A 144,179-nucleotide genomic window follows, 5' to 3' on the forward strand; every position below is an offset into this window, starting at 1 on the left:
TCGGTATTTGAATAGGTTTGATTATTTGAACATTTACCTCCATGTGACCATTTTCTGCATTTGTGGCATCTTTCTAGGTGTCGTGCTCTTCTTTTCGCTGCGGATTTTGATTTTCCTTTTCCAAATTGTGACTTATTATCTTCGCATCTGGATTCTTTTCTTACTCCGTCCAATCTTTCTCTAATTACTGATACTATTTCACTCGGAAGTGTGTCATTATTACGTTTAGTGATCAAAGCATGTAGCATTAGACCATGGTTTAGTTCACAGGCAGTCTTCATTTCGTAAAAACCTAAAAAAATAAAAATTCAGAATGGGGGGAGAAGACTAGTTCTTTAGGGTCTGCTAGGAAAAGACCATTCGAGTTCCATTTTAAGAACTACACGAAAACAGACAATCTAACTCTAACAGAAATACATATTATCCTTAAAAGACTTGATTCTCCCCACACTTAGTTAGCTGTGGTATTGAAATTGTGATTAACTTCATTGTCAACTTCCATCGGACCATGTATGTAATGTTTAACTCTGTGACCATTAACTTTAAATTCAATCCCATTTGAATTTATTAATTCTATCATTCCGTATGGGAAAATTCTTTTGACTATGAATGGTCCAGACCATCTTGATTTCAATTTTCCAGGAAATAGCTTGAATCGTGAATTGAAAAGAAGAACTCTGTCACCTTCTTTAAATTCTTTTGAACTTCTGATTCTTTTATCATGCCATTTCTTCGTTCTTTCTTTATAGATTAACGAATTTTCGTATGCTTCATGTCTTAATTCTTCTAATTCGTTTAGTTGACTTAATCGTAGACGTCCAGCTTCATGTATATCAAGATTACATGTCTTCAAAGCCCAAAATGCTTTGTGTTCAATTTCTACTGGAAGATGACATGCTTTTCCATAAACAAGTCTAAAAGGTGTGGTTCCAATTGGAGTTTTGTAGGCTGTTCTAAAAGCCCAGAGTGCATCCTCCAATTTAATGGACCATTCCTTCGGATTTGATCCTACGGTTTTCTCTAGAATACGTTTTAAAGCTCGGTTGGTATTTTCAACTTGTCCACTTGTTTATGGATGATATGCGGTGGAGATTTTATGAGTTACTCCATATCTTTTGAGAACTTTCTCAAGTTGATTATTATAGAAATGAGTACCCCGATCACTTATTAAAGCTTTCGGTGTTCCAAACCTTGCAAAAAGACGTTTTAAAAAGTTGACTACAACTCGTGCATCGTTAGTTGGGAGAGCTTGTGCTTCCGCCCATTTAGATACATAATCAATGGCTACGAGAATATAGAGATTATTATGAGATTTTGGAAATGGACCCATAAAGTCAATACCCCAAATGTCAAATACTTCACATACTTGGATGACATTTTGTGGCATTTCATCACGTTGACTTATTTTTCTGGCCCTTTGACAAGCATCACAGGATTTGCAAAGAAGGTGTGCGTCTTTGTAAATTGTAGGCCAATAGAATCCAGCATCATAAACTTTTCTTGCTGTTAGTTGAGGCCCATAATGCCCTCCTGTTGGTCCTGTGTGACATTGGTTTAAAATTTTACTAGCTTCATCTCCGAATACACATCGGTGTATTATTCCATCTGGACAACTTTTAAACAGATGTGGATCTTCCCAGAAATAGTGTTTTATATCACTGAAGAATTTCTTTCGTTTTTGGTACGATAATCCTTTTTCAAGGAATCCACATACTAAGTAGTTTGTATAGTCTGCAAACCATGGTATTTCTTTATAATCTATCTTCAATAGATATTCATCAAGAAAGTTGTCTTGTATGGCCGATTCATTTAGAACTTCTAATTCGGGATTTTCAAGACGAGAAAGATGATCAGCGGCGAGATTTTCTGCTCCTTTTTTATCTCGGATTTCAATATCGAACTCTTGTAAGAGTAAGATCCAACGGATTAATCGTGGTTTAGCATCTTGTTTCGAAAATAGGTATCTAAGAGCAGAATGATCGGTATAGACCACCGTTTTAGCTAGAACGAGATATGATCGAAATTTGTCAAAAGCAAAGACAATAGCAAGGAGTTCTTTTTCAGTAGTTGTGTAATTCATTTATGCTCCTTGTAACGTCTTACTAGCATAATATATAGGTTGAAATCGTTTTTCAATCCTTTGTCCTAAAACGGCTCCCATTGCAAAATCACTTGCATCGCACATTAGTTCAAATGGTAGATTCCAATTTGGTGTTATCATGATCGGCGCATTAGTGAGTTTCTCTTTAAGAATATTAAAAGATTTGATACATTCATCTGAAAAGATGAATGGAGCATCCTTTTCTAGGAGTTTATTCATAGGAGTGGCAATTTTAGAAAAATCTTTTATGAAACGTCGGTAAAAACCGGCATGCCCTAGAAAACTCCTAACTCCTCTAACATTGGTGGGATGTGGAAGTTTAGCAATTACATCTACTTTAGCTCTATCCACTTCAATTCCTTCTTTTGAAATTTTATGACCAAGAACGATGCCTTCTTTAACCATGAAATGGCATTTCTCCCAATTAAGTACTAGATTTGATTGTTCGCATCTAATAAGCATTCGTTCCAGATTAACTAGACATGATTCAAATGTATCACCGAAGACTGAAAAGTCATCCATGAAAACTTCCATGCATTCTTCTATCATGTCGTGAAAAATCGCCATCATGCACCTTTGAAAGGTTGCAGGGGCGTTGCAAAGTCCAAATGGCATGCGTTTGTAAGCAAAAGTACCATAAGGGCACGTGAATGTGGTTTTCTCTTGATCTTCGGGTGTTATTGGAATTTGAAAATATCCAGAAAATCCATCTAGAAAACAATAATAACTATTTCCGGCTAATCTTTCCAACATTTGATCTATGAAAGGTAAGGGAAAATGATCTTTTCTGGTGGCATCATTTAATTTTCTATAATCAATACACACACGCCATCCTGTTACAGTCCTAGTAGGAATAAGCTCATTTTTTTCATTTGTAATGACAGTCATGCCACCCTTCTTAGGCACGCATTGAACTGGGCTTACCCGTGGACTATCAGAGATTGGATAAATTAAACCTGGATCTAGCAATTTAATAATCTCTTTCTTAACTACATCTTGCATATTAGGATTTAGTCTTCGTTGGCGTTGTACATACGTTTTATGACCTTCTTCCATAAGGATTTTATGTGTGCAATACGAAGGACTTATTCCTTTAATATCATGAATCTTCCATGCAATGGCTGGTTTATGAGCTTTCAACACAGAAATGAGTTGTGATTTCTCATTTTCAGTAAGAGAAGACGATATTATTACATGTAATTCAGATTCACCATGTAAGTAAGCGTATTCCAAATGGTTTGGAAGTGGCTTTAACTCTAATTTTGGTGGTTCTTCTATTGATGATTTATATCGATATCTGTCTTCTTCTTTTAGCATTTGAATTTCTTCTGTTGTTGGTTCATATCCATTAGCTATAAGTGTAGCTAACATTTCAGCTTCATCAATTGGTTCAGTTCCTTCTCCTAAAGAACATTCTCCTGTTCCTTGTAATTCTGGAAATTCTTCTAATAATTCTGCATGTGCATTTATAGTTTGAATATAATAACATGTATCATCTGCAGATTGTGGTTGTTGCATTGCTTTATCAACTGAAAAGGTAACACTCTCATCCTCTATACTTAGGGTCAATTTCTTACCGAACACATCTATCATTGCTTTAGCCGTGTTTAAGAATGGTCTTCCTAATATGAGAGGAACTTGAGAATCTTCTTCCATGTCCAGAACAACAAAATCTACTGGAAATACTAAAGTACCAACTTTAACTAGCATGTTCTCCATTATCCCTCTAGGATATTTTATTGATCTATCGGCTAGTTGTATGCTTATTCTGGTTGGTTTCAATTCTCCAAGGTCTAGTTTAGCGTATAGTGAATATGGCATTAGATTTATACTAGCACCTAAGTCTGCCAATGCTTCTATTGAACTAAGACTACCCAGAAAACATGGAATTGTGAAACTTCCTGGATCAGATAGTTTTTCTGGTATCTTATTCAACAGCACTGCTGAACAATTAGCATTCATGGTAACAGCCGAGAGTTCTTCCATTTTCTTTCTATTTGAGATTAGATCTTTCAAGAATTTAGCATATCTAGGCATTCCTGAAATCACATCAATGAAAGGAAGATTTACATTTATCTGTTTAAACATATCCAAGAATTTGGATTGCTCGGCTTCAAGTTTCTCTTTCTTCATTTTACTCGGGTAAGGAAGTGGTGGTTGGTATGGTTTAACATAAGGTTTAGCCTTAACTGTGTTATCTTCATTAACCTTTTCAACTACCGGTTCTTTTTCCTTATCTTGATCAGGTTGTGGTTTTTGTGGAGTACGAATAGCTTCATCAGAAGTTACAGGTATTTCAGGTGTTTTAAGTGTTGTACCACTTCTTGTGGTAATGGCTTTAGCTGTTTCATTCCGGGGGTTAGCATTTGTATCACTAGGTACACTTCCCGATTTTCTTTCACCTATTAACCTTGCTAGGTTACTTACTTCTTATTCCAGATTTTGAATAGAAGCTTGTTGATTTCTAAATGCTTGAGCATTTTGTTCATTAGTTTGTTTTTGAGATGTGAAAAACTGCGTTTGAGTTTCAACTAGCTTCGTCATCATATCTTCTAAATTCGGCTTTTTATCATCGGTTTGTTGTGGTGGTTTATTTTGAAAATTAGGTCTTTGCTGATTGTAAGTATTATTGGATACTTGTTGATTGCTAGGACCTTGTTAGTTGTTGTATGGAATATTTCGGTTATAGTTCTGGTTTTGATTGTAGATCGGTCTTGGCGGTTGATAATTATTCTGATAATTATTTCCAGGCCTTTGGTTTATGTATGAAATATTCTCTCTTTGTTCCATTGTTAGTTCAATACTGAGACAATCTTTTGTCAAATGTGGTCCTCCACACTGCTCACAACTAATTCGTATTGAGTGAATATCTTTAGTCATCTTTTCCATTCGTCTCTCGACAGCATCTATCTTTGCGGAAATGGAATCTAAGTCATGGCTAGAATCGGCTCTAGCTGCTTTAGATGATCTAACGATATCTTTTTCTTGGTGCCACTCATGTGAGTGGGAAGCAGTGTTATCAATAATTTTGTAAGCATCAGTTTCGGTTTTCTTCATAATAGAACCACCAGCTGCTATATCTATGTCATTCCTTGTAGTGATGTCGCATCCTTGGTAGAATATTTATACTATTTGACAGGTGTCTAAACCATGTTGCGGACATCCTCTTAATAACTTTCCAAATCTAGTACACGCCTCATATAGAGTTTCATTCGGTTTCTGTGTAAACGTAACAATTTCTGCTTGAAGTCTTACGGCTTTAGATGCAGGAAAGAATTGTTTAAGAAAATTTTCAACTAAAACGTCCCATGTATCAATCGCCCCTTCAGGTAACGATTCCAACCAATCTTTGGCTTCTCCCTTTAAAGTCCAGGGAAATAACATGAGATATATCTGTTCATCCTCAACTTCTCTTATTTTAAATAGAGTGCAGATCCTATTAAAGGTACGAAGATGTTCATTTGGATCTTCCTTCGGCGCACCACTAAATTGGCATTGATTAGTCACCATGTGTAGAATTTGTCCTTTGATTTCATAATCTGGCGCATTAATGTCTGGATGAGTAATTGCGTGACCTTGGCCAGTGCGTTTAGCTCTCATTCGGTCTTCCATACTTAAAGGTTCCAGAATCTCCATAATTGAATTTGTTGAATCGGAATCACTAGAGGATTCTGATTTAATGGTTCGTTCCTCAACAATCTCTGTTTGAATGATTGGTGGTTCCGGAGGAAAATTTAGTGGTTCAGGATCTATGAATCGTCCCTGAATATTCTCCAGATTCTCAATTGTGAGGTCGGGTTCAAAAAATGGATTATCGGAAATTTGAACTGGAGTACTTGGTAGACTGGATGACGATTCTAAAGAAAAATCAACGGCGGTAATATTTGCTAAATGTCTTGATCTAGTTACAGGTGGTGAACGTACAAAAGGTGGTGAACGTCTTGCTCGGTGCATTCACTGAATATCCTATTAGTTTTTAAAAAGGAAAGAAAAATTATATAAGTTATCCAATCAATAGACTTTTCTGATTTTGCCCACGTTTCGAATAGCCAAAAGATGCAGCAGAGGGGCAGGATTCGTTTGGTCTTAATATAATTGAGGACTGTTTGGCTCCAATAACCCGGTCCACGTACAAATCCAACTATTACTACGAACCAGAAAATTTTGATGTCTATCAATTTAACCACTTAAAATAAATTTTCGTAATTTTAAGAAATTTAGATAAGAAGTAGAATAAAAATCTATGTCCTAAAAACTAGAATAGCGAGAAACAAGAAAGAAAAAGAGCGCGTCGGAAAAAGATCGAAAAATAAAAATAAGAAAGAAAAAGAGTGACTTATAGAACTTAAAAACACTAGACTAACCCAACCTTATTACTATCACTAACTTAAAATTATAATCGCAAATTGAGATTACTAATTGGAATGATAATTGATACATAGTAAAAGATGTCTAAAAATATTAAAGCTTACAAGAAAAACTATATCCCAAATGGCAATAACTTAAAAAGAAACTAAAACTTAAAAAGGCGTCGCAAAATTCTAAAGTACTTAAATCTTAGTCTAAAGAAAAAGCACTTAAGGAATTCTACGGCAAAGCCTAAAAATCTAGAAGTAAAAATAACTATGGCAAAAACTATGTATTAAAACTAAATACGAGCGAAAAATACAAAAGTTACGCTAAAACTATTAAAAAGGGACAAAATATAAAAATATACAAAAAGTTGTAAAAAGTACAATTTTTATAAAAATATTATTTTTATATTATTTATTTTATAAAACTATTAATTTTATATATATTAAACTAATTAAAACTAAATATTATACTAATAATACCCTAATTAGGGTTTAAATAATAATAATTAATTAATTACTCCGTATTAAATGCGAGATTTGTAGCGACCCGACCAAATCATGTTTGACGGCGCCGTCTACTTAGGTCCCGTTACGTGGTCATAAGTCTTTAAGACAAAGTTTGACCAAAATATGTCGCCTTCATTTCAAAATAAAGATTGTTCCCAAAGTTTACAAGAATTGTTCAACCAATAGTTAAGTTACAACGTTATAATACGAATGAAATCTAGGCGACACGGTTTAAAGTAAAGTCAAAAGACGCTCCATGAAATGCACATATACTCGACATCCAATGCAAGTATCAAATAATGAGCGGAAGCATGTATCACCTAAGTTCAAGGACCTGAGAAAAACATAGAGAAACTGTCAACGAAAACGTTGGTGAAATCATAGGTTTAAATAAGTAAATGAGTAATAGTAAGTTGAACCACAAGATTTGCAACATCGATAAAGCCATAGTACATTCTAAAAGTTAATATTCACGAGCACCCAATTATCAAAGCTTAACGTTCCGTCCGTTGAATACCCCATCAATTAGTGCTAGAACAACACTGTTCCCGAAAATATATTTCATTCGTAAACGGTAGCGAACCGTTTGAATGAGGGTTTGTCAAACCCATATGGCCATATAACATAAGTTCTCGCTTACACCATCTGATGTAACTAATGATAATCGGATTGAGGATTTTCGTTCTAAACTCGTATGTAGAATGTTTGTTTTTCCGTTCTTGTGTTCACTTAGTTCGAAAGAATTGTTTATGTTTTCTCATCCCAAAAGTAAGTTTAAAAGAGTAAAAGTGGGACTATGATCTCACCTTGTATGCACGAACCAAAAAGTACTTCGACAAGTAACGTGTGCAAAGAACAATGCTAGTCTTGACCTAAACAAATAGGTTGTATCAATAACGATAGTCACGAAGGGTCAAAGATGTTCAATTAGTCCTATGGCTCGTTACGACTCGATTTATATAGCATGTGAATCAATTTGTCAAGTTCCATGCACGATACAAGTAGTTAAGTATGTTAGAACGATTGTATAATCGTTTAGTTAAGTTTGACTAAAAGTCAAACTTGGTCAAAGTCAAAGTCAACGGGGTCGGATCGGGTGTCCGACAATTTTCTCATGATGAGAAATCATTTATGAGCAGAATGGCCAAGTTTCATGTTAATCGGAGTTACGGTTAAGCGGGAAACATTTTGTGAAAGGAAAAATAAAAACTAAAATGAGCTGGGCATATGCGCGGCGCGCAAAGGGTTGCGCGGCGCGCACCCAAGTGTAAATCCTGGTCAGAACTTAACCACGAAGGCAAACATCTGGGATTTCAAATTATGCGCGGCGCGCGGGTATATGCGCGGCGCGCAATACCTGGGAAACATGCAGTTTGCAGAAAAAGACCAAGTCACGAACCAAAACTCAAATTAACCTATTTTATGAACCGAAAACATCCAAAATGCATACTATATATCGTTGGAAAGGTAATTTGACAAGGAAAACAACTAAACACATTTCATCAAGCAATTCATCACTAACAACAACCAAAACCGCATCTAATGCTTAACATTAACCGCATACAAGTTCATAAATGCAATTCAATGATTCGGGCAACCAATTTACATGAATGATATGCCGTTTCGAAGGTAATCAAGCATACAATCCAACTAGACACTTACCAATAATAACCCATGGTATTCAATGCATCAAAAGTCCATTTCAAGTTCATCAAACCCTAACCCAAATTCACCAAAATCAATAATCAAGTTCATGAAGTTTTCTAAGGCAACCTACACATCAAATTGAAGCTAGTGATGCTAGTAACACAATTAAAACATCAACTTTTAACATCTAACAACATATGATCATCCAAAATTCAAGAACAACACACCAAAATTTAAGTTCATGCTAGTTACACTAAAACAACGAGATCGAGCATATAAATCATATATTCATGTTAGTCTTGAGCCATAGACACTAATTAACACTTTTATAAGTTAAAAACATCAAGAACACAAAATCTAGTGATTTTAGAAAATTACCCAAATGAGATGAAGTTGGTACCAAAATGAAGAGGATGAAGAGAGGATTCCAAATATGTAGTTTATTTTGTTGTAAGCCTCCTAGATCGAATTTAGATGATGATTGAAGAAATTTGGTAAATGGGTGTGTTCTTGCTAGAGAGAAAGAGAGAGAGAGTGAGAGATGATAATGAATGGGTGAAAGGGGTTTGACCCTTTGACCTAGTCAAGGGTTTGATCCCTTGCCAAGTTTAGTCCCTCAACTTTCGTTCGGGTGCGGGAATTACCTAAACGAGATAATTTAAAACGCGTATCAACAGGAGATGTTATAAACATATAACGGACTTTATATTAGTATAACGGAAAAGTAAATGGAAAAAGGCGGGATGTTACATTACCTACTCCTTAAAAGAAATTTCGTCCCGAAATTTAAGTAGGCGTAGTAGTCGTTGTTTCTTCCTCGAGATCTTGCGTTTCCGAATTCACGAATAGATGAGGATACTTCCTTTGCATTTGATCTTGTCTTTCCCAAGTAAACTCGGGTCCTCTTTTGGCATTCCAACGAACCTTGACAATCGGGATTCGGCTTTGTTTCAATGTCTTGACGGAGGTGTCCACAATTTCAACCGGTTCCTCCACGAAATGAAGTTTGTCATCAATGGTAAGCTCCTCGAGAGGAATGACGATATCGGGTTCGGCAAGACACTTTTTCAAGTTGGATACATGGAAAGTAGGATGAACGGAGCTCAATTGAGGCGGAAGATCTAAACGATAAGCAACGGTTCCAATACGCTCCAAGATTTCGAAAGGACCAATATACCGCGGATTTAGCTTCCCGCGTTTCCCAAAACGGATTACACCCTTCCAAGGTGCGACTTTTAACATTACTCGGTCACCGACTTGAAATTCAAGGTCGTTGCGTCTTTTGTCGGTATAGCTCTTTTGACGACTTCGGGCCGTCCTAAGCCTATCTCGGATTTGAATGATTTTCTCGGTGGTTTCGTGAATGAGTTCGGGTCCGGTGATTTGCACGTCGCCTACCTCGGCCCAACAAAGAGGTGAACGACATTTGCGGCCATATAGCGCTTCGAAAGGTGCGGCTTTAATACTCGCGTGATAACTATTGTTGTAAGAGAACTCGGCGAGAGGTAAGTGCTTGTCCCAAGCTTTTCCGAAATCAACCACGCAAGCTCGTAACATGTCCTCTAAGGTTTGAATTGTACGTTCGCTTTGTCCGTCGGTTTGAGGATGATATGCGGTGCTCATGTCTAAACGCGTTCCCAACGCTTCTTGCAATGTACGCCAAAATCTAGAAACGAAACGGCCATCTCGGTCGGAGATAATCGATAAAGGTATACCGTATCGGGCTACGATCTCCTTAATGTAAAGTTGTGCAAGTTTCTCCATTTTGTCCGTTTCTTTCATGGCAAGGAAGTGTGCGGATTTGGTGAGACGGTCAACAATAACCCAAATGGTATCATAACCGCCCGTCGTTTTTGGTAGCTTGGTGATAAAATCCATCGTTATCCTTTCCCACTTCCATTGCGGGATCTCGGGTTGTTGAAGTAGTCCGGACGGTCTTTGGTGTTCGGCTTTGACTTTGGAACATGTCAAACACTTGGAAACATAAGTAGCTACGTCCCTTTTGATGTTCGGCCACCAATATAGTTGTTTAAGGTCGTGGTACATCTTATTGGCACCGGGGTGAATCGAGTATCGTGACTTATGGGCTTCATCTAAAATAAGGCTTCGTAGATCCCCATAACTAGGCACCCAAATTCTTCCAGCGAAATATCGGAGTCCGGTTTCTTTAACTTCGAATCGAGAGACGAGAATGTTCAAGAGCTCGTGTGAAAGGTTTTCATCCTTGAGAGCCTCATCTTGGGCTACCCGAATTTGGCTATTAAGGTTTGTGTGGATGGTGATGTTTAAGGCTCGGACATGAAGAGGCACCGCTCTTTCTTTTCGACTTAAGGCATCGGCTACTACATTTGCCTTCCCGGGATGGTAACGAAGCTCGCAATCGTAATCGTTTAAGGTTTCAATCCACCTTCGTTGTCTCATGTTTAGTTGCTTTTGATCGAAAATGTGTTGGAGGCTTTTGTGGTCGGTAAAGATAGTACTCTTGGTCCCGTAAAGATAGTGTCTCCACATTTTAAGTGCAAAGACAACGGCTCCGAGTTCGAGATCATGTGTCGTATAGTTTCGTTCATGAATTTTGAGTTGTCGAGAAGCATAAGCAATGACTTTCGTTCGTTGCATCAATACACACCCAAAACCATGTTTTGAGGCATCGCAATATACAACAAAGTCATCATTGCCTTCGGGAAGTGACAAGATAGGAGCGGTGGTTAGCTTCGTTTTCAAGATTTGAAACGCGGATTCTTGCTCGGTCGCCCAAAGGAATTTCTTTCCTTTGTGAGTTAATGCGGTTAGAGGACGTGCAACCAAAGAGAAATTTTCGATGAATCTACGATAGTACCCGGCGAGACCCAAAAATTGACGAATGTGAGTAGGAGTAGTAGGAGTCTCCCATTTGCTAATGGCTTCGATTTTTGTTGGATCGACTTTAATACCTTGGTCACTTACAACATGACCAAGAAATTGAACTTCCTTTAACCAAAATTCACACTTGGAGAATTTGGCATATAGTTGTTCTTGTCTTAAAAGTTCAAGCACAAGTCGGAGATGCTGTTCGTGCTCTTCTTCATTTTTAGAATAGATCAATATGTCATCGATGAACACAATAACGAATTTATCGAGATACGGTTTGCACACGCGGTTCATAAGATCCATGAACACCGCCGGTGCGTTAGTGAGACCAAATGGCATGACAAGGAATTCATAACTACCGTAACGAGTCCGGAAAGCGGTTTTGGAGATATCTTCCCCCTTAACCCTTAATTGATGATAACCCGAGCGGAGATCGATTTTCGAATATACACAAGACCCTTGTAGTTGATCAAAGAGGTCATCGATGCGAGGAAGAGGATATCGGTTCTTAACCGTCAATTTATTTAGTTCACGATAATCAATGCACATTCGTAGGGATCCGTCTTTCTTTTTAACAAACAAAATCGGAGCGCCCCATGGTGAATGGCTAGGTTGGATAAAACCACGATCAAGTAGTTCTTGGATTTGACTTTGCAATTCTTGCATTTCAGATGGAGCGAGTCTATATGGTGCACGCGCTACGGGTGCGGCTCCTGGAATAAGATCGATTTGAAATTCAACCGGTCGATGAGGTGGAAGACCCGGTAATTCGTCGGGAAATACATCGGAATAGTCACTAACAATTGGCACATCATTGATGTGCTTCTCATCGGACTCGACTTTCTTAACGTGGGCAAGGATCGCAAAACAACCCTTACGGAGTAGTTTTCTAACTTTAAGGCACGAAACGAGGTTGAGTCTGGTGCAACTCTTATCGCCATAAACAATCAAAGGTTCACCATTCTCGATAGGAATTCGGATTGCGTTAAGATCACAAAGAATGTGAGATTTCGTTTTGACTAACCAATTCATACCGATTATTACATCAAAGCTTCCTAGTTCCATGGGTATCAAGTCAATTTCAAATTCCCTACCCAAAATGTTTAACGTACACCCCCGGTAATATGTGTCGGCACTTAATAGTTTTCCGTTAGCCACTTCAATGGTATAAGTGGTATCTAATGGAAGAGGTGGAGTGCTAAAAGAATGAGTCAGAGTCTTGGATACAAAGCATTTATCGGCACCCGAATCGAATAAGCAAGAGACATAAGAATTGTTGAGAAGAAACGTACCCGTGACTAGTTCAGTGTCATCCCGGGCTTCCTCGGTGTTGATGTTAAAGGCTCGGCCTCGGTTGTTGGGGTTGGCTTTCTTTTTCGGGCATTCGTTCTTATAATGGCCCGTTTGGCCACATTCATAACAAGTGACCGTTTTTGGAGGATTTGGCCCCTTTCGAGCAACGGGGGCGGCGCTTGTGCAATTGTTGGCCCTATGACCAACTCCTTGGCAACGGTGACAAATTAGCTTGTTACATTCGCCGTAATGATGTTTGTGGCACTTGTTGCACAAAGGTAAGTTTCCGACATAACCCTTCTTGCCGTCGTTGTTGAAGGGCTTTTTGGTGAAGGTGTTGTTGTTGTAGTTGGTTGATGGAGTGGCTTCCCATTTCCTTTTGTTGCCACCCGACTTGTCCTCGGCCTTAGGAGCCGGCACTACGATTTCGTCAACCGTTTCAATTAGTTGGCGAGCCATGTTCATAGCGGCTTGATGAGTAGTGGGTTTGGATGACATCACCCCTTGTTTGATGCTTTTTGGAAGACCGAGCATGTAGAGCTCAATCCTTTGAGATTCGGGGTTAACAAGATTAGGACACATCAAGGATAGTTCGGCGAAGCGTTGATTATAAGCTTTAAGATCGTTTCCGACCGCTTTCAAAGCTCTTAGTTCTTCTTCAAGCTTTCGGGTTTCTTCGCGCGGAAAATATTCGGCAATCATCTTTTCCTTCAAATCGGTCCAAGAGAGGGCATGAGCTTCATCGGTACCCACCGATTGAACATAGGTGTTCCACCAAGTGAGAGCAACACCGGAGAACGTGTGGGTGGAGTATTTGACCTTGTCTTGATCCCGACAACCGCTTATGCTAAAGACGGCCTCGGTTTGTTCAAACCAACGAGTAAGCACAACCGGTCCACCGGTTCCATCATAAGTATGAGGTTTGCACCCCATGAAAGCTTTGTAGGAGCATCCCTCGTTTGAGTTACCGGCCCCATTGTTGTTGTTGTTGTTGTTGTGGTTGTTGTTATTGTTATTGTTGTTGGAAGAGTGACCGGCCATGGCCGCATCTACGGCGGTAGCTATCATCCGTTCGAGAGCTTGTTCGGGAGTTTCATTGCGGCGTACACGACGAGGAGCCATTGTTCCTTCAAGACACAAGAATATCATTGATTAGTATTCTCAATAATACTAACCGTGATATAGAATAAAGATAAAGAGAAGTTTTTCCTCGACTCGCCTTAAATTCTTTATGTCATAATGTCGGAACGTTCATATGAGTCACCGTAATATAATCCCGGAAATTATATTACCCTGATTCATATGTGCATTCGACATCATTTCATATAGTCAAGGTGGCGTGTCAATCAAATTAAACAACGTGAGATTAAGATGAACTAAGAGTAGATATGAGTAGAAGCGTTCGAGTATAAATGCACAAGTAGTCAAGTAATTCCTACTTCAAGTCTATATGCCGGTTGTAGTCTAGACTCACCAATGTACCCTATGACTCGGGGTTGACACTAATGAACTCTAAATCCCTACAACCAACGCTCTGATACCATCTGTAGCGACCCGACCAAATCATGTTTGACGGCGCCGTCTACTTAGGTCCCGTTACGTGGTCATAAGTCTTTAAGACAAAGTTTGACCAAAATATGTCGCCTTCATTTCAAAATAAAGATTGTTCAAAAAATGTTTACAAGAATTGTTCAACCAATAGTTAAGTTACAACGTTATAATACGAATGAAATCTAGGCGACACGGTTTAAAGTAAAGTCAAAAGACGCTCCATGAAATGCACATATACTCGACATCCAATGCAAGTATCAAATAATGAGCGGAAGCATGTATCACCTAAGTTCAAGGACCTGAGAAAAACATAGAGAAACTGTCAACGAAAACGTTGGTGAAATCATAGGTTTAAATAAGTAAATGAGTAATAGTAAGTTGAACCACAAGATTTGCAACATCGATAAAGCCATAGTACATTCTAAAAGTTAATATTCACGAGCACCCAATTATCAAAGCTTAACGTTCCGTCCGTTGAATACCCCATCAATTAGTGCTAGAACAACACTGTTCCCGAAAATATATTTCATTCGTAAACGGTAGCGAACCGTTTGAATGAGGGTTTGTCAAACCCATATGGCCATATAACATAAGTTCTCGCTTACACCATCTGATGTAACTAATGATAATCGGATTGAGGATTTTCGTTCTAAACTCGTATGTAGAATGTTTGTTTTCCCGTTCTTGTGTTCACTTAGTTCGAAAGAATTGTTTATGTTTTCTCATCCCAAAAGTAAGTTTAAAAGAGTAAAAGTGGGACTATGATCTCATCTTGTATGCACGAACCAAAAAGTACTTCGACAAGTAACGTGTGCAAAGAACAATGCTAGTCTTGACCTAAACAAATAGGTTGTATCAATAACGATAGTCACGAAGGGTCAAAGATGTTCAATTAGTCCTATGGCTCGTTACGACTCGATTTATATAGCATGTGAATCAATTTGTCAAGTTCCATGCACGATACAAGTAGTTAAGTATGTTAGAACGATTGTATAATCGTTTAGTTAAGTTTGACTAAAAGTCAAACTTGGTCAAAGTCAAAGTCAACGGGGTCGGATCGGGTGTCCGACAATTTTCTCATGATGAGAAATCATTTATGAGCAGAATGGCCAAGTTTCATGTTAATCGGAGTTACGGTTAAGCGGGAAACATTTTGTGAAAGGAAAAATAAAAACTAAAATGAGCTGGGCATATGCGCGGCGCGCAAAGGGTTGCGCGGCGCGCACCCAAGTGTAAATCCTGGTCAGAACTTAACCACGAAGGCAAACATCTGGGATTTCAAATTATGCGCGGCGCGCGGGTATATGCGCGGCGCGCAATACCTGGGAAACATGCAGTTTGCAGAAAAAGACCAAGTCACGAACCAAAACTCAAATTAACCTATTTTATGAACCGAAAACATCCAAAATGCATACTATATATCGTTGGAAAGGTAATTTGACAAGGAAAACAACTAAACACATTTCATCAAGCAATTCATCACTAACAACAACCAAAACCGCATCTAATGCTTAACATTAACCGCATACAAGTTCATAAATGCAATTCAATGATTCGGGCAACCAATTTACATGAATGATATGCCGTTTCGAAGGTAATCAAGCATACAATCCAACTAGACACTTACCAATAATAACCCATGGTATTCAATGCATCAAAAGTCCATTTCAAGTTCATCAAACCCTAACCCAAATTCACCAAAATCAATAATCAAGTTCATGAAGTTTTCTAAGGCAACCTACACATCAAATTGAAGCTAGTGATGCTAGTAACACAATTAAAACATCAACTTTTAACATCTAACAACATATGATCATCCAAAATTCAAGAACAACACACCAAAATTTAAGTTCATGCTAGTTACACTAAAACAACGAGATCGAGCATATAAATCATATATTCATGTTAGTCTTGAGCCATAGACACTAATTAACACTTTTATAAGTTAAAAACATCAAGAACACAAAATCTAGTGATTTTAGAAAATTACCCAAATGAGATGAAGTTGGTACCAAAATGAAGAGGATGAAGAGAGGATTCCAAATATGTAGTTTATTTTGTTGTAAGCCTCCTAGATCGAATTTAGATGATGATTGAAGAAATTTGGTAAATGGGTGTGTTCTTGCTAGAGAGAAAGAGAGAGAGAGTGAGAGATGATAATGAATGGGTGAAAGGGGTTTGACCCTTTGACCTAGTCAAGGGTTTGATCCCTTGCCAAGTTTAGTCCCTCAACTTTCGTTCGGGTGCGGGAATTACCTAAACGAGATAATTTAAAACGCGTATCAACAGGAGATGTTATAAACATATAACGGACTTTATATTAGTATAACGGAAAAGTAAATGGAAAAAGGCGGGATGTTACAAGATTAGGGTTCTGGTCTGGCCTGTCAGGGCGGCTCCGCTAGTCACGGTTCCCGAAGCAGAAAAATCCGCGAGTCGCGGGGTTCCAAAATTCAAATGACAGGTTGATTAAAATTCGACGCGTTTTTTTTTCTGTTTTATATTTTTTGTTTAAATAAAAATATTTATATAATAAAAACTTATATTTAAAAACTAAAATAAAAATAGAACTACTTTATAATTTTAAAAATATCTTAAAAATAGATTTATATATATATTAATTTTTTTTCGGTTTTTTTTATATGTTCTAAATAAACACAAAATATTTAAATAAAACTTATATTTTTATAAAATACAAATAAAGAAACTTTACAAAACTTAAATATTTAATAAATTCTTAAAAATATTTATATTTTAGTTTTCTTTTTATATTTTCGAATATTTAAAACGTATTTTTACAAAAGTGAATTTTAATAAAAGTAAACTAAAAATAATTTTTTTTTTTAAATATTTAGCGTTGCGCTTTCGGCGTTTAAGAGTTCCCCGGCAGCGGCGCCAAAAATACTTGATAGTTTGAGCAGAGGGGTATAAAATACTATTAATTTTTACAAGGAAATACTATTAAATACGATACAAATTTACACAAGTTATTTATTTATTTATTGAATGGATATACTTAAACCTTGCTACAACACTTATAGGCAGTGTACCTAATCGTACAGTAGTGTAGTTTTTAGTAAGTCCGGTTCGTTTCACAGGAAAAATCTTTAAACAAAGCTTAACGCTATATTAGTTTACTTTTATAAAAATACAAATATATATATATAAGTAATATTATTATTATAAAGGGGGGTTTTTACCGTTTAATGACCGGTTTGTCGATTTTAAAACTTTAGTCGCAGTTAAAACCAAATGTAAAATAATAAATAAATACAAGACTTAATTTAAATCGTAAAGTAAATAACGATAATGAAATTGCGATAAATGAAAGTGCGATAAAATAAACTTGCGATAATTAAAAAGTACGATAATTAAAAGTGCAATTAAATACAATAAATAAAAATGCGATAATTAGAAGTGCAATTAAATATAAAATAAAGGAAATTAAATATGAAATAAAAGAATTATGCTTATTTAAACTTCCGTAATCATGATGTTTGACGTGTTGATTTTAGTTTTATGCCCATGGGTTAATTGTTCTTTGTCCTGGATTATTTAATATGTCCATACGGATTTGTCCATAATAGTCCATCAGTCATAAATATAAAGAGCGAAAGCCTTCGTCAAATTATTCTTATTCCCGAAGTCAAATATTCCAACTAATTGGGGATTCGAATTGTAACAAGGTTTTAATACTTTGTTTAATGAATACACCAGGTTATCGACTGCGTGTAAACCAAGGTTTTACTACTTTGTTAACAATTACACCAATTACCCTTGAATGTAATTCACCCCTGTTTCAACAATTCTATTAACTATTAATCCAGTTCCGTGTCCGGTAAAATGAATAATTATTGGTATTTATAGATATCCCGCCCACTGTACCCAGTCAAGCGTATGTGGTTATATATAAATACGTCGAAATATAAGTTTGTATATTAAATTAACAAGGTATTGTTTAGTTAATATAAAACCCATTAATAGCTCATAGTCTAATTTCCACAAGTGTCGTTCTTTTATCCAAACCCCAATTATGGTACGAAGCCCAATTACCCAATTTTAGTAATTAGCCCAACATCATGATTACTTCGGATTAAATAAGCATAATAATAACTTAGCTACGAGACATTAAATTAAAAAGGTTGAACATAACTTACAATGATTAAAAATAGCGTAGCGTTACACGGACAGAATTTCGACTTACACCCTTACAACATTCGCTAACATACCCTTATTATTAGGATTAAAATTAAAATTAAAATTAAAATTAAAATATAAATATAAATATATACGTTTAGATAGATGGATGGATATATATATATTTTTTTTTTACGATCAGAATGCGCGAGCTTTATAGGCAGTTTCATTATTTGGGGCTCCGCGACTCGCGGCCTTTTTGCTCTTCAAACTCCGCGAGTCGCGGAGTTTGAAAATACAGCTCACCTCCTTTGGCTTCTTTCTTGCCGACGATTTATAAATATATTATAATATATATATATATATATATATATATATATATATATATATATATATATATATATATATATATATATATATATATATATATATATATATATATATATATTAATTTTAAGAATTAATTATATATTATATTATATTTATGTGCATAGTTGACTCGTAATTTTTAGTCCATTGCGTCGAGCGTTGAGAGTTGACTCATGTCCCGGTTCCGGATTTTCGAACGTCCTTGCGTACAATTTAATATCTTGTACTTTGCGTTTTGAATCTTGTACTCTTGTAATTTCGAGACGTTTCTTATCAATAATTGGAACCTCTTTGATTGTATTTTGTACTTTTGAGCTTTTTGGTCGTTTGCGTCTTCAATTCGTCGAATCTGTCTTTTGTCTTCACCTTTTAATATTTAAACGAATATCACTTGTAAATAGAACAATTGCAACTAAAAGCTTGTCTTTCTTGAGGAATAATGCTATGAAATATATGTTCGTTTTTAGCATTATCAATTTTATAGTCGGAAATACAGGTTACAATTCAATATTATAAGAGGTAGTCATTTCAGTTAAAAAAACGACGTCTTGATGACCATTTTGAAAAACATACTTCCACTTTGAGTTTAACCATGATTTTTGGATATAGTTTCATGTTCATAAGAAAAATTATTTTCCCAGAAGAACAACTTTTAAATCAAAGTTTATCATACTATGACGGCGTATATCCAGTTTTACGGTATTTTTCGTGTTTTCAGGTTTTAAATCATTAAGTTAGCATATCATATAGATATAGAACATGTGTCTAGTTGATTTTAAAAGTCAAGTTAGAAGGATTAACCTTTGTTTGCAAACAAGTTTAGAATTAACTAAACTATATTCTAGTGATTACAAGTTTAAACCTTCGAATAAGATAGTTTTATATATATGATTCGAATGATGTTATGAACATCATTACTACCTCAAGTTTTGTGGATAAACCTACTGGAAATGAGAAAAATAGATCTAGCTTCAAAGGATCCTTGGATGGCTTAAAAGTTCTTGAAGCAAAATCATGACACGAAAACAAGTTTAAGTAAGATTTCCACTCGAAATAAGATTGTTATAGTTATAGAAATTGAATAAAAGTTTGAGTATGAGTATTACCTTGAATTAGAAAGATATCTTACTGTAAATAAGAAAGATTTCTTGAGATTTGATGATCACTTGAAATGGATTTGCAAGATTGAAAGTAAGCTAGCAAATTTGGAAGTGTTGTTAGTGTGTTCTTGAGTAGTTGTTTTGTAACTTGGTTTATGTATGGATTTATGAACTAGATTGAGCTAGATTTTGATGAAGATGATGAAGAACACTTAGAACAATGGAAGAACACTTGAGAGAGTTTAGTTTTATGCATAAAAATTGAAAAATGAAAGTGTTTATGGTGATGATTGAAAACGTGATGTAGGTACTCCATATAAGGTCACATTAGTTTGTAATTTTGTGTAATTATTCATGCTAGTTGCCAAATGATGGTTCCCACATGGTTAGGTGACTCACATGGGCTGCTAAGAGCTGATCATTGGAGTGTATATACCAATATTACATACATTTAGAAGCTGGGTATTGTACGAGTACAAATACGGGTGCATACGAGTAGAATTGTTGATGAAAATGAATGAGGATGTAATTGTAAGCATTTTTGTTAAGTAGAAGTACTTTGATAAGTGTATTGAAGTCTTTAAAAAGTGTATGAATACATATTAAAACACTACATGTATATACATTTTAACTGAGTCGTTAAGTCATCGTTAGTCGTTACATGTAAGTGTTGTTTTGAAACCTTTAAGTTAACGATCTTGTTAAATATTGTTAACCCATTGTTTATTATATCTAATGAGATGTTAAATTATTACATTATCATGATATTATGATGTATTAATATATCTTAATATGATATATATACATTTAAATGTCGTTACAACGATAATCGCTACATATATGTCTCGTTTCGAAATCCTTAAGTTAGTAGTCTTGTTTTTACATATGTAGTTAATTGTTAATACACTTAATGATATGTTTACTTATCATTTATCATGTTTAAATATAGTGTATCAATATCTTAATATGATTCATATGTATTTAATAAGACGTTGTTATAACGATAATCGTCATATATATCGTTTTCGAGTTTCTTAATTCAATAGTCTCATTTTTATGTATATAACTCATTGTTAAAATACCTAATGAGATACTTACTTATCATAATATCATGTTAATATATATATATATATATATATATATATATATATATATATATATATATATATATATCCATATATATGTCATCATATAGTTTTTACAAGTTTTAACGTTCGTGAATCGCTGGTCAACTTGGGTGGTCAATTGTCTATATGAAACGTATTTCGATTAATCAAGTCTTAACAAGTTTGATTGCTTAACATGTTGGAAACACTTAATCATGTAAATATCAATTTTATTTAATATATATAAACATGGAAAAGTTCGGGTCACTACAATACCTACCCGTTAAATAAATTTTGTCCCAAAATTTTAGGCAGTTGGAGGTGTTAATGTATCTTCTCGAAATAAGTGCGGGTATTTCTTCTTCATCTGATCTTCTGGTTCCCAGGTGAACTCGGGTCCTCTACGAGCATTCCATCAAACCTTAACAATTGGTATCTTGTTTTGCTTAAGTCTTTTAACCTCACGATCCATTATTTCGACGGGTTCTTTGATGAATTGAAGTTTTTCGTTGATTTGGATTTCGTCTAACGGAATAGTGAGATCTTCTTTAGCAAAACATTTCTTCAAATTCGAGACGTGGAAAGTGTTATGTACAGCTGCGAGTTGTTGAGGTAACTCAAGTCGGTAAGCTACTGGTCCGACACGATCAATAATCTTGAATGGTCCAATATACCTTGGATTTAATTTCCCTCGTTTACCAAATCGAACAACGCCTTTCCAAGGTGCAACTTTAAGCATGACCAAATCTCCAATTTCAAATTCTATATCTTTTCTTTTAATGTCAGCGTAGCTCTTTTGTCGACTTTGGGCGGTTTTCAACCGTTGTTGAATTTGGATGATCTTCTCGGTAGTTTCTTGTATTATCTCCGGACCCGTAATCTGTCTATCCCCCACTTCACTCCAACAAATCGGAGACCTGCACTTTCTACCATAAAGTGCTTCAAACGGCGCCATCTCAATGCTTGAATGGTAGCTGTTGTTGTAGGAAAATTCTGCTAACGGTAGGTGTCAATCCCAACTGTTTCCGAAATCAATAACACATGCTCGTAGCATGTCTTCAAGCATTTGTATCATCCTTTCGCTCTGCCCAATAGTTTGTGGGTGATAGGCAGTACTCATGTCTAGACGAGTTCCTAATGCTTGCTGTAATGTCTGTCAGAATCTTGAAATAAATCTGCCATCCCTATCAGAGATAATAGAGATTGGTATTCCATGTCTGGAGACGACTTCCTTTAAATAAAATCGTGCTAACTTCTCCATCTTGTCATCTTCTCTTATTGGCAGGAAATGTGCTGATTTGGTGAGACGATCAACTATTACCCAAATAAGTCCTTGGCAATTTAGTGATGAAATCCATGGTAATGTTTTCCCATTTCCATTATGGGATTTCAGGTTGTTGAAGTAGACCTGATGGTTTATGATGCTCAGCTTTGACCTTAGAACACGTCAAATATTCTCCTACGTATTTAGCAACATTGGATTTCATACCCGGCTACCAAAAATGTTTCTTGAGATCCTTGTACATCTTCCTCGCTCCAGGATGTATTGAGTATCTGGTTTTATGAGCTTCTCTAAGTACCATTTCTCTAATATCTCCAAATTTTGGTACCCAAATTCTTTCAGCCCTATACCGGGTTCCATCTTCCCGAATATTAAGATGCTTCTCCGATCCTTTGGGTATTTCATCCTTTAAATTTCTCTCTTTTAAAACTCCTTGTTGCGCCTCCTTTATTTGAGTAGTAAGGTTAATGTGAATCATTATATTCATAGCTTTTACTCGAATGGGTTCTCTGTCTTTTCTGCTCAAGGCGTCGGCTACCACATTTGCCTTCCCGGGGTGGTAACGAATCTCAAAGTCGTAATCATTCAACAATTCAATCCACCTGCGCTGCCTCATGTTCAGTTGTTTCTGATTAAATACGTGTTGAAGACTTTTTGGTCAGTATATATAATACTTTTGACCCCATATAAGTAGTGCCTCCAAGTCTTTAATGCAAAAACAACCGCACCTAATTCTAAATCATGCGTCGTATAATTCTGCTCATGAATCTTCAATTGTCTAGACGCATAAGCAATTACCTTCGTTCGTTGCATTAATACACAACCGAGACCTTGCTTTGAGGCGTCACAATATATCACAAAATCATCATTCCCTTCAGGTAATGACAATATAGGTGCCGTAGTTAACTTTTTCTTTAACAATTGAAACGCTTTCTCTTGTTCATCCTTCCATTCAAATTTCTTCCCTTTATGCGTTAATGCAGTCAAGGGTTTTGCTATTTTGGAAAAATCTTGGATGAATCTCCTGTAATAACCAGCCAGCCCTAAAAATTGGCGTATGTGTTTCGGAGTTTTCGGGGTTTCTCACTTTTCAACGATTTCAATCTTTGCTGGATCCACTTGAATACCTTCTTTGTTCACTATGTGACCGAGGAATTGACCTTCTTCCAACCAAAATGCACACTTTGAAAACTTAGCGTACAGTTTTTCTTTTCTCAGCAACTCTAGCACTTTTCTCAAATGTTCTTCGTACTCTTAATCATTCTTCGAGTAAATAAGTATGTCATCGATGAAAACAATGACAAACTTGTCAAGATATAGCCCACACACTCGGTTCATGAGGTCCATGAACACAGCTGGTGCGTTAGTCAATCCAAACGGCAGAACTATAAACTCATAATGACCGTAACGCGTCCTAAAAGCAGTCTTTGGAATGTCATCCTCCTTCACCCGCATTTGGTGATATCCAGAACGTAAATCGATCTTCGAATAAACCGATGAGCCTTGTAGTTGATCAAATAAGTCGTCGATTCTCGGTAATGGGTAACGGTTCTTGATGGTAAGTTTGTTCAACTCTCGGTAGTCGATACACAACCTGAATGTACCATCTTTCTTCTTGACAAACAGAATAGGAGCTCCCCATGGTGATGTACTTGGTCGAATGAAACCACGCTCTAAAAGTTCCTGTAACTGACTTTGTAACTCTTTCATTTCGCTGGGTGCGAGTCTGTATGGAGCACGAGCTATTGGTGCAGCTCCTGGTACAAGGTCTATTTGAAATTCAACGGATCGATGTGGGGGTAATCCCGGTAATTCTTTCGAAAATACATCGGGAAATTCTTTTGCGACGGGAACATCACTGATGTTCTTTTCTTCAGGTTTAACTTCCTCGATGTGTGCTAGAATGACGTAACAACCTTTTCTTATTAGTTTTTGCGCCTTCAGACTACTAATAAGATTTAATTTCGCGTTGTTCTTTTCTCCGTACACCATTAAAGGTTTTTCTTTTTCACGCATAATGCGAATCGCATTTTTGTAACAAACGACCTCTGCTCTCACCTTTTTCGACCAGTCCATGCCAATTATTACATCAAAACTCCCTAACTCGACTGGTATTAAATCAATCTTAAACGTTTCATCCCCCAGTTTAATTTCTCTATCCCGACATATATTATCTGCTGAAATTAATTTACCGTTTGCTAATTTGAGTAAAAATTTATTATCCAGAGGCGTCAATGGGCAATTTAATTTAGCACAAAAATCTCTACTCATATAGCTTCTATCCGCACCCAAATCAAATAAAACATAAGCAGATTTATCGTCAATAAGAAACGTACCCGTAACAAGCTCCGGGTCTTCCTGTGCTTCTGCCGCATTAATATTGAAAACTCTTCCACGGCCCTGCCCATTAGTATTCTCCTGATTCAGGCAATTTCTAATAATGTGGCCCGGTTTTCCACATTTATAACAAACAGCGTTGATATTATTTGCTCCGACACTATTCGTTCATGCATTACTTGTTCCGACATTATTTGTTCCTTTAGTTCTGTTAAACCTTGGTCCGTAGACCTCACACTTTATCGCGTTATGACCATTTCTTTTACACCTGTTGCAAAATGTCGTGCAAAATTTCGGGTGATTTTCTTCACACCTATGACATGGCTGATTTTGGTTTTTGTTGCCGTTGTTGTTATTGAGGTTGTTGTTGGGATTGTTATTGTTGTTGAAACAGTTGTTGTAGTTTTTGTTGTTGTTGGGACGTGTGTTGTAGTTATTGTTAGGATTACGGTTATTGTTGCGATTGTTGTTGCGGTTGTTGGGATAGTTGTTGCGATTGTGGTTGTAATTGTTATTGTTGTTGTACTGGTGACTCTTGTCACCGTTTTCCTCCTACTTCCTCTTGAGTTGTTTCGTGTGGCTTCTTCGGTAGCCTGCTCTTTAATTCTTCCCTCAATCTGATTTATGAGTTTATGAGCCATTTGACTTGCCTTTTGTATGGAAGCGGGCTCGTGTGAACTCACATCTTCTTGAATCCTTACTGGTAACCCTTTTACAAATGCGTCGATCTTCTCTTCTTCATCTTCAAACGCTCCCGGACACAATAGGCACAACTCTGTGAATCGTCGTTCATACGTGGTAATGTCGAACCCTTGTGTTCGTAACTCTATAAGCTCTACCTTGAGCTTATTGACCTCATTTCTAGGACGGTATTGCTCGTTCATCAATTGCTTGAATGCCGACCACGGTAGTGCGTAAGCATCATTTTGTCCTACCTGTTCCAGATAGGTGTTCCACCACGTTAACGCAGTACCTGTGAACGTATGCGTAGCGTACTTAACTTTGTCCTCTTCAGTACACTTACTTATGGCAAACACTGATTTGACCTTCTCGGTCCACCGTTTCAATCCAATTGGTCCTTCGGTTCCATCAAATTCCAAAGGTTTGCAGGCAGTGAATTCTTTGTAGGAGCATCCTACACGATTTCTTGCACTGTTAACTGCATTGCTAGATTCAGAGTTATTGTTGGTATGTAGTGCAGCCTGTACTACGGCTATGTTTACAGCAAGAAAGGTACGAAATTCCTCTTCGCTCATATTCATGGTGTGTCGAGTAGTCGGTGCCATTTCCTTCAAAATAGCCATCTGAATCGAGTTAATCATACAGAATATTAAGAGTAGTCAATAGTATTTCGTAGCATAATATGAACTCATTTATAAAAGCTTTTTCTTCATATTAGCGTTTTATAAGTTTAAATTCGGGTACTACCTACCCGTTAATTTCATACTTAGTAGCTAATATACAATTCAACTACTACAATTCCATATGAAAAACTGATTATAATAATATATCATATTCAAATATTCTTCAAACTTACGATTCCGCTATATTACATATAACATGAAATATAGCACACTTTGATACAAGACAGTTTTGAAGATAAATCTAGTTAATACGCAAGTCGTTCAGCAAAGGCAATAAAAACACGCAATTCATAAGTCCAGAAACAAGTCATGCATTCTGGTTTTACTAAGAAGACTTCCCATCCTTGGTCTTGTGGGAAGTAACCGTTATGACCATTGGCTAGACAACATGTTGTAATGTCGTCAAAAGGATGAGGGTTACGTAATGCCCAACAGCCTCTTAACAATCTAAAAACCTTGTTTCTTACCCCAACTACTGAGTCCGTCACTTGTGGGAATGTTTCATTTAATAGTTGTAATCCGAAGTTCTTTTTCTCACTTTGATGAGAAGCAAACATCACTAACCCGTAAGCATAACATGCTTCTTTATGTTGCATGTTAGAAGTTCTTTCTAATTCACAAAATTCTATGTTGGGATATGTTGAGTCAAAATAGGTTCTTAACCCGTAGCATAAAATTGCATTTGGGTTCCCCGCATTTAACGCTTTAAAGAAAACACGGCGTAACTTACGGTCTCCCCAATGTGATATACCCCACCTATCAAAGGAAATCCTTTTATAAACTAAGGCATTTCTGGAAAGTCTTTCAAATGTTTGACAAGTTAATTTCATCATAACTAATTGTGTCGATGAATTCTGACCGACTCTAGATAAGATTTCATCAATCATATCCCCTGGTAGGTCTTCTAAAATATTTGGTCGTCTATCCTTAACGTTCATTTTGTGTTTTTATACTGTAAAAATAGACGAGGGTTAGATTCATAAAAGATAATTAACAAACAATACAAGCAATTTTTACATTTATCATAAAAGCACAAGCACACTATATTACATATATTACACAACATGATTACAACTCTTTAATCCGACTCACTCGTTTCTTCTTCTTCGGACTTGGTTCGTTTTGCTAATTTTCTAGGGATATATGGTGCTCCCCTAATACGAGCTGTCGTTTTTCACAATGGTTTAGAAAAACCTGGTGGTTTAGAGGTTCACGGGTTATTATTACAATTTAGGTAATACGGATGTTGCCGATACATATAAAGTTCATCGGAGTTGGAATCAGGTTTCTCTATTTTTACACCTTTTCCCTTATTATTTTCTTTTGCTTTATTAAATTGGGTCAAGATAATTTCTATAACATCATCGGAATCCTCATCGGGATCCGATTCATCGGAAAATTGGTAATCTTCCCAATATTTTGCTTCCTCAGCGGAAACACCATTGACCATTATTAACTTTGGTCCGTTGGTTGAGGATTTTCTTTTATTTAATCGATTTACTGTAGGTATCAATATTTCTTCCTCCGGAACCTCTTCTTCTTCCGGTTCCTCTTCGGGAATTTGTGAATCTTCCCAAAATATATTCGACTCTTCATTATTATTAGGTGAGTCGATGGGATTTGTACTAGAGGTAGACATCTATCACACAATATAAAACACGTTAAGAGATTAATATATCACATAATATTTACATGTTACAATTTGTAGTTTCCAACAAAAAATATTAAGCAATCATTTTTAAAGAAAACACGGTCGAAGTCCAGACTCACTAATGCATCCTAACAAACTCGATAAGACACACTAATGCAAATTTTTAGGTTCTGTAAGACCAACGCTCGGATACCAACTGAAATGTCCGGTTCATATCGATTATAAACATTTCATATTAATTGATCTCTTTGCGAGGTTTTGACCTCGATATGAGACATTTTTCAAAGACTGCATTCGTTTTTAAAACAAACTATAACCTTTATTTTATCGACAAGGTTAAAAAGACACCACCTAGATTATCAAGAAATGATAATCTAAAAATATCACACTTACACACTACCAATACATATTGGTTTACAATATTAATATGTTACAACAAAGTAAATCTCGAATGCAGTTTTAAACAATATTATACAATCATGCTGACACCGAATCTTGTCCAAATTTTAGCATGCAACAGCGGAAGCTCTTAATAATCACCTGAGAATAAACATGCTTTAAACGTCAACAAAAATGTTGGTGAGTTATAGGTTTAACCTATATATTTATCAAATCGTAACAATAGACCACAATATTTCATATTTCAATATACATCCCATACATAGAGATAAAAATCATTCATATGGTGAATACCTGGTAACCGACATTAACAAGATGCATATAAGAATATCCCCTATCATTCCGGGAAATCCATCGGACATGATAAAAACGAATTCGAAGTACTAAAGCATCCGGTACTTTGGATGGGGTTCGTTAGGCCTAATAGATCTATCTTTAGGATTCGCATCAATTAGTAGATCGGTTTACTAATTCTTAGGCTACCAAGCAAAAGGGGCATATTCGGATTCGATCATTCACCCATATAATGTAGTTTCAATTACTTGTGTCTATTTCGTAAAATATTTATAAAACTGCATGTATTCTCATCCCAAAAATATTAGATTTTAAAAGTGGGACTATAACTCACTATCACAGATTTTTACTTCGTCGGGAAGTAAGACTTGGACACTGGTCGATTCACGAACCTATAACAAATATGTACATATATATCAAAGTATGTTCAAAATATATTTACAACATTTTTATTCCGTTTCAATGATTTGAGTTTATTAAGTCAACTGTCCTCGTTAGTAACCTACAACTAGTTGTCCACAGTTAGATGTACAGAAATAAATCGATATATATTATCTTGAATCAATCCACGACCCAGTGTATACACATCTCAGGCTAGATCACATCTCAAAGTATATATATATTTGGAATCAACCTCAACCCTCTATAGCTAACTCAAACATTACTGCATATTGAGTGTCTATGGTTGTTCCAAATAATATATATACATGGGTCGATATGATATGTCAAAACATTTGTATACGTGTCTATGGTATCCCAATATTACATAATATATTAGAATATATGTATTATACAATATAAGTTAGCTAGGATATGATTAATATATATTTGTTACCAATTTTCACGTAGCTACAACAAGCAAAATTATCCAATCTTGTTTTACCCATAACTTCTTCGTTTTAAATCCGTTTTGAGTTATTCAAGTTGATATGGTTTTATATTGAACTTAAGTTTATGGATTTAAACAGAAAAAGTATAAGTTTATAGTCGGAAATACAGGTTACAATTCAATATTATAAGAGGTAGTCATTTCAGTCGAAAGAACGATGTCTTGATGACCATTTTGAAAAACATGCTTCCACTTTGAGTTTAACCATGATTTTTGGATATAGTTTCATGTTCATAAGAAAAATCATTTTCCCAGAAGAACAACTTTTAAATCAAAGTTTATCATAGTTTTTAATTAACTAACCCAAAACAGCCCGCGGTGTTACTACGACGGCGCATATCCGGTTTTACGGTGTTTTTCGTATTTTCAGGTTTTAAATCATTAAGTTAGCATATCATATAGATATAGAACATGTTTCTAGTTGATATTAAAAGTTAAGTTAGAAGGATTAACTTTTGTTTGCGAACAAGTTTAGAATTAACTAAACTATGTTCTAGTAATTACAAGTTTAAACCTTCGAATAAGATAGTTTTATATATATGATTTGAATGATGTTATGAACATCATTACTACCTCAAGTTTTGTGGATAAATCTACTGAAAATGAGAAAAATAGATCTAGCTTTAAAGGATCCTTGGATGGCTTGAAAGTTCTTGAAGCAAAATCATGACACGAAAACAAGTTCAAGTAAGATTTCCACTCGAAATAAGATTGTTATAATTATAGAAATTGAATCAAAGTTTGAGTATGAGTATTACCTTGAATTAGAAAGATATCTTACTGTAAATAAGAAAGATTTCTTGAGATTTGATGATCACTTGAAATGGATTTGCAAGATTGAAAGCAAGCTAGCAAACTTGGAAGTGTTGTTGGTGTGTTCTTGAGTAGTTGTTTTGTAACTTGGTTTATGTATGGATTTATGAACTAGATTGAGCTAGATTTTGATGAAGATGATGAAGAACACTTAGAACAATGAAAGAACACTTGAGAGAGTTTAGTTTGATGCATAAAAATTGAAAAATGAAAGTGTTTATGGTGATGATTGAAAACGTGATGTAGGTACTCCATATAAGGTCACATTAGTTTGTAATTTTGTGTAATCATTCATGCTAGTTGCCAAATTATGGTTCTCACATGGTTAGGTGACTCACATGGGCTGCTAAGAGCTGATCATTGAAGTGTATATACCAATAGTACATACATTTAGAAGCTGGGTATTGTACGAGTACAAATACGGGTGCATGCGAGTAGAAATGTTGATGAAAATGAACGAGGATGTAATTGTAAGCTTTTTTGTTAAGTAGAAGTACTTTGATAAGTGTATTGAAGTATTTCAAAAGTGTATGAATACATATTAAAACACTACATGTATATACATTTTAACTGAGTCGTTAAGTCATCGTTAGTCGTTACATGTAAGTGTTGTTTTGAAACCTTTAAGTTAATGATCTTGTTAAATGTTGTTAACCCATTGTTTATTATATCTAATGAGATGTTAAATTATTATATTATCATGATATTATGATGTATTAATATATCTTAATATGATATATATACATTTAAATGTCGTTACAACGATAATCGTTACATATATGTCTCGTTTCGAAATCCTTAAGTTAGTAGTCTTGTTTTTACATATGTAGTTCATTGTTAATACACTTAATGATATGTTTACTTATCATTTATCATGTTTAAATATAGTGTATCAATATCTTAATATGATTCATATGTATTTAATAAGGCGTTGTTATAACGATAAATCGTTATATATATCGTTTTCGAGTTTCTTAATTCAATAGTCTCATTTTTATGTATATAACTCATTGTTAAAATACCTAATGAGATACTTACTTATCATAATATCATGTTAACTATATATATATATATATATATATATATATATATATATATATCCATATATATGTCATCATATAGTTTTTACAAGTTTTAACGTTCGTGAATCGCTGGTCAACTTGGGTGGTCAATTGTCTATATGAAACCTATTTCAATTAATCAAGTCTTAACAAGTTTGATTGCTTAACATGTTGGAAACACTTAATCATGTAAATATCAATTTCATTTAATATATATAAACATGGAAAAGTTCGGGTCACTACACAATCCAGCTGATAAGGCCTCAGATCCGTCCTCTAGTGAAATGACCAAAATGCCCTTCATTTAACTCAAATTAAGAGAAAGCAGAATTCTGTCGCTGGCAGGGTGCGCAGCGCGCTCACCTAATTGTGCGTGGCGCGTACAATGGTCTGAGCAGTTTTTTGAGCTTTTTAATTTACGTCATGCTTCATACACTTTATGTACGCCATTTATACTCTATGTACAATAAATATTTGAGTCTTACACGCCAAAGGTCCCTAAAGTTTACATTTTGTTTCATTCTGGACCCTAAACTTCTTTTTTCTCATGTCAACCCTTAAAGTTTTAATTTGGATTCATTTTGGTCCCCAACTCTAACATCTGTTAACTCTCAGCTCCATTAGTTTGAAAATATAGGGGGTAAAACAGTCTTTTTGAGTTTATGTATACCTAAAAATTGCTTCAAACTTCAGTATTGGTGCAACTTGTGTTATACCATTGTTTTTGGCTGCTACACTTTAAAACCTAAACCGAAGCATTGTTTTTTTCTTCTCTTTTTTAATAAATAAAATAATATTTATAAAACCACAAAGAGCGCAATCCCAATAGGGGTTGCACTATGAAATGATCAAACCAAATACTTTTAGAGAACCCACACTTAAACATACAAACTGAACTCACATATAAACCTTTGAAGAATTACATAGGATGACAAGGAGCTGCTGAGATTTCAGCTCAATTGCACCCATCGCACACAGTAGGACTAACAGTTCACGAACAACCGAAGCATTGTTTTTGGCTGCTGCATTTTGATTGCTACAGTTTAAACTTACATTTTTTGGCTACTGCTGTTTTATAAGTGCCAGATTATTATAGTATGGACGACTGATGCAGTTTGATAAGTTCCAAAAAACCATTGTATTCGGATGGCTCCATTTTGATATGTGCCAAAATATTTGCAGTTTTTATAAGGACATTGAATAAACAGTATGACAATAACATTAGAAATCAAGTGTTCAGTAATGATCAAAATAACATAACTACTCAAGTACATAAAATCGATTAAACAGTTGCTACACATATAAATAAAAGTATTAATGCACGTATAACATTCATGATGAATGCTAAAACAATTCACAGTTAAACAGTTGCAACATTATATAAAAAATTGAAAAGCATAAAACAATTTGCAATCAAATAGTAGTAGTATAACATTCATCTCAAAACAGTTGCAGTAGTACATAAATCGATTAAACAATTCGCAATCGAATATTAATGAAACAGTTGCATAAAAATTTGAAAAGAGCGCCTTACAATATAATTGATCCAAAGTAGGTGTATTCAAGCATGCATATGTCGTATAGTGTATGTCGGAACGTCGATGGGTTAATCCGCATTGGATTAGGGTTTGTTTAATAAGGTTATACGTGAATATGAAGACTAGTCGAATATGTACGAGGAGTCGATAACTACCATACGTGTTGGGTGTTGGTTTAGGTAATTTGGTTTATAAATTTTTTATGTCAAATTGACCAAACTACCCTCGTATATTTCAAACTAACGGAGCTGAGTTAACAGATGTTATAGTTGGGGATCAAAATGAAACAAAATTAAAACTTTAAGCGTTGGCATGAGGAAAAAAAGTTTAGGGTCCAGGATGAAACAAAATGTAAACTTTAGGGACCTTTGGCGTAATTAAGTCAAGATTAAATAAAAGTTGATCTAATCACATTCTAGTCTCTCCACTCCACTCCCATCACAGGTTAGTATCTTTCTTTTATTTCTCTCATTCATAAAATTTCAAGATTCTCAATAATTTCAATTTCAATTTTCAGGTCATCAATCAAATGGAATTAGACCCAAAATTACTGAATGTAGCAACACTCCTGGTCGCAACACTAATCGCCGCCAAAATCATCGTCACATTTCTAATCCCTAGATCTCGTAAACGTCTCCCGCCGGCCGTCAAAGCATGGCCGGTTTTTGGCGGTTTAATCCGGTTCTTAAAAGGACCAATTATAATGCTGAAACAAGAATACCCAAAACTGGGAAGTGTATTTACACTCAATCTTTTGAATAAAAATATAACCTTTTTGATTGGTCCAGAAGTTTCGGCTCATTTCTTTAAAGCATCTGAATCGGATCTGAGTCAGCAAGAGGTTTATCAGTTTAATGTTCCGACGTTTGGACCGGGCGTTGTGTTCGATGTGGATTATTCAGTCAGACAGGAACAATTTAGGTTTTTTACTGAAGCATTAAGAGTTAATAAACTTAAAGCTTATGTAGATCATATGGTCTTTGAAGCTGAGGTATTACTACTAGTACTATATACTTTTATTTCTTTTTTACATTTTTTATTTATATACGAGTATGTTTTATTAATAATTTATTATCATATATGTAGTTATAGTTATAGTTAATAGTTTATTGTTACTATGGTCTTCAGTTGTGGATAATTAGCTTACTTATCATTGTGTTTTTGTATGTTGAAACTTATTATAATTAGTGGATTATCTTACTTCTAGAATGACAACCTCAAATGCTATTAAATTTATTACATCTAATTAGGTGATTATGATGTGGATAAAAAAATTAGGTGATTATGATGTGAATATAAAAATATTTATGTTTACATCTAATTAGGTGAATATAATATGTTGAATGTGTGTTTACATCAATTACGTGATTATGATGTGGTTATAAAAATTATAAACTGTTAAACATATGAGGTTTTCTAGTTCAGGCTACCAGGGAAGGGGAGTCTTAGATGTACACGGTCTAACCAGGTTATACCGTGAGTCCTTGACCGTTTTTACCTTTTTCTCTTGTCACCCAAGATGTGCTACTAGTGAGGTTTGAACAAGAGGACCCTAACGCTCAGGGATGATCTTAGTTAGTAACCCGCGGGGTCGTGTGACACCGCTAGTTCGAATTTTTTATACAACCACTAATTTCAACTATAGGACCCTATATGCTTGTGGGATTTATGGTTTTTGGGAGGTAAACGACCACTAAAACACCCTTCAAATATAATTAGCTTTGAAAAAAAGTTTCGGTACCCAATAAGTTGTCATCCTAGATTCGCCACCGCAAAAACTAGTCATGTTATTATTATATAATAATTATACATCTTTGAATTTGATTATCTGTTTTATGTGGTGTTTGGGATTATGCTTATTTAGTGCTCTTACCTGCTTACAAAAATTAAGTTTCAACCTACTTAAGAAAGCGTTCCTATCTTTAGTTTTAAAAAGTGTTTGAATTGCATACTTATCTCAAGTGTAAAAATAAACAATAAATGGATATGCACTTAAATAAGCAAAAGCAAATTGAAAATAGATATTTAACTAACATGAACCAATGGTATCTTTATATAATTCTTCCTTACATCATTTTGTGAATGGGATTTGCAGGAATATTTCTCCAAATGGGGTGAAAGTGGTGAAGTGGATCTAAAATATGAACTTGAAAGGCTTATCATCCTAACTGCAAGCAGATGTTTATTAGGTGAAGAAGTTCGTAACAAACTTTTTGATGACGTGTCAGCTCTTTTTCATGATCTCGATAATGGCATGCTACCGATCAGTGTCATCTTCCCGTACCTCCCGATCCCCGCCCATCGCCGCCGCGACGAAGCCCGCAAGAAACTCGCCCACATCTTCTCAACCATCATAAAATCCCGTAAACAAAGCGGCAAATCAGAAAACGACATGTTGCAGTGCTTTATCGATTCCAAATACAAAAATGGCCGCCCCACTACTGAATCAGAGGTGACCGGACTTCTCATTGCCGCCCTGTTCGCTGGCCAACACACTAGCTCGATTACGTCAACGTGGACCGGAGCGTACCTACTTTGCAACGAGAAATACATGAAGTTGGTAACCGAGGAGCAAAAGAACATCATGAAAGAACATGGGGACAAGATCGATCATGATGTTTTGTCCGAAATGAATGTGTTGTACAGATGTATAAAAGAAGCTTTACGACTTCACCCACCGCTAATCATGTTGTTACGAAGCTCACATAGTGATTTCACAGTGACTACAAAAGAAGGGAAGGATTACGACATTCCTAAAGGCCACATCATCGCCACGTCACCAGCATTTGCCAACCGACTGCCACATGTGTTTAAGGATCCCGACACGTATGATCCTGATAGATTTAGTCCGGGTAGAGAAGAAGACAAGGTGGCAGGTGCGTTTTCGTATGTTTCTTTTGGTGGTGGTAGACACGGTTGTTTAGGTGAACCATTTGCGTATTTGCAAATTAAAGCTATTTGGAGTCATTTGTTGAGAAACTTTGAGTTGGAACTGGTTTCTCCGTTTCCAGAGACGGATTGGAATGCGATGGTGGTTGGTGTTAAAGGGAAGGTTATGGTGCGTTACAAGCGAAAAGTACTAACCTAAAAATGTAGTCCGACGCTAAGGGTATTTATGTCTTTTCATTGATTCATGTATCTTTTGATGTTTGAAGTTTTGGTTGCCTTGTATTTGCTTCATTTCTTGATAGTAGGATCTGGTGTTAGTTGGAATGTTAGTTAAGCTTGGTTAATGATGACTTGTTTTATAATGTATGCCTTTTTCATAATGGATTATGCATGTAACATGAAATGCAGTTATGTTTTGAGTAATTCAACATAATAAAACAAGATTTCATGTAAATTTGACTATGATCATGTGATTTTTTATAGATCAACATAGGAATACTGAAATATTCAAGAACTCGAGGCAATATTTTGGTATACCAACATATGATTTTATGTTACAGAAATTGCTAACGTTTTACTACAAGTCCATGGACAAAATTCCACGAAAAGGTAAAAAGTTGCAGTCTTTTTAACGTACGGAGTAATACAACGCTTGTAGTACAAAAGATCAAAATGGGTATGTTCGTGTGTTCAAAACGAGTATTGCTTGCGTTCAGTTGGATATAATGTTTAAGAGCTCGATGTCAAACAAAAGGGTTTTATCGATCAATCCTTGGTTCTTCAGCACAAAATCCAGTGCTCTTTGACCCTGTTAAATTATTACTGTTAATACACTATTACGAATTGAGACTATTACGTTACACAAAAGGCATCATAAAAGTGAAGGTACCGAAAATGTAGTTGGTTTTGGGCCACTTTTGTTGTAGTCATTTTCTGGATATCCAAGATCAGGTGGCACGATGATCCTGAACAAAATGGTCAAAACAACCAAAGAATTATTTTCCGCACAGATTGTTATTATAAGAGTGTATAACACATGAAATAAAGCCCGAAATATATCAGCAGGCGTTATCCATATCACCTTCGGATGCCGCCCAACGACATGCCTGCAACAGCTTCCTCAAAAGCCGGTATCACCTGACATTAGAACCATGGACTATTAATACAACTTCAAAATGCATGAGCACATCCAAATACTCTTTTTATATCAATTCAGTAAAGTTGGTTATTTAGTAACCCTGAAACACACTACTTCGCTAAAACGGAGAAAAGGGAACTATACCTCGTGAGAACCTAAGCGAAATCTGTAGAAGGATTTGTCATCACCCTGCGAAGTTGTAATACAATTAATGCAAGTCGAAAAGTGAGCAAAATTTGTATAAATCTTGACAATGACAAGTATTATAATGATAACATACCTCAAATGAACCGCCTTTAGTCTTGTTCCTAGCCTCAAATATACGCCCATAATATCCAATTGTGTAACCGTCCCAATCAACCTAAACGCACTCAACATCAGATCTTTCTTCCTATAGTTATTTTACTATTATTTATCTTACTAAACGCACTCAACTTGTAAGTTTGTTGATATGTCAAGATGGTTTATGTAAAAACATTGGGGACGTACAAAACGATAGGCATACCACTACAGTGTCTCCAGCCTTCGGTATTGGGCCGCTCCCTGGTCTTAAGTCCTGCATTTTTTGAATTTCAAGATTATAGATTAAAACATATAATTAGAGGTTTATAGTATAAATAAGCTCAAGTAAGAAAAACAAATAACCTTATATTGGAGTCCAGAGCTTGTCTCTTCATAATCAGGGTACTTCATCTTAGATTTTCCATAATCCTTTCCCTTTAAAGCCGGCACTGCGTTATGTAAACTTAAACTCATTTCGTACACACGATACAAAAGTTATAATCATTAGTGAATATTTCTCAATTATTTGCTAGTTCTTCAATACGAGTGCCGTCGATTTCAGTGCACATTCGTTAAGAAATTTAGAATGGTAGTGCATACTCAAGTTAGAAAACTTGGGTCCAACGATAATATGGGTAAACGGATAAGGTTTTCTTTGTTCAGGCTACCAAATATTTTTTACTCAGTTGTACGCTATCTATCCGGATATTTACTGTTTCGGACCCTTTTCCCTATCAACCTCTTCATATTTATTACCAAAGTGTTGGCAGATAGTTGGCAGAACTTTGCTTCATATTATAGTATTTAAAATAAACCCAAATATTCTAACTATAAAGCAGTACTACGATGGGGTAAAGTGCATTTATGTCCCAGAATTTGATTCATTAATCCGATGAGACCTACAACAGGTGTTATAATCATCAACATTACACAATTTACGCCACTGCGTTTAGGAAGTAAATATGTGGTAACAGAACAATCAGAATCAGCTACAGCATAACGTGCTGCAAAATTGTGCCCGGATTCTGCTATTTAAAGTTGTAAATTCAAATAATCAGATGCTTGAGTGTTGGCAAACTCTAAATATCTAGAAATTTGTAGAGTAATGAGTCGAAATAATTAGGTAATTTGAATTACTTCTATTGCTTACTTGCAGCTATCAATAAACTGCTTATAAAAGAATTTGATACTCATTAAAATCATAATCATTTTACTTAAAACATACACTAGAAACTGAAATTGAATGACTTTGAAAACACAATAATCAGATAATCAATTTCAAAACGCAATGTCAAACACCCTCTCGAAAACACAATCTAGCATAATTTTGTTCCAAATATTAAAAAACCAAAATGAAGATAACATATTATCACTTCAAAATAAGGCAGAAGAAGATTACTGTCAGCAAATTTAGATGCCATTGCAACTCCATCTCCTAAAGGACTTCCCATTGACACTGCTAATAATCCCACAGATGACACCAACCATTTTCTTCGATCAATATTACACGATTTTATATCATCCGATGAACCATTTTCATCTGCATTAATCACTTAAGAATACAAGTTAAATAGAAGACCATTATTACACGATTTTATATCATCCGATGAACCCTTTTCATCTGCATTAATCACTTAAGAAAACAAGTTAAATAGAAGACCATTTGACAACCTTAATTGCACAATACACAAAAACCATAATAGGATTTCTCGGAGTGTCGTTAACGTGCATAAAAGTGTTGTACGTAGCAGTTATATATTGACTTTAAAATGACGATTAATAATTTGTGTATGCACGTTAACCACAAAAAATCCTAATTCCTAATAATAAAAATAATTTACCAACCAGATAAAGAAGATGATACAGTTGGGTATGATTTAATATGGTTGTGCCCCCATTGCTGTAAAATCAAAAGATGCACATACTTTAGGTTTTATGAATATGAACATTTACAAAAATAAAGAAATAGTTATATAATTTAGGGGTACCCATGAAAAAGATTGAAGCTTGGGGGTGAATATTGATGGAAGTGATCCTGCAGCTGCAACACCAAACACCATTTATTAGAAAAAGACCAACAGTTTTCCCCTACACAAGGCTGTCAAGATTAAGAAGGAAGGATAACGGCCTTACCTTCATTTGCAGAAAAGCAGGAATTTTGTTGAAATTACCATTATACCCATCACTCCTACCATACATTTGTCAAAGGGGTCATATAAAGCCACATGATTGACCAGTTAACCATGGGTTACTGTTTTTTTAGGGGTAGGGGCCGATAAAAATTAGATTAGGTTGCTAATCTAATTTTTTTTATACTAACTCTAAAGTCTTAATGGTCCGAGTAAACAAAATTTGACTTGAAATTCGGTCACATATAATTTGGTTTAGGAATCTAAGATATCTACTTAAATTATACTACGTACATGTATACAAAAATATTACTGTAATAACTTATTTTATTTTTTTATATTGTATAAATTGAATTCGGTTTGATACTCGGCTTTCGGTTAATCACGTTCAGAATTTTCAAAACCGAACCAAAAAATCAAATTCAGATTCGGTTTCGGTTTTTCTGCGATCAAAGTCCATAAAAAAACTCGGTTTGGTTTTTCTCGGTTTGATTTCGATTCGGTATTCTGTTTAAACGGTTTCAAATCAAATATTAAACACCCCTAGACAGAGGCGAGGTTAGGACTTACGGATAAGGGTGACATTTCTCGAAAAGTAAATATTAATATAAAAATTAAGGGATGTTAGAATTTATAATTAGGGAATATGTGATGTTTGGCCATTAATTTATGATTTTAATATACTATAATAGACATTTGTGAAAAGTGATTGATTCACATGTTGATTTGTCGCGTATAATTGCCCATGGTTCATGGTTTGATTGTTGAATTTTCTGCTCCTATTTCATCTAATGATTGTTGTTCAAATGTTGTAATTTCTGGGCAGAAATTAGGACTGGACTATGCTCTAGATAATGGAGGTTTTTCAACACTTACTAAATCTTTAGAGTTAAATGAAGACAACATTACTTTTGCGGAAAGATTGACTCGTTTGAAGAAGGAGAAAAAAAGGAAGGAGGAATTGAAGGCAAGTCAAGAGGTTGAAACGAATAAAGATAGGCCTTTGCGGATATTGATTGGTCGTAGTGGAAGAAATTATTGCGATTGTGAGGACCCCTCGTGCGAAAGTTATTGCAAATTATGGTACGTTTTGAATAGTAACGTCCCAAGAGATCAACTTGGAGGCGTGAACTTGCGATCGAGGAGAAATGTCGCTTCTACTTCGGGCTCTTATAAGCTCATTAATCACGATGAAGACTTGGACTACGGGGAAGCTATTCAAAACTTGTTTATGGGTGGAAAGATTGACAAGAAGGACGGTTTTGCAGAGTCGGGTAAAAGCGGTTCTTCGGGTTTGGTAGAAAAATAATGACCGATGACGCTTTCGTGGCATTTGATGCTATGATGACGTGTATGGCCGAGAGCGAACCGGTTTCGGTTAACCTAATTAGTTCTATTGACACTTGTGAAGAGTTAAGGGTGTCAAAGTATCCACATATATCCCTTGTCTTCATCACTGTTAATGGGTTATGCAGTTCAACAAGATACAACCTTTAATGCTAGCCAAAGGCTTTTATTAAATTTCTGTTTGGGACATGATGCATTTTGGCAATGAATTTGTGATTTTGATGAACGGAGTCAACTGTAACAAAATCTCTTAAACAAATAGTAGTTGTATGTGTTTTTGTTACGGAGTACGGAGTATCCATCTATATAGTCATATAAAGCTTTAAAACGATGATGTCATCATTAAGCTAATTATCCTTTAATTTTCATAATAATGATGTAATAATTATATATTAATTTAATTAAAAATATAAAAATAATTCGAAATCTTTTATAAAAGGAAATAATAATATCTCCTAAATTGTAATTTTAATTTTTTTCAAAAAAATTAAAAGGCATTTATTATTACTAATAATAATTAATTATAAATACTCAAGTTTGAGCGAACTTTATTATTATTATTATTATTTATTTTAATATAATAATTATAATTATAATTATTATATTATTAATATTCAAATATGGATTATTTTTACGAAATTAATTACGTTACATATGTTTGAGAAAATACATGTCTCTATATATTTGTAAAAACAACGACAAGTTTCTTAATCAAACGGGTCATTAAAATAAATGATTTTGGCATTTACATTCACTTAATACCTAAAACATGTCATTAAATTATTTCGTTTAAACAAACCCGCGATTTCACGGATTATTTCACTAGTTTAATATAAAGTGGTAATAAAGTAATAAACTGAATACGATAAGCTGTATAAGAAGTTTATTATGCAAAATAACCATATTTGTAAAGGGAAAATACGGTAAAAATCCTCCTAAATGTTTTTTTTATTTTTTTATTTTTATTTTTTTTTTATTTTGAATTTTGAATTTTGAACTTGGATAGGGTAGATATGTAAACCTACCCTTCAAAGTTAATTTTCTGATAATTTAACACACTAATAAGAGAATATAGAACCGTATTAGTTTTTCAAAAGCTTTCAAAGTCCAAACAACCCTAAATGGCAAAAAAATTTTATTTTTTATTTTGGTAAAATAACGATAACATTAAACGGATCCGAAGATCAACAAGTAGAACCGATACAAAAGGAAACCAAACAAAGTCAAACAAGCGACAAAAAACGTAACCAAAAGCAAACGGTACCACCAACAAGGTGGAAAACACACTTTGCTCGGTAACAGATAATGTCAAACACGCCAACATAGGAATCCTACCTACCGAATGCACTAAACAAAGAATATAAAAATTAGCAACGGTTGATAGAACGCCAACAGCCACTAAAACAAGACAAAATAACAAAATCACCGGCAACCGACCGAAAAGCCAACGGAAACTAGCCGGAGAAAACCGGCCCCTTCAAAAACGATCGCACCTCGACCATACCACAAAGCAAGAGAACGTCACCAAGTAGGAGGGCAAAGAAGCAACATGAAAGAACACCCGGTAGCGAATTTCGGCCAAAAAGTGGCCGGCCGAAAAAATAAAACACCGGTGACCACCGAACCATCGCTGCATGAAACGAAATCCACACCAAAAAGTCCGCATCCCAAAACCCAAAAAAACAGAGTTCAAACATGAACTCGTCGCCTGTACTTTTGAGCAAAAGAACGAGAACAAGATTCCGACAATTATACACATACTCCGGCGATGGACAACTACCACAGCAAAGCACCTGCACCCAGATCCGAAGAGGTCAAGTTTCACAAGAGCCTAGGCTGCCGAGAGAACGTCGGCAAGACCACCCGCTACCGGAAAAACAAACTCCGAACAAAAACTAGATCGGATACAATACCGAGGAAAGGCCACAAAAACGAAAGAAACCGAGTGTCAACGTGAAACCCAACCATACAAACGACCACCGTCACGAGAACAGCAACAAGGTGGTCGTTGACGGCCGGAGAACACGTCGACAAGCCGGAGCAGGGGATGAGAAGAGGGAGCTCCGAACCACCGGTGAGATGCCGATGGTTGGAGAGAGGAGAAACTCTAGTGCAACAAACCGGCAAGGACTCTTTGATGTTGATAATATAAGGGAATTAATGGAGGAAAACAGAGGTTTCCTAAATGGCTAAATGATTGACAATTAAGTTAAAAATTAATTTTGAAAAGAAAAAAAAATAGAAAATGAATGAAAACAAACTTCAAGAAGTCAAGAACTACCAAACAACCAAGGACAGATAAGGGAAACCAATATAAAAGCCTAAACCACTGATCACTTTTCACTACTAAACTTAAAACTTTCCACTACACAATCATATTTCATTCTTTACAAATCAACCCACTTTACAGAGCACTGCCACAACAAGCCCAATCTCTTTTGGTATTTTTGAAATTTGTCGACATAAATCGACGTACATTTGCGTCCATTGTCCTACCAACATTACTATGGTCGATAAATGCTAGCAGGGCTTTATCCAACATGGTTGAGACCTAAATGAAAGAAAATATCACAAAATTTGGGTGTTTCACTTGGGTCGATATGGGTGAATACGCGGAGTTTGTGTTAGTCTCAATGTTTTATTTAGTTTGGTTCAATAGCGTTTTGTTAACATTGTTGCAAGGCTGTGTTTCAATGTTGATCTTGCATGTCAAACATTATAAAGTTAGATACTGATGAAATGACACTTGGAAGTTGGATCAAGATTAAAGAATCGCATGATGTTACATGTTACTAGTATTTCAGTATATATGACTTCCAAAACGCAAACTAAAACTAAGTATAAATTATTCCCAACAAATAAACCACCTGATGCTGCCTTATTTGGAACTCAGCATGCAGCACAAACAAAATTCTAATGCATAAACAAAATGAAAATTGTAACAAAACAAACATCGCCCGGTCTATGTCTCAACCAATCAGCAACTTATTGTCAGCCAAGAAGCTATAAGTGGGCACCTCGAGATTATAAGGAGCCGGACCCTTCCGAATTCTTCCTGATATGTCGTAGTGTGACCCATGACAAGGGCAAAACCAACCGCCAAAGTCACCTGCATTCGGTAACGGGATGCAACCCAAATGAGTGCATACCCCAATAACAATGAGCCACTCTGGGTCTTTAACCCTCACCGCATCCTCCTGTGGGTCCCGAAGTGAGTTTACATCAACACTGTTAGCTAAGTTGATGTCATCATCGGTTCTACATCTGATAAAAACTGGCTTCCCACGCCACTTTACGGTTACTGTGGTCCCTGGCTCGATATTTGAGAGGTCTACTTCTAAGGAAGCAAGGGCAAGAACGTCTTTACTTGCAGACATGCTTAGAACAAACTTTAGTACTAAAATACGGATTAATGATGCGTAAACGAAGCGGCCGCCGGTTAGTACAAAGTAGGCGAATGCACGCTTGCTTGGGTCGCCAGGTGGATACCGCTCGTGGTTGTGCTCATCGTATGTAATTTTGGATGTAGGGTTGTTAATTGCAGCAATGGTAGCAGGGACTTCAAGACCTAGGTCATGAGTTGGGCTAATTGAGCCAGTAGAGAGACCTGCGACATCACAAAAAAAAGTTAGTGGCATTGGTCTTAGGGTGTGTTTGATTACCTGTTAAATGGATGGTTCAACGTTGAATGATGAACCATTCAACATTCAGCACGTTTGTTTCTGACCTCTAAACAACATACGGTGCTAAATAGTTCATTATTTAGTGTTGAACCATTCAGAGTGAACCATTCAGAGTTAAAATACTATCTTAACCATTAAACACCAAAATGTTATGTAATCTTCTACTTAAATTGTATCACGAACACTTAATAAACAACTATAATGGATTTTATTCACGCAAATTCCTAATAAGGTAGTGTTCCATCATTCACATTGTTCATTAATGATTATCAAACGATTATTATCATTTAGAACCAACTTCATTCGGATCCTATAAACTATTCAGATTATCAACCATTAAGTGCTTAATCATTCAGTTTATCGAACGCACCCATAGTATTTCTGTAACATCCCGCGTTTTTCCGTTAAATTTATTTTTAACACTATCTTTTTTTTAATAATATCTTTCGTTATTTAAATTCCTAGTTTTCCGTTGACTAGCATTCATAATATTCCCGTTATTTAATTATAGCATCACTCGTTTACTCGAGCGTTTTTAAAATATTCGTTTGGCGAATTCACGCACCCGCTTTGAAACTTGAGGGACCGAGGTTGCCAAGTGGGCAAACTAGTTGACTAGGTCAACTAGTCAACCCACCTCATCCACCCATTCATTTCCACCCACCTTCTCATCTCTTTCTCCTCTTTCTCTCTTCATACTTCCATTTTTGGAACTTAAACAACCAACTCACAAAATCATCATCTAAAACCGAATCAAGAAGCAAACATCAAAACAAATTACATTTTCATGATCCTCTCTTCATCCTCTACATTTTGGTACCAATTTTATCTCGTTTGGGTAACTTTCTAAAAACTCTAAATCTCTCTAAATTCGTTTTATATACTTGAAATGGTGTTAGTTAGTGTCTATGGCTCGTGTATAACATGAATATATGATTTGTTTGCTCGATTTGTTGTTTTAGGTAACTAGTTTGAACATTTGAAATGGGTTTGCTTAATCTTGCATTTTGGATGAGTTAATATTGTTAAATTGTTAAAGTTCATGTTTTAATTGTGTTACTAGTATCACTAGCTTCGTTTTGATGCATAGGTTGATTTAGAAAACTTCAAAAACATGATTATTAATTTTTGTGAATTTTGATTAAGGTTTGATAGACTTAAAACGAACTTTTTGATGCTTGAATGCCATGAAATGTAAATTGTAAGTGTATAGTTGTAATGTATGTTTCATTACCTTCAAAACGGCATATCATATGTGTGAATCGGATTCCCGAAACTTAAAATGCATTTGATGAAATTGAAACTTTGAAAATAAACCTTTAATGATCACTTGACGAGATTTCGATTATTGTAATTGATATTTTTTTTGCTTGGTGAAAAGTAGTTAGTTGTATTCCTTGTCAAAAGAGCTTTCCAACGATATAAGATACGAGTTCTAAGTGTTAGCGGTTTGTGATTTATGCTTGAAAGAGTTTTGATTTGAGACTTGGACATTTGAGACTGACCAGGTACCAGCACACGTTAAATGCCGCGGCGCGGCAGTCTTGGGTCGCGGCGCGACCTAAGGCGTGTCTAGGTTCTGACCTACTTGTCAATTATACGAAAAATGTGTGGCACGCTATGGACCTCAGATTCACATGAAACTTATTCCAACATGCTTATATATGAATAATTAGCACAGAAAAATAGTTCGGGACCCGACCCGAACGTGTTGACTTTTTGTTGACCTTGACCGACCAAAGTTTGACTTTTTGTCAAACTTAACCAAACGTTTACGCAATCGTTCTAATCTTCTTTTATACATGATTCTTGCATGAAACTTGACAACGTGATTCACATGCTATACTATTCGAGTCGTAACGAGCCATAGGACTAATTGAACACATTTCACCCGACCTTGTGTCGTAACCGGTTAATTGATACAACTTACTTGTTTAGGTCAAGGCTAAGCAACTTTCATGCACACGTTTACTTTGTGAAGTACTTTTATACTCGTGCACTCGAGGTGAGATCATAGTCCCATCTTTCAAATAACTTTTATGCTTTAAACTATGGGATGAGAAACATATACGTATCATGCTATTACACTTTGAACACAAGTACGAAAACGAACATTCCACGTACGGGTTTGAACAAAAAGCCTCAATTCAATTATCATTAGTTACACTTGCAGGGTGTAAACGTGAACTTATATTATGTGATCACATGGGCTTGACGAGCTTCATTCGGACGGTTCGCTACCATTAGCGGATGAAATATATTTTTGGGTCTAGTGTATGTTCTAACACTACGCAAAGGGTGCAAAACAGTTAAGTTTGATAATTGGGTGCCCGGGATACAAACAACAACTTTGGAATGCAAATGATTTTGATAATCATCTTATACTAAATCTTGTGGTTCAAATACAACGTTTACTAAAACACCTATGATTTCACCAACGTTTTTCGTTGACAGTTTTCTATATGTTTCTCTGGTTCATACTTGGCTATTTGATACATGCTTCCGCGTACACTCATACTTGCTTGGGGTCAAGCATACATACATATATACGCTAGTGATAGCACCTTTGGATTTAAACATAATGTTTGCATACTTACGCTATTTATAGCAACCGTGATTTTAAACTAATTATGTCGCAAGTTATTTCATTTATACTTTATACCTTTGTAAACTTAAACTTGTTGTCAAACAGTTTTGTAAACTAAACTTTGTAAGTCTTATACGTTTCAAATGAATGCGACATAATTTTGGTCAAACGCGTCTCATATAGGGACTATGACCACGCAACGGGACCTAAGTTAGCGGCGCCGTCAATGACGATTTTGTCGAGTCGCCACAGATGGTATCAGATCGTTGGTTGTAGGGATCTAGGACGTGCATTAGTGTGTCTAGCAGAGTCGTTAGGACGCATTAGTGAATCTAGACTACAACCGGATAGCTAGCCATTGCATTCTGACATACATTTGCTATAGATAGCACTTACTTGACTACTTGTGCATTATACTTGAATCATTCTTAGGCAAACTTCTTGATGGTACCAAGCTTTCATCTTACGAATTCGTATTCTGCCACTTTCTGGTAACACACGTAAATTCAAGATTCATACGCGTAAGGATGACGACGACTTCATTAGTCACACTTGTTCGGGAACTCTGTATTCCAGATCGTTATTCGCCACCGTTTCAACTTACTATCGGTGTCACACCGGTGTTCCTTACTATCTACCACTTCTTGTTACTACTATCACTACTCCAGGTGAGTATCGTCATCAATACTTAACACTACGGTTGTGTACTATTCGTTATCATGATTCGTTACACTTCTCGCACCGAAATACATTATCGTTTGACTTGAACCGCATTGACGTGAACAATCATTTATACACTTCCCTCGGGGAACACTTCTTTAGAGTTGCACTAATTCTTGCGATTAAATACGAGTCACGTTGGTGATGTCGCTATCCTTTGTTCATTTTAAAACTTCACGATTATACGAACCTGAATCTATGGAGTGATGTGGGGATGGAGGTATGAGTTAGCGTAATATAACGACACTCGATCAACGTGGTTATATTATGGTAAGTCATACCAAAGTTCTAATGACTCGTGATGGTGATTGGACTCGATCAACCTAATCACCACCATGTGCCATGTACATGACTTCATTTTTCTTGTTTGAATATCCGAAAACTCCGAGAATGTTGATAACAACCATACCAGGGACACATCTTCGATTATTGTCGAACCATACCCATGCTTCCGAAGGAATGACAAATTCTTTCAACTTCAAACATATGTTACACGTGTATACTATCTCGTTTTCGCACAGTTTTATCGACGAACTACAATATGCTTATTATGCTCACATCGAGATGGAAGCTTCTCTCGCATCACACTCGTACTTCCGTTTAAGGAAATCTTTATTCTAAATTCTCAATGGAGAGAGAGACTCTTCACGTTATACTAGTATTCGCCACGAGGGTGAATAGTCCTAACGAACATTTTCGGAAACGATAAATCTTCCGCGGCGCGAAATTCTTGAGAAACAGAAACTTGTTCCAACAAACGTTTTCAAGTCCTAACAAACTTATTTAAAATTTCTTAAGGAGATATACCTCGTTTCGGATCGAGATCCTCGTTTCACTTCTAGATTTCGGAGTGCCTTACAAAAAGCCTCGGGACCACGTTTAGACATGAGTACAACACACCAATCACAAACCGACGGACCAAACAAACATACGATTCAAACCTTGGAAACCATAATACGAGTTTGTGTTATCGACTTCAAAATTTCTTGAGAAAAGTCTTTGCCTTTAACTAAATTCTCTTACGATGATGGTTATCATTCAAGTCTTAACGTCACACCTTTTGAAATCTTATATGACCGGAAATGTCATTCTCCTTTTGTAGAACCAAGTAAATGATAATCAAATCACCGCACCCGCACTCATTCATGAAATAACCGTTAATTTTGTTCAAATCCAAAAAGACTCAAAACGACCGTAGTCGCCAAAGGAGCTACACCGATGTTAGACGTAAACCTTTCGAATTCCAAGTGGGTAACCGCGTAACGATAAAAGTCACACCTTGAAAAGGTGTAATCCGTTTTGGGAAACGTAGAAAACTAAATCCGTGATATTTTGATCCTTTTAAAATCTTGGGGCATTTTGGACCCGTTGCTAGCCTTTTAGATTTTCCGACTCATTTGAGTCTCCGTTCATCCTACATTTCATGTATCAAACTTAAAGACGTGTCTTGCGAAACAAGAACTTGTTATCCTTTTCGATGAGCTTGCTATCGATGACAAACTTTCTTTCCTAGGAGAACCGGTTGAAATATTGACTCGTGAAATCAAACTTTAAAATGATGAAAAATCCCGACTGTCAAGTTCGTTGAAATGCCCAAGAGAGTACCTCCACTTATTCGTAGAATTTGCAACGCAAGGTTTTAAAGAAGAAACAACAACTACTACTTCCAACTAAATTTCGGGACGAAATTTCTTTTAAGGTGTAGGTAATGTAACATCCCGCGTTTTTCCGTTAAATTTATTTTTAACACTATCTTTTTTTTAATAATATCTTTCGTTATTTAAATTCCTAGTTTTCCGTTGACTAGCATTCATAATATTCCCGTTATTTAATTATAGCATCACTCGTTTACTCGAGCGTTTTTAAAATATTCGTTTGGCGAATTCACGCACCCGCTTTGAAACTTGAGGGACCGAGGTTGCCAAGTGGGCAAACTAGTTGACTAGGTCAACTAGTCAACCCACCTCATCCACCAATTCATTTCCACCCACCTTCTCATCTCTTTCTCCTCTTTCTCTCTTCATACTTCCATTTTTGGAACTTAAACAACCAACTCACAAAATCATCATCTAAAACCGAATCAAGAAGCAAATATCAAAACAAATTACATTTTCATGATCCTCTCTTCATCCTCTACATTTTGGTACCAATTTCATCTCGTTTGGGTAACTTTCTAAAAACTCTAAATCTCTCTAAATTCGTTTTATATACTTGAAATGGTATTAGTTAGTGTCTATGGCTCGTGTATAACATGAATATATGATTTGTTTGCTCGATTTGTTGTTTTAGGTAACTAGTTTGAACATTTGAAATGGGTTTGCTTAATCTTGCATTTTGGATGAGTTAATATTGTTAAATTGTTAAAGTTCATGTTTTAATTGTGTTACTAGTATCACTAGCTTCGTTTTGATGCATAGGTTGATTTAGAAAACTTCAAAAACATGATTATTAATTTTTGTGAATTTTGATTAAGGTTTGATAGACTTAAAACGAACTTTTTGATGCTTGAATTGTAGTGACCCGAACTTTTCCATGTTTATATATATTAATTGAGATTGATATTTACATGATTAAATGTTTCCAACATGTTAAGCAATCAAACTTGTTAAGACTTGATTAATTGAAATATGTTTCATATAGACAATTGACCACCCAAGTTGACCGGTGATTCACGAACGCTAAAACTTGTAAAAACTATATGATGACATATATATGGATATATATATATAGTTAACATGATACTATGATAAGTAAACATATCATTAAGTATATTAACAATGAACTACATATGTAAAAACAAGACTACTAACTTAATGATTTTTAAACGAGACATATATGTAACGATTATTGTTGTAAAGACATTTAATGTATATATATCATATTAAGAGATATTCATACATGATAATATCATGATAATATAATAATTTAAAATCTCATTTGATATTATAAACATTGGGTTAACAACATTTAACAAGATCGTTAACCTAAAGGTTTCAAAACAACACTTACATGTAACGACTAACGATGACTTAACGACTCAGTTAAAATGTATATACATGTAGTGTTTTAATATGTATTTATACACTTTTGAAAGACTTCAATACACTTATCAAAATACTTCTACTTAACAAAAATGCTTACAATTACATCCTCGTTCAGTTTCATCAACAATTCTACTCGTATGCACCCGTATTCGTGCTCGTACAATACACAGCTTTTAGATGTATGTACTATTGGTATATACACTCTAATGACCAGCTCTTAGCAGCCCATGTGAGTCACCTAACACATGTGAGAACCATCATTTGGAAACTAGCATGAAATATCTCATAAAATTACAAAAATATGAGTAATCATTCATGACTTATTTACATGAAAACAAAATTACATATCCTTTATATCTAATCCATACACCAACGACCAAAAACACCTAAAAACACTTTCATTCTTCAATTTTCTTCATCTAATTAATCTCTCTCAAGTTCTATCTTCAAGTTCTAAGTGTTCTTCATAAATTCTACAAGTTCTAGTTACATAAAATCAAGAATACTTTCAAGTTTGCTAGCTCACTTCCAATCTTGTAAGGTGATCATCCAACCTCAAGAAATCTTTGTTTCTTACAGTAGGTTATCATTCTAATACAAGGTAATAATCATATTCAAACTTTGGTTCAATTTCTATAACTATAACAATCTTATTTCAAGTGATGATCTTACTTGAACTTGTTTTCGTGTCATGATTCTTCTTCAAGAACTTCGAGCCATCCAAGGATCCGTTGAAGCTAGATCCATTTTTCTCTTTTCCAGTAGGTTTATCCAAGGAACTTAAGGTAGTAATGATGTTCATAACATCATTCGATTCATACATATAAAGCTATCTTATTCGAAGGTTTAAACTTGTAATCACTAGAACATACTTTAGTTAATTCTAAACTTGTTCGCAAACAAAAGTTAATCCTTCTAACTTGACTTTTAAAATCAACTAAACACATGTTCTATATCTATATGATATGCTAACTTAATGATTTAAAACCTGGAAACACGAAAAACACCGTAAAACCGGATTTACGCCGTCGTAGTAACACCGCGGGCTGTTTTGGGTTAGTTAATTAAAAACTATGATAAACTTTGATTTAAAAGTTGTTATTCTGAGAAAATGATTTTTATTATGAACATGAAACTATATCCAAAAATTATGGTTAAACTCAAAGTGGAAGTATGTTTTCTAAAATGGTCATCTAGACGTCGTTCTTTCGGCTGAAATGACTACCTTTACAAAAACGACTTGTAACTTATTTTTCCGACTATAAACCTATACTTTTTCTATTTAGATTCATAAAATAGAGTTCAATATGAAACCATAGCAATTTGATTCACTTAAAACGGATTTAAAATGAAGAAGTTATGGGTAAAACAAGATTGGATAATTTTTCTCATTTTAGCTACGTGAAAATTGGTAACAAATCTATTCCAACCATAACTTAATCAACTTGTATTGTATATTATGTAATCTTGAGATACCGTAGACACGTATACAATGTTTCGACCTATCATGTCGACACATCTATATATATTTCGGAACAACCATAGACACTCTATATGTGAATGTTGGAGTTAGCTATACAGGGTTGAGGTTGATTCCAAAATATATATATAGTTTGAGTTGTGATCAATACTGAGATACGTATACACTGGGTCGTGGATTGATTCAAGATAATATTTATCGATTTATTTCTGTACATCTAACTGTGGACAACTAGTTGTAGGTTACTAACGAGGACAGCTGACTTAATAAACTTAAAACATCAAAATATATTAAAAGTGTTGTAAATATATTTTGAACATACTTTGATATATATGTATATATTGTTATAGGTTCGTGAATCAACCAGTGGTCAAGTCTTACTTCTCGACGAAGTAAAAATCTGTGAAAGTGAGTTATAGTCCCACTTTTAAAAATCTAATATTTTTGGGATGAGAATACATGCAGGTTTTATAAATGATTTACAAAATAGACACAAGTACGTGAAACTACATTCTATGGTTGAATTATCGAAATCGAATATGCCCCTTTTTATTAAGTCTGGTAATCTATGAATTAGGGAACAGACACCCTAATTGACGCGAATCCTAAAGATAGATCTATTGGGCCTAACAAACCCCATCCAAAGTACCGGATGCTTTAGTACTTCGAAATTTATATCATATCCGAAGGGTGTCCCGGAATGATGGGGATATTCTTATATATGCATCTTGTTAATGTCGGTTACCAGGTGTTCACCATATGAATGATTTTTATCTCTATGTATGGGATGTGTATTGAAATATGAAATCTTATGGTCTATTATTATGATTTGATATATATAGGTTAAACCTATAACTCACCAACATTTTTGTTGACGTTTTAAGCATGTTTATTCTCAGGTGATTATTAAGAGCTTCCGCTGTCGCATACTTAAATAAGGACGAGATTTGGAGTCCATGCTTGTATGATATTGTGTAAAAACTGCATTCAAGAAACTTATTTTGTTGTAACATCTTTGTATTGTAAACCATTATGTAATGGTCGTGTGTAAACAGAATATTTTAGATTATCATTATTTGATAATCTACGTAAAGCTTTTTAAACCTTTATTGATGAAATAAAGGTTATGGTTTGTTTTAAAATGAATGCAGTCTTTGAAAAACGTCTCATATAGAGGTCAAAACCTCGCAACGAAATCAATTAATATGGAACGTTTTTAATCAATAAGAACGGGACATTTCAGTTGGTATCCGAGCGTTGGTCTTAGAGAACCAGAATTTTGCATTAGTGTGTCTTATCGAGTTTGTTAGGATGCATTAGTGAGTCTGGACTTCGACCGTGTTTACTTAAAAAATGATTGCTTAACAAATTTTGTTGGAAACTATATATTTTTAACATGTGAATATTATGTGATATATTAATCTCTTAACGCGTTTGATATTATGTGATAGATGTCTACCTCTAGAACAAGTCCCATTGACTCACCTAATAATAATGAAGAGTCAAATGTAAATTGAAATGATTCGTGGACTGATTCACAAGTTCCCGAAGAGGAACTGGAAGAAGAGTCGGAACCGGAAGAAGAATCGGAACCGGATGAAGAAATAGAACCGGTGGGGGAAATAATAAAACGGTTAAGTAAAAGAAAATCCTCAACCAACCGACCAAGGTTAATTATGGTCAATGGTGTTTCCGCCAAGGAAGCAAAATATTGGGAGGATTACCAATTCTCCGATGAACCGGATTCCGACGAGAATTCCGATGATGTTATAGAAATTACCCCAACTGAATTTAAAAAGGCAAAAGAAAATAATAAGGGAAAGGGCATAAAAATAGAGAAATCTAATTCCAACCCCGATGAACTTTATATGTATCGTCAACCCCCGAAGTCCTTAAGTTGTAACAATGACCCAGGAACCTCTAAACCACCAGGTTTTTCTAAACCAATGTGGAAAACGACGACTCGTATTAGGGGAACATCATATATCCCTAGAAACTTGGCAAAACGAACCAAAACCGAAGAAGAAGAAACAAGCGAGCCGGAATAAGATAGTTGTATTCGTGTGGTGTAATATATGTAATATAGTGTGCTTATGCTTTATGATATATGTAAAAATTGCTTGTATTAATAAGTATTTTTTTTTATGAATCTAACTCTTGTCTATTTTACAGTATAAAAACACAAAATGGATAGACAACCCAATATTTTAAGAGACCTACCCGGAGACATGATTGATGAAATCTTTTCTAGAGTCGGTCAGAGTTCTTCGGCACAACTATTTAAGGCGAGATCAGTTTGTAAGACATTCGAAGAACGTTCTAAGAATGCCTTGGTTTATAAAAGGCTTTCGTTCGAAAGATTGGGGATATCACATTGGGAAATCCATAAGTTACGATGTGTTTACTTTGACGCATATATTGCGGGGAACCCAAATGCTATTTTACGCAATGAGTTAAGAAATTATTTTGACTCAATATATCCGAATATTGGACTTCGTGATTTAGAAAAAGCGGCTAACATGCAACATAAAGAAGCATGTTATGCTTACGGATTAGTAATGTTCGCTTCTCACCAAAGTGAGAACAAGAACATCGGGCTACAACTATTAAACAAAACGTTCCCACAAGTGACGGAGTCGGTAATTGGGGTAAGAAATGAGGTTTTTAGATTGTTACGGGACTGTTGGACATTACGTAACCCTCGTCCCTTTGACGACGTTACAACACGCTGTCTTATCAACGGCCATAACGGTTATGTTCCACAAGACCAAGGATGGGAAGTAATCCTAGTAAAACCAGAATGCATGACTTGTTTCTGGACGTATGAATTACGTGTCTTTATTGCCTTTGCTGAACGACTTGTGTACTAGCTAGAATTATCTTCACAACCATCTTGTATCAAATTTATTGTGTGCTATATTTCATGCTATATGTAAAATAAGCGGTATTGTAAGTTTGTAAAATATTGTGTAAAAGTTTGAACGCGAAATATTATTATAATCAGTTTTTCATATAGAATTGTAGTAGTTGAATTGTATATTAGCTACTAAGTATGAACTTAACGGGTAGGTACTACCCGAATTTAAACTTATAAAACGCTAATATGAAGAAAAAGCTTTTATAAATGAGTTCATATTATGCTACGAAATACTATTAACTACTCTTAATATTCTGTATGATTAACTTGTTCCATTTGATTATTTTGAAGGAAATGGCACCGACTACTCGACACACCGTGAATATGAATGAAGAGGAATTCCGTACTTTTCTAGCTTCAAACATAGCCGCAGTACAGGCTGCGCTACATACCAACAATAACCTTGGATCTAGCAGTACAGGAAATCGTGTAGGATGCACCTACAAAGAATTCACTGCCTGCAAACCTTTGGAATTTGATGGAACCGAAGGACCGATCGGATTAAAACGGTGGACCGAGAAGGTCGAATCGGTGTTTGCCATAAGTAAGTGTACTGAAGAGGACAAAGTGAAGTACGCTACGCATACCTTCACAGGTTCTGCGTTAACATGGTGGAATACCTATCTAGAGCAAGTGGGACAAGACGATGCGTACGCACTACCGTGGTCAGCATTCAAGCACTTGATGAACGAGAAGTACCGTCCCAGAACCGAGGTCAATAAGCTCAAGACAGAACTTAGAGGGTTACGAACCCAACGATTTGATATTACCACGTATGAAAGACGATTCATAGAATTGTGCCTATTATGTCCGGGAGCATTCGAAGATGAGGAAGAGAAGATCGACGAGTTTGTGAAAGGATTACCGGAAAGAATCCACGAAGATATAAGTTCACACGAGCCCGCCTCCATACAACAGGCATGTAGAATGGCTCACAAACTAGTAAACCAGATTGAAGAAAGAATTAAAGAACAGACTGCTAAAGAGGCCAATGTGAAGCAAGTCAAAAGAAAGTGGGAGAAAAACGGTGATAAGAATCACCAATACAACAACAACAGCAATTACAACAATAATCGCAACAATTATCCCAACAATCGCAACATCAATCGCAACTACAACAAACGGCCCAACAATAACAACAACAACAACAACAACAACAACAACAGCAGCAACTACAACAATCATCCCAACAACAATAATAACCGCAACAACAACAACAACAATCAGAAGCAGCTATGCCAAAGGTGTGAAAAGTATCACTCGGGGTTCTGCACCAAATTTTGCAACAAGTGTAAAAGAAATGGTCATAGCGCGGCGAAGTGTGAGGTCTATAGACCAGGGGTTAATAGAATGAAAGGAACAAATGGTGTCGGAACAAGTAATGGCGGAGCAAGTAGTGTCGGAGCAAGTTATGCCAATGTAGTTTGTTATAAATGTGAAAAACCGGGTCACATTATTAGAAATTGCCCAAACCAGGAGAACACGAATGGACAAGGCTGCAGAAGAGTTTTCAATATTAATGCGGCAGAGGCACAGGAAGACCCGGAGCTTGTTATGGGTACATTTCTTATTGACAATAAATCTGCTTACATTTTATTTGATTCGGGTGCGGATAGAAGCTATATGAGTAGAGATTTTTGTGCTAAATTAAGTTGTCCATTGACGCCTTTGGATAGTAAATTTTTACTCGAATTAGCAAATGGTAAATTAATTTCAGCAGATAATATATGTCGGAATCGAGAAATTAAACTGGTTAGCGAAATATTTAAGATTGATTTGATACCAGTAGAGTTAGGGAGTTTTGATGTGATAATCGGTATGGACTGGTTGAAAGAAGTGAAAGCAGAGATCGTTTGTTATAAAAATGCAATTCACATTATACGAGAAAAAGGTAAACCCTTAATGGTGCACGGAGAAAAGGGCAACACGAAGCTACATCTTATTAGTAATTTGAAGGCACAAAAACTAATAAGAAAAGGTTGCTATGCTGTTCTAGCACACATCGAGAAAGTACAAACTGAAGAAAAGAGCATCAATGATGTTTCCATTGCAAAAGAATTTCTCGATGTATTTTTGAAAGAATTACTGGGATTACCCCCACATCGATCCGTTGAATTTCAAATAGATCTTGTACCAGGAGCTGCACCAATAGCTCGTGCTCCTTACAGACTCGCACTCAGTGAGATGAAAGAACTGCAAAGCCAATTACAAGAACTTTTAGAGCGTGGTTTCATTCGACCAAGCACATCACCGTGGGGAGCTCCTGTTTTGTTTGTCAAGAAGAAAGATGGTACATTCAGGTTGTGTATCGACTATCGAGAGTTGAACAAACTTACCATCAAGAACCGCTACCCACTACCGAGAATCGACGACTTATTTGATCAACTACAAGGCTCGTCTGTTTATTCAAAGATTGACTTACGTTCCGGGTATCATCAAATGCGGGTGAAAGAAGATGATATTCCAAAGACTGCTTTCAGAACACGTTACGGTCATTACAAGTTTATGGTTATGCCGTTTGGTTTAACTAATGCACCAGCTATGTTCATGGACCTTATGAACCGAGTGTGTGGACCATACCTTGACAAGTTTGTCATTGTTTTCATTGATGACATACTTATTTACTCAAAGAATGACCAAGAACACGGTGAACATTTGAGAAAGGTGTTAGAAGTATTGAGGAAGGAAGAATTGTACGCTATGTTTTCAAAGTGTGCATTTTGGTTGGAAGAAGTTCAATTCCTCGGTCACATAGTAAACAAAGAAGGTATTAAGGTGGGTCCGGCAAAGATAGAAACTGTTGAAAAGTGGGAAACCCCGAAAACTCTGAAACACATACGCCAGTTTTTAGGACTAGCTAGTTACTACAGAAGGTTCATCCAAGACTTTTCCAGAATAGCAAAACCCTTGACTTCATTAACGCATAAAGGGAAGAAATTTGAATGGAATGATGAACAAGAGAAAGCGTTTCAGTTATTGAAGAAAAAGCTAACTACGGCACCTATATTGTCATTTCCTGAAGGGAATGATGATTTTGTGATTTATTGTGACGCATCAAAGCAAGGTCTCGGTTGTGTATTAATGCAACGAACGAAGTTGATTGCTTATGCGTCTAGACAATTGAAGATTCACGAACAAAATTATACGACACATGATTTGGAATTAGGAGCGGTTGTTTTTGCATTAAAGACTTGGAGGCACTACTTATATGGGGTCAAAAGTATTATATATACCGACCACAAAAGTCTTCAACACATATTTAATCAGAAACAACTGAATATGAGGCAGCGTAGGTGGATTGAATTATTGAATGATTATGACTTTGAGATTCGTTACCACCCGGGGAAGGCAAATGTGGTAGCCGATGCCTTGAGCAGGAAGGACAGAGAACCCATTCGAGTAAAATCTATGAATATAATGATTCATAATAACCTTACTACTCAAATAAAGGAGGCGCAACAAGGAGTTTTAAAAGAGGGAAATTTAAAGGATGAAATACCCAAAGGATCGGAGAAGCATCTTAATATTCAGGAAGACGGAACCCGGTATAGGGCTGAAAGGATTTGGGTACCAAAATTTGGAGATATGAGAGAAATGGTACTTAGAGAAGCTCATAAAACCAGATACTCAATACATCCTGGAACGGGGAAGATGTACAAGGATCTCAAGAAACATTTTTGGTGGCCGGGTATGAAAGCGATGTTGCTAAATACGTAGGAGAATGTTTGACGTGTTCTAAGGTCAAAGCTGAGCATCAGAAACCATCAGGTCTACTTCAACAACCCGAAATCCCGGAATGGAAATGGGAAAACATTACCATGGATTTCATCACTAAATTGCCAAGGGCTGCAAGTGGTTTTGATACTATTTGGGTAATAGTTGATCATCTCACCAAATCAGCACACTTCCTGCCAATAAGAGAAGATGACAAGATGGAGAAGTTAGCACGACTGTATTTGAAGGAAGTCGTCTCCAGACATGGAATACCAATCTCTATTATCTCTGATAGGGATGGCAGATTTATTTCAAGATTCTGGCAGACATTACAGCAAGCATTAGGAACTCGTCTAGACATGAGTACTGCCTATCATCCACAAACTGATGGGCAGAGCTAAATGACGATACAAACGCTTGAAGACATGCTACGAGCATGTGTTATTGATTTTGGAAACAGTTGGGATCGACATCTACCGTTAGCAGAATTTTCCTACAACAACAGCTACCATTCAAGCATTGAGATGGCGCCGTTTGAAGCACTTTATGGTAGAAAGTGTAACATCCCGCCTTTTTCCGTTAAATTTATTTTTAACACCGTCTTTTTTTAAATAATACCTTTCGTTATTTAAATTCGTAGTTTCCGTTGACTAACATTCATAATAATTCCGTCATTTAATTATAACATCACTCGTTTATTCGAGCGTTTTTAAAATATTCGTTTGGTTAATTCCCGCACCCGCTTTGAAACTTGAGGGACTAATCTTGGCACTTGGCCAAATTTTGGTAACTAGTCACCACCACCTCCCACCATCTATCCATTCATTTCTCACTTCATCTTCTCCCTCTTTTTCTCTCTTCCATTTTAGAACTCAAACACCCATCTTTATAAAATCATCATCTAAATCCGGATCAAGAAGGAAACATCAAAACAAATTACATTTTCGTGATCCTCTCTTCATCCTCTACATTTTGGTACCAATTTCATCAAGTTTGAGTAACATTTCTAAAACTCTAGATTTTCTCTAAATTCATGTTTTTATACTTGAAATGGTGTTAGTTAGTGTCTATGGCTCGTGTGTAACATGAATATATATTTTGTTTGCTCGATTTGTTGTTTTGAGTAACTAGTTTGAACATTTGAAATGGGTTTGCTTAATCTTGCATTTTGGAAGATTAAATGTTGTTTGATTGTTAAAGTTCATGTTTTAATTGTGTTACTAGTATCACTAGCTTCGTTTTGATGCGTAGGTTGATTAAGAAAACTTCAAACACATGATTATTGATTTTTGTGAATTTTGGTTAGGGTTTGATAGACTTTGAAATGAACTTTTGATGCGTTGAATGCTTGTTAATGTTGTTAGTAAGTGTTTAGATGCAATGTATGCTTAATTACCTTCGAAGCGGCATATCGTATGTGTAAATTGGATTCCCGAATCATAAAATACGTTTTACGAACTTGAAACTTTGAAAATAAACCTTTCTTGATCAATTGACGAGTTTTCGGTTATTCTAATTGATGTTTTTGCTTGGTGAAAGGTAGTTAATTGTATTCCTTGTCAAAAGAGCTTTCCAATGATATAAGATGCGTATTCTAAGTGTTTACGGTTTGCATTTTGTGCTAAATTGAATTTTGGATCAAGACTTGAACTTTTGAAACTGACCAGGTACCAGGCCACGCCTAATGTCGCGGCGCGACACCTCTGGCCGCAACGCGGCAATAGCCGTGTTTGGGTTCTGACCTACTTTGTCAAATTTAGAAAAATGTTTGCTATGCTACGCACCTCCGATTCACATGTAACTTGTTCTAACATGCTTATATATGAATAAAAACCTCAGAAAAATAGTTCGGGACCCGACCCGACCCCGTTGACTTTTTCGTTGACTTTGACCAAGTTTGACTATTAGTCAAACTTAACAAAACACTTATACAATCGTTCTAATCTTATTTTATACTTGATTCTTGCATGAAACTTGACAACGTGATTCACATGCTATATAATCGAGTCGTAATGAGCCATAGGACTAATTGAACACATTTCGCCCGACCTTGTGTCATAACCGGTTAATTGATACAACTTACTTGTTTAGGTCAAGGCTAAGCAACATTCATGCACACGTTTACTTTGTGAAGTACATTTATACTCGTGCACTCGAGGTGAGATCATAGTCCCATCTTTCAACAACTTTTATACTTTTAAATCATGGGATGAGAAACATATACGGTTTTATACTACATACTTTTACACTTTGAACATAAGTACGGAAACGAACATTCCACGTGCGGGTTTGAACAAAAAGCCTCAATTCAATTATCATTAGTTACACTTGCAGGGTGTAAACGAGAACTTATATTATGTGATCACATGGGCTTGACGAGCCTCATTCGGACGGTTCGCTACCGTTAGCGAATGAAATATGTTTTCGGGTCTAGTGTATGTTCTAACACTACGCAAAGGGTGCAAAATAGTTAAGTTTGATAATTGGGTGCCCGGGATACAAATAACAACTTTTGGAATGCAAATGATTTTGATAATCATCTTATATTAAATCTTGTGGTTCAAATACAACGTTTACTAAAACACCTATGATTTCACCAACATTTTTCGTTGACAGTTTTCTATATGTTTCTCAGGTTCATACTTGGCTACTTGATACATGCTTCCGCACACTTTGATTACTTGCTTGAAGTCAAGCATACATACATACATACGCTAGTGATAGCACCTTTGGATTCAAACTTTTGTCTACATACTTTCGCTATTTATAGCAAACCGTGATTTTTCAACTAATTATGTCGCAAGTTATTTCATTTATACTTTATACTCTTGTAAACTTAAACTTGTCGTCGAACGGTTTTGTAAACTAAACCTTGCAAGCATGATACGTTTCAAATGAACGCGACATAATTTTGGTCAAACGAGTCTCATATAGGGACTACAACCACGTAACGGGACCTAAGTAGTCGGCGCCGTCAATGACGATTTGGTCGGGTCGCTACAGATGGTATCAGAGCGTTGGTTGTAGGGAACTTGGATATGCATTAGTGTGTCTGACAGAGTCGTTAGGACGCATTAGTGAATCTAGACTACAACCGGATAGTTAATCATTGCATTCTGACTTGCATTTGCTATAGATAGCACTTACTTGACTACTTGTGCATTATATTTGAATCATTCTTAGGTGAACCTCTTAATGGTACCAAGTTTTCATCATACGAATCCGTACTCTGCCACTTTCTAGTAACACATGTAAATTCAAGATTCATACACGTAAGAATGACGACGACTTCATTAGTCACACTTGTTCGGGAACTCTATCTCCTAGATTGTTATTCGCCACCGTTTCAACTTACTATCGGTGTCACACCGGTGTTCCTTACTATCTACCATATCGTGTTACTACCATCACTACTCCAGGTGAGTATCGTCATCAATAATTAACACTACGGTTGTGTACTATTCGTTATCATGATTCGTTACACTTCTTGCACCGAAATACATTATCGTTTGACTTAAACCGCATTGACTTGAACCATCATTTATACACTTCCCTCGGGGAACGCTTCTTCAGAGTTGCACAAATTCTTGCGATTAAATACGAGTCACGTTGGTGATGTCGCTATGCTTTGTTCATTTTAAAACTTCACGATTACACGAACCTGAATCTATGGAGTGATGTGGGGATGGAGGTATGAGTTAGCGTAATATAACGACACTCGATCAATGTGGTTATATTATGGTAAGTCATACCAAAGTTCTAATGACACGTGATGGTGGTTGGACTCGATCAACCTAATCACCACCATGTGCCATGTACATGACTTCATCTTTCTTGTTAAGTATCCGAAAACTCCAAGAATATTGATAACAACCATACCAAGGACACACCTTCGATTATTGTCGAACCATAATTATGCTTCCGAATGAATGACAAATTCTTTCGACTCCAAACATATGTTACACGTGTATACTATCTCGTTTTCTTACAGTTTTATCGACGAACTACAATATGCTTGTTATGCTCATATCGAGGCGGAAACTTCTTCCGCATTACACTCGTACTTTCGTATAAAGAAACCTTCTATCTAAATTCTCAATGGAGAGAGAGACTCTTCTCACTATACTAGCATTCGCCACGAGGGTGAATAGTCCTAACGAACATTTTTAGAAACCGATAAATCTTTCGCGGCGTGAAATTCTTGAGAAACAGAAACTTGTTCCAACAAACGTTTTCACGTCCTAACAAACTCTTTCAAATATACCTTAAAGAGATGTACCTCGTTTCGGATCGAGATCCTCGTTTCACTTCTAGATTTTGGAGTGCCTCACAAAAAGTCTCGGGACCACGTTTAGACATGAGTGCCGCACATCAACCACAACCCGATGGACCGAGCAAACATACGATTCAAACCTTGGAAACCGTAATACGAATTTGTGTTATCAACTTCAAATTTACTTGAGAAAAGTTTTTGCCTTTAACCAAATTCTCTTACAACGATGGTTATCATTCAAGTCTTAACGTCACACCTTTTGAAATCTTATATGACCGGAAACGTCATTCTCCTTTTGTAGAACCAAGTAAATGATAATCAAGTCACCGAACCTAGACTCATTCATGGAGTAACCGATAAAATCGTTCCAATCCGAGAAAGGCTCGAGACGGCTCGTAGTCGCCAAAGGAGCTATGCCAATGTTAGACGTAAACCTTTCGAATTCCATGTGGGAAACCGCGTAACGTTAAAAGTCGCACCTTGAAAAGGTGTAGTCCGTTCGGAAACGTAGAAAGCTAAACCCGCGATATTTTTAGTCCTTTTTTTTTAAATCTTGGGGCGTATTGTGCCCGTTGCTTACCGCTTCAAACTTCCGACTCAAACAAATTCCGTTCATCCTACATTCTGCGTATCAAACTTAAGGGCGTGTCTCGCGAAACAAGAACTTGTTATCCTCTTCGATGAACTTACTATCAATGATAAACTTCACTTCCTAAGAGGACCGGTTGAAACTATAAATCGTGAAACCAAACTTTAAACCAACGTAAAATCCCGACCGTCAAAGTCCGTTGAAATTCCCAAAGACGTACCTTCACTTATTCGTAGAATCGGCAACACAACATCTCTAGAAAGAACCAACAACTACTACTTCCAACTAAATTTCGGGATGAAATTTCTTTTAAGGTGTAGGTAATGTAACATCCCGCCTTTTTCCGTTAAATTTATTTTTAACACCGTCTTTTTTTAAATAATACCTTTCGTTATTTAAATTCGTAGTTTCCGTTGACTAACATTCATAATAATTCCGTCATTTACTTATAACATCACTCGTTTACTCGAGCATTTTTAAAATATTCGTTTGGTTAATTCCCGCACCCGCTTTGAAACTTGAGGGACTAATCTTGGCACTTGGCCAAATTTTGGTAACTAGTCACCACCACCTCCCACCATCTCATCCATTCATTTCTCACTTCATCTTCTCCCTCTTTTTCTCTCTTCCATTTTAGAACTCAAACACCCATCTTTATAAAATCATCATCTAAATCCGGATCAAGAAGGAAACATCAAAACAAATTACATTTTCGTGATCCTCTCTTCATCCTCTACATTTTGGTACCAATTTCATCAAGTTTGGGTAACATTTCTAAAACTCTAGATTTTCTCTAAATTCGTGTTTTTATACTTGAAATGGTGTTAGTTAGTGTCTATGGCTCGTGTGTAACATGAATATATATTTTGTTTGCTCGATTTGTTGTTTTGAGTAACTAGTTTGAACATTTGAAATGGGTTTGCTTAATCTTGCATTTTGGAAGATTAAATGTTGTTTGATTGTTAAAGTTCATGTTTTAATTGTGTTACTAGTATCACTAGCTTCGTTTTGATGCGTAGGTTGATTAAGAAAACTTCAAACACATGATTATTGATTTTTGTGAATTTTGGTTAGGGTTTGATAGACTTTGAAATGAACTTTTGATGCGTTGAATGCTTGTTAATGTTGTTAGTAAGTGTTTAGATGCAATGTATGCTTAATTACCTTCGAATCGGCATATCGTATGTGTAAATTGGATTCCCGAATCATAAAATACGTTTTACGAACTTGAAACTTTGAAAATAAACCTTTCTTGATCAATTGACGAGTTTTCGATTATTGTAATTGATGTTTTTGCTTGGTGAAAGGTAGTTAATTGTATTCCTTGTCAAAAGAGCTTTCCAATGATATAAGATGCGTATTCTAAGTGTTTACAGTTTGCGTTTTGTGCTAAATTGAATTTTGGATCAAGACTTGAACTTTTGAAACTGACCAGGTACCAGGCCACGCCTAATGTCGCGGCGCGACACCTCTGGCCGCGGCGCGGCAATAGCCGTGTTTGGGTTCTGACCTACTTTGTCAAATTTAGAAAAATGTTTGCTATGCTACGCACCTCCGATTCACATGTAACTTGTTCTAACATGCTTATATATGAATAAAAACCTCAGAAAAATAGTTCGGGACCCGACCCGACCCCGTTGACTTTTTCGTTGACTTTGACCAAGTTTGACTATTATTCAAACTTAACAAAACACTTATACAATCGTTCTAATCTTATTTTATACTTGATTCTTGCATGAAACTTGACAACGTGATTCACATGCTATATAATCGAGTCGTAATGAGCCATAGGACTAATTGAACACATTTCGCCCGACCTTGTGTCGTAACCGGTTAATTGATACAACTTACTTATTTAGGTCAAGGCTAAGCAACATTCATGCACACGTTTACTTTGTGAAGTACATTTATACTCGTGCACTCGAGGTGAGATCATAGTCCCATCTTTCAACAACTTTTATACTTTTAAATCATGGGATGAGAAACATATACGGTTTTATACTACATACTTTTACACTTTGAACACAAGTACGAAAACGAACATTCCACGTGCGGGTTTGAACAAAAAGCCTCAATTCAATTATCATTAGTTACACTTGCAGGGTGTAAACGAGAACTTATATTATGTGATCACATGGGCTTGACGAGCCTCATTCGGACAGTTCGCTACCGTTAGCGGATGAAATATATTTTCGGGTCTAGTGTATGTTCTAACACTACGCAAAGGGTGCAAAACAGTTAAGTTTGATAATTGGGTGCCCGGGATACAAATAACAACTTTTGGAATGCAAATGATTTTGATAATCATCTTATATTAAATCTTGTGGTTCAGATACAACGTTTACTAAAACACCTATGATTTCACCAACGTTTTTCGTTGACAGTTTTCTATATGTTTCTCAGGTTCATACTTGGCTACTTGATACATGCTTCCGCACACTTTGATTACTTGCTTGGAGTCAAGCATACATACATACATACGCTAGTGATAGCACCTTTGGATTCAAACTTTTGTCTACATACTTTCGCTATTTATAGCAAACCGTGATTTTTCAACTAATTATGTCACAAGTTATTTCATTTATACTTTATACTCTTGTAAACTTAAACTTGTCGTCGAACGGTTTTGTAAACTAAACCTTGCAAGCATGATACGTTTCAAATGAACGCGACATAATTTTGGTCAAACGAGTCTCATATAGGGACTACAACCACGTAACGGGACCTAAGTAGTCGGCGCCGTCAATGACGATTTGGTCGGGTCGCTACAGAAAGTGCAGGTCTCCGATTTGTTGGAGTGAAGTGGGGGATAGACAGATTACGGGTCCGGAGATTATACAAGAAACTACAGAGAAGATCATCCAAATTCAACAACGATTGAAAACCGCCCAAAGTCGACAAAAGAGCTACGCTGACATTAAAAGAAAAGATATAGAATTTGAAATTGGAGAGACGGTCATGCTTAAAGTTGCACCTTGGAAAGGCGTTGTTCGATTTGGTAAACGAGGGAAATTAAATCCAAGGTATATTGGACCATTCAAGATTATTGATCGTGTCGGACCAGTAGCTTACCGACTTGAGTTACCTCAACAACTCATGGCTGTACATAACACTTTCCATGTCTCGAATTTGAAGAAATGTTTTACTAAAGAAGATCTCACTATTCCGTTAGATGAAATCCAAATCAACGAAAAACTTCAATTCATCGAAGAACCCGTCGAAATAATGGATCGTGAGGTTAAAAGACTTAAGCAAAACAAGATACCAATTGTTAAGGTTCGATGGAATGCTCGTAGAGGACCCGAGTTCACCTGGGAGCGTGAAGATCAGATGAAGAAGAAATACCCGCATCTATTTCCAAAAGATTCGTCAACACCTTCAACAGCTTAAAATTTCGGGACGAAATTTATTTAACGGGTAAGTACTGTAGTGACCCAAACTTTTCCATGTTTATATATATTAATTGAGATTGATATTTACATGATTAAATGTTTCCAACATGTTAAGCAATCAAACTTGTTAAGACTTGATTAATTGAAATATGTTTCATATAGACAATTGACCACCCAAGTTGACCGGTGATTCACGAACGTTAAAACTTGTAAAAACTATATGATGACATATATATGGATATATATATATAGTTAACATGATACTATGATAAGTAAACATATCATTAAGTATATTAACAATGAACTACATATGTAAAAACAAGACTACTAACTTAATGATTTTTAAACGAGACATATATGTAACGATTATCGTTGTAAAGACATTTAATGTATATATATCATATTAAGAGATATTCATACATGATAATATAATAATTTAAAATCTCATTTGATATTATAAACATTGGGTTAACAACATTTAACAAGATCGTTAACCTAAAGGTTTCAAAACAACACTTACATGTAACGACTAACGATGACTTAACGACTCAGTTAAAATGTATATACATGTAGTGTTTTAATATGTATTTATACACTTTTGAAAGACTTCAATACACTTATCAAAATACTTCTACTTAACAAAAATGCTTACAATTACATCCTCGTTCAGTTTCATCAACAATTCTACTCGTATGCACCCGTATTCGTGTTCGTACAATACACAGCTTTTAGATGTATGTACTATTAGTATATACACTCCAATGATCAGCTCTTAGCAGCCCATGTGAGTCACCTAACACATGTGGGAACCATCATTAGGCAACTAGCATGAAATATCTCATAAAATTACAAAAATATGAGTAAACATGCTTAAAACGTCAACAAAAATGTTGGTGAGTTATAGGTTTAACCTATATATATCAAATCATAATAATAGACCACAAGATTTCATATTTCAATACACATCCCATACATAGAGATAAAAATCATTCATATGGTGAACACCTGGTAACCGACATTAACAAGATGCATATATAAGAATATCCCCATCATTCCGGGACACCCTTCGGATATGATATAAATTTCGAAGTACTAAAGCATCCGGTACTTTGGATGGGGATTGTTGGGCCCGATAGATCTATCTTTAGGATTCACGTCAATTAGGGTGTCTGTTCCCTAATTCTTAGATTACCAGACTTAATTAAAAGGGGCATATTCGATTTCGATAATTCAACCATAGAATGTAGTTTCACGTACTTGTGTCTATTTTGTAAATCATTTATAAAACCTGCATGTATTCTCATCCCAAAAATATTAGATTTTTAAAAGTGGGACTATAACTCACTTTCACAGATTTTTACTTCGTCGGGAAGTAAGCCTTGGCCACTGGTTGATTCACGAACCTATAACAATATATACATATATATCAAAGTATGTTCAAAATATATTTACAACACTTTTAATATATTTTGATGTTTTAAGTTTATTAAGTCAGCTGTCCTCGTTAGTAACCTACAACTAGTTGTCCACAGTTAGATGTACAGAAATAAATCGATAAATATTATCTTGAATCAATCCACGACCCAGTTTATACGTATCTCAGTATTGATCACAACTCAAACTATATATATTTTGGAATCAACCTCAACCCTGTATAGCTAACTTCAACATTCACATATAGAGTTATAGTCCATACATCTAAAAGCTGTGTAGCTAACTTCAACCACCAATAATGTGTCTTAAGATCTTGGTACATCTTTGTCCACAGCTGTCCTCGTTTTGCAAACCGTATTTGGGTACCGAAGTTGGGTGGATTAAGGAAGTTGATATTGAATGAGGCACATAAGACAAGATACTCGATACATCCTGGAGTTGGAAAGATGTACCAAGATCTTAAGACACATTATTGGTGGCCTAATTTAAAGACAGACGTTGCAACATATGTTGGGGAGTGCTTAACTTGTTCCAAGGTCAACGCAGAACACCAGAAGCCGTCAGGGTTACTTCAACAACCAGAAATCCCAGAATGGAAATGGGATGGTATTACCATGGATTTCATCACGAAGTTACCAAAGACTGCCTGGGGATACGACACCATTTGGGTGATTGTTGATCGTCTTACCAAATCTGCACATTTCTTGCCTATAAAGGAAACGGATAGAATGGAGAAATTATTACGATTATATATAAAGGAAATTGTTTCAAGGCATGGAATACCTATTTCCATTATATTCGATCGTGATAGTAGATTTACCTCAAAGTTCTGGCAATCACTACAGGAGGCACTAGGAACTCGTTTGGATATGAGTACCGCATATCATCCGCAAACTGACGGGCAGAGTGAAAGAACAATTCAGACTCTTGAAGACATGCTCAGGGCATGTGTGATCGATTTTGGAAACGGATGGGATAAGTATTTACCGTTAGCAGAATTCTCGTATAATAATAGTTATCATGCGAGCATTAAAGTTGTACCATTCGAAGCACTGTATGGAAGGAAGTGTAGATCTCCTATTTGTTGGAATGAAGTAGGAGATCGACAATTAACTGGTCCCGAGATCATACATGAAACTACTGAAAAGATAGTACAAATTAAGGAGAGATTGAAAACAGCCCGTAGTCGCCAAAAGAGCTACGCTGATGTTCGAAGGAAACCATTAGAGTTTCAGATCGGTGACATGGTTATGTTAAAGGTATCACCATGGAAAGGTGTAATACGTTTCGGCAAAAGGGGTAAACTGAACCCAAGGTACGTAGGCCCGTTCAAGATCATCGAACGCATTGGACCGGTAGCTTATCGACTTGAGTTACCGCAACAACTCGCCGGAGTACATAATACATTTCACGTCTCAAACCTTAAGAAGTGTCTTGCAAGGGAAGATCTCACCATTCCTCTTGAAGAAATCCATGTCGACGAGAAACTACAATTTATCGAAGAACCAATCGAAATCATGGATCGTGAAATTAAACGGCTCAAGCAGAGCAATATACCGATCGTTAAGGTTCATTGGAATGCTCGAAGGGGTCCTGAGTTTACATGGGAACGGGAGGATCAGATGAAACAAAAATATCCACATTTGTTTCCCGATGACGCAAAATAGGTAAAATTTTAAAATTTCGGGACGAAATTTATTTAACGGGTAGGTACTGTAATGACCCGGACTTTTTCGATCAATTTATACTTATAAGATTAATATTTACATAAATTAAACCTTACCAACATGATAAGCAATCCAAATTATTGAAACTTATGTTTTCGAAAAGAGTTTTACACAACGTTTGACCGTCTAGTTTGACCGATGATATCACGAACTATATAATATATGATAATTATACGTTTGTGTATATATATGTATATATACATATTTAACATGATTTATGGATGTTTTAATATCTCATTTTGTATTAATAACAATAAGTTATAAGTATATTTTGAAACTACTAACTTAAGTTTTCAAAACGATAACCATACGTAACGTTATTTGACATAAATACTTATGACCTATAATGTTTATACATATATCGTATATATAATGTATTTAATCACTTTTTAAGGACTTAAATACATAAAACCATATAAGTATATTCACAAAAGATAGCTATATTTGAATTCTCATTCCGTTTTCACAAGATTTCTATACGTATATCTAGAGTATATGTACTCATATCATACCTAGCTTCTATACGTATTTACTATTGGTAAATACACATCAAATCACCACCAACCAGCCCTTGTTCATGCCATATGTATAAGGTAATTACTTTTATATGATTGCTTGACTAAATACATAAAATTACAAACTAAAATTTTGTCTTGGTTCCCCCCATTCACGTTTTTTAAGAGCCATGGGGGATCATCATTTTGATTCATTTTTACTTCAATTCTCTAGCTAAAAACACACACACTTATGAGCCTTAAACCCCTTAACCATCTCAGCTCACAACCATGGAGATCTAGTTCCAAAAACATCACTTAATCATCATAAGAAAACCCTTACAAAAACACTTCAAGAATCCTTCCAAGAACACAAGTTTACTTCCAATCTTTCATCCAATTCCATCACTCTTTTGGTTCTAGGTTTTTACTCCTCTTTTACAGCAATCTTGTTCAAGTAACTTGAGGTAGTAACTTTGTTCATAACCTTATTCGATTCATATATATATATAGCTATCTTATTTTATGGTATAAAATTTTAACAACAAGAACATAGTTTGAATGTTTTCAAACTTGTTTGCAAACTAAATAGATCCTTCTAACTTAACTTTTAAAATACTTCAAGACATGTAATATATCATAAATATATGCTAATTTAACAAGGTATAACTTGGTTTTTCAAAGAACACCTTAAAAACTGTTTTTACGACGTCGGAGTGCAACCGGGGGCGGTTTTGGGTTGGATAATTAAAAACTATTTTGAACCTTGAATTGGAGGTTTATTTTCTGGAAAAATAATATTTACTATGAATATGATAACACATAAAAATTTCATGATTTAACTCAAAGTATAAGTATTTTTAGAAAAATAATCATTTAATATTGTTTATATGATGGAAAATGATTAACTTCATAAGTTTCACCAAAGTTTGACCTATGACCTGTGATTTCGAATACAAACTAAGGTATTTACAGTTCATATTCTTAAAGAGGGACTCGATCCAAGGAAGTGGCAAGTTGAACCAACGAAAACGGAGTTGTAACGAAGAAACTATGACCAAAACAAGATCGGATATCCAAAACTAGTTTAGCCACGAAAATAATTGGAGAAAAATTAAATGAATCACATCTTTCTAAAATAACATGATATTTTATATATATGTACTCATAATTTAATTTTATATATTTCAGGACCACCCGTAAACAAGACGAGAAGATTAATCATAAGATCCCATGATTGTACGCAACACGTCATTTGACAACACCGGTACTTTATGTACGCAACACGTCATTTGACAACACCGGTACCGTGGGTCAAGATTAATCCCGACCAATACAAATACGATGGGGTTTTATTTATTTCGGTGGGGGTTTTATTTATTAAACACCTAAATATGAACCATTAAAATTGAATTACTAACATCGGACTGCTAACTACGGACTAAGAAATTATTAAAACTATTAAAAGTATAATAAGTATATATATGTGACGATTGTTTAAAATGGAAATATATTGATAAACTATATATGGATAGGTTTGTGATATCAACCGGAGACCAAGTCAAAATATATATATCTTCAAGGCAAAAGTGAGTATATAGTCCTACTTTTAAACTCTAAATATTTCGGGATGAGAATACATGTATTTTATGTTTTACGTTATGGACACAAGTAACTGAAAAATATATTCTACGTTGAGTTGTACCACTGGCGTACTTCCCTGTAGCTTGGTAACTGTTATTTACAGCGGTATTGTAAACGCGAATCCTGTTGATAGATCTATCGGGCCTGACAACCCCAACCGGACTGGACGACCAGTATTCAACGGTTGCACAGTACTTCGTTTCGTGACTACACTTGGTACGGTGTAGTAAGATTTCATAATAAAGGGAATATGCGACGTGATTAAATGTTAAGTATGGTTACCAAGTGCTCAACCACTTAGAATATTTTTATTAAAATGTTTACATATGAAATCTTGTGGTCTATATTTATACCGCTGCCGGCATTAAACCTATATCTCACCAACTTTATGTTAACGTTTTAAACATGTCTATTCTCAGGTGATAACTAAAAGCTTCCGCTGCAACATGTTGAATTTAAGCAAGATCTTGAGTATGCATATTTGTGTCAAAAATAAAACTGCATATCCGAGGAATTGTAATGTAAAATATGCTAGAAATCGTATTGTTATCATCACATGTAAAGTTTGTAAGTCTAAGATTATCGCTAAACGATAATCATCTTTATATTGTCTAAAGCTTGTATTAACATAAGAGTTATGGTTTGTAATGTAAAATAAATGCAGTTGTTCTTTTAAAAATGTCGCATATAGAGGTCAATACCTCGCAATGAAATCATACGTTATCTAACTCGTTCTTATGGTTAAGGACGGGTTTTGACATGTGGTATCAGAGCGGTGGTCTTAGCGAACCAGGTTTGCATTAGTGTGTCTAACTGATAAGTCGTTAGGATACATTAGTAAGTCTGGACTTTGACCGGATCTGATTTAACAACCATTGCTTATCATTGTTGGTTAAAATTTATATGTAAATATTATGTAGTACTAATGGGTTAGTTGTTGTGTGATAGATGTCGGGCTCAAAACTTATTATCACATTCAGCGACTCCGAATCAGAATCTTCAGATGGTGTTTCAGTCATTAACCTATCCGATGACGAAAATAATATCTTTGGGGAAGACTCACAAATTCCGGATGAACCAACAATAAAGAACCCGGAAAGTGAACCCGAGGAGGAAAGTGAACCCGAGGAGGAAAGTGAACCCGAGGAAGAAATACAAGAAATTACGAAAGACAAGTTCGAACTAGGAAAGAAACGAAAGGCTAATGAATTAGAAAATTCAAATCCTGAGTTTAGTAGGGATGATGTGGCACCAACTCCACTAGACACTACCACCCCTATTCCCGCTATTCCTATTCGTTCTATCCCGGCATCTAGTTCTTCAGCCCCACAGCCAAAATATAGGCAGACAGCTAGGATAAGCGTTAGGCCATTCCTTGAACCTAAACGTCCTAGAAAATAGACCAAACGATGCGCTGCCGTATTAAACCATGGGATCATATAATGTTTTGTATAATATTATTAGTGTGGTTTGCTTAATGTTCGATGTAAGATAAGCATATGTAAAATAGTGAAGTATGAAATGCAATAATTTTCCATGGTTAAGTATTATTTAGATTGTAGTAATTGGTTCTGTACTAAGCTATTAAGTATGAACATTAACGGGTAGGTACTACCCTAGATATAATTATAAAATGCTAATAAGAAGAAAAGGCTTTTATAATAATACCTGGTTCATATTGTTAACAAGCTATAATGTACTATAAATACACACTACATCTATAATATTCCATGTGAATAATTATTTTCTTTCATTAGGAAATGGCGCGATTGAATCGAATGACGGAACAAGAAGTCGAGGAATTCATCAACCAGCGAGTGAACGACAGAATGTTATGGGTCGAAGCTGCAAGAGCTGCTGCAGTTAACCCAAATCCTCGTGTAGGATGTACCTACAAGACTTTTCAAGCTTGCAAGCCCTCATCATTCAGTGGAACGGAAGGACCGATTGGTTTAACCCGGTGGATAGAAAAGATGGAGACTGTGTTTAAAATCAGTGGTTGTGTTGAAAAGGACATGACCAAGTATGCATCGTGCACTTTACAAGATAGTGCACTCACGTGGTGGAAAAATTACGTGAAGGCTGTAGGAGGAGATGTAGCTTATGATACCCCATGGGAAGAATTCAAAATAATGTTAATCAACGAGTATTGTCCAAGGAACGAGGTTAGGAAGTTGGAAGATGAATTACGAAGCCTGAAGGTTGTTGGTACTGAAATCACCAACTACAATCAGCGATTCATGGAATTAGTTTTGCTATGTCCTGAATTGGTTCCAACCGAAGAACGGAAGATTGAAATGTACAAAGATGGTTTGCCCAAAAAGGTCAAGGCAAATGTTACAGCATCGAAACCTAAGACAATTCATGAAGCTATAACCATGGCAAACGAGCTAATGGATCAGGTCATCATGGATAAGAAAGTATCCAATACTGATGTGAAGGTATCAGGTAACAAAAGAAAGTGGAATGGAAATTATGATCGAGGTAACCAACAACAATCTTTTAAGAAACAAGAAATCACGCAAGGTGCGGGTAGTGGTTTAAGCTTTGGTTACAAAGGACAAAATCCTTTATGTAATCGATGCCACAAACATCACTCTGGCTACTGTAATGTGGTATGCAATAAATGTAATCGAAAGGGTCATCTTGCTGAAGATTGTAGGGCTCTCGTTACAAATACAAATGGTACCAAGACTCCTGCCACCAATGCAAATAGAACTGCTTTGGCTACCATTACTTGTTATGGGTGTGGAAAACAAGGTCACTATAAGAGCCAGTGTCCGAATCCAGAGAAGAATAATGGATCTGCACGTGGAAGAGCATTTGTTATTAATGCTAGAGAGGCGTGTGAAGACCCAGAGCTTGTTACGGGTACGTTTACCATTAATAACTTATCCGCATCTATTATATTTGATACTGGTGCCGATAGAAGTTACGTGAGTAGAGGCTTTTACGCTAAATTGAATTGTTCATCATTACCTCTAGATGCTAAGTACATGATTGAGTTAGCTAATGGTAAACTAATTAAAGCCGATAAAATTTGCCGTGATTGTAAAATAAATTTAGCCGGAGAAACATTTAAAATTGACTTAATACCCGTAGAATTAGGAAGTTTTGATGTAATAGTCGGCATGGACTGGATGTCCAAAGTAGGAGCTGAAGTTGTGTGTGCCAAGAAGGCAATTCGCATTCCTTGTAAGGATAAAATGCCGGTGATGATTTATGGAGAGAAGGGTAACTCAAAGCTAAAACTCATTAGCTGTTTGAAAGCCAAGAAGTGTTTAGAAAAGGGATGTTATGCTATTCTAGCACATGTTAATAAAGTCAAAAAGAAAGAAAAAGAGAAGTGCATCAACGACGTGCCTGTGGCAAGAGATTTTCCTGAAGTTTTTCCGGAAGAGTTGCCGGGATTACCTCCATTTAGATCTGTAGAATTTCAAATAGATTTAGTACCAGGAGCTGCACCAGTTGCCCGTGCTCCATATAGACTTGCACCGTCCGAGTTAAAAGAACTTCAGAGTCAGTTAAAAGAATTACTGGATCGTGGATTCATACGACCAAGTACTTCACCGTGGGGAGCTCCGATTCTATTTGTTAAAAAGAAAGATGGATCTTTTAGGATGTGTATAGATTATCGTGAATTAAATAAGTTAACTATCAAGAATCGGTATCCACTACCGAGAATTGACGACTTATTTGATCAACTCCAAGGATCATGTGTGTACTCGAAAATTGACCTAAGATCGGGCTATCATCAATTACGCGTCAAAGAAGAAGATATACCGAAAACTGCTTTTCGGACACGTTATGGTCATTATGAATTTTTGGTCATGCCGTTTGGGTTGACAAATGCGCCAGCTGTATTCATGGACCTCATGAATCGAGTTTGTAGTCCATATTTAGATAAGTTTGTTATCGTTTTCATTGATGATATTCTTATCTATTCCAAGAGTGAGCAAGAGCATGAGCAGCAATTAAGGTTGATATTAGAGTTGTTGAGAAAAGAACAGCTATATGCTAAATTTTCTAAATGTGCTTTCTGGTTGAAAGAAGTACAATTTCTTGGTCACGTTGTTAGTAGCAAAGGAATTCAGGTAGATCCAGCAAAAATTGAAGCCATTGAAAAATGGGAGACTCCTAAGACACCAATGCAGATACGCCAATTTTTGGGTTTAGCCAGTTATTATAGAAGGTTTATTCAAGATTTTTCCCGAATAGCTAAGCCGTTGACAACGTTAACGCAAAAAGGGAAGAAATATGAATGGACATCTGAGCAGGAGAGTGCATTTCAATTACTAAAGAAGAATTTAACTACGGCGCCTATTTTATCGTTACCAGAAGGGAACGATGATTTTGAAATATATTGTGACGCTTCGCGACAAGGTTTTGGTTGCGTTCTTATGCAACGGAAGAAAGTTATTGCATACGCATCCCGACAATTGAAGATTCACGAGCGGAATTATACGACGCATGATTTAGAACTGGGAGCAGTCGTGTTTGCATTGAAGATATGGAGACACTACTTGTATGGGGTTAAATGCACTGTGTTCACTGATCATAAAAGTCTTCAACATATTTTTGATCAGAAACAGCTGAACATGAGGCAACGTAGGTGGGTCGAGCTGATAAACGACTATGATTGTGAAATTCGTTATCATCCCGGGAAGGCGAATGTGGTGGCCGATGCTCTGAGCAGAAAGGAACGAGAACCAATTAGAGTACGAGCAATGAACATAAAAATTCGCATGAATCTCAACTCACAAATCAAAGAAGTTCAACGAGAAGCACTTACTAAAGAAAACATAAGAAATGAAATAATGAAGAAGTATGAGAAGCAACTCGTTATACGGGAAGACGGAATTCGATATTTTGCAAACCGTATTTGGGTACCGAAGTTGGGTGGATTAAGGAAGTTGATATTGAATGAGGCACATAAGACAAGATACTCGATACATCCTGGAGTTGGAAAGATGTACCAAGATCTTAAGACACATTATTGGTGGCCTAATTTAAAGACAGACGTTGCAACATATGTTGGGGAGTGCTTAACTTGTTCCAAGGTCAAAGCAGAACACCAGAAGCCGTCAGGGTTACTTCAACAACCAGAAATCCCAGAATGGAAATGGGATGGTATTACCATGGATTTCATCACGAAGTTACCAAAGACTGCCTGGGGATACGACACCATTTGGGTGATTGTTGATCGTCTTACCAAATCTGCACATTTCTTGCCTATAAAGGAAACGGATAGAATGGAGAAATTATTACGATTATATATAAAGGAAATTGTTTCAAGGCATGGAATACCTATTTCCATTATATTCGATCGTGATAGTAGATTTACCTCAAAGTTCTGGCAATCACTACAGGAGGCACTAGGAACTCGTTTGGATATGAGTACCGCATATCATCCGCAAACTGACGGGCAGAGTGAAAGAATAATTCAGACTCTTGAAGACATGCTCAGGGCATGTGTGATCGATTTTGGAAACGGATGGGATAAGTATTTACCGTTAGCAGAATTCTCGTATAATAATAGTTATCATGCGAGCATTAAAGCTGTACCATTCGAAGCACTGTATGGAAGGAAGTGTAGATCTCCTATTTGTTGGAATGAAGTAGGAGATCGACAATTAACTGGTCCCGAGATCATACATGAAACTACTGAAAAGATAGTACAAATTAAGGAGAGATTGAAAACAGCCCGTAGTCGCCAAAAGAGCTACGCTGATGTTCGAAGGAAACCATTAGAGTTTCAGATCGGTGACATGGTTATGTTAAAGGTATCACCATGGAAAGGTGTAATACGTTTCGGCAAAAGGGGTAAACTGAACCCAAGGTACGTAGGCCCGTTCAAGATCATCGAACGCATTGGACCGGTAGCTTATCGACTCGAGTTACCGCAACAACTCGCCGGAGTACATAATACATTTCACGTCTCAAACCTTAAGAAGTGTCTTGCAAAGGAAGATCTCACCATTCCTCTTGAAGAAATCCATGTCGACGAGAAACTACAATTTATCGAAGAACCAATCGAAATCATGGATCGTGAAATTAAACGGCTCAAGCAGAGCAATATACCGATCGTTAAGGTTCGTTGGAATGCTCGAAGGGGTCCCGAGTTTACATGGGAACGGGAGGATCAGATGAAACAAAAATATCCACATTTGTTTCCCGATGACGCAAAATAGGTAAAATTTTAAAATTTCTGGACGAAATTTATTTAATGGGTAGGTACTGTAATGACCCGGACTTTTTCGATCAATTTATACTTATAAGATTAATATTTACATAAATTAAACCTTACCAACATGATAAGCAATCCAAATTATTGAAACTTATGTTTTCGAAAAGAGTTTTACACAACGTTTGACCGTCTAGTTTGACCGATGATATCACGAACTATATAATATATGATAATTATATGTTTGTGTATATATATGTATATATACATATTTAACATGATTTATGGATGTTTTAATATCTCATTTTGTATTAATAACAATAAGTTATAAGTATATTTTGAAACTACTAACTTAAGTTTTCAAAACGATAACCATACGTAACGTTATTTGACATAAATACTTATGACCTATAATGTTTATACATATATCGTATATATAATGTATTTAATCACTTTTTAAGGACTTAAATACATAAAACCATATAAGTATATTCACAAAAGATAGCTATATTTGAATTCTCATTCCGTTTTCACAAGATTTCTATACGTATATCTAGAGTATATGTACTCGTATCATACCTAGCTTCTATACGTATTTACTATTGGTAAATACACATCAAATCACCACCAACCAGCCCTTGTTCATGCCTTATGTATAAGGTAATTACTTTTGTATGATTGCTTGACTAAATACATAAAATTACAAACTAAAATTTTGTCTTGGTTCTCCCCATTCACGTTTTTTAAGAGCCATGGGGGATCATCATTTTGATTCATTTTTACTTCAATTCTCTAGCTAAAAACACACACACTTATGAGCCTTAAACCCCTTAACCATCTCAGCTCACAACCATGGAGATCTAGTTCCAAAAACATCACTTAATCATCATAAGAAAACCCTTACAAAAACACTTCAAGAATCCTTCCAAGAACACAAGTTTACTTCCAATCTTTCATCCAATTCCATCACTCTTTTGGTTCTAGGTTTTTACTCCTCTTTTACAGCAATCTTGTCCAAGTAACTTGAGGTAGTAACTTTGTTCATAACCTTATTCGATTCATATATATATATAGCTATCTTATTTTATGGTATAAAATTTTAACAACAAGAACATAGTTTGAATATTTTCAAACTTGTTTGCAAACTAAATAGATCCTTCTAACTTAACTTTTAAAATACTTCAAGACATGTAATATATCATAAATATATGCTAATTTAACAAGGTATAACTTGGTTTTTCAAAGAACACCTTAAAAACTGTTTTTACGACGTCGGAGTGCAACCGGGGGCGGTTTTGGGTTGGATAATTAAAAACTATTTTGAACCTTGAATTGGAGGTTTATTTTCTAGAAAAATAATATTTACTATGAATATGATAACACATAAAAATTTCATGATTTAACTCAAAGTATAAGTATTTTTAGAAAAATAATCATTTAATATTGTTTATATGATGGAAAATGATTAACTTCATAAGTTTCACCAAAGTTTGACCTATGACCTGTGATTTTGAATACAAACTAAGGTATTTACAGTTCATATTCTTAAAGAGGGACTCGATCCAAGGAAGTGGCAAGTTGAACCAACGAAAACGGAGTTGTAACGAAGAAACTATGACCAAAACAAGATCGGATATCCAAAACTAGTTTAGCCACGAAAATAATTGGAGAAAAATTAAATGAATCACATCTTTCTAAAATAACATGATATTTTATATATATGTACTCATAATTTAATTTTATATATTTCAGGACCACCCGTAAACAAGACGAGAAGATTAATCATAAGATCTCATGATTGTACGCAACACGTCATTTGACAACACCGGTACTTTATGTACGCAACACGTCATTTGACAATACCGGTACCGTGGGTCAAGATTAATCCCGACCAATACAAATACGATGGGGTTTTATTTATTTCGATGGGGGTTTTATTTATTAAACACCTAAATATGAACCATTAAAATTGAATTACTAACATCGGACTGCTAACTACGGACTAAGAAATTATTAAAACTATTAAAAGTATAATAAGTATATATATGTGACGATTGTTTAAAATGGAAATATATTGATAAACTATATATGGATAGGTTTGTGATATCAACCGGAGACCAAGTCAAAATATATATATCTTCAAGGCAAAAGTGAGTATATAGTCCCACTTTTAAACTCTAAATATTTCGGGATGAGAATACATGTATTTTATGTTTTACGTTATGGACACAAGTAACTGAAAAATATATTCTACGTTGAGTTGTACCACTGGCATACTTCCCTGTAGCTTGGTAACTGTTATTTACAGCGGTATTGTAAACGCGAATCCTGTTGATAGATCTATCGGGCCTGACAACCCCAACCGGACTGGACGACCAGTATTCAACAGTTGCATAGTACTTCGTTTCGTGACTACACTTGGTACGGTGTAGTAAGATTTCATAATAAAGGGAATATGCGACGTGATTAAATGTTAAGTATGGTTACCAAGTGCTCAACCACTTAGAATATTTTTATTAAAATGTTTACATATGAAATCTTGTGGTCTATATTTATACCGCTGCCGGCATTAAACCTATATCTCACCAACTTTATGTTGACGTTTTAAACATGTCTATTCTCAGGTGATAACTAAAAGCTTCCGCTGCAACATGTTGAATTTAAGCAAGATCTTGAGTATGCATATTTGTGTCAAAAATAAAACTGCATATCCGAGGAATTGTAATGTAAAATATGCTAGAAATCGTATTGTTATCATCACATGTAAAGTTTGTAAGTCTAAGATTATCGCTAAACGATAATCATCTTTATATTGTCTAAAGCTTGTATTAACATAAGAGTTATGGTTTGTAATGTAAAATAAATGCAGTTGTTCTTTTAAAAATGTCGCATATAGAGGTCAATACCTCGCAATGAAATCATACGTTATCTAACTCTTTCTTATGGTTAAGGATGGGTTTTGACAATTACCTTGTATTAGAATGATAACCTACTGTAAGAAACAAAGATTTCTTGAGGTTGGATGATCACCTTACAAGATTGGAAGTGAGCTAGCAAACTTGAAAGTATTCTTGATTTTATGAAACTAGAACTTTTGGAATTTATGAAGAACACTTAGAACTTGAAGATAGAACTTGAGAGAGATCAATTAGATGAAGAAAATTGAAGAATGAAAGTGTTTGTAGGTGTTTTTGGTCGTTGGTGTATTGGATTAGATATAAAGGATATGTTATTTTGTTTTCATGTAAATAAGTCATGAATGATTACTCATATTTTTGTAATTTTATGAGATATTTCATGCTAGTTGCCAAATGATGGTTCCCACATGTGTTAGGTGACTCACATGGGCTGCTAAGAGCTGATCATTGGAGTGTATATACCAATAGTACATACATCTAAAAGCTGTGTATTGTACGAGTACGAATACGGGTGCATACGAGTAGAATTGTTGATGAAACTGAACGAGGATGTAATTGTAAGCATTTTTGTTAAGTAGAAGTATTTTGATAAGTGTCTTGAAGTCTTTCAAAAGTGTATGAATACATATTAAAACACTACATGTTTATACATTTTAACTGAGTCGTTAAGTCATCGTTAGTCGTTACATGTAAATGTTGTTTTGAAACCTTTAGGTTAACGATCTTGTTAAATGTTGTTAACCCAATGTTTATAATATCAAAAGAGATTTTAAATTATTATATTATCATGATATTATGATGTACTAATAACTCTTAATATGATATATATACATTAAATGTCGTTACAACGATAATCGTTACATATATGTCTCGTTTCAAAATCATTAAGTTAGTAGTCTTGTTTTTACATATGTAGTTCATTGTTAATATAATTAATGATATATTTACTTATCATAATATCATGTTAACTATATATATAACCATATATATGTCATCATATAGTTTTTACAAGTTTTAACGTTCGTGAATCACCGGTCAACTTGGGTGGTCAATTGTCTATATGAAACCTATTTCAATTAATCAAGTCTTAACAAGTTTGATTGCTTAACATGTTGGAAACATTTAATCATGTAAATATCAATCTCAATTAATATATATAAACATGAAAAAGTTCGGGTCACTACAGTACCTACCCGTTAAATAAATTTCGTCCTGAAATTTTAAGCTGTTGAAGGTGTTGATGAATCTTCTGGAAATAGATGCGGGTATTTCTTCTTCATCTGATCTTCACGCTCCCAGGTGAACTCGGGTCCTCTACGAGCATTCCATCGAACCTTAACAATTGGTATCTTGTTTTGCTTAAGTCTTTTAACCTCACGATCCATTATTTCGACGGGTTCTTCGATGAATTGAAGTTTTTCGTTGATTTGGATTTCATCTAACGGAATAGTGAGATCTTCTTTAGCAAAACATTTCTCCAAATTCGAGACGTGGAAAGTGTTATGTACAGCCGCGAGTTGTTGAGGTAACTCAAGTCGGTAAGCTACTGGTCCGACAAGATCAATAATCTTGAATGGTCCAATATACCTTGGATTTAATTTCCCTCGTTTACCAAATCGAACAACGCCTTTCCAAGGTGCAACTTTAAGCATGACCATCTCTCCAATTTCAAATTCTATATCTTTTCTTTTAATGTCAGCGTAGCTCTTTTGTCGACTTTGGGCGGTTTTCAACCGTTGTTGAATTTGGATGATCTTCTCGGTAGTTTCTTGTATAATCTCCGGACCCGTAATCTGTCTATCCCCCACTTCACTCCAACAAATCGGAGACCTGCATTTTCTACCATAAAGTGCTTCAAACGGCGCCATCTCAATGCTTGAATGGTAGCTGTTGTTGTAGGAAAATTCTGCTAACGGTAGATGTCGATCCCAACTGTTTCCGAAATCAATAACACATGCTCGTAGCATGTCTTCAAGCGTTTGTATCGTCCTTTCGCTCTGCCCATCAGTTTGTGGATGATAGGCAGTACTTATGTCAAGACGAGTTCCTAATGCTTGCTGTAATGTCTGCCAGAATCTTGAAATAAATCTGCCATCCCTATCAGAGATAATAGAGATTGGTATTCCATGTCTGGAGACGACTTCCTTCAAATACAGTCGTGCTAACTTCTCCATCTTGTCATCTTCTCTTATTTGCAGGAAGTGTGCTGATTTGGTGAGACGATCAACTATTACCCAAATAGTATCAAAACCACTTGCAGTCCTTGGCAATTTAGTGATGAAATCCATGGTAATATTTTCCCATTTCCATTCCGGGATTTCGGGTTGTTGAAGTAGACCTGATGGTTTCTGATGCTCAGCTTTGACCTTAGAACACGTCAAACATTCTCCTACGTATTTAGCAACATCGGCTTTCATACCCGGCCACCAAAAATGTTTCTTGAGATCCTTGTACATCTTCCCCGTTCCAGGATGTATTGAGTATCTGGTTTTATGAGCTTCTCTAAGTACCATTTCTCTCATATCTCCAAATTTTGGTACCCAAATCCTTTCAGCCCTATACCGGGTTCCGTCTTCCCGAATATTAAGATGCTTCTCCGATCCTTTGGGTATTTCATCCTTTAAATTTCCCTCTTTTAAAACTCCTTGTTGTGAATCCTTTATTTGAGTAGTAATGTTATTATGAATCATTATATTCATAGATTTTACTCGAATGGGTTCTCTGTCCTTCCTGCTCAAGGCATCGGCTACCACATTTGCTTTCCCCGGGTGGTAACGAATCTCAAAGTCGTAATCATTCAATAATTCAATCCACCTACGCTGCCTCATATTCAGTTGTTTCTGATTAAATATGTGTTGAAGACTTTTGTGGTCGGTATATATAATACTTTTGACCCCATATAAGTAGTGCCTCCAAGTCTTTAATGCAAAAACAACCGCGCCTAATTCCAAATCATGCGTCGTATAATTTTGTTCGTGAATCTTCAATTGTCTAGACGCATAAGCAATCACCTTCGTTCGTTGCATTAATACAAAACCGAGAACTTGCTTTGATGCATCACAATAAATCACAAAATCATCATTCCCTTCAGGCAATGACAATATAGGTGCCGTAGTTAGCTTTTTCTTCAATAACTGAAACGCTTTCTCTTGTTCATCATTCCATTCAAATTTCTTCCCTTTATGCGTTAATGCAGTCAAGGGTTTTGCTATTCTGGAAAAGTCTTGGATGAACCTTCTGTAGTAACCAGCTAGTCCTAAAAACTGGCGTATGTGTTTCGGAGTTTTAGGGGTTTCCCACTTTTCAACAGTTTCTATCTTTGCCGGATCCACCTTAATACCTTCTTTGTTCACTATGTGACCGAGGAATTGAACTTCTTCCAACCAAAATGCACACTTTGAAAACTTAGCGTACAATTCTTCCTTCCTCAATACTTCTAACACCTTTCTCAAATGTTCACCGTGTTCTTGGTCATTCTTTGAGTAAATAAGTATGTCATCAATGAAAACAATGAAAAATTTGTCAAGGTATGGTCCACACACTCGGTTCATAAGGTCCATGAACACAGCTGGTGCATTAGTTAAACCAAATGGCATGACCATAAACTCGTAATGACCGTAACGTGTTCTGAAAGCAGTCTTTGGAATATCATCTTCTTTCACCCGCATTTGATGATACCCGGAACGTAAGTCAATCTTTGAATAAACAGACGAGCCTTGTAGTTGATCAAATAAGTCGTCGATTCTCGGTAGTGGGTAGCGGTTCTTGATGGTAAGTTTGTTCAACTCTCGGTAGTCGATACACAACCTGAATGTACCATCTTTCTTCTTGACAAACAAAACAGGAGCTCCCCACGGTGATGTGCTTGGTCGAATGAAACCACGCTCTAAAAGTTCTTGTAATTGGCTTTGCAGTTCTTTCATCTCGCTGGGTGCGAGTCTGTAAGGAGCACGAGCTATTGGTGCAGCTCCTGGTACAAGATCTATTTGAAATTCAACGGATCGATGTGGGGGTAATCCCGGTAATTCTTTCGGGAATACATCGGGAAATTCTTTTGCAATGGGAACATCATTGATGCTCTTTTCTTCAGTTTGTACTTTCTCGACGTGTGCTAGAACAGCATAGCAACCTTTTCTTATTAGTTTTTGTGCCTTCAAATTACTAATAAGATGTAGCTTCGTGTTGCCCTTTTCTCCGTACACCATTAAGGGTTTTCCTTTTTCTCGTATAATGCGAATTGCATTTTTGTAACAAATGATCTCTGCTTTCACTTCTTTCAACCAGTCCATACCGATTATCACATCAAAACTCCCTAACTCTACTGGTATCAAATCAATCTTAAATGTTTCGCTAACCAGTTTAATTTATCGATTCCGACATATATTATCTGCTGAAATTAATTTACCATTTGCTAATTCGAGTAAAAATTTACTATCCAAAGGCGTCAATGGACAACTTAATTTAGCACAAAAATCTCTACTCATATAGCTTCTATCCACACCCGAATCAAATAAAACGTAAGCAGATTTATTGTCAATAAGAAACGTACCCGTAACAAGCTCTGGGTCTTCTTGTGCCTCTGCCGCATTAATATTGAAAACTCTTCCGCGGCCTTGTCCATTAGTGTTCTCCTGGTTCGGGCAATTTCTAATAATGTGGCCCGGTTTTCCACATTTATAACAAACTACATTGGCATAACTTGCTCCGACACTACTTGCTCCGCCATTACTCGTTCCGACACCATTTGTTCCTTTCGTTCTATTAACCCCTGGTCCGTAGACCTCACACTTCGCCGCGCTATGACCATTTCTTTTACACTTGTTGCAAAATTTGGTGCAGAACCCCGAGTGATACTTTTCACACCTTTGGCATAGCTGCTTCTGATTGTTGTTGTTATTGCGGTTATTATTGTTGTTGGGATGATTGTTGTAGTTGCTGTTGTTGTTGTTGTTGTTGTTATTGTTGTTGTTGTTGTTGTTGGGCCGTTTATTGTAGTTGCGATTGATGTTACGATTGTTGGGATAATTGTTGCGATTATTGTTGTAATTGCTGTTGTTGTTGTATTGGTGATTCTTATCACCGTTTTCCTCCCACTTTCTTTTGACTTGCTTCACATTGGCCTCTTCAGCAGTCTGTTCTTTAATTCTTTCTTCAATCTGGTTTACTAGTTTGTGAGCCATTCTACATGCCTGTTGTATGGAGGCGGGCTCATGTGAACTTATATCTTCTTGGATTCTTTCCGGTAATCCTTTCACAAACGCGTCGATCTTCTCTTCCTCATCTTCGAATGCTCCCGGACACAATAGGCACAATTCTGTGAATCGTCTTTCGTACGTGGTAATATCAAATCCTTGGGTTCGTAACCCTCTAAGTTCTGTCTTGAGCTTATTGACCTCGGTTCTGGGACGGTACTTCTCGTTCATCAAGTGCTTGAATGCTGACCACGGTAGTGCGTACGCATCGTCTTGTCCCACTTGCTCTAGATAGGTATTCCACCATGTTAACGTAGAACCTGTGAAGGTATGCGTAGCGTACTTCACTTTGTCCTCTTCAGTACACTTACTTATGGCAAACACCGATTCGACCTTCTCGGTCCACCGTTTCAATCCGATCGGTCCTTCGGTTCCATCAAATTCCAAAGGTTTGCAGGCAGTAAATTCTTTGTAGGTGCATCCTACACGATTTCCTGTACTGCTAGATCCAAGGTTATTGTTGGTATGTAGCGCAGCCTGTACTGCGGCTATGTTTGAAGCTAGAAAAGTACGGAATTCCTCTTCATTCATATTCACGGTGTGTCGAGTAGTCGGTGCCATTTCCTTCAAAATAGTCAAATGGAACAAGTTAATCATACAGAATATTAAGAGTAGTTAATAGTATTTCGTAGCATAATATGAACTCATTTATAAAAGCTTTTTCTTCATATTAGCGTTTTATAAGTTTAAATTCAGGTAGTACCTACCCGTTAAGTTCATACTTAGTAGCTAATATACAATTCAACTACTACAATTCTATATGAAAAACTGATTATAATAATATTTCGCGTTCAAACTTTTACACAATATTTTACAAACTTACAATACCGCTTATTTTACATATAGCATGAAATATAGCACACAATAAATTTGATACAAGATGGTTGTGAAGATAATTCTAGCTAGTACACAAGTCGTTCAGCAAAGGCAATAAAGACACGTAATTCATACGTCCAGAAACAAGTCATGCATTCTGATTTTACTAGGATTACTTCCCATCCTTGGTCTTGTGGAACATAACCGTTATGGCCGTTGATAAGACAGCGTGTTGTAACGTCGTCAAAGGGACGAGGGTTACGTAATGTCCAACAGTCCCGTAACAATCTAAAAACCTCATTTCTTACCCCAATTACCGACTCCGTCACTTGTGGGAACGTTTTGTTTAATAGTTGTAGGCCGATGTTCTTGTTCTCACTTTGGTGAGAAGCGAACATTACTAATCCGTAAGCATAACATGCTTCTTTATGTTGCATGTTAGCCGCTTTTTCTAAATCACGAAGTCCAATATTCGGATATATTGAGTCAAAATAATTTCTTAACCCATTGCGTAGAATAGCATTTGGGTTCCCCGCAATATATGCGTCAAAGTAAACACATCGTAACTTATGAATTTCCCAATGTGATATCCCCCATCTTTCGAACGAAAGCCTTTTATAAACCAAGGCATTCTTGGAACGTTCTTCGAATGTCTTACAAACTGATCTCGCCTTAAATAGTTGTGCCGAAGAATTCTGACCGACTCTAGACAAGATTTCATCAATCATGTCTCCGGGTAGGTCTCTTAAAATATTGGGTTGTCTATCCATTTTGTGCTTTTATACTGTAAAATACACAAGAGTTAGATTCATAAAAAAAATACTTATTAATACAAGCAATTTTTACATATATCATAAAGCATAAGCACACTATATTACTTATATTACACCACACGAATACAACTATCTTATTCCGACTCACTTGTTTCTTCTTCTTCGGTTTTGGTTCGTTTTGCCAAGTTTCTAGGGATATATGATGTTCCCCTAATACGAGCCGTCGTTATCCACATTGGTTTAGAAAAACCTGGTGGTTTAGAGGTTCCCGGGTCATTGTTACAACTTAAGGACTTCGGGGGTTGACGATACATATAAAGTTCATCGGGGTTGGAATTAGATTTCTCTATTTTTATGCCCTTTCCCTTATTATTTTCTTTTGCCTTTTTAAATTCAGTTGGGGTAATTTCTATAACATCATCGGAATTCTCGTCGGAATCCGATTCATCGGAGAATTGGTAATCCTCCTAATATTTTGCTTCCTTGGCGGAAACACCATTGACCATAATTAACCTTGGTCGGTTGGTTGAGGATTTTCTTTTACTTAACCGTTTTATTATTTCCCCCACCGGTTCTATTTCGTCATCCGGTTCCGATTCTTCTTCCGGTTCCGATTCTTCTTCCGGTTCCGACTCTTCTTCCGGTTCCTCTTCGGGAACTTGTGAATCAGTCCACGAATCATTCCAATTTACATTTGACTCTTCATTATTATTAGGTGAGTCAATGGGACTTGTTCTAGAGGTAGACATCTATCACATAATATCAAACACGTTAAGAGATTAATATATCACATAATATTCACATGTTAAAAATATATAGTTTCCAACAAAATTTGTTAAGCAATCATTTTTCAAGTAAACACGGTCGAAGTCCAGACTCACTAATGCATCCTAACAAACTCGATAAGACACACTAATGCAAAATTCTGGTTCTCTAAGACCAACGCTCGGATACCAACTGAAATGTCCCGTTCTTATTGATTAAAAACATTCCATATTAATTGATTTCGTTGCGAGGTTTTGACCTCTATATGAGACGTTTTTCAAAGACTGCATTCATTTTAAAACAAACCATAACCTTTATTTCATCAATAAAGGTTTAAAAAGCTTTACGTAGATTATCAAATAATGATAATCTAAAATATCCTATTTACACACGACCATTACATAATGGTTTAAGTTATGGTTGGAATAGATTTGTTACCAATTTTCACGTAGCTAAAATGAGAAAAATTATCCAATCTTGTTTTACCCATAACTTCTTCATTTTAAATCTGTTTTGAGTGAATCAAATTGCTATGGTTTCATATTGAACTATATTTTATGAATCTAAACAGAAAAAGTATAGGTTTATAGTCGGAAAAATAAGTTACAAGTCGTTTTTGTAAAGGTAGTCATTTCAGTCGAAAGAACGACGTCTAGATGACCATTTTAGAAAACATACTTCCACTTTGAGTTTAACCATAATTTTTGGATATAGTTTCATGTTCATAATAAAAATCATTTTCTCAGAATAACAAATTTTAAATCAAAGTTTATCATAGTTTTTAATTAACTAACCCAAAACAGCCCGCGGTGTTACTACGACGGCGTAAATCCGGTTTTACGGTGTTTTTCGTGTTTCCAGGTTTTAAATCATTAAGTTAACATATCATATAGATATAGAACATCTGTTTAGTTGATTTTAAAAGTCAAGTTAGAAGGATTAACTTTTGTTTGCGAACAAGTTTAGAATTAACTAAACTATGTTCTAGTGATTACAAGTTTAAACCTTCGAATAAGATAGCTTTATATGTATGAATCGAATGATGTTATGAACATCATTACTACCTTAAGTTCCTTGGATAAACCTACTGGAAAAGAGAAAAATGGATCTAGCTTCAATGGATCCTTGGATGGCTCGAAGTTCTTGAAGCAGAATCTTGACACGAAAACAAGTTCAAGTAAGATCATCACTTGAAATAAGATTGTTATAGTTATAGAAATTGAACCAAAGTTTGAATATGATTATTACCTTGTATTAGAATGATAAACTACTATAAGAAACAAAGATTTCGTGAGGTTGGATGATCACCTTACAAGATTGGAAGTGAGCTAGCAAACTTGAAAGTATTCTTGATTTTATGAAACTAGAACTTTTGGAATTTATGAAGAACACTTAGAACTTGAAGATAGAACTTGAGAGAGATCAATTAGATGAAGAAAATTGAAGAATGAAAGTGTTTGTAGGTGTTTTTGGTCGTTGGTGTATGGATTAGATATAAAGGATATGTTATTTTGTTTTCATGTAAATAAGTCATGAATGATTACTCATATTTTTGTAATTTTATGAGATATTTCATGCTAGTTGCCAAATGATGGTTCCCACATGTGTTAGGTGACTCACATGGGCTGCTAAGAGCTGATCATTGGAGTGTATATACCAATAGTACATACATCTAAAAGCTGTGTATTGTACGAGTACGAATACGGGTGCATACGAGTAGAATTGTTGATGAAACTGAACGAGGATGTAATTGTAAGCATTTTTGTTAAGTAGAAGTATTTTGATAAGTGTCTTGAAGTCTTTCAAAAGTGTATGAATACATATTAAAACACTACATGTATATACATTTTAACTGAGTCGTTAAGTCATCGTTAGTCGTTACATGTAAATGTTGTTTTGAAACCTTTAGGTTAACGATCTTGTTAAATGTTGTTAACCCAATGTTTATAATATCAAAAGAGATGTTAAATTATTATATTATCATGATATTATGATGTACTAATATCTCTTAATATGATATATATACATTAAATGTCGATACAACGATAATCATTACATATATGTCTCGTTTCAAAATCATTAAGTTAGTAGTCTTGTTTTTACATATGTAGTTCATTGTTAATATAATTAATGATATGTTTACTTATCATAATATCATGTTAACTATATATATAACCATATATATGTCATCATATAGTTTTTACAAGTTTTAACGTTCGTGAATCACCGGTCAACTTGGGTGGTCAATTGTCTATATGAAACCTATTTCAATTAATCAAGTCTTAACAAGTTTGATTGCTTAACATGTTGGAAACATTTAATCATGTAAATATCAATCTCAATTAATATATATAAACATGGAAAAGTTCGGTTCACTACACCATGCTTGTATGATATTGTGTAAAAACTGCATTCAAGAAACTTATTTTGTTGTAACATCTTTGTATTGTAAACCATTATGTAATGGTCGTGTGTAAACAGGATATTTTAGATTATCATTATTTGATAATCTACGTAAAGCTTTTTAAACCTTTATTGATGAAATAAAGGTTATGGTTTGTTTTAAAATGAATGCAGTCTTTGAAAAACGTCTCATATAGAGGTCAAAACCTCGCAACGAAATCAATTAATATGGAACGTTTTTAATCAATAAGAATGGGACATTTCATGAATGCCATGAAATGTAAATTGTAAGTGTATAGTTGTAATGTATGTTTCATTACCTTCAAAACGGCATATCATATGTGTGAATCGGATTCCCGAAACTTAAAATGCATTTGATGAACTTGAAACTTTGAAAATAAACCTTTAATGATCACTTGACGAGATTTCGATTATTGTAATTGATATTTTTTTGCTTGGTGAAAAGTAGTTAGTTGTATTCCTTGTCAAAAGAGCTTTCCAACGATATAAGATACGAGTTCTAAGTGTTAGCGGTTTGTGATTTATGCTTGAAAGAGTTTTGAATTGAGACTTGGACATTTGAGACTGACCAGGTACCAGCACACGTTAAATGCCGCGGCGCGGCAGTCTTGGGTCGCGGCGCGACCTAAGGCGTGTCTAGGTTCTGACCTACTTGTCAATTATACGAAAAAATGTGTGGCACGCTATGGACCTCCGATTCACATGAAACTTATTCCAACATGCTTATATATGAATAATTAGCACAGAAAAATAGTTCGGGACCCGACCCGAACGTGTTGACTTTTTGTTGACCTTGACCGACCAAAGTTTGACTTTTTGTCAAACTTAACCAAACGTTTACGCAATCGTTCTAATCTTCTTTTATACATGATTCTTGCATGAAACTTGACAACGTGATTCACATGCTATACTATTCGAGTCGTAACGAGCCATAGGACTAATTGAACACATTTCACCCGACCTTGTGTCGTAACCGGTTAATTGATACAACTTACTTATTTAGGTCAAGGCTAAGCAACTTTCATGCACACGTTTACTTTGTGAAGTACTTTTATACTCGTGCACTCGAGGTGAGATCATAGTCCCATCTTTCAAATAACTTTTATGCTTTAAACTATGGGATGAGAAACATATACGTATCATGCTATTACACTTTGAACACAAGTACGAAAACGAACATTCCACGTACGGGTTTGAACAAAAAGCCTCAATTCAATTATCATTAGTTACACTTGCAGGGTGTAAACGTGAACTTATATTATGTGATCACATGGGCTTGACGAGCTTCATTCGGACGGTTCGCTACCGTTAGCGGATGAAATATATTTTCGGGTCTAGTGTATGTTCTAACACTACGCAAAGGGTGCAAAACAGTTAAGTTTGATAATTGGGTGCCCGGGATACAAACAACAACTTTGGAATGCAAATGATTTTGATAATCATCTTATACTAAATCTTGTGGTTCAAATACAACGTTTACTAAAACACCTATGATTTCACCAACGTTTTTCGTTGACAGTTTTCTATATGTTTCTCAGGTTCATACTTGGCTATTTGATACATGCTTCCGCGTACACTCATACTTGCTTGGGGTCAAGCATACATGCATATATACGCTAGTGATAGCACCTTTGGATTTAAACATAATGTTTGCATACTTACGCTATTTATAGCAACCGTGATTTTAAACTAATTATGTCGCAAGTTATTTCATTTATACTTTATACCTTTGTAAACTTAAACTTGTTGTCGAACGGTTTTGTAAACTAAACTTTGTAAGTCTTATACGTTTCAAATGAATGCGACATAATTTTGGTCAAACGCGTCTCATATAGGGACTATGACCACGCAACGGGACCTAAGTTAGCGGCGCCGTCAATGACGATTTTGTCGGGTCGCCACAATTTCTCCACGTGGAACGACTGGAAGTCAGCCCAAAAGATACGTATTTCGTTTGTGGTTTGCAAACACCATATAAAATTGAAAGGCGTGGTTTTCTCTTTGCTGTATTCTCTTTGCTGTGTTCTTTTTTTACCTTACAAGTTCAATTTGAACACATTTCTCTTTTTGATTATTTCCTAACAACTTTAACAAATGTCCCTTTTTTCTATAACTAAAAAACCTACAACTAGCCGTCTCCACAATTTTAGGGGGCGATTTTTTGTTAATCGTTCTTTAATCGTGTTTATACTAAGTCATCTGTAATCGTAAGGTGTTCCCATCAATCTTTCTTCCTCATGGGGAAGGATTCTGGAGGGGAAAAAAAGAAACCGGGTACCAAGACGACGACTAGGGTTTTACGAAGCAGAACTATCGAAGGGAATGAGTCGGCACAAGAGAGTGATGATTCGAATCGATCGGTGAATCAGGAATCGGACGCTGAGCAACATCTGAAAGAACAACAACTGGATCCGCTTTCTGGCTTGCCAATCTTGTTGAATGATAGTCAACATAATGGTGACAATTTGTATAAGGTACTTAGTGATAATTATTCTTATATGTTAGAAAAAGATGTTCATGAGCATGATGCTACTGATGGTGTACGTAATGAATTTCCACCATTGCATAGCTCCCTAAAGGAAAAAGTAGACACACCCAAATCTCTTGCTAGTACAGGTATGAACAATAACAACAAAGATGACAAGATAAATACGACTAGTGTCTCATGTGATGATTATCTTGATGGTGGTTGTCCCGAGTCTCCGCGTGATGGTTTACATGGGCCTGTAGAGCCTCCTATTGCGGTTGAAAAGGTCAATTTTACATCTTCTTATTTGGGTGCCGTCAATGGTAATGAAAACAAGAAGACTGTAAATTTTAGGTTTATAAGGCCCTCGGTTGCTTTAGATGATGGTATTGATGTTGAGTTGCCGTTAGAGTCTGTTCTAGAAGTGAATGAAAGGTACAATAATACTCTTTATGGGTATTTTCTTGATAAACGAGTAGCATATCCGGTTGTTAAAAATTATGTAACGAATGTATGGAAGAAATTTGGTCTGGAAAAAATAATGATGAATTCTAAGGGTTTTTTCTTCTTTAAGTTTGCTACGGAAACTGGATTACAAGGAGTGCTAGAATCAGGCCCATGGATTATTCGTTCAATCCCTATTATTCTGAATGCATGGTCTCCTGATGTTCCATTAACAAAGGAGGATTTAACGCGTGTTCCGGTTTGGGTGAAAATCCATGATATTCCTCTTGCAGGCTTTGCGGAAACCGGGTTGAGTGTCATAGCATCGAATATTGGTTCTCCGATGAGACTGGACTCATACACGAGCACAATGTGTCTTGAGTCGTGGGGTAGGCCTAGCTTTGCTCGAGCATTAATTGAAGTATCGTCGGATAAGGAGCTTAAGGATAATATTAAACTGGCGATTCCGAGTGTTGACGGGAAGAGTAAAACCGTTTGAACTTTAAAGATTGAATATGAATGGAAACCCCCGCGGTGTAAATGTTGTGCAATATTTGGGCACAAGGATTCTGAGTGTCCTAAAAAGGTGACAATTACCGAGGGTAATCAGTCTACAGATGAAAATGGGTTTGAAAGAGTTGGCAAGAAAGTGGCTAAAGAGGTGTCCAAGGATAATAACAAACAGAGGGTTAGTTTTGGTGTAGGCAAGCCAAAGCAGAAATTGGTTTATAGACCGAAGAAAAATATTGATTCTACTAATGTCTTGCCGAAGGTTGCTACTAATGACAAGAGAAATTCGGAAGTTGGGACCAGTAAGGGTCCACAAGTGAAAATTCGTAACTCGTTCGAAGCCCTGAATAAAGAAGCATATAATCTTATTGATGAAGAGAGCGATGTTGAATCTGATAGCCGAGTTTATGGCAGCAAAAGTGTCTAAAGAAAGAACTACGTTTGGCATGAAATCGGGATGGTTATAGGTTGTGGTTTTGGGTTAGGCGGGTGGTAGGTGTTTTGGTTCTGCTAGTTCCTTTTGTAAGTAGGTTTTAGCTTGGTTTTTTGGTTGTTTGTGAGGCCGCAAGGTGCGCTTGGGGTCGTTGTCCTTATTTGTATCTTTTATTATTATTTTTAATAATATTTACCGGGTAAAACCCTTTACCAAAAAAAAAAAAAAAAAAAAACTACAAAGACTTTCATCTGAAAAGAGACATAGCACAAACCATTTACCTATCTATTCCTTTTTTTTAAAGGCAAACACACACGCTCAACACGATTTTTTTACATGGATATATACATAATGTCCATCCCAGGACCTGGACCCATGACCTCAAGATCAGAACGGCACCTCAATACCGCTAGGCCATTGACCCTTTGGTCACCTATCTATTCCTTTTACATTAATGCCCAAGACTCTTACATGATTCCACCAACAAACCATACAAAGTATATACATTTACCAACTCCGGCAAAATATGATATATGATAATCATAATAAAAGAGGTTTTTGATTAAATCAAAGTCACAATGAGATAATTTATACAATGGTCATGCAAAATCCATAAAAACAGCATATTAACATCTACAAATATTAAAAACAGAGTGGCAGTCAATACATATGTTGAAACAAATGAATATCATTATCAATCGACGTATCAATTAACGAGCAAAAGAAACCAAAAGTCTAATAAATTAGTTGGATTCGTAAACACTAACAAAATTTGGTTCTTTAAACCTAGAGCAAGTCACAATACACCATAGGATTGCAATTATTAACCAAAACGATTTATTAATTTAGAAATGTGTACGAGCTGATGAAGAGCAACAAAATCTGATAAGACCATTAAGTGTTTCCATACAAGGTCGTAAATTAACAATCCGATCGTATAAATCTGAATAAAATAAAATAATCCGTACAATTATATACAAAAATGATCAGAAATAAAAGCGACAGACCTTGATATGATGCAAGAGCGAGAAACTGAGATATAAAGGATTAGATCTCTGGAAGAATCGGATGTAGAATCAGCTCCGACGCAACCGTTGATTGGATTGCGAGACATGATGGCCGGAGCTGACGACCACCACGACGAAAGAGACGAGCATCTCCGCCCGGCGACTCGCAACATGTTTGTTGATTTCAGAGCGTAAATGATTTCAAATTTGGGGTTTCTGGGAAAGGGGGAAAATGTGTACTTTTGGTGATGTAGCCACGAGTGTCAGATTTGAGGGTTAAATTTGTGAATAGGTGATGTGGTAAAATATTATTAGTAGTTGAGTATATCACTATATCACTATCACTATCACTATCCCTATCACTATCCCTATCCCTATATCACTATCACTATCCCTATATACATTAAAAGAGAATCTCGATTAGCTAATAAATGTTTTCAAAACTCCCTTAATTACCATTAAATTAAAAAATTACATTATATTATAATATCCATTAATATTAACTAATAAAACACACATCCTAAAATACCCTTAACTCTAAAACACGGTAGAAAATTAACAAAGTAAGCTCACGAATTTCATTCACTGCACTCAGAGAAAAAAAAAAAAAAAAAACCCTAACTTCCTCCTCCAAATTATCTACGCTTATCAAATCATCATAAAAAAAAGCTATTACTAGAACTCGAATTGAAAGCCGCTATACTGTAGTAAACGATAAACAATTTATCCTTGATATGTTTTAGTGCCACGGTTTAATCATCAATCAAATTTTCATACAAAATAGAGGTACTACAGTATATTCTTATAATTTACATCTATTTTGTTTTATATTTAATCAATCGCTTTTTGTGTTAATTAGTTTATGTATGCGTTGGGAATAAATTATTTATAATACTGAAGCATCAAAAGTTATGAATCAGATGTTGGCCCTGAATTCGGGATGAAGATGGGAGAATTTAAACATGTTGAAGATAAACGGTCTTGGTAATCTCAAGCTCAATTCAGTCCCAAAGTTTAATCATCAAATCGTCATCCAACTTTTTGTTATGTTGAGTTCCAGATTAACAGGTATAGTTTACATTTATTATATTTATTTATATATTTAATATAAATACATATTTTAAGCTGCAATAGATCCCGATCACTTCAAGTAGATGATCTTGGGCTTGACTGAATCTCGAAAGCTTCTATCGGTAAGTGCTAACTCTGTTTGCTTTCTTTCAAAAGCTTGTGGTTGTGTATTTGGATTATTATTTCCAATAAAAATAACAATCGATGGAAGACCACATCGATGCATAGGAGTTCTTCAGATTGGAAATTTATCAAACTGGTAAGTTTAAGTAATTTTAATTTTTGGAAGATTTCCACTCATTTTAATCTCCAATTACGACTACACCTCTTATAAATTTTTGAATAGGGTTCCTAAATAGGATCGTATTTCGATGACGGCACCACTCGCTCGCCTCACTATTCTATCTCAGATAATTATACTTTTTACATTTATGTATACATTTGGTGTTTAATTTAATACTTAATGCTTATAATCGTTATTGATTTCGACTGAAGCTATAATTTGAAATTGGATGGTTATGCTGATTCTCGAGACTGCGGGCTTATAAAATGGAGTTTGATTTGTCCTTAATTGTTTCAATCGTTGATTTTGATTTGAATTGTTGTTCAAGGTATGCATTCTGATGTAGCACTGTTGAGCAGGCCATGCATATCGACGGAAGCAATGCGTATTGTTAATGAAGAGGGTTTCAGGGCTTATTAGAAAGGAAATTTCGTTACTATTGCTCATCGACTTCCGTATACGGCTGTTAACTTTTACGATTATGAGCAGTAAAAAAAAGTGAATCAATTATATCTCGTGGTTAGGGTTTTGTATGATGTAGTATCGCATGTTAACTTTTTTTGTTCATTATGTGCAGCTGCATATGATTGTGTGCACTTTATTGGTGGTGGAATGTCTTGGATTACAGCTGCTACAGCCACCTATCCTTTGGATCTTATCAGGACTTGTCTTTGGATATTACCCGCCCTACCAATGTAAAGAATTATACATTTCGTTAGTATAAGATGCAAATGGTGATGTAAAAAATTAAACAGTTCATTAGAAGGGAGAAATGGAAACCAAGTGCAGTTATCTGAGATCCGTCAGTTTTGCGTCAACGCTCGTCAAACTTTTCTTTCTCAACCTATTCTTCTCAACCTTCGTGCCCCATCAGAATATGTGGTAAGATTTCGGATTTAGTTTTTTTTTTTTTTTTTTTGTTAGAAATATGATCGTGATCTGAATTAAGGCTAGTCGTGATTTGGGTCCTTTTATTTAAGTGTTTGTGCTTAGAAATTTATTTGGTATGTTTGACAGTGAAGGGAAGAATCCAAAGAGTTTGATATTGAGTGACCTGTATTACCACATACAAGGCGAATACGAAGGTCGTAAGATTGAACATAAGTTATTCAAAGAACTATTCCAATTTCTGATCGAATCCAACTTTCTAGAAACTTACCAGAATAAGGATGTTGGTGACGTGTCAATTCATGCTAAGGATATCTTATTATTCGACTACACGCGTCTAGAAAAGGATTTAGGAATAGATTCATGGCTTACCTCAGATTGGGAAGGCTTAATAACAGTTGCAAAAACTATGTTGTCTCAGTTGAAAAACGTGAACTCTATGATGTTGCTCGGTAACTCAAAAACTTTAGCTTTGAAGGCGTTGTCAACACTGTTGCCTTTGTATGATGAAGATGTAAGTTATCATGATCTTAATTGCTCTTCAACTTACGTTCTATGTGTGAACATTTTTACTAAACTTTGTTACTGAATAGAGGTAGCCATTTAAACCCATTTGCTTATGAATTGGTTAATTTGAGTTACATTTCTATCTCAAAAAGGTCTACTGGACCTGGTAAACTTTGTAGCCAGAGGGGGAAACAGTCAATTAGATTATTATTATTATTGTAATATTTTTCCTGTAACCATTATTAACACTTTACTTGTTTTGAAAATTTGGCTACAGCAAGTGTTTGTGGGTCAACCCTGCCTGCTTTTTCCCATACTAAAATTGACCCGTTTAACCCAAATTGGTTTGACTTGTTTCCCAACCCGACTTTGACTCCTTGTTCTAAAGACTTTATCTGTAACTTTATTTAACATGATTTTTTTTCTCTATGGAAGGCTACAATTGGTGGAGAACTTTCGGAGCAACAGATTAGTGAATTCATCGAATTTATATGTCGATCGTTACATGAATCCACAGATTCATTAGTCTCGTCCACTTATGCTCGCAAGGACGCCCTTAATATCCTCACAGCTCAATCCGAATTACTTCACCATTATATCGTATTTGTACAGAGAAAACTATCTGTACCCTCTTCCATACTCATGATAAAAACCATTACTTCCATTATAAAAACATTAAAAGACTTGAACGTGTCATCAGTTGATCTTAAGCAAGGGTTGTTTTTTTATTTATATCCCATTTTGTATTCATACGAAGTTTAATTTAATTGTTTCTCATTATGAATATTTTTGTTTATTTGATGGTCATCAGGATAATTAATTCGTTTAGAAGGAAATACATTACTAGCTTGTGAAATTCGAGCACAAGATGAGTGAAAATAAGGTATTTCTTTAAAGCATTCGAACCACACTCATATTTCTCTGTACATAACATTCATGTAGTGTAAATTAACAAAACCAGCATTTGGTGTTTTAGAATAAGGGCTTAATTAGATTAGATATAGCTAATAGCTATATACAGTTCATCATTGTTGACTTTTAAGAAAGTCAGCAGGAAGAGGTCGGGGGAGATACTTATGTATTCTTTAGATCAAATTGAAAGTTCAGATAGCCTTGGGATGATCAAGTGAACGAATCTGGAGAGTTATAGTATCTAATTCTATCGTTGACTCCATTGATCATTATTTTGACGTTTAATCGAGTAGTCAAAGATGGAGAGTTTCTTATATATATGTGTTGTGAGATTGACATAAGTGTTTTCGAAGCTTAGTTTTATGGTTTAGGATTAATCTCTAATGTTAAAGTTTGGTTTATTTCAAGGTACGAATGGATTTACACTTAAATTTTTGTTAGAAAATAAGGTTCCTGTTCATCATGATTTATATGGAATATAGTGAGTTTTAGAGCTTGTAATCAATAATCAATTTATGGTGATTTAGTAGTTATCAGTTAAAAGATTGATCCGTGAAATTCAGTTTCATTCAAAGATTACATCAATTTCTGGAAATCACCTTCATCACTCTATTCTTGCGTCTTCCACCGAAAACTAAACAATAACTCACTTTTGATCCCAAATCAATAATTTCGGTTAAGAAAGAGACGCAATACCAGCAGAAAATCACGATTAGCATGCTAATGAGATGTTAGGAATATAAATTCTAACCTCGGATGCCTTTTGAAGCACAATAATCAATGGTGCAGGATTAGACATGATCTATGTAGACGTGTTCAAAAACACGTCAAAAAGATTATTTAGACATGTTTTTGAACACGTCTACTCAGAGGCGGAGCTAGTAGGGAGGCTTGTGGGTGCTCAGCCACCCTCAACTGTGGAGGATTAGTCGGTATCTCAGTGTGTTTTTATAGTAAAAGCTTTGAGATATAGATCGATTTGCAAATGCTTTTAAAAGTTGCAGGTGGCTTTGAGATGTAAGTTTGGGGATGAAAGTTAGGAGAGATGTAACTTTTGTCCGTTTGTATTATTTTTTCGTTTATGACCCTTCAACTAGTATTATATATTCGATTTTAGCCCATCAATTTACATATATGTCATTTAAAATTCAGTTTAAATTTAAATAGATGTATAAGTAAATAAGAGATAGATACGGGTTATATATATTATCAAAAATTACAAATATTCCATTCTTAGCTTTATTTACTAAACAATGTACCTGTACAAAATGATTATTATTTGTAAAATATTAAATAAATAAATTATAAAATAAGTTGAAAGTAGAGGTTAAGTTTGTCTCAAAAACTGTCATATGTCATCAGTATACTATGTAATTTTTGTACACATTCTAAATTTTTATACAACGTCGTATAGAATTTTTGTTGTTTCAATAACTCGAGCCCCCCTCAACAACAATTCCTAGCTCCGCCTCTGCGTCTACTTAACTTTTTCTGTAGTAGTGAGAGTTATTATTATTAGTTTTAGAATTATTATTCAGTTATCAATTTGATTTCTAAATTAAACTAATTGAACTCGGATTTCCTTGTGTTTATTGGCAGTAATGGCCACTTCTTATTCGAGGGGTTGCATCGTAAGAGGAGTGTATCTTGATGTACATAAATTGCCCAAAAGGGCAAGAACAGAACGTGATCCCCAAACGTGTCAATATGGGTGGTTTTTTTATTTATATTTTTAAACATTTGAAATCTTATATTATTTATTTGTGTTATCATTGAAAGTAACTCATTACAATATGTAGGGTTTTGGGTTTAGATTTAGGGTTTAGGGTTTAGGTTTAGGGTTTAGATTCTAGGGTTTGGGGTTTATATTTTAGGGCTTAGGGTTAGGGTTTAGAGTTTTTAGGGTTTAGGTTAGGGTTCAGGGTTTAGCGTTTAGATTTAGGGTGTAGGATTTAGAGTTTAGGTTTACGGTTTAGATTTAGTGTTTAGGGTTTAGATTTTAGGGTTTAGAGTGTAGGGTTTTGCGTTTAGATTTAGGGTTTATGGTTTAGATTCTAAGGTGCAGGGTTTTGGGTTTAGATTTAGGGTTTAGGATTTGGGTTAGGGTTTAGGGTTTAGATTCTAGGGTTTTGGGTTTAGAGTTTAGAGTTTATGGTTAGGGTTTATATTTATTGGAGTAATTGTTCCTTTAAATTGGTAACATATCTTACTTGTGTTTATTCGATCATGCGACTAAAGTTTTTAAATTGTATTATTTGCTTACAATCTTTGTGCATTTGTTTAATTGTTCTTAAACGTAAAATAGTTGATTTCCTGAACTCCGGAGGATAACATCAACAACAATTATAATATGGGAATCATTTTCGTGATGATTTTAATCCATTAGTATTATTAACTATAATATCAAGTATTCATTGATAAATAATCATGAAACGCGTAATTTGGTCATTCTAATTGTTTACCTATTTATTGAGAATAAATAAAGTATGTGACTATACTTGCGGTATCTAAAAATATGAACTCTGTGTGATGATCAATCTGCAATTTGTGATCTACTTCTATCTACGTTTACTTAATACATTAATAAAAGAAATACGTAATCGAAATCGGTACTCAACTACTTTTTGTTTTAGTGGTACAAGACAATTAAATTCGTTTAGTAGTAGAACCCTACCAAAAACTATTCAAATGTTTACGTGTGTACTTAGTACACATGATAAATTGGGCAGGTTACATGGGCTAGTTAATTGAAGCCATTTGTGTAATGAGCTTCTGTTTTAGATTATGTCTTGAAGATACCAGATTATCTTAGTACGTCACATTACACATGTATATCATAAGGAATTGTTTATTAATTTTACAGGCTAATCAGCTACGTGAAAACGCTTTAAAGGAGATCTGAAAGATAATCATCCCAAGAAAACAAGCTATGGATGTATTCACTATCCATGACTACTATGGAGTACCTAACAAGACTCAAAACTTAGAGAAAAAAATGACTACTAGATCTATCAAAGTACACTTATCATATCACATTACATATTATCCATCATACTTATTGTTATAGACAATCAAATTCTTATTATTGTTTTTGACTTTACTGTCATTATTTTATTCTAATGAAGAACTTCATTCGATATTTGTCTCTTGATATAGATAGTTTATTTTTGTCTTTCATTACTATTACATCGCAACTATCGTTATCTAACATCGTCATTATATCAACTCCAAAAAGATCCCCGCGAATTCGCGGGTCTTTAACTAGTAATTTATTAATTAATACTCCGTAATATATAAAACTATGTGGTGAAATCTGATTGGCTGAAAAATATTTGACACCACTTTATTGATCCGTCAACTTTTCGACTGACGCCCGGGGCGTCAAGGGCGTCAAACAACTTGCCAACTAGGATGACGGAGGAAAAGTGACGCTCGGTTAGGATCCGTCTAAGATGAGAGAAAGAAATAGATTGTTTTTATTTTGTTTACAGTTTTTTAAGGATAAACAAAATAAGAATAAACAAACAAGGCTATTTCTTTGTTCTCTAGTTTCTTTGAAAAGGAAAAGTGATCATTGAAAAAAATAATTTAAAAGAATTCTATGGGAACGACGGATTTAGAAAAGAGTTCTCAATATAGTTTTTTCGTTCATACTTGGACGGATTAAGAAGGAAAACAATTTATATACTTATATGTAACGATCGACATGACCCTAGTGATCAAGCATAGAGTAATCTGGTCGGGTTCGGTCCATGCTTGACATCATTGAGGGGGGATTTAAGGGTCAATTGAGTTTAACTCACCGGTCCGGAGTACCGTGAATAACCCCCTGCGAGATGAGGATCTCAGCGGGGGTGGTTAAACATAGACCCACCATCGGCAGGTAGTTCGGTCAGTGATGGCTCGCGCTGGGTTGTAGGGTTTATGTTCATGGAACGTTACCTGTATATCAAGGATGTCTAGTGTAATGCTATGAGTCCGGTAGCGCGGGTATAGTTGCGATATGCACTGCTGTTCTTAGACTATGTATGTGTGAAAAGTGAAATCCAGGGGTCCTTTGTTCTGTGGACGAAGTCTTGTATTTATAGGATAACTTTTCTTGTCTTTTATCGCTACGTAATAAGGTTAAAGGATCGTGGCCTGCAAATAGTACGTCTTCAAGCGAGTTGATCCGACAAAAGTAAAAAGTGTTCTTGTCGGTTCTGACCTTCTGTCTGCCAGGTGTCCTCTGCCAGCTACAGCATCGTCTGACATGTGGACGCTGCCAATGTGCGCGGATGGGACTGGCGCCATGGTTGTGAGTATAGCGCTCTATGCCTTAGCGCGCACCCTTGTAAATCCAAGTGGCGATGTTGTTTGATGCGCTACACGAGCTGATCGGGTATGCGTATCATTAAGTCCCCCAGTTCAATGGTATGCGCAGGTACGGTGCATGGCGTTGAACTCAGCTCGCAACTATCGTTCAATGGTATGCGCAGGTACGGTGCATGGCGTTGAACTCAGCTCGTATATATCGTTCAATGTTGTGCGCAAGCTTTGCGCGCGGCGTTGAATTCGACTCGCATCTTGTAGTGACCCGAACTTTTCCATGTTTATATATATTAATTGAGATTGATATTTACATGATTAAATGTTTCCAACATGTTAAGCAATCAAACTTGTTAAGACTTGATTAATTGAAATATGTTTCATATAGACAATTGACCACCCAAGTTGACCGGTGATTCACGAACGTTAAAACTTGTAAAACCTATATGATGATATATATATGGTTATATATATAGTTAACATTATATTATGATAATTAAACATATCATTAAGTATATTAACAATGAACTACATATGTAAAAACAAGACTACTAACTTAATGATTTTGAAACGAGACATATATGTAACGATTATCGTTGTAACGACATTTAATGTATATATATCATATTAAGAGATATTCGTACATCATAATATCATGATAATATAATAATTTAAAATCTCTTTTGATATTATAAACATTGGGTTAACAACATTTAACAAGATCATTAACCTAAAGGTTTCAAAACAACATTTACATGTAACGACTAACGATGACTTAACGACTCAGTTAAAATGTATATACATGTAGTGTTTTAATATGTATTTATACACTTTTGAAAGACTTCAATACACTTATCAAAATACTTCTACTTAACAAAAATGCTTACAATTACATCCTCGTTCAGTTTCATCAACAATTCTACTCGTATGCACCCGTATTCGTACTCGTACAATACACAGCTTTTAGATGTATGTACTATTGGTATATACACTCCAATGATCAGCTCTTAGCAGCCCATGTGAGTCACCTAACACATGTGGGAACCATCATTTGGCAACTAGCATGAAATATCTCATAAAATTACAAAAATATGAGTAATCATTCATGACTTATTTACATGAAAACAAAATTACATATCCTTTATATCTAATCCATACACCAACGACCAAAAACACCTACAAACACTTTCATTCTTCAATTTTCTTCATCTAATTGATCTCTCTCAAGTTCTATCTTCAAGTTCTAAGTGTTCTTCATATATTTTACAAGTTCTAGTTTCATAAAATCAAGAATACTTTCAAGTTTGCTAGCTCACTTCCAATCTTGTAAGGTGATCATCCAACCTCAAGAAATCTTTGTTTCTTACAGTAGGTTATCATTCTAATACAAGGTAATAATCATATTCAAACTTTGGTTCAATTTCTATAACTATAACAATCTTATTTCAAGTGATGATCTTACTTGAACTTGTTTTCGTGTCATGATTCTGCTTCAAGAACTTCGAGCCATCCAAGGATCCATTGAAGCTAGATCAATTTTTCTCTTTTCCAGTAGGTTTATCCAAGGAACTTAAGGTAGTAATGATGTTCATAACATCATTCGATTCATACATATAAAGCTATCTTATTCGAAGGTTTAAACTTGTAATCACTAGAACATAGTTTAGTTAATTCTAAACTTGTTCGCAAACAAAAGTTAATCCTTCTAACTTGACTTTTAAAATCAACTAAACACATGTTCTATATCTATATGATATGCTAACTTAATGATTTAAAACCTGGAAACACGAAAAACACCGTAAAACCGGATTTACGCCGTCGTAGTAACACCGCGGGCTGTTTTGGGTTAGTTAATTAAAAACTATGATAAACTTTGATTTAAAAGTTGTTATTCTGAGAAAATAATTTTTATTATGAACATGAAACTATATCCAAAAATTATGGTTAAACTCAAAGTGGAAGTATGTTTTCTAAAATGGTCATCTAGACGTCGTTCTTTCGACTGAAATGACTACCTTTACAAAAATGACTTGTAACTTATTTTTCCGACTATAAACCTATACTTTTTCTGTTTAGATTCATAAAATAGAGTTCAATATGAAACCATAGCAATTTGATTCACTCAAAACGGATTTAAAATGAAGAAGTTATGGGTAAAACAAGATTGGATAATTTTTCTCATTTTAGCTACGTGAAAATTGGTAACAAATCTATTCCAACCATAACTTAATCAACTTGTATTGTATATTATGTAATCTTGAGATACCATAGACACGTATACAATGTTTCGACCTATCATGTCGACACATCTATATATATTTCGGAACAACCATAGACACTCTATATGTGAATGTTGGAGTTAGCTATACAGGGTTGAGGTTGATTCCAAAATATATATAGTTTGAGTTGTGATCAATACTGAGATACGTATACACTGGGTCGTGGATTGATTCAAGATAATATTTATCGATTTATTTCTGTACATCTAACTATGGACAACTAGTTGTAGGTTACTAACGAGGACAGCTGACTTAATAAACTTAAAACATCAAAATATATTAAAAGTGTTGTAAATATATTTTGAACATACTTTGATATATATGTATATATTGTTATAGGTTCGTGAATCAACCAGTGGCCAAGTCTTACTTCCCGACGAAGTAAAAATCTGTGAAAGTGAGTTATAGTCCCATTTTTAAAATCTAATATTTTTGGGATGAGAATACATGCAGGTTTTATAAATGATTTACAAAATAGACACAAGTAAGTGAAACTACATTCTATGGTTGAATTATCGAAATCGAATATGCCCCTTTTTATTAAGTCTGGTAATCTAAGAATTAGGGAACAGACACCCTAATTGACGCGAATCCTAAAGATAGATCTATTGGGCTTAACAAACCCCATCCAAAGTACCGGATGCTTTAGTACTTCGAAATTTATATCATATCCGAAGGGTGTCCCGGAATGATGGGGATATTCTTATATATGCATCTTGTTAATGTCGGTTACCAGGTGTTCACCATATGAATGATTTTTATCTCTATGTATGGGATGTGTATTGAAATATGAAATCTTGTGGTCTATTATTATGATTTGATATATATAGGTTAAACCTATAACTCACCAATATTTTTGTTGACGTTTTAAGCATGTTTATTCTCAGGTGATTATTAAGAGCTTCCGCTGTCGCATACTTAAATAAGGACGAGATTTGGAGTCCATGCTTGTATGATATTGTGTAAAAACTGCATTCAAGAAACTTATTTTGTTGTAACATATTTGTATTGTAAACCATTATGTAATGGTCGTGTGTAAACAGGATATTTTAGATTATCATTATTTGATAATCTACGTAAAGCTTTTTAAACCTTTATTGATGAAATAAAGGTTATGGTTTGTTTTAAAATGAATGCAGTCTTTGAAAAACGTCTCATATAGAGGTCAAAACCTCGCAACGAAATCAATTAATATGGAACGTTTTTAATCAATAAGAACGGGACATTTCAGTTGGTATCCGAGCGTTGGTCTTAGAGAACCAGAATTTTGCATTAGTGTGTCTTATCGAGTTTGTTAGGATGCATTAGTGAGTCTGGACTTCGACCGTGTTTACTTGAAAAATGATTGCTTAATAAATTTTGTTGGAAACTATATATTTTTAACATGTGAATATTATGTGATATATTAATCTCTTAACGCGTTTGATATTATGTGATAGATGTCTACCTCTAGAACAAGTTCCATTGACTCACCTAATAATAATGAAGAGTCAAATGTAAATTGGAATGATTCGTGGACTGATTCACAAGTTTCCGAAGAGGAACCGGAAGAAGAGTCGGAACCGGAAGAAGAATCGGAACCGGAAGAAGAATCGGAACCGGATGAAGAAATAGAACCGGTGGGGGAAATAATAAAACGGTTAAGTAAAAGAAAATCCTCAACCAACCGACCAAGGTTAATTATGGTCAATGGTGTTTCCGCCAAGGAAGCAAAATATTGGGAGGATTACCAATTCTCCGATGAATCGGATTCCGACGAGAATTCCGATGATGTTATAGAAATTACCCCAACTGAATTTAAAAAGGCAAAAGAAAATAATAAGGGAAAGAGCATAAAAATAGAGAAATCTAATTCCAACCCCGATGAACTTTATATGTATCGTCAACCCCCGAAGTCCTTAAGTTGTAACAATGACCCGGGAACCTCTAAACCACCAGGTTTTTCTAAACCAATGTGGAAAATTACGGCTCGTATTAGGGGAACATCATATATCCCTAGAAACTTGGCAAAACGAACCAAAACTGTAGAAGAAGAAACGAGCGAGTCGGAATAAGATAGTTGTATTCGTGTGGTGTAATATATGTAATATAGTGTTCTTATGCTTTATGATATATGTAAAAATTGCTTGTATTAATAAGTATTTTTTTTATGAATCTAACTCTTGTCTATTTTACAGTTTAAAAACACAAAATGGATAGACAACCCAATATTTTAAGAGACCTACCCGGAGACATGATTGATGAAATCTTGTCTAGAGTCGGCCAGAATTCCTCGGCACAACTATTTAAGGCGAGATCAGTTTGTAAGACATTCGAAGAACGTTCCAAGAATGTCTTGGTTTATAAGAGACTCTCGTTTGAAAGATGGGGGATATCACATTGGGAAACCCATAAGTTACGATGTGTTTACTTTGACGCATATATTGCGGGGAACCCAAATGCTATTTTACGCAACGGGTTAAGAAATTATTTTGACTCAATATATCCGAATATTGGACTTCGTGATTTAGAAAAAGCGGCTAACATGCAACATAAAGAAGCATGTTATGCTATTGGATTAGTAATGTTCGCTTCTCACCAAAGTGAGAACAAGAACATCGGGCTACAACTATTAAACAAAACGTTTCCACAAGTGATGGAGTCGGTAATTGGGGTAAGAAATGAGGTTTTTAGATTATTACGGGACTGTTGGACATTACGTAACCCTCGTCCCTTTGACGACGTTACAACACGCTGTCTTATCAACGGCCATGACGGTTATGTTGCACAAGACCAAGGATGGGAAGTGGTCCTAGTAAAACCAGAATGCATGACTTGTTTCTGGACGTATGAATTACGTGTCTTTATTGCCTTTGCTGAACGACTTGTGTACTAGCTAGAATTATCTTCACAACCATCTTGTATCAAATTTATTGTGTGCTATATTTCATGCTATATGTAAAATAAGCGGTATTGTAAGTTTGTAAAATATTGTGTAAAAGTTTGAACGCGAAATATTATTATAATCAGTTTTTCATATAGAATTGTAGTAGTTGAATTGTATATTAGCTACTAAGTATGAACTTAACGGGTAGGTACTACCTGAATTTAAACTTATAAAACGCTAATATGAAGAAAAAGCTTTTATAAATGAGTTCATATTATGCTACGAAATACTATTAACTACTCTTAATATTCTGTATGATTAACTTGTTCCATTTGACTATTTTGAAGGAAATGGCACCGACTACTCGACACACCGTGAATATGAATGAAGAGGAATTCCGTACTTTTCTAGCTTCAAACATAGCCGCAGTACAGGCTGCGCTACATACCAACAATAACCTTGGATCTAGCAGTACAGGAAATCGTGTAGGATGCACCTACAAAGAATTCACTGCCTGTAAACCTTTGGAATTTGATGGAACCGAAGGACCGATCGGATTGAAACGGTGGACCGAGAAGGTCGAATCGGTGTTTGCCATAAGTAAGTGTACTGAAGAGGACAAAGTGAAGTACGCTACGCATACCTTCACAGGTTCTGCGTTAACATGGTGGAATACCTATCTAGAGCAAGTGGGACAAGACGATGCGTACGCACTACCGTGGTCAGCATTCAAGCACTTGATGAACGAGAAGTACCGTCCGAGAACCGAGGTCAATAAGCTCAAGACAGAACTTAGAGGGTTACGAACCCAAGGATTTGATATTACCACGTACGAAAGACGATTCACAGAATTGTGCCTATTGTGTCCGGGAGCATTCGAAGATGAGGAAGAGAAGATCGACGCGTTTGTGAAAGGATTACCGGAAAGAATCCAAGAAGATATAAGTTCACACGAGCCCGCCTCCATACAACAGGCATGTAGAATGGCTCACAAACTCGTGAACCAAATTGAAGAAAGAATTAAAGAACAGACTGCTGAAGAGGCCAATGTGAAGCAAGTCAAAAGAAAGTGGGAGGAAAACGGTGATAAGAATCACCAATACAACAACAACAGCAATTACAACAATAATCGCAACAATTATCCCAACAATCGCAACATCAATCGCAACTACAACAAACGGCCCAACAACAACAACAACAACAACAGCAACTACAACAATCATCCCAACAACAATAATAACCGCAACAACAACAACAATCAGAAGCAGCTATGCCAAAGGTGTGAAAAGAATCACTCGAGGTTCTGCACCAAATTTTGCAACAAGTGTAAAAGAAATGGTCATAGCGTGGCAAAGTGTGAGGTCTACGGACCAGGGGTTAATAGAACGAAAGGAACAAATGGTGTCGGAACGAGTAATGGCGGAGCAAGTAGTGTCGGAGCAAGTTATGCCAATGTAGTTTGTTATAAATGTGGAAAACCGGGCCACATTATTAGAAATTGCCCGAACCAGGAGAACACGAATGGACAAGGCCGTGGAAGAGTTTTCAATATTAATGCGGCAGAGGCACAGGAAGACCCGGAGCTTGTTACGGGTACGTTTCTTATTGACAATAAATCTGCTTACGTTTTATTTGATTCGGGTGCGGATAGAAGCTATATGAGTAGAGATTTTTGTGCTAAATTAAGTTGTCCATTGACGCCTTTGGATAGTAAATTTTTACTCGAATTAGCAAATGGTAAATTAATTTCAGCAGATAATATATGTCGGAATCGAGAAATTAAACTGGTTAGCGAAACATTTAAGATTGATTTGATACCAGTAGAGTTAGGGAGTTTTGATGTGATAATCGGTATGGACTGGTTGAAAGAAGTGAAAGCGGAGATCGTTTGTTACAAAAATGCAATTCGCATTATACGAGAAAAAGGAAAACCCTTAATGGTGTACGGAGAAAAGGGCAACACGAAGCTACATCTTATTAGTAATTTGAAGGCACAAAAACTAATAAGAAAAGGTTGCTATGCTGTTCTAGCACACGTCGAGAAAGTACAAACTGAAGAAAAGAGCATCAATGATGTTCCCGTCGCAAAAGAATTTCCTGATGTATTTCCGAAAGAATTACCGGGATTACCCCCACATCGATCCATTGAATTTCAAATAGATCTTGTACCAGGAGCTGCACCAATAGCTCGTGCTCCTTACAGACTCGCACCCAGCGAGATGAAAGAACTACAAAGCCAATTACAAGAACTTTTAGAGCGTGGTTTCATTCGACCAAGCACATCACCGTGGGGAGCTCCTGTTTTGTTTGTCAAGAAGAAAGATGGTACATTCAGGTTGTGTATCGACTACCGAGAGTTGAACAAACTTACCATCAAGAACCGCTACCCACTACCGAGAATCGATGACTTATTTGATCAACTACAAGGCTCGTCTGTTTATTTAAAGATTGACTTACGTTCCGGGTATCATCAAATGCGGGTGAAAGAAGATGATATTCCAAAGACTGCTTTCAGAACACGTTACGGTCATTACGAGTTTATGGTCATGCCGTTTGGTTTAACTAATGAACCAGCTGTGTTCATGGACCTTATGAACCGAGTGTGTGGACCATACCTTGACAAGTTTGTCATTGTTTTCATTGATGACATACTTATTTACTCAAAGAATGACCAAGAACACGGTAAACATTTGAGAAAGGTGTTAGAAGTATTGAGGAAAGAAGAATTGTACGCTAAGTTTTCAAAGTGTGCATTTTGGTTGGAAGAATTTCAATTCCTCGGTCACATAGTGAACAAAGAAGGTATTAAGGTGGATCCGGTAAAGATAGAAACTGTTGAAAAGTGGGAAACCCCGAAAACTCCGAAACACATACGCCAGTTTTTAGGACTAGTTGGTTACTACAGAAGGTTCATCCAAGACTTTTCCAGAATAGCAAAACCCTTGACTGCATTAACGCATAAAGGGAAGAAATTTGAATGGAATGATGAACAAGAGAAAGCGTTTCAGTTATTGAAGAAAAAGCTAACTACGGCACCTATATTGTCATTGCCTGAAGGGAATGATGATTTTGTGATTTATTGTGATGCATCAAAGCAAGGTCTCGGTTGTGTATTAATGCAACGAACGAAGGTGATTGCTTATGCGTCTAGACAATTGAAGATTCACGAACAAAATTATACGACGCATGATTTGGAATTAGGCGCGGTTGTTTTTGCATTAAAGACTTGGAGGCACTACTTATATGGGGTCAAAAGTATTATATATACCGACCACAAAAGTCTTCAACACATATTTAATCAGAAACAACTGAATATGAGGCAGCGTAGGTGGATTGAATTATTGAATGATTACGACTTTGAGATTCGTTACCACCCGGGGAAGGCAAATGTGGTAGCCGATGCCTTGAGCAGGAAGGACAGAGAACCCATTCGAGTAAAATCTATGAATATAATGATTCATAATAACATTACTACTCAAATAAAGGAGGCGCAACAAGGAGTTTTAAAAGAGGGAAATTTAAAGGATGAAATACCCAAAGGATCGGAGAAGCATCTTAATATTCGGGAAGACGGAACCCGGTATAGGGCTGAAAGGATTTGGGTACCAAAATTTGGAGATATGAGAGAAATGGTACTTAGAGAAGCTCATAAAACCAGATACTCAATACATCCTGGAACGGGGAAGATGTACAAGGATCTCAAGAAACATTTTTGGTGGCCGGGTATGAAAGCCGATGTTGCTAAATACGTAGGAGAATGTTTGACGTGTTCTAAGGTCAAAGCTGAGCATCAGAAACCATCAGGTCTACTTTAACAACCCGAAATCCCGGAATGGAAATGGGAAAACATTACCATGGATTTCATCACTAAATTGCCAAGGACTGCAAGTGGTTTTGATACTATTTGGGTAATAGTTGATCGTCTCACCAAATCAGCACACTTCCTGCCAATAAGAGAAGATGACAAGATGGAGAAGTTAGCACGACTGTATTTGAAGGAAGTCGTCTCCAGACATGGAATACCAATCTCTATTATCTCTGATAGGGATGGTAGATTTATTTCAAGATTCTGGCAGACATTACAGCAAGCATTAGGAACTCGTCTAGACATGAGTACTGCCTATCATCCACAAACTGATGGGCAGAGTGAAAGGACGATACAAATGCTTGAAGACATGCTACGAGCATGTGTTATTGATTTTGGAAACAGTTGGGATCGACATCTACCGTTAGCAGAATTTTCCTACAACAACAGCTACCATTCAAGCATTGAGATGGCGCCGTTTGAAGCACTTTATGGTAGAAAGTGCAGGTCTCCGATTTGTTGGAGTGAAGTGGGGGATAGACAGATTACGGGTCCGGAGATTATACAAGAAACTACCGAGAAGATCATCCAAATTCAACAACGGTTGAAAACCGCCCAAAGTCGACAAAAGAGCTACGCTGACATTAAAAGAAAAGATATAGAATTTGAAATTGGAGAGATGGTCATGCTTAAAGTTGCACCTTGGAAAGGCGTTGTTCGATTTGGTAAACGAGGGAAATTAAATCCAAGGTATATTGGACCATTCAAGATTATTGATCGTGTCGGACCAGTAGCTTACCGACTTGAGTTACCTCAACAACTCGCGGCTGTACATAACACTTTCCACGTCTCGAATTTGAAGAAATGTTTTGCTAAAGAAGATCTCACTATTCCGTTAGATAAAATCCAAATCAACAAAAAACTTCAATTCATCGAAGAACCCGTCGAAATAATGGATCGTGAGGTTAAAAGACTTAAGCAAAACAAGATACCAATTATTAAGGTTCGATGGAATGCTCGTAGAGGACCCGAGTTCACCTGGGAGCGTGAAGATCAGATGAAGAAGAAATACCCGCATCTATTTCCAGAAGATTCGTCAACACCTTCAACAGCTTAAAATTTCGGGACGAAATTTATTTAACGGGTAGGTACTGTAGTGACCCGAACTTTTCCATGTTTATATATATTAATTGAGATTGATATTTACATGATTAAATGTTTCCAACATGTTAAGCAATCAAACTTGTTAAGACTTGATTAATTGAAATATGTTTCATATAGACAATTGACCACCCAAGTTGACCGGTGATTCACGAACGTTAAAACTTGTAAAACCTATATGATGACATATATATGGTTATATATATAGTTAACATTATATTATGATAATTAAACATATCATTAAGTATATTAACAATGAACTACATATGTAAAAACAAGACTACTAACTTAATGATTTTGAAACGAGACATATATGTAACGATTATCGTTGTAACGACATTTAATGTATATATATCATATTAAGAGATATTCGTACATCATAATATCATGATAATATAATAATTTAAAATCTATTTTGATATTATAAACATTGGGTTAACAACATTTAACAAGATCATTAACCTAAAGGTTTCAAAACAACATTTACATGTAACGACTAACGATGACTTAACGACTCAGTTAAAATGTATATACATGTAGTGTTTTAATATGTATTTATACACTTTTGAAAGACTTCAATACACTTATCAAAATACTTCTACTTAACAAAAATGCTTACAATTACATCCTCGTTCAGTTTCATCAACAATTCTACTCGTATGCACCCGTATTCGTACTCGTACAATACACAGCTTTTAGATGTATGTACTATTGGTATATACACTCCAATGATCAGCTCTTAGCAGCCCATGTGAGTCACCTAACACATGTGGGAACCATCATTTGGCAACTAGCATGAAATATCTCATAAAATTACAAAAATATGAGTAATCATTCATGACTTATTTACATGAAAACAAAATTACATATCCTTTATATCTAATCCATACACCAACGACCAAAAACACCTACAAACACTTTCATTCTTCAATTTTCTTCATCTAATTGATCTCTCTCAAGTTCTATCTTCAAGTTCTAAGTGTTCTTCATATATTTTACAAGTTCTAGTTTCATAAAATCAAGAATACTTTCAAGTTTGCTAGCTCACTTCCAATCTTGTAAGGTGATCATCCAACCTCAAGAAATCTTTGTTTCTTACAGTAGGTTATCATTCTAATACAAGGTAATAATCATATTCAAACTTTGGTTCAATTTCTATAACTATAACAATCTTATTTCAAGTGATGATCTTACTTGAACTTGTTTTCGTGTCATGATTCTGCTTCAAGAACTTCGAGCCATCCAAGGATCCATTGAAGCTAGATCAATTTTTCTCTTTTCCAGTAGGTTTATCCAAGGAACTTAAGGTAGTAATGATGTTCATAACATCATTCGATTCATACATATAAAGCTATCTTATTCGAAGGTTTAAACTTGTAATCACTAGAACATAGTTTAGTTAATTCTAAACTTGTTCGCAAACAAAAGTTAATCCTTCTAACTTGACTTTTAAAATCAACTAAACACATGTTCTATATCTATATGATATGCTAACTTAATGATTTAAAACCTGGAAACACGAAAAACACCGTAAAACCGGATTTACGCCGTCGTAGTAACACCGCGGGCTGTTTTGGGTTAGTTAATTAAAAACTATGATAAACTTTGATTTAAAAGTTGTTATTCTGAGAAAATGATTTTTATTATGAACATGAAACTATATCCAAAAATTATGGTTAAACTCAAAGTGGAAGTATGTTTTCTAAAATGGTCATCTAGACGTCGTTCTTTCGACTGAAATGACTACCTTTACAAAAATGACTTGTAACTTATTTTTCTGACTATAAACCTATACTTTTTCTGTTTAGATTCATAAAATAGAGTTCAATATGAAACCATAGCAATTTGATTCACTCAAAACGGATTTAAAATGAAGAAGTTATGGGTAAAACAAGATTGGATAATTTTTCTCATTTTAGCTACGTGAAAATTGGTAACAAATCTATTCCAACCATAACTTAATCAACTTGTATTGTATATTATGTAATCTTGAGATACCATAGACACGTATACAATGTTTCGACCTATCATGTCGACACATCTATATATATTTCGGAACAACCATAGACACTCTATATGTGAATGTTGGAGTTAGCTATACAGGGTTGAGGTTGATTCCAAAATATATATAGTTTGAGTTGTGATCAATACTGAGATACGTATACACTGGGTCGTGGATTGATTCAAGATAATATTTATCGATTTATTTCTGTACATCTAACTATGGACAACTAGTTGTAGGTTACTAACGAGGACAGCTGACTTAATAAACTTAAAACATCAAAATATATTAAAAGTGTTGTAAATATATTTTGAACATACTTTGATATATATGTATATATTGTTATAGGTTCGTGAATCAACCAGTGGCCAAGTCTTACTTCCCGACGAAGTAAAAATCTGTGAAAGTGAGTTATAGTCCCATTTTTAAAATCTAATATTTTTGGGATGAGAATACATGCAGGTTTTATAAATGATTTACAAAATAGACACAAGTAAGTGAAACTACATTCTATGGTTGAATTACCAGACTTAATAAAAAGGGGCATATTCGATTTCGATAATTCAACCATAGAATGTAGTTTCACGTACTTGTGTCTATTTTGTAAATCATTTATAAAACCTGCATGTATTCTCATCCCAAAAATATTAGATTTTAAAAGTGGGACTATAACTCACTTTCACAGATTTTTACTTCGTCGGGAAGTAAGACTTGGCCACTGGTTGATTCACGAACCTATAACAATATATACATATATATCAAAGTATGTTCAAAATATATTTACAACACTTTTAATATATTTTGATGTTTTAAGTTTATTAAGTCAGCTGTCCTCGTTAGTAACCTACAACTAGTTGTCCACAGTTAGATGTACAGAAATAAATCGATAAATATTATCTTGAATCAATCCACGACCCAGTGTATACGTATCTCAGTATTGATCACAACTCAAACTATATATATTTTGGAATCAACCTCAACCCTGTATAGCTAACTCCAACATTCACATATAGAGTGTCTATGGTTGTTCCGAAATATATATAGATGTGTCGACATGATAGGTCGAAACATTGTATACGTGTCTATGGTATCTCAAGATTACATAATATACAATACAAGTTGATTAAGTTATGGTTGGAATAGATTTGTTACCAATTTTCACGTAGCTAAAATGAGAAAAATTATCCAATCTTGTTTTACCCATAACTTCTTCATTTTAAATCCGTTTTGAGTGAATCAAATTGCTATGGTTTCATATTGAACTCTATTTTATGAATCTAAACAGCAAAGTATAGGTTTATAGTCGGAAAAATAAGTTACAAGTCATTTTTGTAAAGGTAGTCATTTCAGTCGAAAGAACGACGTCTAGATGACCATTTTAGAAAACATACTTCCACTTTGAGTTTAATCATAATTTTTGGATATAGTTTCATGTTCATAATAAAAATCATTTTCTCAGAATAACAACTTTAAAATCAAAGTTTATCATAGTTTTTAATTAACTAACCCAAAACAGCCCGCGGTGTTACTATGACGGCGTAAATCCGATTTTACGGTGTTTTTCGTGTTTCCAGGTTTTAAATCATTAAGTTAGCATATCATATAGATATATAACATGTGTGTAGTTAATTTTAAAAGTCAAGTTAGAAGGATTAATTTTGTTTGCGAACAAGTTTAGAATTAACTAAACTATGTTCTAGTGATTACGAGTTTAAACCTTCGAATAAGATAGCTTTATATGTATGAATAGAATGATGTTATGAACATCATTACTACCTTAAGTTCCTTGGATAAACCTACTGGAAAAAAGAAAAATGGATCTAGCTTCAACGGATCCTTGGATGGCTCGAAGTTCTTGAAGCAGAATCATGACACGAAAACAAGTTCAAGTAAGATCATCACTTGAAATAAGATTGTTATAGTTATAGAAATTGAACCAAAGTTTGAATATGATTATTACCTTGTATTAGAATGATAACCTACTGTAAGAAACAAAGATTTCTTGAGGTTGGATGATCACCTTACAAGATTGGAAGTGAGCTAGCAAACTTGAAAGTATTCTTGATTTTATGTAACTAGAACTTGTAAAATATATGAAGAACACTTAGAACTTGAAGATAGAACTTGAGAGAGATCAATTAGATGAAGAAAATTGAAGAATGAAAGTGTTTGTAGGTGTTTTTGTTCGTTGGTGTATGGATTAGATATAAAGGATATGTAATTTTGTTTTCATGTAAATAAGTCATGAATGATTACTCATATTTTTGTACTTTTATGAGATATTTCATGCTAGTTGCCAAATGATGGTTCCCACATGTGTTAGGTGACTCACATGGGCTGCTAAGAGCTGATCATTGGAGTGTATATACCAATAGTACATACATCTAAAAGCTGTGTATTGTACGAGTACGAATACGGGTGCATACGAGTAGAATTGTTGATGAAACTGAACGAGGATGTAATTGTAAGCATTTTTGTTAAGTAGAAGTATTTTGATAAGTGTCTTGAAGTCTTTCAAAAGTGTATGAATACATATTAAAACACTACATGTATATACATTTTAACTGAGTCGTTAAGTCATCGTTAGTCGTTACATGTAAATGTTGTTTTGAAACCTTTAGGTTAATGATCTTGTTGAATGTTGTTAACCCATTGTTTATTATAACAAATGAGATGTTAAATTGTTATATTATCATGATATTATGATATATAATATATCTCAGTATGATGTATATACAGTTAAATGTCGTTACAACGATAATCGTTACATATATGTCTCGTTTCGAAATCATTAAGTTAGTAGTCTTATTTTTACATATGTATTTCATTGTTAATACACTTAATAATATATTTACTTATCATTTAACATAATTAACCAAGTGTATCAATATCTTAATATGATTCATATGTACCTAGTAAGACGTTGTTATAACGATAATCGTTATATATATCGTTTTCGAGTTTCTTAAATTAATAGTCTCATTTTTATGTATATAACTCATTGTTAAAATACCTAATGAGATACATACTTATAATAAAAACATGTTAACTATATATATAACCATATATATGTCATCGTATAGTTTTTACAAGTTTTAACGTTCGTGAATCACCGGTCAACTTGGGTGGTCAATTGTCTATATGAAACATATTTCAATTAATCAAGTCTTAACAAGTTTGATTGCTTAACATGTTGGAAACATTTAATCATGTAAATATCAATCTCAATTAATATATATAAACATGGAAAAGTTCGGGTCACTACAGTACCTACCCGTTAAATAAATTTCGTCCCGAAATTTTAAGCTGTTGAAGGTGTTGACGAATCTTCTGGAAATAGATGCGGGTATTTCTTCTTCATCTGATCTTCACGCTCCCAGGTGAACTCGGGTCCTCTACGAGCATTCCATCGAATCTTAACAATTGGTATCTTGTTTTGCTTAAGTCTTTTAACCTCACGATCCATTATTTCGACGGGTTCTTTGATGAATTGAAGTTTTTCGTTGATTTGGATTTCATCTAACGGAATAGTGAGATCTTCTTTAGCAAAACATTTCTTCAAATTCGAGACGTGGAAAGTGTTATGTACAGCCGCGAGTTGTTGAGGTAACTCAAGTCGGTAAGCTACTGGTCCGACACGATCAATAATCTTGAATGGTCCAATATACCTTGGATTTAATTTCCCTCGTTTACCAAATCGAACAACGCCTTTCCAAGGTGCAACTTTAAGCATGACCATCTCTCCAATTTCAAATTCTATATCTTTTCTTTTAATGTCAGCGTAGCTCTTTTGTCGACTTTGGGCGGTTTTCAACCGTTGTTGAATTTGGATGATCTTCTCGGTAGTTTCTTGTATAATCTCTGGACCCGTAATCTGTCTATCCCCCACTTCACTCCAACAAATCGGAGACCTACACTTTCTACCATAAAGTGCTTCAAACGGCGCCATCTCAATGCTTGAATGGTAGCTGTTGTTGTAGGAAAATTCTGCTAACGGTAGATGTCGATCCCAACTGTTTCCGAAATCAATAACACATGCTCGTAGCATGTCTTCAAGCGTTTGTATCGTCCTTTCGCTCTGCCCATCAGTTTGTGGATGATAGGCAGTACTCATGTCTAGACGAGTTCCTAATGCTTGCTGTAATGTCTGCCAGAATCTTGAAATAAATCTGCCATCCCTATCAGAGATAATAGAGATTGGTATTCCATGTCTGGAGATGACTTCCTTCAAATACAGTCGTGCTAACTTCTCCATCTTGTCATCTTCTCTTATTGGTAGGAAATGTGCTGATTTGGTGAGACGATCAACTATTACCCAAATAGTATCAAAACCACTTGCAGTCCTTGGCAATTTAGTGATGAAATCCATGGTAATGTTTTCCCATTTCCATTCCAGGATTTCGGGTTGTTGAAGTAGACCTGATGGTTTCTGATGCTCAGCTTTGACCTTAAAACACGTCAAACATTCTCCTACGTATTTAGCAACATCGGCTTTCATACCCGGCCACCAAAAATGTTTCTTGAGATCCTTGTACATCTTCCCCGTTCCAGGATGTATTGAGTATCTGGTTTTATGAGCTTCTCTAAGTACCATTTCTCTCATATCTCCAAATTTTGGTACCCAAATCCTTTCAGCCCTATACCGGGTTCCATCTTCCCGAATATTAAGATGCTTCTCCGATCCTTTGGGTATTTCATCCTTTAAATTTCCCTCTTTTAAAACTCCTTGTTGCGCCTCCTTTATTTGAGTAGTAAGGTTATTATGAATCATTATATTCATAGATTTTACTCGAATGGGTTCTCTGTCCTTCCTGCTCAAGGCATCGGCTACCACATTTGCCTTCCCCGGGTGGTAACGAATATCAAAGTCGTAATCATTCAATAATTCAATCCACCTACGCTGCCTCATATTCAGTTGTTTCTGATTAAATATGTGTTGAAGACTTTTGTGGTCGGTATATATAATACTTTTGACCCCATATAAGTAGTGCCTCCAAGTCTTTAATGCAAAAACAACCGCGCCTAATTCCAAATCATGCGTCGTATAATTTTGTTCGTGAATCTTCAATTGTCTAGACGCATAAGCAATCACCTTCGTTCGTTGCATTAATACACAACCGAGACCTTGCTTTGATGCGTCACAATAAATCACAAAATCATCATTCCCTTCAGGCAATGACAATATAGGTGTCGTAGTTAGCTTTTTCTTCAATAACTGAAACGCTTTCTCTTGTTCATCATTCCATTCAAATTTCTTCCCTTTATGCGTTAATACAGTCAAGGGTTTTGCTATTCTGGAAAAGTCTTGGATGAACCTTCTGTAGTAACCGGCTAGTCCTAAAAACTGGCGTATGTGTTTCGGAGTTTTCGGGGTTTCCCACTTTTCAACAGTTTCTATCTTTGCCGGATCCACCTTAATACCTTCTTTGTTCACTATGTGACCGAGGAATTGAACTTCTTCCAACCAAAATGCACAATTTGAAAACTTAGCGTACAATTCTTCTTTCCTCAATACTTCTAACACCTTTCTCAAATGTTCACCGTGTTCTTGGTCATTCTTTGAGTAAATAAGTATGTCATCAATGAAAACAATGACAAACTTGTCAAGGTATGGTCCACACACTCGGTTCATAAGGTCCATGAACACAGCTGGTGCATTAGTTAAACCAAACGGCATGACCATAAACTCGTAATGACCGTAACGTGTTCTGAAAGCAGTCTTTGGAATATCATCTTATTTCACCCGCATTTGATGGTACCCGGAACGTAAGTCAATCTTTGAATAAACAGACGAGCCTTGTAGTTGATCAAATAAGTCGTCGATTCTCGGTAGTGGGTAGCGATTCTTGATGGTAAGTTTGTTCAACTCTCGGTAGTCGATACACAACCTGAATGTACCATCTTTCTTCTTGACAAACAAAACAGGAGCTCCCCACGGTGATGTGCTTGGTCGAATGAAACCACGCTCTAAAAGTTCTTGTAATTGGCTTTGCAGTTCTTTCATCTCGCTGGGTGCAAGTCTGTAAGGAGCACGAGCTATTGGTGCAGCTCCTGGTACAAGATCTATTTGAAATTCAACGGATCGATGTGGGGGTAATCCCGGTAATTCTTTCGAAAATACATCGGGAAATTCTTTTGCAATGGGAACATCATTGATGCTCTTTTCTTCAGTTTGTACTTTCTCGACGTGTGCTAGAATAGCATAGCAACCTTTTCTTATTAGTTTTTGTGCCTTCAAATTACTAATAAGATGTAGCTTCGTGTTGCCCTTTTCTCCGTACACCATTAAGGGTTTTCCTTTTTCTCGTATAATGCGAATTGCATTTTTGTAACAGACGATCTCTGCTTTCACTTCTTTCAACCAGTCCATACCGATTATCACATCAAAACTCCCTAACTCTACTGGTATCAAATCAATCTTAAATGTTTCGCTAACCAGTTTAATTTCTCGATTCCGACATATATTATCTGCTGAAATTAATTTACCATTTGCTAATTCGAGTAAAAATTTACTATCCAAAGGCGTCAATGGACAACTTAATTTAGCACAAAAATCTCTACTCATATAGCTTCTATCCGCACCCGAATCAAATAAAACGTAAGCAGATTTATTATCAATAAGAAACGTACCCGTAACAAGCTCCGGGTCTTCCTGTGCCTCTGCCGCATTAATATTGAAAACTCTTCCGCGGCCTTGTCCATTAATGTTCTCCTGGTTCGGGCAATTTCTAATAATGTGGCCCGGTTTTCCACATTTATAACAAACTACATTGGCATAACTTGCTCCGACACTACTTGTTCCGCCCTTACTCATTCCGACACCATTTGTTCCTTTCGTTCTATTAACCCCTGGTCCGTAGACCTCACACTTCGCCGCGCTATGACCATTTCTTTTACACTTGTTGCAAAATTTGGTGCAGAACCCCGAGTGATACTTTTCACACCTTTGGCATAGCTGCTTCTGATTGTTGTTGTTGTTGCGGTTATTATTGTTGTTGGGATGATTATTGTAGTTGCTGTTGCTGTTGTTGTTGTTGTTATTGTTGGGCCGTTTGTTGTAGTTGCGGTTGATGTTGCGATTGTTGGGATAATTGTTGCGATTATTGTTGTAATTGCTGTTGTTGTTGTATTGGTGATTCTTATCACCGTTTTCCTCCCACTTTCTTTTGACTTGCTTCACATTGGCCTCTTCAGCAGTCTGTTCTTTAATTCTTTCTTCAATCTGGTTCACTAGTTTGTGAGCCATTCTACATGCCTGTTGTATAGAGGCGGGCTCGTGTGAACTTATATCTTCTTGGATTTATTCCGGTAATCCTTTCACAAATGCGTCGATCTTCTCTTCCTCATCTTCGAATGCTCCCGGACACAATAGGCACAATTCTGTGAATCGTCTTTCGTACGTGGTAATATCAAATCCTTGGGTTCGTAACCCTCTAAGTTCTGTCTTGAGCTTATTGACCTCGGTTCTGGGACGGTACTTCTCGTTCATCAAGTGCTTGAATGCTGACCACGGTAGTGCGTACGCATCGTCTTGTCCCACTTGCTCTAGATAGGTATTCCACCATGTTAACGCAGAACCTGTGAAGGTATGCGTAGCGTACTTCACTTTGTCCTCTTCAGTACACTTACTTATGGCAAACACCGATTCGACCTTCTCGGTCCACCGTTTCAATCCGATCGGTCCTTCAGTTCCATCAAATTCCAAAGGTTTGCAGGCAGTGAATTCTTTGTAGGTGCATCCTACACGATTTCCTGTACTGCTAGATCCAAGGTTATTGTTGGTATGTAGCGCAGCCTGTACTGCGGCTATGTTTGAAGCTAGAAAAGTACGGAATTCCTCTTCATTCATATTCACGGTGTGTCGAGTAGTCGGTGCTATTTCCTTCAAAATAGTCAAATGGAACAAGTTAATCATACAGAGAATTAAGAGTAGTTAATAGTATTTCGTAGCATAATATGAACTCATTTATAAAAGCTTTTTCTTCATATTAGCGTTTTATAAGTTTAAATTCGGGTAGTACCTACCCGTTAAGTTCATACTTAGTAGCTAATATACAATTCAACTACTACAATTCTATATGAAAAACTGATTATAATAATATTTCGCGTTCAAACTTTTATACAATATTTTACAAACTTACAATACCGCTTATTTTACATAAAGCATGAAATATAGCACACAATAACTTTGATACAAGATAGTTGTGAAGATAATTCTAGCTAGTACACAAGTCGTTCAGCAAAGGCAATAAAGACACGTAATTCATACGTCCAGAAACAAGTCATGCATTCTGGTTTTACTAGGACTACTTCCCATCCTTGGTCTTGTGCAACATAACCGTTATGGCCGTTGATAAGATAGCGTGTTGTAACGTCGTCAAAGGGACGAGGGTTACGTAATGTCCAACAGTCCCGTAATAATCTAAAAACCTCATTTCTTACCCCAATTACCGACTCCGTCACTTGTGGAAACGTTTTGTTTAATAGTTGTAGCCCGATGTTCTTGTTCTCACTTTGGTGAGAAGCGAACATTACTAATCCGTAAGCATAACATGCTTCTTTATGTTGCATGTTAGCCGCTTTTTCTAAATCACGAAGTCCAATATTCGGATATATTGAGTCAAAATAATTTCTTAACCCGTTGCGTAAAATAGCATTTGGGTTCCCCGCAATATATGCGTCAAAGTAAACACATCGTAACTTATGGGTTTCCCAATGTGATATCCCCCATCTTTCAAACGAAAGTCTCTTATAAACCAAGACATTCTTGGAACGTTCTTCGAATGTCTTACAAACTGATCTCGCCTTAAATAGTTGTGCCGAGGAATTCTGGCCGACTCTAGACAAGATTTCATCAATCATGTCTCCGGGTAGGTCTCTTAAAATATTGGGTTGTCTATCCATTTTGTGTTTTTAAACTGTAAAATAGACAAGAGTTAGATTCATAAAAAAATACTTATTAATACAAGCAATTTTTACATATATCATAAAGCATAAGAACACTATATTACATATATTACACCACACGAATACAACTATCTTATTCCGACTCGCTCGTTTCTTCTTCTTCGGTTTTGGTTCGTTTTGCCAAGTTTCTCGGGATATATGATGTTCCCCTAATACGAGCCGTCGTTGTCCACATTGGTTTAGAAAAACCTGGTGGTTTAGAGGTTCCCGGGTCATTGTTACAACTTAAGAACTTCGGGGGTTGACGATACATATAAAGTTCATCGGGGTTGGAATTAGATTTCTCTATTTTTATGCCCTTTCCCTTATTATTTTCTTTTGCCTTTTTAAATTCAGTTGGGGTAATTTCTATAACATCATTGGAATTCTCGTCGGAATCCGATTCATCGGAGAATTGGTAATCCTCCCAATATTTTGCTTCCTTGGCGGAAACACCATTGACCATAATTAACTTTGGTCGGTTGGTTGAGGATTCTCTTTTACTTAACCGTTTTATTATTTTCCCCACCGGTTCCGATTCTTCTTCCGGTTCTGATTCTTCGTCCGGTTCCGATTCTTCTTCCGGTTCCGACTCTTCTTCCGGTTCCTCTTCGGGAACTTGTGAATCAGTCCACGAATCATTCCAATTTACATTTGACTCTTCATTATTATTAGGTGAGTCAATGGGACTTGTTCTAGAGGTAGACATCTATCACATAATATCAAACACGTTAAGAGATTAATATATCACATAATATTCATATGTTAAAAATATATAGTTTCCAACAAAAATGTTAAGCAATCATTTTTAAAGAAAACACGGTCGAAGTCCAGAATCACTAATGCATCCTAACAAACTCGATAAGACACACTAATGCAAATTTTCTGGTTCTCTAAGACCAACGCTCTGATACCAACTGAAATGTCCCGTTCTTATTGATTAAAAACGTTCCATATTAATTGATTTCGTTGCGAGGTTTTGACCTCTATATGAGACGTTTTTCAAAGACTGCATTCATTTTTAAAACAAACCATAACCTTTATTTCATAAATAAAGGTTTAAAAAGCTTTACGTAGATTATCAAATAATGATAATCTAAAATATCCTGTTTACACACGACCATTACATAATGGTTTACAATACAAATATGTTACATCGAAATCAGTTTCTTGAATGCAGTTTTTACACAATATCATACAAACATGGACTCCAAATCTTGTCCTTATTTTAGTATGCAACAGCGGAAGCTCTTAATATTCACCTGAGAATAAACATGCTTTAAACGTCAACAAAAATGTTGGTGAGTTATAGGTTTAACCTATATATATCAAATCGTAACAATAGACCACAAGATTTCATATTTCAATACACATCCCATACATAGAGATAAAAATCATTCATATGGTGAACACCTGGTAACCGACATTAACAAGATGCATATATAAGAATATCCCCATCATTCCGGGACACCCTTCGGATATGATATAAATTTCGAAGTACTAAAGCATCCGGTACTTTGGATGGGGTTTGTTAGGCCCAATAGATCTATCTTTAGGATTCGTGTCAATTAGGGTGTCTGTTCCCTAATTCTTAGATTACCAGACTTAATAAAAAGGGGCATATTCGATTTCGATAATTCAACCATAGAATGTAGTTTCACGTACTTGTGTCTATTTTGTAAATCATTTATAAAACCTGCATGTATTTTCATCCCAAAAATATTAGATTTTAAAAGTGGGACTATAACTCACTTTCACAGATTTTTACTTCGTCGGGAAGTAAGACTTGGCCACTGGTTGATTCACGAACCTATAACAATATATACATATATATATCAAAGTATGTTCAAAATATATTTACAACACTTTTAATATATTTTGATGTTTTAAGTTTATTAAGTCAGCTGTCCTCGTTAGTAACCTACAACTAGTTGTCCACAGTTAGATGTACAGAAATAAATCGATAAATATTATCTTGAATCAATCCACGACCCAGTGTATACGTATCTCAGTATTGATCACAACTCAAACTATATATATTTTGGAATCAACCTCAACCCTGTATAGCTAACTCCAACATTCACATATAGAGTGTCTATGGTTGTTCCGAAATATATATAGATGTGTCGACATGATAGGTCGAAACATTGTATACGTGTCTATGGTATCTCAAGATTACATAATATACAATACAAGTTGATTAAGTTATGGTTGGAATAGATTTGTTACCAATTTTCACGTAGCTAAAATGAGAAAAATTATCCAATCTTGTTTTACCCATAACTTCTTCATTTTAAATCCGTTTTAAGTGAATCAAATTGCTATGGTTTCATATTGAACTCTATTTTATGAATCTAAACAGAAAAGTATAGGTTTATAGTCGGAAAAATAAGTTACAAGTCGTTTTTGTAAAGGTAGTCATTTCAGTCGAAAGAACGACGTCTAGATGACCATTTTAGAAAACATACTTCCACTTTGAGTTTAATCATAATTTTTGGATATAGTTTCATGTTCATAATAAAAATCATTTTCTCAGAATAACAACTTTAAAATCAAAGTTTATCATAGTTTTTAATTAACTAACCCAAAACAGCCCGCGGTGTTACTATGACGGCGTAAATCCGGTTTTACGGTGTTTTTCGTGTTTCCAGGTTTTAAATCATTAAGTTAGCATATCATATAGATATATAACATGTGTGTAGTTAATTTTAAAAGTCAAGTTAGAAGGATTAATTTTGTTTGCGAACAAGTTTAGAATTAACTAAACTATGTTCTAGTGATTACGAGTTTAAACCTTCGAATAAGATAGCTTTATATATATGAATCGAATGATGTTATGAACATCATTACTACCTTAAGTTCCTTGGATAAACCTACTGGAAAAAAGAAAAATGGATCTAGCTTCAACGGATCCTTGGATGGCTCGAAGTTCTTGAAGCAGAATCATGACACGAAAACAAGTTCAAGTAAGATCATCACTTGAAATAAGATTGTTATAGTTATAGAAATTGAACCAAAGTTTGAATATGATTATTACCTTGTATTAGAATGATAACCTACTGTAAGAAACAAAGATTTCTTGAGGTTGGATGATCACCTTACAAGATTGGAAGTGAGCTAGCAAACTTGAAAGTATTCTTGATTTTATGTAACTAGAACTTGTAAAATATATGAAGAACACTTAGAACTTGAAGATAGAACTTGAGAGAGATCAATTAGATGAAGAAAATTGAAGAATTAAAGTGTTTGTAGGTGTTTTTGGTCGTTGGTGTATGGATTAGATATAAAGGATATGTAATTTTGTTTTCATGTAAATAAGTCATGAATGATTACTCATATTTTTGTAATTTTATGAGATATTTCATGCTAGTTGCCAAATGATGGTTCCCACATGTGTTAGGTGACTCACATGGGCTGCTAAGAGCTGATCATTGGAGTGTATATACCAATAGTACATACATCTAAAAGCTGTGTATTGTACGAGTACGAATACGGGTGCATACGAGTAGAATTGTTGATGAAACTGAACGAGGATGTAATTGTAAGCATTTTTGTTAAGTAGAAGTATTTTGATAAGTGTCTTGAAGTCTTTCAAAAGTGTATGAATACATATTAAAACACTACATGTATATACATTTTAACTGAGTCGTTAAGTCATCGTTAGTCGTTACATGTAAATGTTGTTTTGAAACCTTTAGGTTAATGATCTTGTTGAATGTTGTTAACCCATTGTTTATTATAACAAATGAGATGTTAAATTGTTATATTATCATGATATTATGATATATAATATATCTCAGTATGATGTATATACAGTTAAATGTCGTTACAACGATAATCGTTACATATATGTCTCGTTTCGAAATCATTAAGTTAGTAGTCTTATTTTTACATATGTATTTCATTGTTAATACACTTAATAATATATTTACTTATCATTTAACATAATTAACCAAGTGTATCAATATCTTAATATGATTCATATGTACCTAGTAAGACGTTGTTATAACGATAATCGTTATATATATCGTTTTCGAGTTTCTTAAATTAATAGTCTCATTTTTATGTATATAACTCATTGTTAAAATACCTAATGAGATACATACTTATAATAAAAACATGTTAACTATATATATAACCATATATATGTCATCGTATAGTTTTTACAAGTTTTAACGTTCGTGAATCACCGGTCAACTTGGGTGGTCAATTGTCTATATGAAACATATTTCAATTAATCAAGTCTTAACAAGTTTGATTGCTTAACATGTTGGAAACATTTAATCATGTAAATATCAATCTCAATTAATATATATAAACATGGAAAAGTTCGGGTCACTACACGTACTTTTTCCTTTCCATCTTACAACACGTGGCTCCATCTACGCCCTTCATATTTTAACCGCCCTTTTCCAACTTCTCTAGAGGCCTCTTTTGTGTTTTTACTCTCCTATAAATACCTCATAATCACCTGTTTCAGTTTTTTACTTCATCTGTGCTCTCTAATCCTGCGCAAATCTTCTCAGCTTACTTCGACCTCGTCTTTTTAGCTTTTTCAGGTTAGTGCATTTTAGTCTCTTTTCTTACGATCTTTTGAATTTCTTGTTTAATAGATGGCATCTTCTTCGTCTACTTCTGAGCCTCCAAACTGCGAGGTTATTAGGTCTATTATGACAAAGCGCAAAATCGCGTTGTTGGTGGATTGGTACCCACCTTTGGCCGATTTGAATCCTACAGCGCCCCTGGTTAGTCAGCGCGCAAGTGATGTTATCGACATCAAGGTCACCGTTTATCGACAGGTCATGGTAGAAGGGAATGTGCGCTATCCTCCCACTTCTTTCTTCATGGAGGTCCTTAGTCATTTCAATATTGGTATCAGCCAGCTGCATCCTTATAGCGCGTGCCGCGTTACCCTCTCCGAGATGATTTGCCGCCACTATCAATTTCCTCCATCACTGGATTTGTTTAAGAACGTATTTTCATACCGCAAGAACCAACAAAGTTGGTATTCTTTTAACGACAGGATTAACTTTGTAAAGCGCCTGAAAGCCGGTGTGCGCAAGAAGTGGAAGAACTCGTTCTTCTTTATCGATGATTCTTTTATCCCTCTTGCGTATAGGAATATTTGCGCATGGCACACGGATGCTACGAATGCGCAATTAAATGTCAGGCCTCCCCTTTTCCCAGACGATCAGCAGAGACTTGGGCATTTCTATAACCGCGAGCTCCCCATTCGCCAATATAGCTCAGACATTTTACGGATTGCTAATATGTGCCCTTATCCGCCTGCCCTGCCAGTTATCAAAGACACCGATGATAGTGGTAGGCGGCATATGGGCTTTATTTTTGTACTTGTGCTCCTTTCATCACTTTTGTCTAACCTAGCTTGTTGAATTTGCAGAGATGCGTCTAGACAGACTTCTCGCTTCACGCGATATCAAGGGCTTTCATACTGAGACGCCCGAAATGGAGAATCAGGGTGATCAGGGTATGGACATTGACAAGCAGGTTCATGGTGACGCTAATGTTGGCGCCAGTGGATCTGGTAGCGCCAGCCAGCGCGAGAGTCGTGCAGGTGATGACTCTCATCAAACAGACGTTGAAGGGTGCAAGGAGAGTGAGCCCCCAACCAAGAGTGGGAGCAAGCGCAAGCGCGCTAAAAAGGCAAAAGGTAGGCTTACTTTCCTCAGGTCGCTGAAATTTGTGCTACCTTTTATGTTGCTGACCAGTTATCTTCTTATTTGCAGAGGCTCGCCTGCAATTTTACGGCATGAACGACTTGCTGTCTATCCCGGAGGCTACAACGACCTTTCAGTTTAACTACTTGGAAGATATCAAGCTTTCCAATTACTTTGGGCATCTGTCGCCCGAGGCAGCGTGGCGCTTTGATGTTCAACTGGCTATGTTGAACCTGATGCGCTCTAAAAGTTGCCTTAAGGAGGCAAAGGCTCACTTGAACGGTGTTGGCTCTTCTACACCAGGCGCAGTGACTGCTGAACAGTTGCATGACCATATCGTGCATCTGAAGTCGGATTTTGAGCAGTCTGAAAAGGCGCGAGAAGAGGCAGTCAGTGCCTCGTCTGCTCTAGCTGCGGAGAAGGCGTCTTTAGCCTCTCAAGTTGAGGATTTGACTGAAAAATTAGGTCCCTCGAGTCAGAAAAGAGCTCTTGGGAGGGAGCGCAGAAGAGCAAGGGTGTGGAGCCGACGCTGATGAACATCATGGTCCCTTCACTTGTGGCTTTATCCGAAGACCCCGCTGCTGATGTTCATCGTTTGTTAAATGACCCATTGTAATTTTGTAATTTTCCTTAAGAATGTAATCACTTTCTTGGTAATAATAAAAATTTATTTTGTTGACTTCTCTGTATTGTGCATGGTTTGGATGTTGTAATGCGTTTAAAGTTTACAAGTGCGCGTTAGCAATTTATACTTAAGCATATTTCATTGTTAACCATAGGTTGTATATGCGCGCTGGACCCGATTCTGTCCTTTGCGACTTGTATGTTTCTAAGTGATAATTGTTAAATATCAGTGCGACCAAGTATATGGGTTATGTTCTGTGACGACCCGGAAATTTTCGACCAAATTAAACTTAATCCTTATATGGTTTCGACATGATAAGTAAAGTCTATTAAATTGAATTTCAAGATTTTTGAACTATTTTATGAAATCATTTGATTTTTGACTGTTCCCGACGATTCACGAACAATTATTTGTAAATGGATATGTGTGCATATATATATATATATATATATATATATATATATATATATATATATATATATATATATATATATATGTAATTGGAAATGTAATTTGAAATATTATATGTTGTTGTTATAAGTAATTATGTGAAATAAAATAAAAATAGGATATTACAATAATTATTATTTAAAACATATCTATATATATAAATAAAGTATATTAAAAATATATTTTGTGATTTCAAATCTATTTAGTAAACGACGGTAACACTCAATTGCCATTCGATGGATGTTAAGCAAGTTAAATTTAAACTTATATGATTTTAAAATAAAAGGTGATTCGAAAATGAGTTATATAATTTATAGGTTTATTCAATATGTATTTAGGAACTATTTGTTAAGTTTTAAATTTTGTTATATTTTATCTAGGATCGGGAGTGGACAGTGAGTTAATTTTTGTTTAATAATTCTAAATAGTTAATAATCGAATTTTATACCATAATGACCAAAATAAATAGAGATAATTAATGTAAAAATTTGGGATTTTTAGAAACACTTTTATACATTAACTGTTTAGCAATGGACACGATATACTCATCGGGTTAAAAGTGTCGGCAGACTTAATATCCGTGAATGGTGAATGATTAATCAAGTTGTACTGTGTTTGTCCTTGCAACCATCCAATCATATTGTCATATTATATTTATGATTGATATATGTAGACATAATGAGCTATGGAAAAGAACACAAAACCCATTTGTGTTTACTTCACCCATTGTACTACCGCCACTCGATCATCATCAATACCGCCTATCTAATATTCGACCAAGCTATTATGGCTCCGGTTATGTTCTTGATCAACCATCTCTGTTGAATCAACGACTACAACCATAACAACAATCACCATAACCGTCATCCATAATCGCCATCTTAGAACCCCATATAAACCGCTGTTGCTTGTTATCTTTTGTGTTTCATTCGACAACCATAAACCCAAACTGAGAACTATCACCTTCTGTACGTTCCTTGTGTTGAACCACACCTTCAACAATCCATGAATACCACTAAACATCTATAACTTCCAATCAACTAAACCCCATCACTAGCTTGCCACTACCATTCGGTTTTTCTTCTCCAACACCATCGATCACCTTAAACCGATCATTGTTACGTGTTCTTCTCTATTAGAATCAAAAACCAAACTACCACATTCCACCATCGATAACCATCACTATGCTAACTATCTTCGAGAACCACCAAACCTCGATCACTCTCATCTCTGAATCTCTCTCTCACTACTTTTACTTCTGCTTCCTTTTCTGTTTAATGTAAACCGTAACACCATCAGCTTCACGATAGTCTACTTCTGTTACTCGCATGTTTTCCATATCCTATTCGAAGCAAACCCAGACACAACATGTACGTGATAAATTTGAAGCTACAGATAATGTTTTTGTTTTTGTTTTTACTAATGTTGCTTTCTTTATTTTAATGGCCGACAACCATGAGACTAATAACCCACTTGTTAGTTTCTTTCTTTTTTTTCTTTCAAAAATGTATAACTATTATTAAAAGGGTTGTTTCAATTCGGGTTAGACAAGAAAACCCAACCCCACAATAATTTGTTTTAGCCGTGATAACGTACGTACAAATTGAACCAAGAAAGAAATTTATGTTGAACAACAATTTAATAAACCACTTGAGACCTACTGATTTGAAGATCCACTAAATTACTGTCATGCCATTCAAGCTTTAAACTGGTATCTTCAGACATGAAACCAACTTTCTATCGGGTTTTAATTAGATTTAAGAATTTATTAGTGGACTTATGGTTGATTTCATTATTGAGCTGATTATTTGTATACATTTTTACGTGGGCTTATACAATCTTTGCTGGGCCGAGAAGTCAGATTAATGAATATGGGTCGAGACATAATTTAATTGTTGAGCCAAGAATTGGTTTATATTTTATGATTGGGCCGAGACCATTTCTTTAGACTGTAAACGACGATGAACATGCGAATGATGAAGACGACGATAGTCGATAATGATTATTGAGGTTGAGAATGGATAATGAACTTAGATGATGATTATGATTGAGTTATGTTAAGTAGATTTAAAAAGAAATGGAAAACGGTTCTTTATATGTTAAGTAAATAGTCATGTGATTTGTTACAAGAATAGACTGGTGGTTCAATGGTTTGGGAGTGAGTTTGTTAGGAGAGAGGTAGTGGGTTTGAGCTTGGGCACGAGCATTTTTTTTTTGAAAAAGAAGAAGAAGGATACCGAAGTAAAGGTTAAACAATTTAAGTTAGGTGTTATTACAGAATTGAAATACATAGCGTAATGGTTAAGGATGTTTTCGGGTTAGCGGGACGTCGCGGGTTCAAATCCGGACTTGGGCATTTTTAAAGACTACTCCTTTGAGGTAGTTACTTATCTATTCATTTATTTATATTATCATCTTATTATTATTATTATTATTATTATTATTGTTATTATTATTATTATTATTATTATTATTATTATTATTATTATTATAGGTATTAACATATAACATTTTATTATTAGTATTATCATTATTTTAGTATTATTATAATTATTAGTAAAATCGTGATTTTTAGTATTATTATGATTAATATCATTATTATTATTATTATTAACATTATTAGTATCATTATTATTAAAAACTAGTATTATCATTATTATTAATAGTATTATTAATATATCAAATAAAGATTTACTATATAAAAATATATTTATGACATAAAACATAACTATATTAATACTTTTGAAATAAATATTAATTATCTATTTAAAGTATATAAAAATAAATATATTTAATTAAATTATTAATGAAACATATAAAAATAACAATTATATCACTAATAATATGTAAGTCTGTTCGATTACGATTATAAGTGTTTTAATATATATAACTGATATAGGTTCGTGAATCTGAGACCCACCCTGCACTTGTTCAGTGCCGTCATATGCATAATTACAACGAATTAGAGTATTGTGAGTTTCATTTGCTCCTTTTTTAAATGCTTTTGCAATATATATTTTTGGGACTGAGAATACATGCGCTGCTTTTATAACCGTTTTATGAAATAGACACAAGTAATTGAAACTACATTCTATGGTTGGATTACTATACCGAATATTGCCCCTTCAAGTCTGGTAACCTAAGAATTAGGGAAATGGCCCCTAATTGACGCGAATCCTAAAGATAGATCTATGGGCCTAACAAACCCCATTCTGGAATTTGGAATGCTTTAGTACTTTGATTTAAATGGTGATTGCGATTGCCAATATTTATGGCATACTTGCGAGTATGCGGGGGATATTCTATATGCATTATGTTAATGTCGGTTATCAGGTGTTCATCATACGAATGATTTTTATTACACTTGCGAGTGTAATGTTATTTATAAAAAATGAGAATCTTGTGGTCTATTAAAATATTAGAAATGATTGATTACGATAAACTAATGAACTCACCAACCTTTTGGTTGACACTTTAAAGCATGTTTATTCTCAGGTATGAAAGAAATCTTTCGCTGTACATTTGCTCATTTTAGAGATATTACTTGGAGTCATTCATGACATATTTCAAAAGACGTTGCATTCGAGTCGTTGAGTTCATCAAGATTATTATTAAGTCAATTATAGTTGGATATATTATGAAATGGTATGCATGCCGTCAACTTTCGATGAAATGAAAGTTTGTCTTTTAAAAATGAATGCAATGTTTGTAAAATGTATCATATAGAGGTCAAGTACCTCGCGATGTAACCATATGTTATTATATTCGTCCTTATGGATTAGGACGGGTCGCTTCATGTTTGCTATTCTCGTATGATCATGCACGTAAGATCATTTGTTTAAAACGTTTGGCTAAGTTTTCATTGATTTTCATCGTAATTATACTCGAGGCATGTCAACGTTTAACTTATCACATATATTGTTGTGCACACAATATATGCTTAAGTTAAGCATCCGTGTGTGCGCATCGGGAGTCTTCTAAGTGCGCTAACACTTAGGATTGAGGTTAGGCGCGACCAACGTCGTTGTTTATAGTCATGACTTGCAGATCTAGAGTTCTGCGCGTGTTGGTTAGGTTAACTCAATGACGCTTAACCGTCTGGTTATAATAGACTAGCTTGTCGCCAAACAAGCTTCTGCCGCACGGGTGCCGGAGAAAGCAACCCTTCAAAGGTAGGAGTGCGCTGCCTAAGAGATTGTGCTCACCATTTTCAAATTAGAGAGCTACTTTGCATATAATGGCACAAAGATTATGGCAGACGATAACTTGAAGGCAATAATTAAACATAGATAAACATGCGCGTAAAGTGCTTGAGAGACATTGTTTCATCAGTACAGATTTTTAAACATGCGCTAAACATGGAACACTCAATAACTTCCTATCTTTCTAATACCAGTAATAGCTGTATCCACCTTGATCATAATTGTAGCCACATGCTATCTCCTCCCTCAACTTCTCGTCCTTGTATTGTTTGAACTCGTAGTCCACGCCGACAATCTAGTCTCCCTCGTCATTTCCAGCTCCAAAAGAGCCGACCCCATCTTTCTTTGCCTTTACCGCGGCTTGAATACTTCGGATCTGTGGATACCAGTCAAATAGTGTTACAAATCAACGAATGCGCGAGTATGTGTGCAAGCGCACTCTAATATGCGTCTTATGTTTCGGATTATGTAAGATTGTGCTCATTTTAATGTGGTAAGCGCGCAAACTGGTTGCGCGTTTAATGCATTTCATCAGGCGAAGTATGCAAGCGCCAATTTTGTGGTTATATGGCTGCGCGTGATCTGTGATTTTGCAAAACGATTAGCTACATATGTTTTATGCGTACCTGTTGAAGTCAATAGTCCTCTGCGGTTACTTTGGACTTGAGTGTGGCTTCTCATAGCGGGGTGGGTAGTGTTATGATTCCTCTGTAAAGGCAGGTGCTGATGGCGAAGTGTGATAGCGCCGTTTGTCCAAGGATAGCATCGTATTCCGATTCAGCATGTATCACTTTGAAGTCGACCATCATCGTGTGTGCCCTTTCCTTGTGTCGATCGTCCCGCAAGGCTAACGCTGCCCCGAGTATCCCCTTTGACCAAGCGGGGTCCCCACTAATCCCTCTGAACTGTTGTTTTACCTTTCTTAAGTTGCGCTTCACTGTGCAGGCTAGGTTCTCGAAACAGTGAAAGAACATGACGTTAATGCAGCTGCCAGTATCGATGAGAATTTTGTCAATGTGTTAAGTGCATTCGGGCATGTAACCTTCTTCCACTAGCGGGGCACATTTCCTCTCGAAAATGGGCTCGCGCGGGAGGTGCGCCTTCAGGGTCTCATATTGCAGCAATGGCTCTTTCTAAACTTCCTTCTTCTTTTGCCTTTAAAAGACATAAATGACCTTGTCATTATCAACTCCTTCGCTCTCCTCCTTATACCCTCCTGATTCATCCTTCCCCGATTTCAAGTGTTTCAACTCTCCGCGCTTGAGGCACGCCACCACCTTATCAACCAATGCTTTGCAGTGATTGGTTTCATGTCCGAAGTCATCGTGAAAGTCACAGAACTTAGACTTATCACGTCGCGTGTACTCAGACGTGCGCACGGGCTTCTCAAACGTTTTAGATATTGGCTCAGTCACATAGATCTCCTTCAAACTCTTGGTGAGGCTCCTGATTAATGCTTACTTGTTTTCCCTGGTGTCACTGTCCTTGTTCCGATGATGTTGCTGGTTGTTATTGCTCCCTTGGTGATTTCGCTGGTGCTTCCTACCACCTGACTGGCGCCCGCCCCTTGGCGAGTCATAACCGTCGTGCCTACCATTTTTGGGGCTCCTATAACTCGAGTACCTGGTGGTGTCTTCTTCAGCGCACATGTGTTAGTGCGCTTCCCTTATCGCTTCTGCCAGTGTCTCTGGAGGACGCTTCCTCAGCCTCTGCCACAACGTTAGGTGGCGCTCCCTGTGATGCCCCGTACAAAACCATCGTGTACGAATCATCAACAACAGGATCATTACAAGGTCAAATACTATATGCTGTTTCAAAAAGAGTTTGCATTCATGATAAAAGGTGACGTTTTAACCAACATCAAATGTTTAACATCCGAAAGTATGCTTCTACGAATAGCAAGCAAAAATAATAGTACGTGACCCATAGGTCGTTACAAATACATTGTTTCAAAAAGAAATATAGTTTGAATGCAAAATAAATGTTTCATGCAGTGACATCTCTAATAAGTGCAGCGGGTGTCTACAAAGCATGACTAGTACAGCGGAAGCAAGTGATATCGGCTAAAAAGTCACGTTTTCACCCCGGTATTAAGCCCCAAAAACAAGAAAGATTCGAACTTTGTCTGCAAAATACCCACTTCGTCAGTTAGAATTGAAGAAAAAGTAATTACAAAGGCGGTGCAAAAAGAATCAAGAGAATCGGAGCTAAAACGAAGATTCTAGAGCGAAAACGGTGAAAGACAAGAAATCAAGTTACGATCCAGGGAATCAAGGCTGACCAGCAAGCCATACGGCCTGCCATACGGCCTGCCATACGGCCTACCAGTATGGAAATGGCCTGCCATATACGTGCCACCACACGAGCCACCATACGGCCTGCCTTGCATACGGCCTGTCAAAAATGGGCTGCCATACGCCCTGCCATACGCCCTGCCAGGCGTATGCTGGCAAATTCCAAGTCTATTTAAAGGGTCTTTATCATTCATTCCAACACATACTTCAATTCACTTCTTTCTCTCTCTTGTACAATATTAGTCATACTCTCAAGGCCTTCGACTCCGTGCGGGAAACCTAGTACCCGGAGAAGAACGCTGAAGATTGTATTAGAAGTGGTCTAGAGTCTTGAAGTTGTCACTTTTGTATTCAGAACTCATTTAATCTACGGGTACTTCTATCCTTTATCTTATATAATGTTTTATGATATTATTGCCATGATTAGCGAGTAGTTATCTTTAGTGTATGCTATGATGTAAGCAGTTATAATGCCAAAATAATATTATAGTCTGTGTATGTTGTCGAAATGCTTTCTGATTATGCTTTAAACTCAATCGCTTTTCCAACTAATAGAACGTAGTTATAGGCTCTGTTATTGGGAAGTCGCGTGTAGTGAACCGAACTTTTTCATTTTTATATATATATTAAATGAAATTGTTATTTACATGATTAAGTGTTTCCAACATGTTAAGCAATCAAACTTGTAAAGACTTGATTAATTGAAATAGGTTTCATATAGACAATTGACCACCCAAGTTGACCGGTGATTCACGAACATTAAAACTTGTAAAAACTATACGATGACATATATATGGTTATATATATAGTTAACATGATTTTATTATAAGTATGTATCTCATTAGGTATTTTAATAATAAGTTATATGCATAAAAATGAGACTATTAATTTAAGAAACTCGAAAACGATATATATAACGATTATCGTTATAACAACGTCTTACTAGGTACATATGAATCATATTAAGATATTGATACACTTGGTTAATTATGTTAAATGATAAGTAAATATATTATTAAGTGTATTAACAATGAAATACATATGTAAAAATAAGACTACTAACTTAATGATTTCGAAACGAGACATATATGTAACGATTATCGTTGTAACGACATTTAACTGTATATATATCATACTAAGATATATTATATATCATAATATCATGATAATATAACAATTTAACATCTGATTTGTTATAATAAACAATGGGTTAACAACATTCAAAAAGATCGTTAACCTAAAGGTTTCAAAACAACATTTACATATAACGACTAACGATGACTTAATGACTCGGTTAAAATGTATATACATGTAGTGTTTTAATATGTATTCATACACTTTTGAAAGACTTCAAGACACTTATCAAAATACTTCTACTTAACAAAAATGCTTACAATTACATCCTCGTTCAGTTTCATCAACAATTCTACTCGTATGCACCCGTATTCGTACTCGTACAATACATAGCTTTTAGATGTATGTACTATTGGTATATACACTCTAATGATCAGCTCTTAGCAGCCCATGTGAGTCACATAACACATGTGGGAACCATCATTTGGAAACTAGCATGAAATATCTCATAAAATTACAAAAATATGAGTAATCATTCATGACTTATTTACATGAAAATAAAATTACATATCCTTTATATCTAATCCATACACCAACGACCAAAAATACCTACAAACACTTTCATTCTTCAATTTTCTTCATCTAATTGATCTCTCTCAAGTTCTATCTTCAAGTTCTAAGTGTTCTTCATAAATTCCAAAAGTTCTAGTTTCATAAAATCAAGAATACTTCCAAGATTGCAAGTTTACTTCCAAGTTTTCTAAATCCATTCAAAGTAATCATCCAAGATCAAGAAACCTTTGTTACTTACAGTAGGTTATCTTTCTAATACAAGGTAATAATCATATTCAAACTTTAATTCAATTTCTATAACTATAACAATCTTATTTCGAGTGTAAATCTTACTTGAAATTATTTTCGTGTCATGATTCTGCTTCAAGAAATTTCAAGCCATCCAAGGATCCTTTGAAGCTAGATCTATTTTTCTCATTTCCAGTAGGTTTATCCAAGGAACTTGAGGTAGTAATGATATTCATAAAATCATTCGATTCATACATATAAAGCTATCTTATTCGAAGGTTTAAACTTGTAATCACTAGAACATAGTTTAGTTAATTCTAAACTTGTTCGCAAATAAAAGTTAATCCTTCTAACTTGACTTTTAAAATCAACTAAACACATGTTCTATATCTATATGATATGCTAACTTAATAATTTAAAACCTGGAAACACGAAAAACACCGTAAAATCAGATTTACGCCGTCGTAGTAACACCGCGGGCTGTTTTGGGTTAGTTAATTAAAAACTATGATAAACTTTGATTTAAAAGTTGTTATTCTGGGAAAATGATTTTTATTATGAATAGGAAACTATATCCAAAAATTATGGATAAACTCAAAGTTGAAGTATGTTTTCTAAAATGGTCATCTAGACGTCGTTCTTTCGACTGAAATGACTACCTTTACAAAAACGACTTGTAACTTATTTTTCTGACTATAAACCTATAATTTTTCTATTTAGATTCATAAAATAGAGTTCAATATGAAAACATAGCAATTTGAGTCACTCAAAACGGATTTAAAATGAAGAAGTTATGGGTAAAACAAGATTGGATAATTTTTCTCATTTTAGCTACGTGAAAATTGGTAACAAATCTATTCCAACCATAACTTAATCAACTTGTATTGTATATTATATAATCTTGAGATACCATAGACACGTATACAATGTTTCGACCTATCATGTCGACACATCTATATATATTTCGGAACAACCATAGACACTCTATATGTGAATGTTGGAGTTAGCTATACAGGGTTGAGGTTGATTCCAAAATATATATAGTTTGAGTTGTGATCAATACTGAGATACGTATACACTGGGTCGTGGATTGATTCAAGATAATATTTATCGATTTATTTCTGTACATCTAACTGTGGACAACTAGTTGTAGGTTACTAAAGAGGACATCTGACTTAATAAACTTAAAACATCAAAATATATTAAAAGTATTGTAAATATATTTTGAACATACTTTGATATATATGTATATATTGTTATAGGTTCGTGAATCAACCAGTGGCCAAGTCTTACTTCCCGACGAAGTAAAAATCTGTGAAAGTGAGTTATAGTCCCACTTTTAAAATCTAATATTTTTGGAATGAGAATACATGCAGGTTTTATAAATGATTTACAAAATAGACACAAGTACGTGAAACTACATTCTATGGTTGAATTATCGAAATCGAATATGCCCCTTTTTATTAAGTCTGGTAATCTAAGAATTAGGGAACAGACACCCTAATTGACGCGAATCCTAAAGATAGATCTATTGGGCCTAACAAACCCCATCCAAAGTACCGGATGCTTTAGTACTTCGAAATTTATATCATATCCTAAGGGTGTCCCGGAATGATGGGATATTCTTACATATGCATTTTGTTAATGTCGGTTACCAGGTGTTCATCATATGAATGATTTTTATCTCTATGTATGGGATGTGTATTGAAATATGAAATCTTGTGGTCTATTGTTACGATTTGATATATATAGGTTAAACCTATAACTCACCAACATTTTTGTTGACGTTTAAAGCATGTTTATTCTCAAGTGAATACTAAGAGCTTCCGCTGTTGCATACTAAAATAAGGACAAGATTTGGAGTCCATGTTTGTATGATATTGTGTAAAAACTGCATTCAAGAAACTGATTTCGATGTAACATATTTGTATTGTAAACCATTATGTAATGGTCGTGTATAAACAGGATATTTTAGATTATCATTATTTGATAATCTACGTAAAGCTTTTTAAACCTTTATTTATGAAATAAAGGTTATGGTTTGTTTTAAAAATGAATGCAGTCTTTAAAAAACGTCTCATATAGAGGTCAAAACCTCGCAACGAAATCAATTAATATGGAACGTTTTTAATCAATAAGAACGTTACATTTCAGTTGGTATCCGAGCGTTGGTCTTAGAGAACCAGATAATTTGCATTAGTGTGTCTTATCGAGTTTGTTAGGATGCATTAGTGAGTCTGGACTTCGACCGTGTTTTCTTTAAAAATGATTGCTTAACATTTTTGTTGGAAACTATATATTATTAACACGTATATATTATGTGATATATTAATCTCTTAACATGTTTGATATTGTGTGATAGATGTCTACCTCTAGCACAAATCCCATTAACTCACCTAATAATAACGAAGAGTCAAATATATATTGGACTGATTCACAAGTTCCCGAAGAAGAACCGGAAGAAGAATCAGAACCGGAAGAAGAATCAGAACCGGAAGAGGAGGAACCGGAGGAGGAAATAGAACCGGTGGGGGAAATAATAAAACGGTTAAGTAAAAGAAAATCCTCAACCAACCAACCAAGGTTAATTATGGTCAATGGTGTTTCCGCCAAGGAATCAAAATATTGGGAGGATTACCAATTCTCCGATGAATCGGATTCCGACGAGAATTCCGATGATGTTATAGAAATTACCCCAACTGAATTTAAAAAGGCAAAAGAAAATAATAAGGGAAAGGGCATAAAAATAGAGAAATCTAATTCCAACCCCGATGAACTTTATATGTATCGTCAACCCCCGAAGCCCTTAAGTTGTAACAATGACCCGGGAACCTCTAAACCACTAGGTTTTTCTAAACCGTTGTGGAAAACGACAGCTCGTATTAGGGGAACATCATATATCCCTAGAAACTTGGCAAAACGAACCAAAAATGAAGAAGAAGAAACGAGCGAGTCGGAATAAGATAGTTGTATTCGTGTGGTGTAATATATGTAATATAGTATGCTTATGCTTTATGATATATGTAAAAATTGCTTGTATTAATAAGTATTTTTTTTTATGAATCTAACTCTTATCTATTTTACAGTATAAAAACACAAAATGGATAGACAACCCAATATTTTAAGAGACCTACCCGGAGACATGATTGATGAAATCTTGTCTAGAGTCGGTCAGAATTCTTCGACACAACTATTTACGGCGAAATCAGTTTGTAAAACATTCGAAGAATGTTCCAAGAATGTCTTGGTTTATAAGAGACTTTCATTTGAAAGATGGGGGATATCACATTGGGAAACCCATAAGTTACGATGTGTTTACTTTGACGCATATATTGTGGGGAACCCAAATGCTATTTTACGCAACGGGTTGAGAAATTATTTTGACTCAATGTATCCGAATATAGGACTTCATGATTTAGAAAAAGCGGCTAACATGCAACATAAAGAAGCATGCTATGCTTACGGGTTAGTAATGTTCGCTTCTCACCAAAGTTAGAAAAAGAACATCGGGCTACAACTATTAAACAAAACATTCCCACAAGTGACGGAGTCGGTAATTGGGGTAAGAAATGAGGTTTTTAGGTTATTATGAGACTGTTGGTCATTACGTAACCCTCATCCCTTTGACGACGTTACAACACGCTATCTTATCAACGGCCATAACGGTTATGTTCCACAAGACCAAGGATGGGAAGTAGTCCTAGTAAGACCAGAATGCATGACTTGTTTCTGGACGTATGAATTACGTGTCTTTATTGTCTTTGCTGAACGACTTGTGTACTAGCTAGAATTATCTTCACAACTATCTTGTATCAAAGTTATTGTGTGCTATATTTCATGCTTTATGTAAAATAATCGGTATTGTAAGTTTGTAAAATATTGTATAAAAGTTTGAACGCGATATATT

At 35.5% G+C, this 144,179-nt stretch overlaps 4 protein-coding genes across 7 annotated transcripts; 2 read left to right on the plus strand and 2 right to left on the minus strand.

The window, feature by feature from the left end:
- The first annotated feature begins 33,130 nt into the window (after window positions 1-33,130).
- Window positions 33,131-35,899, plus strand: LOC139858789 (obtusifoliol 14-alpha demethylase-like). Its single transcript, XM_071847627.1, has 2 exons — window positions 33,131-33,635; window positions 34,740-35,899. Exons 1-2 carry the CDS (start codon window positions 33,174-33,176, stop codon window positions 35,730-35,732), a joined length of 1,455 nt encoding a protein of 484 aa, XP_071703728.1. The 5' UTR covers window positions 33,131-33,173; the 3' UTR covers window positions 35,733-35,899.
- A 138-nt stretch (window positions 35,900-36,037) lies between these two features.
- On the minus strand, window positions 36,038-39,045 carry LOC139858790 (peptidyl-prolyl cis-trans isomerase FKBP19, chloroplastic). Of its 2 annotated transcripts, none has more exons than XM_071847629.1 (10): window positions 38,942-39,045; window positions 38,799-38,853; window positions 38,353-38,493; window positions 37,317-37,402; window positions 37,177-37,227; window positions 36,952-37,032; window positions 36,816-36,860; window positions 36,615-36,670; window positions 36,423-36,498; window positions 36,038-36,341 (listed from the first exon to the last, which is right to left on the minus strand). In XM_071847629.1, the coding sequence occupies exons 1-10, from the start codon at window positions 39,011-39,013 to the stop codon at window positions 36,246-36,248; spliced, it is 759 nt and encodes a 252-aa protein (XP_071703730.1). In that variant the 5' UTR covers window positions 39,014-39,045; the 3' UTR covers window positions 36,038-36,245. The 2 variants fall into 2 exon arrangements, with proteins under 2 accessions (XP_071703730.1, XP_071703729.1); XM_071847628.1 differs by having other exon boundaries at window positions 38,353-38,505.
- A 4,161-nt stretch (window positions 39,046-43,206) lies between these two features.
- On the minus strand, window positions 43,207-96,293 carry LOC139858414 (cytochrome b-c1 complex subunit Rieske-4, mitochondrial-like). The gene is made up of 3 exons (XM_071847266.1): window positions 96,147-96,293; window positions 54,442-54,457; window positions 43,207-44,045 (listed from the first exon to the last, which is right to left on the minus strand). Exons 1-3 carry the CDS (start codon window positions 96,291-96,293, stop codon window positions 43,399-43,401), a joined length of 810 nt encoding a protein of 269 aa, XP_071703367.1. The 3' UTR covers window positions 43,207-43,398.
- A 1,412-nt stretch (window positions 96,294-97,705) lies between these two features.
- Window positions 97,706-99,753, plus strand: LOC139858002 (uncharacterized). Of its 3 annotated transcripts, none has more exons than XM_071846858.1 (4): window positions 97,706-98,356; window positions 98,492-98,876; window positions 99,305-99,585; window positions 99,681-99,753. In XM_071846858.1, exons 1-4 carry the CDS (start codon window positions 98,247-98,249, stop codon window positions 99,721-99,723), a joined length of 819 nt encoding a protein of 272 aa, XP_071702959.1. In that variant the 5' UTR covers window positions 97,706-98,246; the 3' UTR covers window positions 99,724-99,753. The 3 variants fall into 3 exon arrangements, with proteins under 3 accessions (XP_071702959.1, XP_071702960.1, XP_071702958.1); XM_071846859.1 differs by having other exon boundaries at window positions 99,305-99,559; window positions 99,681-99,736; XM_071846857.1 differs by lacking the exon at window positions 99,681-99,753 and having other exon boundaries at window positions 99,305-99,646.
- Window positions 99,754-144,179: the final 44,426 nt, after the last annotated feature.

The sequence above is a fragment of the Rutidosis leptorrhynchoides genome, chromosome 7 (genome assembly GCF_046630445.1).
Source record: "Rutidosis leptorrhynchoides isolate AG116_Rl617_1_P2 chromosome 7, CSIRO_AGI_Rlap_v1, whole genome shotgun sequence".
In the NCBI taxonomy this organism is placed as follows: Eukaryota; Viridiplantae; Streptophyta; class Magnoliopsida; order Asterales; family Asteraceae; genus Rutidosis; species Rutidosis leptorrhynchoides.

Excerpts from the sequence above, each read along its gene's own strand:
- LOC139858789 (XM_071847627.1), top strand. The coding sequence starts at position 33,174 with ATGGAATTAGACCCAAAATTACTGAATGTAGCAACACTCCTGGTCGCA. Across the intron at positions 33,636-34,739 it reads ATATGGTCTTTGAAGCTGAG|GAATATTTCTCCAAATGGGG; the intron begins GTATTACTACTA and ends TGGGATTTGCAG.
- LOC139858790 (XM_071847628.1), bottom strand. The coding sequence starts at position 39,013 with ATGGTGTTTGGTGTTGCAGCTGCAGGATCACTTCCATCAATATTCACC. Across the intron at positions 37,403-38,352 it reads GGCATCTAAATTTGCTGACA|TGCCGGCTTTAAAGGGAAAG; the intron begins GTAATCTTCTTC and ends TACATAACGCAG. Across the intron at positions 36,342-36,422 it reads CAAAACCAACTACATTTTCG|GGTCAAAGAGCACTGGATTT; the intron begins GTACCTTCACTT and ends ATAATTTAACAG.
- LOC139858414 (XM_071847266.1), bottom strand. The coding sequence starts at position 96,293 with ATGTTGCGAGTCGCCGGGCGGAGATGCTCGTCTCTTTCGTCGTGGTGG.
- LOC139858002 (XM_071846857.1), top strand. The coding sequence starts at position 98,247 with ATGGAAACCAAGTGCAGTTATCTGAGATCCGTCAGTTTTGCGTCAACG. Across the intron at positions 98,357-98,491 it reads GTGCCCCATCAGAATATGTG|TGAAGGGAAGAATCCAAAGA; the intron begins GTAAGATTTCGG and ends TATGTTTGACAG. Across the intron at positions 98,877-99,304 it reads TGCCTTTGTATGATGAAGAT|GCTACAATTGGTGGAGAACT; the intron begins GTAAGTTATCAT and ends TCTCTATGGAAG.